General features: G+C 41.2%; 1 protein-coding gene, 1 long non-coding RNA gene and 1 other non-coding gene across 3 annotated transcripts; 2 read left to right on the forward strand and 1 right to left on the reverse strand.

The window, feature by feature from the left end:
• Positions 1–232: 232 nt before the first annotated feature.
• Positions 233–305, forward strand: TRNAF-GAA. Its single transcript has one exon. It is a non-coding gene; the product is annotated as a tRNA-Phe (tRNA).
• A 4,043-nt stretch (positions 306–4,348) lies between these two features.
• Positions 4,349–30,332, reverse strand: LOC117063386. The gene is made up of 3 exons (XR_004428894.1): positions 30,018–30,332; positions 12,723–12,853; positions 4,349–4,557 (listed from the first exon to the last, which is right to left on the reverse strand). It is a non-coding gene; the product is annotated as an uncharacterized LOC117063386 (long non-coding RNA).
• Positions 30,333–67,304: 36,972 nt separating this feature from the next.
• DCT (dopachrome tautomerase) lies at positions 67,305–109,716 on the forward strand. Its single transcript, XM_033177432.1, has 8 exons — positions 67,305–68,024; positions 78,060–78,359; positions 80,414–80,514; positions 81,313–81,479; positions 84,927–85,106; positions 86,872–87,007; positions 103,953–104,154; positions 106,930–109,716. The coding sequence occupies exons 1-8, from the start codon at positions 67,730–67,732 to the stop codon at positions 107,106–107,108; spliced, it is 1,560 nt and encodes a 519-aa protein (XP_033033323.1). The 5' UTR covers positions 67,305–67,729; the 3' UTR covers positions 107,109–109,716.
• The last annotated feature ends 33,527 nt before the right edge of the window (positions 109,717–143,243 follow it).

Consider the following 143,243-nt stretch of genomic DNA (forward strand, 5'->3'; position numbering starts at 1 on the left):
CTCAGCTCCTGGGCTGTGCCGGCTGCGCGCGCCGAGAGCGATCTAAGAAAAAGTAAAGCGTGTGTGCAGTGCGCCTAGTGGCAGCGTGGAAGCAGTGAGGAGGAAGAATTCCGACGACACCGTTTAACAGGACAAGGAAGAAATGCTGTAAATGATCACCAAGAAAAGACAAGCATGACAATTGGACGCAAAGCTCTCAGTGATAGTTTACTCCGGAGACAGTCACAAGCGTGCCGAAATAGCTCAGTTGGGAGAGCGTTAGACTGAAGATCTAAAGGTCCCTGGTTCGATCCCGGGTTTCGGCAGCTACTTTTAAATCCTGACTTCAAGAACTCAAATTTTGTAAGACTCTCAGTCCACGATACCCTGGCCCATTCCTTCAAGCCCAAGCAAAAACTGAGACTTGAAGGGTGAACGAGGAATGAAACAGTCGTTCCCAGCCACCCCCAGGAGCAGGATCCCTTCGCACAACCGCTTCCGGGCCGTTTCCTGGAGGCGCGCGGAGAAGCTGCCGCGCCTGCGCGCCGCGGAGCCTGGGGCCGGGACCCAGAGCCACCCTGGGCGCCCAGAGACGCGAACGACCCAGGCTGCGGTGGCGAGACCGGCCGCGCGCCCCCTGGGGGGCTGGTGTGACAACCAAGGCTCCAATGGGAGGAGGTCTGGTCTGTCCACGGGGCCAGCAAAACACCTTCATCCCAAGTTCATCGCATTCCTTCTAAGTATCCGACTTTGAAGAAAAAGCAAAACTGCTGCGTTGTCAGATGGCCCCCACCTGGCGTTGCCGGTGAACGGAACCCAGTGCTGGTTATTTCTGGTTAGAGGCGCATGGAGGCCCGCCCTGGGTCTGGCCCTGGGGTGGTGCCACCAGGTTGCTTGTCCAGCGGTGAAGGATGGCAGCTTTACAGCTCCCCGACGCATCAGACTAAAGAACGTTAGCCAGGGTCTGCACCGGTGGTTCTCAAAGTGCGGTCCCCAGATACGCAGCATCAGCACCGCCTGAGAACTACTTAGAAATGCACGTTCTCGGCCCTGGATAGGCAGCTCTGGCGGTGGGGCCCGGCAGCGGGTGTTTAAACAAGCCACGGCTCTAGACGTTCCTTTCTATTTCTAAAAGAGCCCTTGCTTTCCCAAGACTGTTGCTGTGAACCAGCTTTTTCCTTTTGCTGTCTTTTTCACACTTGAAATACAACTTTGACATGTGCTCGAAATGACTATTTCTGAGATTTTTTGTTTTCACGTGTGGGTGGGCGTGGGTATGCAGGGGCATCAACTTCCCGGCTACCTGTGGGAGCCCACCTCAAGACCAAACTGGTGTCGTACAGTCAAGAAAATGGAGGCCCAGAAGCCTGATGTTATCTTGTATGACTGGTGGGAACTGAACCAAGACCCAAGGGGAGAAGTTGCAGGGATGTAGATCTAAATTTTAAAAGTAAGAAATATATATTTGTGTCGTTGGAAAATGGAATAGTCAGTTTAGTGAGGTGGCAGGTTGCTGGACAGCAGATGAAGGACAATTGTGAGATGTATGCATTAGGGTCTTGCTTATTTTCTGGTTCTGCTGTTTTGAGGGGGAAGGGAAACTCATATTTATGAACTACTGTGTGTTCTCCCTTATTCATTCATTCTCTAATTGGACGTTAATTCCTAACCTCCCACTACGAGCCAGCATTATTTGCTCTTCATAACAACTTTATGAAGTACATATTATTATGCCCATTTTACACATAACAGCCTTTGCAGGGTTGCAAGAATTAAACATAAGCTATGTTTGTTAGGCAGCTAACCTTGCTACCTCCTAAATGTTACCGTAAGTGAAAAGTTGTTGAGATACATAAGAAAGGTGTGAATAAACATACAGGTACTTGTATGAGGGAAATAAAGGTTTTTTATCTGGCTCACCAGAAAAGGCTCTATGGAGCAGTGGGTCCTCACCCAGAGAAGATATTTATATACATATAAAAAAATATATAAATATATAGTATATGTAGTATATATTGTATATATGCTATATATAGTGTATATTATATATATTTTATATATATATATAGAGAGAGAGTAGTAGTTGTTGTTTTGTTTTATTTATTTATTTATTTTTTTTGAGACGGAGTCTCACTCTGATGCCCAGGCTGGAGTGCAGTGGTGTTCCTGGTTCAAGGGAGTCTCCTGCCTCATCCTCCCGAGTTGCTGGAATTACAGGCACCCACCACCATGCCCAGCTAATTTCTGTATTTTTAGTGGAGATGGGTTTTCGCTATGATGGTCAGGCTAGTATTGAACTTCTGACCTCAAGTAATCCACCTGCCTTGGCCTCTCAAAGGGCTGGGATGACAGGCATGAGCCAGAGTGCCCGGTCCAGATTTCTTAGGTAGGGAAAGATTTAACAGGAGTGCCATCAGCTATCACATTTCTAAAGAGTAGGGAAAGGATGCAGGTTCTGGGGTGACAGTGACTTTCATTTCAGACAACCTGAGGTCTGAGCACTCTGCCCAAGATAATGTTAGCGATGGTGAATCTGTGCGGGTCTGCAGCAACCTCAATTCTTGCCTCCTCAGAAGAAAGAATTCGACTGAGGGGCATATGGCAGAGTGAGAGATGAACGCAAGTTTTACAGTGGGAGTGAAAGTTTTTAAAAAGTTTAGAGCAGGGTCAGGCACGGTGGCTCATGCCTGTAATCCCAGCACTTTGGGAGTCCGAGGCAGGCGGATCACTTGAGGTCAGGAGTTTGAGACCAGCCTGGCCAACATGGTGAAACCCCATCTCTACTAAAAATACAAAAATGAGCTGGGCGTGGTGGTGCAAGCCTATAATACCAGCTACTTGGGAGGCTGAGGCAGGAGAATCCATTGAACCCGGGAGGCGGAAGTTGCAGTGAGCTGAGATTATGCCACTGCACTCCAGCCTGGGCGACGCGAGTGAGACTCCATCTCTTAAAAAAAAAAAAAAAAAAAAGTTTAGAAGCAGGAATGAAAGGAAGTAAAGTACACTTGGAAGAGGGCTAAGTGGGCCACTCCAGAGATCAAGAGCCCTGTTTGACCTTTGACGTAGGGTTTTATACATTGGCATTTCCAGGGTCTTGCATCTCTTCTTCCCTAATTCTTCCCTTGGGGTGGGCTGTCGCATGCACAGTGGCCTGCTAGTGCATGGGAGGGGGGGCATGCAGAGTGTGTTTACTGGCGTTGTACCCATGCTCACTTGAGGCATTCTTCCTTTACCAGCTGAATGTTCCTAGGAGGTCATGTACCAGTTAAAAGCCGCCATTTTGCCTCTTAGTGCACATGCTTCAGCCTACTCGCCCAACTCCTGAGATCTTACCAGGAAACTGATGACCAGTTTCAGGTTTTTTCTCTTTGGAGCCTGCCTTTCCCTAGTGCTGGCTGCAACCAATTACTATTTTAGAGAAACAGTGTAAGAACCACCTGCCCACCACCTGTTGGTCTCCTGACATTCCTTGGTGGGGAGAGGGGCTCTCGTGCCCTGCTCGTGCCTGACTAGCTCGCTACTGAAACAGTAAGACCAGCTACTGGCTATTGGTGTGGGTGGGGGAAGGATGGAGGCGCACACCTGGTTATTACCAAAGATAAACCAGACACTATGTAACGTGGTAAGGACAGATGGTAATCATAATGTACTATTGCAATAGGGAAGAGGGTCCAGCGTGAACTGAACTCAACTTTGATTTGTACAGAGGTGACTGGGCATTTTGAAGGGACAATGAAGGATAAGGGAGAGAAACCAGTGGGACTTCAGCAGAGTCAGGAAGGTGAAAACTGACAAAGGATTGACGCATGTAAATGCTGATTAGGCAGCTGTGTCTGCTATCTGGCAATGATCAAAGTTCGGATTCTGTCCTTCCAGAGACTGGGAGACACTGACTCTATCCTTCATGATGATTACATTGTAAAGGAATGGTTTTTAGGTCCTTGATTGCCTTTGTAGGAGATACACAGCCATCTCAAAGGGACAGAGGAAGGAGTCACAATTTTAAGTCCTTTTTAGTAAGTGCTCTGAGAAAGTGCCAGGAGCCTTTCATCAGATGGTGCATAGAATGTTTTTGGCAGTCGTGGGCTTTCTCAAGCAGGCACTCTGAGGGGGTTGAGGCCTGGTCTAGAAGGGGGCTCAGAGAACCCTGGCTAGCATTTGTCAAGGAGAGAATCCCTGTCATTAGAAGCGTGAGGAGGGGAGGGTGAAGTGGAGGAGTTAGGCCTCTATTTTTTGGCTGAGAAGGCTTTTCAGGACTTGTGGCAGGGAGGAGTGATCAGGAAGCAGGTGAGCAGCATTAAAAAAATACACACACCGGTTATATATATGAAATAAAGGAAGACCACCACGTGAGAAAGCAAAGGCTGTTTGTTCAGAGCTTGCTATAGCAAGGGAGTCAGCCACCATCACTGGCATTTGGGAGAGACTCAAAGGCAGGCAGGGGAGTGGAAGAGCTTTACAGCAGACACAAGGTATGGCTTCAGGTGTACCCCGATTGGAGGGTGTTGGTCTGGGAAGCTGGAGTTGGCTGAGAACCGGCAGCCATGTGATTATTTAAGGAGTCTTTTGTGGTTGGTCCTAAGTTGGAAGTGAGGACAAAAATGAGGAAAGCTGTCAGTTATTGATCAATTCCTGGCCGTTTGGGATTAATTATTACAAAAGTTATTGTTTAGCTTCCCAGATTGTTATTTCCCAGACTTCTTGAAAGTCTGGCGTTAGCAGAGGGGCTTGCTGGACTGTTTATTGTAGATAAGGGGTTGGTTTCCTGGGCAGTTATGGTCACAGTTCTGTTTTTATGTATGGTCTGACCATGGCCTATTTGGATATTCAATTTTATAATATCTATTTTACCTGAAGAGCAAAAGTTTAAAAATGTAATCGGATCATTTTTATTATCTTCTGAAGTGTGATGTGCTCTAATAGATGTCAAACACTGTCACTTCCCAGGAGTGAAGGCTGAGAAAGATTGAACATCAGGTGTCTCCTGGGAACCCAACTGATGCCATGATCACACTTTATAACTTAGGAGGCTATAAAGGGTGAAGGCTGGGAGAATAGGGTCACCCCTTACTTTAGAAAAGAAATGCTTTCAGTGGGAAAGAACACCATCATCATTAAACATTTATAAGCGTTAATGCTCAGCCCGGCTATTTTATCAGCAGAAAGGTTGTGAATGTCTCCTCTTGCTTCAGGCAATTTATCGGGGTGGGAGCAGAAAGGCATCTTTTCTCAAATTTCCTTGGAAAGCTTTTTAGAAAGAAACCTGGGACATATGCCTTGTCTGGGGAGTTTCTAAGATGACACACAAACGTATTGCTGAGCAAATGTTTATTTCTTAATTGTTTTAGATACTATATTCATTTTAGGTCGGAACTGTGATATAGTGAAGCTGCTATAATTTTTATACATAATAAAACCAGATGAGTATTTAATAATTCATTAAGGTCTTTTGTGTAATCAATGTGTACATACATTAATGCTCATTTCATTAGTCTTGGATCATACTTATCCTCTTTTAAATGGATGGTGGTTTATAGTTTTCTTTTGTTATACTATTTGTCATATCTCAGATTTATTTGATGTTGAGTCTTTGGCCAGAAATAAAACTTCTGTGTGGATTTGTTACAGGTTCCAGGAATATACAGTTCCTGTACAATCATCCTTCATATGTAGTGTCACAATGGATTACATTGTTTAGCTTCCTTTTCTTTCTTTTCTTTTTTTTTTTTTTGAGATGGAGTCTCGCTCTGTCGCCCCGGCTGGAGTGCAGTGGCCGGTTCTCAGCTCACTGCAAGCTCCGCCTCCCGGGTTTATGCCATTCTCCTGCCTCAGCCTCCGAGTAGCTGGGACTACAGGCGCCCGCCACCTCGCCCGCTAGTTTTTTTTTTGTATTTTTAGTAGAGACGGGGTTTCACCGTGTTAGCCAGGATGGTCTCGATCTCCTGACCTCGTGATCCGCCCGTCTCGGCCTCCCAAAATGCTGGGATTACAGGCTTGAGCCACCGCACCCGGCTTAGCTTCCTTTTCTAATGGATTATCTTGGAGGATCCTCTGCAGTCCCTGCTTAGGCGAGGGCCCGCAGACAGCCCTGCAAATGAAGCTGGACAGTCTGAGCAAGAGAAAAGCTCTTCATCTCAGACACCAAATGCACACTTTAGCTCTGTAAATTCCAGTGTTCCTATAATGAGTTGTCTTAAAGCAGGGAGCACAAATATTTTGCTATTCAGTACCTAAATATTTCCTACAGTGCATCTTGAGCAAACTCTCTTTCCCCACATATTTCACTGACTCCCTAGTCCAAAGAATCAAAAATAATGAATAATGACAGTCACCATTTATGGAGTGTTCTCTATGTGCTGGGCATTCTGATAAGCACTTTTCATACACAATCCCATTAAACTCGTCAATAATCCTTTGAGATAGGAGGCATAATTGAATACAAATAAATAGAAAAAAATACATGCTACTAGGAAAGCTGTTGTGAAAAATCAGCATAATTCTGAGATATACCAAAATGAAACATGAGCTCTAAGTATAAAGTATTAGTTCTTCTTTCATACATTGCATTAATGAGATCCATATAGAGCCTTTTTTTTTTTTTTTTTTTTTTTGAGACAGAGTCTTGCTCTGTTGCCCAGGCCAGAGTGCAGTGGTGTGATCTCGGCTCACTGCAACCTCCGCCTCCCGGGTTAAACTGATTCTCCTGCCTCAGTCTCCTGAGTAGCCGAGATCACAGGTACCCACCACCACGCCTGGCTAATTTTTGTATTTTTAGTAGTGATGGGGTTTCACCATGTTGGTCAGGCTGGTCTCAAACTCCTGACCTCAGGTGATCCACCTGCCTTGGCCTCCCAAAGGGCTGGGATTACAGGCGTGAGCCACTGCACCTGGCCATTTTGTTCAGTTTTGATTAACTCAAAAGGAAAGGGTTAAGAAAGAATAACAACATGATTAGCAGAGAGATTCATTTTAAAAAACAACAATAAATGGATATGAACTAGATTTGCCGAGAGAAAAGAAGCTAAGGGTAATTTGATTATTATTTTTTTTTGAATTTTTTAAATTATACTTTAAGTTCTAGGGTACATGTGCACAACGTGCAGGTTTGTTACATATGTATGCGTGTGCCATGTTGGTGTGCTGCACCCATCAACTCATCATTTGCATTAGGTGTATCTCCCAATGCTATCCCTGATCCCCCCTCCTCTCCCCACAATAGGACCGGGTATGTGATGTTCCCCTCCCTGTGTCCAAGTGATCTCGTTGTTCAATTCCCACCTATGAGAACATGTGGTATTTGGTTTTCTGTTCTTGCAATAGTTTGCTGAGAATGATGGTTACTATTTTCAAATTACTATTTTTTCAGTAGTGTATAATTTATAGGAAGATACCACAAGAAGGAATGCACTTAGATAAAGGCAGGAGAGATTTCTAGTTAGAGAAAGACAGGAACCATTCGGTCAGGGTGATTAGATCATTTGACCTAGTTGTGTTACAGGAAAGTATCCATCCAAGATTGGGTGAGCTAGACAACTGCTGTCCAATAGCCATATCTGTGTTCAAACAGGACTGCTAGCCAACTTTTGGCATGTTTGAAAAATCTTCTGAGTTGTTTTTTCTTTGTGCTTGCTGCTGCTGATGGTTCGAGAAGGAATAGGGTGGATTGGCATGAGGTGTGTACGGGGTAGAGACAAAAAGGGTGGTGGCCTCACTGGATGAATTCTATTACCTCGTTATCTCTTAACACTAAAGTATGACTAGAAGCAAAACCAGCATCTGTCCCTGTGGCTGTGATGAGTTCGTGTGCACATCATAATCATGTGCCCTAGTCAGGCAAAAACAGAAAGCACTTGGCATCCTGAGATAAACCAAAAGAAACCCCCAACAGGATCACCCTGTCCGGTTAGAGGCCCCATAATAAATGAAGCTGTGAGACTTTCCTGAAAGTTATTTATTCTATGTCAAAGAATTTTTTCCATGACCAGTTCAAAGCTAATTATGAGAACGTCCTTTGTAAATAAGGTACTGTGACAAAATTGCTGTTTTCCCACCATGAACAGAAAAATTGTGAACTTGGCAACATTGGTACTCTTGTGTGTGAACGTGGGTGTGTTTTGGTTTTTTGGGTTTATTTCAGGGTTTCCTGTTTATTTTTGTTTGGTGATGAAGCTAGACTTTTGAAAGCCTGGACACCCTTGTTTAACTTTCATGCAAATAAATAACTTTTTGTTTTCCTAAATGCTTTTCACAGAGCTGGTTCCAGAACAAAACATCTGCTTAAAGATAGACTCAGTGTTAGAAAAGTGAAAATCAGAGACCTTTGATTGAGCCTCAGGCAAATGGAAAGGTGGGGAATTGAACCTATGAAGCAGGAGGCTGTGTGTGATGATAATTAAGAAAAGAAAATTGCCATTCCATCCTCAGTGGCCTTGTGTGAAGAGAATAGGCATTTAAAGATGGAACGGGCCTGGTGCGGTGGCCCTGTAATCCCTTACACCTGTAATCCCAGCACTTTGGGAGGCCAAGGCGGGCAGATCACTTGAGGTCAGGACTTTGAGACCAGCTTGGCCAACATGGTGAAACCCTGACTCAACTAAAAAAATACAAAAGTTAGCTGGGTGTGGTGGCGCGCACATGTAGTCCCAGCTACTTGGGAGGCGGAAGCAGGAGAATTGCTTGAATCCAGGAGGTGGAGGCTACAATTAGCTGATATTGCACCACTGCACTCCAGCCTGGGCAACACAGTGAGACCCTGTCTCAAAAAAAGAGATGGAATACCCGAGAATTCTCGGTCGGTGTGGAGACATGCTAATGTTTGAAGTGCTTGTATGGTAACACAGACATTTAAATGATGTGTCCTGGTAAAAGGGAAGCATACATGCTGCCAGTCTCTTTCATGTCAGTTTCATGATTGCCTGGAGGGAAATTTGATAGCCAAGTAGACTCCATAAAATGACCTAAGAAACGGGTATTGAGGTACTATATACATACCTGTATGAAGGCAAATGATGGGACTGATGTTTTCCTAAAATCCATGGTCCTGCCTCTGGAGTCCCTTCCATGACCCCTGTGCGTAGCCAGCGCAGAGCCCCTTGCCTCCACGTTTGTGTGGTTCTCTTTGAATTAAAAACTTTTTTTATGGATACATAACAGCCATATGTATTTATGGGGTACATGTGATGTTTTGACACAAGCGTACAAAGTGTAATGATCAAATCAGGGTAGTTGGGGTATCCATCACCTCAAACATGTATCATTTCTTTGTGTTGGGAACATTCCAAATCCACTCCTCTAATTGCTTCAAAATATATTAGGTTGGTGCAGAAGTAATCGCGGTTTTAAAATTGCAAAACCCACAATTACTTTTGCACCAACCTATACGATAAATTATTGTTAACTATAGTCACCTTATAATGCTACCAAACAGTAGATCTTTTTTTTTTTCTTTTTTTTGAGACAGAGTTTCGCTCCTGTCACCCAGGCTGGAGTGCAATGGCATGATCTTGGTTCACTGCAACCTCTGCCTCTCGGGTTCAAGTGATTCTCCTGCCTCAGTCTCCTGAGTAGCTGGAATTACAGGTGCCCACTGCCACGTCCAGCTAATTTTTGTTTTTTTTTTTTGAGACGGAGTCTCGCTCTGTCGCCCAGGCTGGAGTGCAGTGGCCGGATCTCAGCTCACTGCAAGCTCTGCCTCCCGGGTTTCCACCATTCTCCTGTCTCAGCCTCCCGAGTAGCTGGGACTACAGGCGCCCGCCACCTCGCCAGGCTAGTTTTTTGTATTTTTAGTAGAGGTGTGCTTTCAGCATGTTGGTCAGCTGGTCTCGAACTCCTGACCTCAGGTGATCCACCTGCCGCAGCCTCCCAAAGTGCTGGAATTACAGGCGTGAGCCACTGCATCCGGCCTGAACACTAGATCTTATTCCTACTATCTAACTGTATTTTTGTGCCCATTAGACAACACTTCTTTATTTCCACCTCCCTGCTACTCTTCTGAGCCTTAGGAAACCATCAATCTACTCTTTATCTCCATGGAATCAATTTTTTAGCTCCCACATATGAATACAAACATGGGTTCTTTGTCTTTCCGTGCCTGTGATATTTCACTTAACATAATGTCCTGCAGTTCCACCCACGTTGTTGCAAATGACAGGATCTCATCCTTTTTTATGGCTGAATAGTGTGTAAGTACCACATTTGCTTTATCTATTCATCTGTTGATGGACTCTTACATTGAGTCTGTATTTTAGCTATTGTGAATAATGCTGCAATAAGCATGGGAGTGCAGACATCTATTAGATATACTGATTTCCATTCTTTTGGATATTTATCTAGCAGTGGGATTGCAGGACCATATGATATTCCATTTTGTTGTTGTTGTTGTTGTTTTTTGAGGACCCTTCATAGCGTCCTCCACAATGGTTGTACTAATTTACATTCCCACCAACAGTGTACGAGAGTTCTGCTTTCTCCACATCCTCACCAGCATCTGTCTTTTTGATAAAAGACATTTTAACTGGGATAAGATCATATCTCATTGGGTTTTGATTTGCATTTCTTGGATGATTAGTGATGTTGAGCTTTTTTTCATGTACCTGTTGGCCATGCATTTGTCTTTTTTTGAGAAATGTCTATTCACATCTTTTGCCCATATTAAAATCAGATTATGTGCTTTTTTGCTATTGAGTTCTTTGAGTTCCTTACATGTTTTAGCTCTCTTTGAAATTTGATCCTCCCACAGTCTTTCTCATCTTTACAAAGCGTCTGTAATTATTGATTCTACTTTTCAGGTGGTGTCTTAAATAGCCCAAGGAATATGTCTTTCTGACACGTGGACAATGTGAACAAAGGTTTATTCTCTTTCTGCAACCCTTAGTGCCCAGAGCAGAGCATCTATTCCACAATTTGTCCTTTCTATCTTCCTTCTCATCCTATCTTCTTTTTCAATCTCTTTCTTCCACCTCAGAGAATCTATTCTCACATTTTAAAGCTGGAAATTTGAAACAATGTTTTATATTAAATTATTTTTTTTTTAGAATTGATAATTGAGGTACATGGTGGAAAATTCAATCAGAAAAGGAAATATACAACGAAAAACAGTCTTTCGTTTAGCTCTAAGTTCCCCTCTGCAGAGGCAAACTTTGTTACTGGCTTTTAGTATATTTGTTCATAAGTTATTGTTGTATGTCTATGCACACATTTATATATATATATGTGATATATCACATATATATGTATATATAGCACATATATACATATATATCACATTTAAAACAAACAGTGTCATTCTTATGCACACCATTGTAAAGCTTTTACCTAAAGATGCACATTACTTCTCCTTTTAATGCTGCCAACACCATACTTTTCCTTTCTTCTTCTTTTTTTTTTTTTCTCACCGATTCTAAACCTGAACTGAGCTTTTAAACCATATTTTGTATTCAGAGGCAGCCTCACCCAATAGCAATCATGTTTATGTTCCCTAATTGATTCAAATTCTAAAGATAATATTGGAAAGTAATTTAATATTAAATCCATAAATTATATCTCTATTTGAATGGTCTGATCTCTTATCCCAGGAACAATTATTTTATAATAATTATTTTATGAACAATAATTCTGTTATTTGTAAAATAAATAAAACCAGAAAAATTTGGTTTTATTTCTTTTACAAAAGGAAGAGCTGATTTGTTGTGCACGTTTAGCTTTGAGTATGCAGGAATGAAATCCAGGTGTACACAGAAGAAACATTCCTCTTTTAAGCATTTTCTAATAATAGGTTGGTAAATTGCTCATAGAAAAATGCACTCAGATGCCTGTTTATTTCATATCTTATTCCCTTAACGTCACCTTAATTCATATTCATCTTTCAAGTTCTCTCAGGTTTTGAGTCTTCATGAAAAGTTTTCCATGGTTTAAACTAATATCCAGCTCTTTCCACTCTGACCATCCTGAGAGCTTGCAGTCTGCTATGCTCTGGGCATGTGATCCTGTCCCAGCTTTCATTCTCTGTGTTGAACGTGTGTGTTCTTCCTCATGGCAAAATTCTACTGCCCCTCAAAAGGTGGGTTTGATTTCAGGAAGAAGAATTTTCGTATTCTAGTAAAAAAGCCGGGGGCTAAGAATTTTGTAAAAGGTCATAAATGTCTATTGGAGTTCTTTGGAAATGCAGGTGTTAATGTGTCACCTGGTGGTGGTTGGGACTGAAGGAGGTTGTGTGACCTGGAATAGCTGGAGGGGTGTGGGCTGATACCCCTAGAGGCTAGAGTAGTGCTGGGCTCTCAGAACAAAAGGAAAAGGGCAAGGACAACAGGGAGAGCCAAACCTCCTGGGTAGAAGCAGACAAATCCTGAGAGTGAGGGAGGAGAAGCAGCTGAGTAGCCCAGACAGTTGATCTAACATGTTAGGATGGGGAAGCTTCTGAAAATGATCTTCATCCCAGGCAAAGAGAGAAACTGCAACAAGAGAGCCTGAATGCAACTTCATTCTTTTTCAGTCTGAGTGCTCAATTGTATTCGTGATGGGCACTGGACAGCCCATAACCTGAACGAACCTAAAAATCCAAGTTCAGGGTTCATCACAATGGTCTATGGTTTATACCCTTGAACTCTTATATTGTAGCAAAGACGGATAATGCACCAAATCCATTTGCTTTTTTCACTACAACAGATGAAGAGGGGGAAATGTGGTATAGCAGGAGGCAGGGGAGAAGGCTAACAGCAAGGTATTGGGGCTACGTGTATACATACGGCTTGGCGGGGAGGGGTGGTGGGAAGCACAGCCACTGGAGGCAGGCTGCCTGGGCCAGAGCTCCAGGCTCACCCCCTGCCTGTGTAATATCCAGAAGTTCCATAACTCTTCTTGGTTTCAGTCTCCCTGTCTGTAAAATGGAGAAAAATAAAAATCCTTATTTTATCGGGCTGGTGTGAGAATTAAATGAGATAATTCATGAAGAGTGCTTGGTAGGTAGTCAGGCAGGTCCTGCAGCCTCAGTAAGCACTCTCTACAAGCTCCTCCCTTCTTTCAGGAGTCACTTTCAGCATCATCTCATCTTGGCTGCCCAAGAAAACTTAGCTGTTGCTTCCATCCTGTACTCCCTATACCTTATCCACACAATAATCTGGATATCATTTTATGGTTGTATATTTTATTAGTCTGATTTTCTGACTGGCTGCTATTATCTCCTTAAGGTCAGGATTCACATGACTAGCAGAAAACTCAGTAGGTGCTCAATGCATTTTTGTTGAATGAATAATAGTACATCTCCTCTTTTTTCATCCTGCCAGTGGTGGCCCACCACTGCATCATAATGGCTGTACTTGTTTTTATTATATTTCCTAACATGAGAATCAACTCTTCTGAGAGCCTACACTGAGGTTCTTATTCCTTTTCCACATCTTATATCACCTAGCCCTGTGCCAGAAACATTTTAGATTCTCAAGAATTGCTTGTTAACATCTATTGATTTAACAGTAAGCAACTATTTCAGGACTAAAAAGGTTGTATGGTTAATTTAAGATTATGGATGATTTTCAGTGTTTTCTTTTTGATTTCTCTGCATTTTTTTCTCAATTGCATAATTTGTAGAAAACAATAAAAAAGGCTCTACATCTTCTTCAACATGGCAGCACAGGAGAGCAGGAAGGTATAACTCTTTGTTAGTGCTTCAAAAAGATCATGGGATTGTCTTAGTCTAACAGAGACAGAGACAAGTTGAGGCAGTTTAGGAACAGCTATCTGCCAGGATGTTAACTTGGGTTAATTTAGGTTGTAATCCCATGAACCAGGGTTATAGTCACACATTAAGTGGCTGACATTCAAAAAATACCTTAGCAACAACAGGATTCTCCCCATCTTTCAAGTTACTAGATGTTCTGACTGCTATTTTTAAATGGAAGGTTTAAAGAACTTTCTAGAGAAATGGGATTTGGAAAACCTTCCAGAAGTAACTGAGAGATTGAACTAAAGATTATGTGTTCAGAGAAATATAAAGAAACTAACAGTCTAGCACAAATAGAGACATGTCCTAATAATGAAAACATTTTACTTGATCCGCCAATTACCAATTCAGTTATTCTTACACAGTTACCAGGTATGTTAGCTTGTTTTTGCATTGCTATAAAGGAACACCTGACACTGGGAAATTTATAAAGAAAAGAGATTTATTTGGCTCATGGTTCTGCAGGCTGTATAAACATGGCACCCACACCTGTTCAGCTTCTGGTGAAGTGTCAGGAAGCCTTTTTTTTTTTTTTTTTGAGATGGAGTCTCGCTCTGTTGCCCAGGTTGGAGTGCAGTGGTGCAATCTTGGCTCACTGCAACCTCTGCCTCCCGAGTTCAAGCAATTCTCCTGCCTCAGTCTCCCGAGTAGCTGGGATTACAAGCTCCCACAACTACACCTCTGCTAATTTTTGTATTTTTAGTAGAGAAGGGGTTTCACAATGTTGGCCAGGCTGGTCTTGAACTCCTGACCTCAGGTGATCCACCCATCTTGGCCTCCCAAAGTTCTGGGATTACAAGTGTGAGTCACCACACCCGGCCACGAAGCTTTTATTCATGGCAGAGGGTGACGCAGAGGCAGATGTGTCACATAGTGGGAGAGGGAGCGAGAGAGGAGGATGTATCAGACCCTTTTTAACAACCAGCTCCCACGTGAACTCATAGAATGAGGATTAACTCATGACCATGAGAAGGGCACCAACCCATTCATGAGGGATCCACCCCACCACACAAACACCTCCCAGCAGGCCCCACCTCCAACACTGGGCACCACATTTAAACATGATATTTGGAGGGAACAAACATTCAAACTACATCACTAGGTGACACTGGGTTGGTCTTTAGCAGGGATGTTTGGGAGGTCCCCTTTGAAGAGCAGCTTCTTGGAGGCATCACAGGCCCTGGCTGCTCCCAGAATATTACTCTGTCCAATGTCAATGTTAAATCATCACATGGCATCCTTGTGATCAGGGTCCACGATTGGTACATGGCATCCTTGAGGGTCAGACCTATCAACCTTGAGTCCTAGACTGTATCGACCATTGGCTCCTGGTTGCAGCCACATTTCTGAACACATCCTTTTGTCTCCTGGGCCTTAAATAAGGGGCTAAATTTTTCTAAATCTGGAAAGATTTTGTGTCATTTACTGGCTTCTGAGCTAGTTCTTGAGATCATTTGGAAGCACAAGCACTCTTTTCTGTGGTGTTAGGGGTTAGGCTATTTCCTGCGAACATCTCTTTAAGATGCCTGATAAGGAGCTAGATTGACTTTAGTTAACCATAGAGCCTCTATGAGTGGCAGGAGGCATTCTTCCTGGAAGAGGGCAACCTAGGAGGGGCTACACCATTTACAAGCACCGATATATTAATAGTGTTTGTTTGCAATTCACTGTGCTCTACCAACCTGAGGGTATAGATGAAATCACAGTACTGGCCATAGCTCAGAATTTTCTGGCTTTTGCTCCAACTATTTATTGAGGACCTCTGCAACTAGAAAGATTCCCATTTGCACCTGCTCAGGAATGTTGCATGTATTTTCACAAATAAATCTCAGATTGCTAGCATCACAATTGGACTTCTGGTCTACCAGCTTCCCTCATTTCTTGCTTGGCCTTATGGGTTCTGCCTGTGAGGTAGTTCCAGGCACTACCTACATTAATGCCTACAGGGGTGCTGAGTGTTGTGCTCTGCATATCTGCATAGGAGAGCTGCTGGTAGCTCTTGAAGCATCCTTATCTGACAGATTTGAATGAAAACTATCCTTCAGTTTCTGGCAGAGCCTCATTCCATTGGGCTGAGTGAAGTGACAGACACTATTTCCATATCATTTATCCATATTACTGCCCTGATACTTATAGCAATAATGCTTCTTCCTTATTTAGCCAAAGGCCTAATGTTCCTTTGCAGTTCAACTCATGCAGCTGACTAGTCTTGAACCTCTTCCATCATTTAGTCAAACATGCCATATACCCTGAAACTCTGTGGTACATACCACTGAGGACATGTGGACATATAAAATAGTCTGCATGAAAACAGGTATATAGTATACGTTCTAAATTATATATATTAACAAGCTGAAAACAAATTTCTTAAGTAAGGCCAGATGTTTGAACATTCCAGGCAGCCTAATCAAGTGGGCTGCAGTACCTTCAAAGTGATGTTTGCAGAATATTTATTCAACATTTATTTGGGCCAGGTGCAGTGGCACTTGCCTGTAATCCCAGCTATTTGGGAGACTGAAGTGGGAGGATCACTTGAACCTAACAGCTTGAGACCAGCCTGGGTCACATAGCAAGACCTTGTCTCTAAAACAAACCAACTACATTTATTTGGATGGCACTGGGGAAAGATAGATGTTACAGCTAATAGCAACTCTCATGTGTGATGTTGGTGAAATTATCTTTTGCCTTCAAATTTTCCTCCTGCATTCAAACAACAGTGTTTAAGTTAGCTAGACCCACCCTCCCTAGCAGGTACTTTAGCAACTTTCAGATGTTGCTTCAGATTGTTCTTTGAAGAGCTCGCTCCCTGCCCAGAGCAGCTGATGGCAGTAGAGCAGAAACTTGATTAGCCTGGGCTTTCCATTTTTTTCTTTCAAACAAACCGACTTAGGATCAGGGTCCACTGAAAGCCCATGGCCACTCTCTAGTATCCCAGCAGGCTTCTGCTCCCAGTAGTTGACTTGTATACTTGGCCAAAAACTGCTCTTGTTCCCACATCTGTTTGTGCCAGTTGTACTTATTACTATATAAGTGTGAAAAGCAAAAGACAAATAAATAATTGGTGGTCTAAGAAAATTAAGTTGAATGCCTCAGAAAAACTTGATAAAATGAAATCATCAGCTCAAACACATCATTTAGCTGTAATGAGGGCTCAGCCCCCTGACTCATTGTATGTTCCATTCAACTTGACCTGAAAGCTTAGCAGTTCTCCCTTTGAGGAGACATCAGGGTTTGATTTCAAGGGAAACTTACTTGATTACTTTCTCTTTGTAAAAGTAAGAGAGAGATTTGGACACAATGGGGTGACTAATAGAGATAAATTAATAGATTATTTAATTTATTATATAAATTTATATTTAATATATAATTATATATCTGAATAATATATATATGGGAAAAATTGTGAATGTAGACAGAGGCTACAGCCAACTTGTTTTGTAACAATTGTCTTGATCTTGTTCCATTGGAAATCATAGAGGATGCATCACAGGTGTAGTAAATGTAACACCTTTGCTCAGTCAACCTACACTCAAAGTGTATATACATGAAAGGATGTGGGCTCTTTTTTGGTTCTATATGAACTTTAAAGTTGTTTTTTCCAATTCTGTGAAGAAAGTCCATGGTAGCTTGATGGGGATAGCATTGAATCTATAAATTACCCTGGGCAGCATGGCCATTTTCACAATATTGATTCTTCCTGTCTATGAGCATACAATGTTCTTCCATTTGTTTGTGTCCTCTTTTCTTTTGTTGAGCAGTGGTTTGTAGTTCTCCTTGAAGAGGTTCTTCACATCCCTTGTAAGTTGGATTCCTAGGTATTTTATTCTCTTTGTAGTAATTGTGAATGGGAGTTCACTCATGACTTGGCTCTGTTTGTCTATTATTGGTGTATAGGAATGCTTGTGATTTTTGCACATTGATTTTGTATATTGAGACTTTGCTGAAGTTGCTTGTCAGCTTAAGGAGATTTTGGGCTGAGACAATGGGGTTTTCTAAACATACAATCATGTCATCTGCAAACAGAGACAGTTTAACTTCCTGTTTTCCTAATTGAATACCCTTTATTTATTTCTCTTGCCTGATTGTCCTAGCCAGAACTTCCAACACTATGTTGAATAGGAGTGGTGAGAGAGGGCATCCTTGTCTTGTGCCGGTTTTCAAAGGGAATGCTTCCAGTTTTTACCCATTCCGTATGATATTGGCTGTGGGTTTGTCATAAATAGCTCCATCAATACCTAGTTTATTGAGAGTGTTTAGCATGAAGGGCTGCTGAATTTTGTTGAAGGCCTTTTCTGCATCTATTGAGATAATCATGTGGTTTTTATCATTGGTTCTGTTTATGTGATGGATTACGTTTATTGATTTGCATATGTTGAACCAGACTTGCATCCCAGGGATGAAGCCAACTTGATCGTGGTGGATAAGCTTTTTGATGTGCTGCTGGATTTGGTTTGCCAGTATTTTATTGAGGATTTTTGCATCGATGTTCCTCATGGATATTGGCCCAAAATTCTCTTTTTTTGGGGTGTCTTACCAGTCTTTGGTATCAGGATGATGCTAGCCTCATAAAATGAGTTAGGGAGGATTCCCTCTTTTTCTATTGATTGGAATAGTTTCAGAAGGAATGCTACCAGCTCCTCTTTGTATCTCTGGTAGAATTCAGCTGTGAATCCATCTGGTCCTGGACTTTTTTTGGTTGGTAGGCTATTAATTATTGCCTCCATTTCAGAACCTGTTATTGGTCTATTCAGGGATTCAGCTTCTTCCTGGTTTAGTCTTGGGAGGCTGTATGTGTCTAGGAATTTATCCATTTTTTCTAGATTTTCCAGTTTATTTGCGTAGAGATATTTATAGTATTCTCTGATGGTAGTTTGTATTTCTGTGGTGATATCCCCTTTATCATTTTTATTGCATCTACTTGATTCTTCTCTCTTTTCTTCTTTATTAATCTTGCTAGCAGTCTATCAGTTTTGTTGATCTTTTCAAAAAAACAGCTCCCTGGATTCATTGATTTTTTGAAGGGTTTTTTGTGTCTCTATCTCCTTCAGTTCTGATCTGATCTTAGTTATTTCTTGCCTTCTGCTAGCTTTTGACTTTGTTTTCTCTTGCTTCTCTAGTTGTTTTAATTGTAATGTTAGGGTGTTGATTTTAGATCTTTCCTGCTTTCTCTTGTGGGCATTTAGTGCTATACATTTTCCCCTACACACTGCTTTAAATGTGTCTCAGAGATTCTGGTATGTTGTTTCTTTGTTCTCATTGGTTTCAAAGAACATCTTTATTTCTGCCTTCATTTTGTTATTTACCCAGTAGTCATTCAGAAGCAGGTTGTTCAGTTTTCATGCAGTTGTGCAGTTTTGAGTGAGTTTATTAATCCTAATTTGATTGCCCTGTGGTCTGAGAGACAGTTTGTTGTGATTTCTGTTCTTTTACATTTGCTGAGGAGTGTTTTACAACCAATTATGTGGTCAATTTTAGAATAAGTGCAATGTGATGCTGAGAAGAATGTATATTCTGTTGATTGGGGTGTAGAGTTCCGTAGATGTCTATTAGGTCCACTTGGTCCAGAGCTGAGTTCAAGCCCTGGATATCCTTGTTAACATTCTGTCTCATTGATCTGTCTAATATTGACAGTGGAGTGTTAAAGTCTCCTATTATTATTGTATGGGAGTCTAAGTCTCTTTGTAGGTCTCTAAGGACTTGGTTTATGAATCTGGGTGCTCCTGTATTGGGTGCATATATATTTAGGATAGTTAGCTCTTCTTGGTGAATTGATCCCTTTGCCATTATGTAGTGGCCTTCTTTGTCTCTTTTGATGTTTGTTGGTTTAAAGTCTGTTTTATCAGAGACTAGGATTGCAAACCCTGCTTTTTCTTGCTTTCCATTTGCTTGGTAGATCTTCCTCCATCCCTTTATTTTGAGCCTATGTGTGTCTCTGCATGCGAGATGGGTCTCCTGAATACAGCACACTGATGGGTCTTGACTCTTTATCCAATTTGCCAGTCTGTGTCTTTTAATTGGAGAATTTAGCCCCTTTACATTTAAGGTTAACATTGTTATGTGTAAATTTGATCCTGTCATTATGATGATAGCTGGTTATTTTGCCCATTAATTGATGCAGTTTTTTCATAGTGTCGATAGTCTTTACAATTTGCCCTGTTTTTGTAGTGGCTGGTACTCATTGTTCTTTTCCATGTTTAGGGCTTCCTTCAGGAGCTCTTGTAAGGCAGGTCTGGTGGTGACAAAATCTCTCAGCATTTGCTTATTTGTAAAGGATTTTATTTCTCCTTCAGTTGTGAAGCTTAGTTTGGCTGGATATGAGATTCTGGGTTGAAAATTGTTTTCTCTAAGAATGTTGAATATTGGCCCCCACTCTCTTCTGCCTTGTAGGGTTTCTGCCGAGAGATCCACTGTTAGTCTGATGGGCTTCCCTTTGTGGGTAACCTGACCTTTCTCTCTGGCTGCCCTTAACATTTTTTCCTTCATTTCAACCTTGGTGAATCTGATAATTATGTGTCTTGGGGTTGCTCTTCTCAAGGAGTATCTTTGTGGTGTTCTCTTTATTTCCTGAATTTGAATGTTGGCCTGCTTTGCTAGGTTAGGGAAGTTCTCCTGGATGATATCCTGAGAAGTGTTTTCCAGCTTGGTTGCATTCTCCCTGTCACTTTCAGGTACACCAGTCAAATGTAGATTTGGTCTTTTCACATAGACCCATATTTCTTGGAGGCTTTGTTTCTTTTCACTCTTTTTTCTCTAATCTTGTCTTCTCACTTGATTTCATTAATTTGATCTTCAATCACTGATATCCTTTCTTCTACTTGATTGAATCGGCTACTCAAGCTTGTGCATGTGTCATGAACTTCTCATGCCATGGTTTTCAGCTTCATCATGTCATTTTTGTTCTTCTCTACACTGTTTATTCTAGTTAGCCATTCAAACCCTTTTTCAAGGTTTTTAGCTTCTTTGTGGTGGGTTAGAACATGCTCCTTTAGCTCGGAGAAGTTTGTTATTACCAACCTTCTGAAGCCTACTTCTGTCACCTTGTCAAATTCATTCTTTGTCCAGTTTTGTTTCCTTGCTGGCGAGGAGCTGTGATCCTTTGGAGGAGAAGAGCGCTCTGTTTTTTGGAATTTTCAGCTTTTCTGCTCGGTTTCTCCCCATCTTTGTGGTTTTATGTACCTTTGGTCTTTGATATTGGTGACCTACAGATGGGGTTTTGTTGTGGATGTCCTTTTTGTTGATGTTGATACTATTCCTTTCTGTTTGTTAGTTTTCCTTCTAACAGTCAGACCCCTAAGCTGCAGGGCTGTTGGAGTTTGCTGGAGGTCCATTCCAGACTGTTTGCCTGGGTATCACCAGCAGAGGCTGCAGAACAGCAAATATTGCTGCCTGATCCTTCCTCTGGAAGCTTCATCCCAGAGGGGCACCCACCTGCTTGAGGTGTCTTTCAGCCCCTACTGGGAGGTGTTTCCCAGTCAGGCTACAGAGGGGTCAGGGACCTGCTTGAGGAGCCAGTCTTTCTGTTCTTGGAGCTTGAACACCATGCTGAGAGAACCACTGCTGTCTTCAGAGCTCTAAGACAGGGACACTTAAGTCTGCAGAAGCTGTTTGCTGCCTTTTGTTCTACTATGCCCTCCCCGCAGACGTGGAATCCATAGAGGCAGTAGGCCTTGCTGAGCTGCAGTGGGCTCCACCCAGTTCGCACTTCCTGGCCTCTTTGTTTACACTGTGAGCTACTCAAGCCTCAGCAATGGCAGACGCCCCTCCCCCAGTCAAGCTGCAGTGTTGCAGGTGGATCTCAGACTGCTGTGGTAGCAGTGGGCAAGGCTCCATGGGCGTGGCACCCACCAAGCCAGGCATGGGAGGGTATCTTCTGGTCTGCGGATTGCTAAGACTGTGGGAAAAGCGCAGTATTTGGTCAGAAGTGTACCGTTTCTCCAAGTACAGTCTGTCACAGCTTCCCTTGGCTAGGAAGGGGAAATCCTCTGCCCCTTGTGCTTCCCAGGTGAGGCAATGCCCCGCCATGCTTCAGCCTGCCCTCTGTGGGCTGCAGCCACTGTCCAACCAGTCCCAGTGAGACAGACCAGGTACCTCAGTTGGAAATGCAGAAATTACCCGTTTTTTTGCATCAATCTCGCTGGGAGCTGCAGAGTGGAGCTGTTCCTATTTGGCCATCTTGGAAGCGCCCCAATTATTTATTTTTAAGACTAGGTCTTGCTCTGTTAACCTGGGCCAGAGAGTAGTGGTGCAATCATAGCTCACTGCAACCTTGAACTCCTAGCCTCAAGCAATCCTCCCACCTCAGCCTCCTGAGTAGCTACAAGTGCATGCCACTGTGCCCAGCTAATTTTTTAATGTTTTGTAGAGAAAGGGGTCTTGCTATGTTGCCCAGGCTGGTCTTGAACTCCAGACTCAAGCGATCCTCTCACCTTGGCCTCGGAATTGTCTTTTAATATCTTAGAATATCCGTGTTACTCAAACACAGTTTGGGAAATTCTTTTTTTTTTTTTTTTTTTTTTTTTTGAGATGGAGTCTCGCTCTGTTGCCCAGGCTGGAGTGCAGTGGCGCTATCTCCGCTCACTGCAAGCTCCGCCTCCCAGGTTCACACCATTCTCCTGCCTCAGCCTCTGGAGTAGCTGGGACTACAGGCACCTGCCACCACGCCCGGCTAATTTCTTTTTGTATTTTTAGTAGAGACAGGGTTTCACAGTGTTAGCCAGGATGGTGTTGATCTCCTGACCTCGTGATCCACCCGCCTTGGCCTCCCAAAGTGCTTGGATTACAGGCTTGAGCCATCGGGCCCAGGCAGGAAATTCTTTGTGCTGGCTTTTTAATGTCTTTAATCTGGTTCTCAATTGCTCAAAGACGGGAATTGTGCATTATTCATCACTGCAGCTCCAGGGTATCCCACAGGGCCTGACTCCAGTACTGACTCAGTAAGTGTGTGTTAACCAAAGGAGTGGGCATACAGTAAGTGCTGATTTGGCTGTTGCCATGATAGCACTCACAGTTGGGACCCAGGAGCCCTATGCCCCATAGTTATGTCAGCTTGCTATAGATAATCATGCCCCATGAGTCAAAAGCCCTAAAGACAGCACATGTGGCCAGAATTCAGTGTCTTCATCAAATTGAACTTTGAATGAAGTAGTGCTGACCAATTTGTAGGTATAATCATCATGGTTTACAGAAGCAACATGTTTATGCAGCCAAACCAAACATTTGTGTGGTTATCTAGCAGACGCAAACTCCTAGTAGAAAGATTCATGGCACCACCATGCCTGGCTAATTTTTTACTTTTTGTAGAGACAGAGTCTCACTATGTTGCCCAGGCTGGTATCAAATTACTGGACTAAAGCGATCTTCCCCTTCCTACCTTGGCCTCCCACAGGGCTGGGGTTATAGGCACGAGCCACCATGCACAGCTGAGAAAATTTATTAAAAGAAAATCTTTTCAGTAATCTTAGCTGTGCAGAGGCCTCAAGAGTTGCGTTTAATATGACACAATCCACTGAGGCACAAACTCCTACAAAGGCAAAGGGAGCACCCCCTCCCCCTGTGATAAGGCTGCAATGAAGGAGACAGGGTGTCTCTGTGATGTGAGGGAAAGACAGAAGAAAGGTGGGAAGTAATTCCTACACCAAGGGATGGAGCCTGTATTTGTTTGCCAGGGCTGCCATAACAAAGTGCCATAAACCGATTGGCCTAAACATCAGAAATGTATCACCTTGGCCAGGCGCGGTGCCTCAGGCCTGGAATTCCAGCACGTTGGGAGGCTGAGGCAGGCGGATCACCTGAGGTCAGGAGTTTGAAACCAGCCTGACCAACATGGTGAAACCCATCTCTACTAAAAATACAAAAAATTAGCCAGGCATGGTGGTGCGTGCCTGTAATCCCAGCTACTTGGGAGGCTGAAGCAGAAGAATCACTTGAACCCAGGAGATGGAAGTTGCAGTGAGCCGAGACTGCGCCATTGCACTCTAGCTTGGGCAACAAGAGGGAAACTCCATCTCAAAACAAACAAACAAACAAAAACCAGAAAAGAAATGTATCACCTCACAGGGCTGGAGGCTCAAAGTCTAAGACCAAGATCTCAGGGGCCGGTTTCTTCTCAGGGATGTCAGGAAGAATCTGTTCCCTATCTTTTGCTAGTTTCCTAGCAAGCTTTGGTGTTTCTTGGAGTGTAGACGCATTACCTGATCGGTCTTCATCTTCACATGGTATTTTCTCTGTATTCATATCTGTATCCAAACTTCCCCTCTGATTAATAGAATGGGAACTGATCGTATTGGATTAGGGCCCACCCTCGTGACCTCATCTTAACTGGTTACATTTGAAACCCTATTTCTAAGGAGGGTCACATTCTTAGGTACTGGGACTTAGGACTTCAACATCTGCAATTTGGGGGCACGAGGGCACAATTCAACCCACAACAAAATCCTACTGGGGTTATCCAGAAACAACCCCTAAGGCTGAACCAAGAAAAGACCCTATTAATTCTGGGGGAAGACAGCAAGCCCCTCTGCACATGAGCACAAAATGCAACAAAATCTCTCTTTTCACGGAAGGAGAATCACAAAGCAGCCAGCACCTGATCTCTGGCTCTGCTCACACTTTCCCACCTCCTCGCACAGGACTCTGAGCCCGCCTATCTAAAGGGTCTCCAGGCCAGTGGCAGAGGGGATTACCGCCAGGGAGGGTCTGGCTGGCCCAGGATGGCTATAGGCAGGTGGCCTGTGGCGATGGTCATAGGCTGTCCTGGGCCCAGGAGGCCCTGTAGCCACATGCAGGGCATCTTGAGCAGACATACGGTGGTAACCACAGCCTGGTCCCTGGCATCCTTGTCAGTGCTGCTTTTCATTCTTCAGCCATTCTGAAGGTGCCACAGCCCACTGAGTTTCCTGCACCTGTCAGGAGCTTGCTTTGGGTTTACCACAGCTTCTGAGAGAAGTGGAGCTACCTAGAATGTATTGTTATATTCTACGCCCCGGTCAGAGATGGGCTTGAGTTGCAACCAAAGCTTTTTTTGGAATAAAACAGTTTGGATGGAGATCATCTTGTCCTGATATAAAACGGGGAGGTATTAGCTCATTTTGCTGAATTCAAGTTCACAGATGAACTGCAAATCCCTTTTTTCTTCTTCCTCTCCTAAAGTAGTTTCTAGATGTCATATATACGATTGCACTCAGCTGGGTGCAAGCATGGTTATTGTTAGCAAATTACTTAGATTTGGGCTTGGGGGAAATGCAAAATGGTAAAAAAAAAAAAAAAAAAAAAAGGAGTCCTCAGAATTTTAGGTCATTTCTTTCCAGTCCAGAGAGCAGGGAAATTTAAGCACACTATTGTATACATTTTAAGAGAGGTGTTGGGGGCTTACCTGGGGGTGTAAATACAGGACAAGAGTGTCATTTCTCCCCCATTAGGGCAGGGCAAGGGTGTCTCTGATCAGAATGGTGCTGCTTAGGAATGGCGTAGTTGTAAAACCTTGAGTAGAGATTTAGCCAGGGAGATATGAAGTCAGAACACTGTTCCACGGTGAGCAGGTCTGTGCAAACCTATCCCAAAGTCTGAGAAAGCTGAGGGGCCAAAGAAAGAGATTGTTTCTTAGATAGAAACATTGAATAGGGACTTACGTACAAAGGCCGTGTCTGTGACTCAGGTAACCGCAAGACTAGATGGTGGATAGCGGTACTACGACCCCCCAGACTCAGGGCTTATATACCACAGGAGAGGGGCATGTAGGACAATTGAAGTCCACCCCCCAGGGAAAGGTAAGAAGGCACTGTGAATCTTCCTAAGGGGAGGATTTATGGTGTTCAAATGAAATTGTGTATGTCAACATACCCCGTAGGCTTCAAAGCAGCTCCACAGGGATGAAAGTTGGGACTACATCTTACTGTTTTTTTTATAACTTAGCATCGAATTCAAAATTAATCCAAAAATAATAGCAATGGTTAAGCAAAATGTACTATAACCATATTTATTAGGGTTCTCTAGAGGGACAGAATTTAATTTATATATATATAATATTGAGGGGAATTTGGTATTAACTCACATAATCACAGGGTCCTACAATAGGCCGTCTGCAGGCTGAGGAGCAAAGAGAGCCAGTCTGAGTTCCAAAACTGAAGAACTTGGAGTCTGATGTTCGAGGGTAAGAAGCATCCAGCATGGGAGAAAGATATAGGCTGGGAGGCTAGGCCAGTCTCTCCTTTCACATTTTTCTGCCTGCTTATATTCTAGCCACGCTGGCAGCTGATTAGATTGTTCTCAGTCAGATTAAGGGTGGGTCTGCCTTTCCCAGCCCAGTGACTCAAATGTTAATCTCCTTTGGCAGCACCCTCACAGACATGCCTAGGATCAATACTTTGCATCCTTCAATACAATCAAGTTGACAGTATTAATGATCACACCACATAATATGATATAATTCTTCAATAAAAGCAATAAGTCTTGATACGTGCTACAACATGGGTGAGACTTGAAGACACTGGGCTAAGTGAAAAAAGCTCGTCCTAAGAGACTATGTATTATATGGGTTCATTGATATGAAATGTCCAGAACAGGTAAATCGATAGACACAGAAAGTTTATGGCTAGGAAGAACGGAGGGATTGGGACATGTTAGGTATTAGGTACAGGCTTCTTTTTATAATAATACAAATGTTCTAAAATTGTGGTGATGGTTGCACAACTCTTTGAACATACTAAAAGCCATCAAATTGTATACTTAAAATGAGTGAATCTTATGGTTTGTGAATTATATCTTAATAAAGCTGTTAACAACAACAACAAAAGCAACAATTGAAATTACCAAAGTGGTTTTTTATTTTTTTTATTTATTTTTTTAACAGAGTCTTGCTCTGTTGCTCAGGCTGGAGTGCAATGGTGTGATCTTGGCTCACTGCAACATCCACTTTCCAGCTTCGAGCGATTCTCCTGCCTCAGCCTCTCGAGTAGCTGGGACTACAGGCACGTGCCACCACACCTGGCTAGTTTGTGTATTTTTAGCAGAAACGGGGGTTCACCCCATTGGCAGGCTGGTCTTGAACTCCTGACTTCAAGTGATCCGCCCACTTCGGCCTCCCAAAGTGCTGGGAATACAGGCGTGAGCCACCTTGCCCGGCCACTATAGGGTTCTTAATATGAAAATGTATCCTTCTTTCTTTAAACTCATTAAAAATATTTAGGTTCCTCTATTGAAAATAATAGTAGCTAACTTTAACAAGCACTCATGAAGTACCAGGTACTGAGCTAAGCATGTTATACACATTCTCTCTTATCCTTACAACACAGATTTCTTGTCCCTGTTTTAGAGATATGTAGCAGAAACTCAGAGGGGTTAAGCAAGTTGTCCTAGATCACACAACTAATAAGTTTCCAAGCTGGCATTTGAAACCAGGCAGATGGACTCCACAGCCTCCATCCTATTACCCAGGTCTGCCTGTGTCTTCATTGAGAACCACTGTTGAAACATCTTTACCTTCTAAATATTGGGCTACTTAGGTCTACCTTTGTCTTCACTGACAGCCTCCATTGAAATATCTTTACCTTCTCAGTACTGGGCTCTATTCTGTCCTATGAGCTTTCAACTGAGTTTAAATGGATATGGCTAATTCTGCTTAAATATTTACCATGTGATTTACCATTACAGAATAAAAGCAGAATCTATATTTTCTGGGGACTAATTATTATAGAAAGGTATAAACTTGGTCCCAGAAACTCCGTCTGACTTTACTACTGCCCAGCATATGTTTTGATCTGGGGATCGTGCCAGGAAGGTGGGAGTTTCTTAGTCCCTTTCTTTCTCTACCCACCTTGCTAGAAAGCCGGAGCTTCTGACCATTTAAAGCCTCTGTATATACCTTTTTTTAGAGAGAAAGGAAGGCAGGCTAGGTTGATTCTTCCTGGGGAATCATTTAATATTTTTGTAAGATATTTGTGGTTCACATGTTTTGTGACAGAACTCACCATGAATACAAAAGCCACAACTGATCTGAGGCTCCTTGACATACTGGAGATTGCTTTCTCCTTCGACGCAGGGTCGGATGCTGTTTTCCAGCCCAATGGCAGGCCTTGCCATCAGAATAGATTAATTTTGTCATTACCCTTTCTCAATTTCTGCCTTTGACCAGAAAAAAGAGGTTAATTGTGTGCCATTTCTCAGGAGAATGAGGTATCAGCATTTTAATTCCTGATATTTCATGAATTGTGGGCAGCTAATTAAAACTTAAAGATTAGAGGAGCTATTTTGACTAAGAGACCATTTGCAGGATTGTGAAATAAAGAGAACAAAGGGTTGTCTTTTCTTTTTATTCCTACGGCTTAAATGGAACTTCATGCTGAAATAGAGCCTTGAATTGTTTTGCATACTGAGTACTCGTATTGACTCTAATTTTAATTTTGCAGCAAATGGTGTAATATCTGAAAGCTATTGAGGGGCTAACACTGAGATTATTGAGAATGTTAAATAGCAAGATTTGTGTTTTGAGGCTCTGTTTGACCCTTCTTGACCTCAGAGAGACATCTTAAAGTCAGATAGAGACCACTTAAAGATTCTATTAGATGTCCTTAATTGCCACCTTAGAACTCAATATGTATTTAGACCTTCTCATCAGTTCTCCCTCATAGTTAACTGTTTGAGTAGCATAATAGTAGAATAATGGACATCTCTCAAACCTGGGGCTTTTTCTGGGTTCTACTACTACCTGTCTGAATTTTAGGCTATTGCATTTCTTTAAGCACCACCAAAATCACCCAGGACCCACATGTTTGGAATGTGAATCAAGGCAACCACTGGCCTCTACCATACCTTTGCGCAAGTTAGAAAAAGGACCTAAAACCATAAAAACCCTAGAAGAAAAACTAGGCAATACCATTCAGGACATAGGCATGGGCAAGGACTTCATGTCTAAAACACCAAAAGCAATGGCAACAAAAGCCAAAATGGACAAATGGGATCTAATTAAACTAAAGAGCTTCTGCACAGCAAAAGAAACTAACAGCAGGGTGAACAGGCAACCTACAGAATGGGAGAAAATTTTTGCAATCTACTCATCTGACAAAGGGCTAATATCCACAACCTACAAAGAACTCAAACAAATTTATAAGAAAAAAACAACCCCATCAAAAAGTGGGCAAAGCATATGAACAGACAATTCTCAAAAGAAGACATTTATGCAGCCAACAGACACATGAAAAAATGCTCATCATCACTGGCCATCAGAGAAATGCAAATCAAAACCACAATGAAATACCATCTCATACCAGTTAGAATGAGGATCATTAAAAAGTCAGGAAACAACAAGTGTTGGAGAGGATGTGGAGAAATAGGAACACTTTTACACTGTTGTTGGGACTGTAAACTAGTTCAACCATTGTGGAAAACAGTGTGGTGATTCCTCAAGGATCTAGAACTAGAAATACCATTTGACCCAGCCATCCCATTACTGGGTATATACCCAAAGGATTATAAATCATGCTGCTATAAAGACACATGCACACGTATGTTTATTGTGGCACTATCCACGATAGCAAAGACTTGGAACCAGCCCAAATGTCCATCAATGACAGATTGGATTAAGAAAATGTGGCACATATACACCATGGAGTACTATGCAGCCACAAAAAAGGATGAGTTCATGTCCTTTGTAGGGACATGGATGCAGCTGGAAACCGTCATTCTCGGCAAACTATCACAAGAACAGAAAACGAAACACCGCATGTTCTCACTCATAGGTGGGAACTGAACAATGAGAACACTTGGACACAGGAAGGGGAACATCACACACTGGGGCCTGTTGTGGGGTGGGGGGAGGTGGGGAGGGATAGCTTTAGGAGATATTCCTAATGTAAATGATGAGTTAATGGGTGCAGCACACCAACAGGGCACATGTATACATATGTAACGAACCTGCACATTGTGCACATGTACCCTAGAACTTAAAGTATAATAAAAAAATTAAAAATAAAAAGAAAAAGGACATCTTCAGCAGAGGCAGTCCCTACTGATGTGTAGCTGGGAAAGCTGAGCATTGTTGGATTGAAGCTCCTAACCCACCTCCTGGCACTGTTTCCTTGTGCAGTGTAAACCCCACATAATTTTACAGTGGCCATGCTGAAATAACCCTTTTTAAATTGCTTAGGTACTCATCTCAATATGCTTCTTGATAAACAGTCATTTCTTTCTTCTGATATGGGGTTAGATGAAATGAGATTTGAACAAGTATCCAAATGCAAACTCCTTGGGTACAAAACCAGGTCTTGCTCATCTTTTATAAGTCCCAAGCTCCTAAGTTTTCCATTCCATCCAAAATTGAATAAGCACTTACCTGCCTACTAGGGCCCAAGCACTGTTCTAGGTGCTGGAGAGTCACCAGGAATGAGATAGACAAGGCTCCAGACCTTATAGAAATTACAACCTAGGAAAATAAGATACATTAAATGAATCAAATAACTACCCAAGTAGTTCACAATTTCACTTGGGTATGTGCCATAAAGGTGAAGTATAGGAGGGCCTTAGGAGGATATCATTAGCAGATGTGACCTAGACAGGGAGGTGGTAGAGATTTCCATGAGAAGGTGACATTTGTGCTGGAATTTAAAGGAGGAATAAGAAATAACCAGGTTAGGTGGAGGGGGCAATGGTGGGTGGGGCAAGGAAGAAAGAACATTCCATCCAAATAGAAGAATGTAGGCAAAGGTCCTGGAGCTGGAAAGAACTTGGTGCATTCTAGAATTGAGATAAGGCCAGCAAGGCTGCAGCTTAAAGGGATGAAGGAGAAGCACAAATCAAAATGAGGCCAAAGAGAGAAGAGGCCAAATCATGAAGCAGGGCTGGAGTCCATGATAAGGATTTGGGACGTCTATGAAGAACTGGAATCTATTCAGATACTCAATTTTAAGCAGAGAGTCAAAATGATTAAACTTGTATTTTAAACAATAACTCTGCTCATGACAAATGAAGCAACAGGAGGAAAGCAAGAATGGATGCAGAGATGTGTACAGAGGCTAATGTCCCAGCTCAGACAATTGATGACAGTGAATTGAACATTACATTGGTAAAAAGTGGAGAAATGTGAACAGGTTTAAGAAACTTTGAGGCACTAAAATCAACAGAATTTGATGATGGATTGGTCAAGGGATGAGGGAAGAAAAATGTCAAGGATTCTGACATGCATAACTGGACAGTATTAGGGCCATTTTCTGAGCTGTGGAACACGGAGAAGTAGGTTTGGAGAGTCAGATCATGAGAAAAGTTTTGGATACATTGAATTTAAAGTGCCTCTGTGACTCCCATGTTGAGTTGACAGCGATATACATATAGTCTAGAACATGGCTGAGGGTAAGCAGTGTGGAGGGTTCAGCTGAGGTTCCCAGATGTCAGTTTTGGGTGGTATCAATCTTCCTGGTTGTATAATTTTTTTTTAAACAACACTTAGTTGCCAGTTGCTGACACAAAGACGACCAATGGTTGGGCTCACTGGTGACAGTGAAGAGGGAGGAGCAAGGGAATTATGAATATTTGCAACATAGTAATGATGGACAATGGAACTTAGGATGGATAAGAAAGGAAGTGAAGTCAAGTAGGAGAAGAAGAGGGCAGCAAGAAAGCAGATGAGTTGTGGAACTGAATAATGCTTGCAGCACAAGTATGCGTTAGTTTTCCGTGGCTGCTATAACAAACTACAACAGAAGTCATTCTTTAATCCTTTCCTCCCCTCCCCTCCCCTCCCCTGCCCTCCCCCCCTCCCTCCCTTCCTCCCTCCCTCCCTCCTTCCCTCTCTCCCTCTTTTCTTTTTCTTTTTTCTTTTCTTTCTTTTCTCCTTCCTTCCTTCCTTCCTTTCTTCCTTTTCTCTTTTCTTTTTTCTTTTATTGCCCAGACCAGTCTTGAACTTCTGGACTCAAGTGATCCTCCCACCTCGGCTGCTCAAAGTGCTGGAATTTGAGGTGTGAGCCACTGTGCCTGGCCCTGAAATCATCTTCAATGGGGTGAAATCAATGGGGACCATGCTTTTCTTTGAGGTTCTAGTAGGGAGAATTCATTCCTTGCCTCTTCTAACTTCTGGTGGCTATCACCATTCTTTTTAAAATTTTTAAATTTAATTAATTAGTCAATTTATTTTGCTACTAGCGTTCTTTGGCTTGTGGTTGCATCATTCCAATCTTTGCCTCTGTGTTCACATTGACTTCTGTCTTCTGTCCGTGTTAAATCTCTCTCTGCATATCTCATTTAAGGACACTTGTGATTTCATCTAGGGCCCACTGGGATAATCCAAGGATACTCTCCCCATCTCAAGATCCAGAATTTAATTGAATATGCAAAGTCTTTGCCACATAAGGCAACGTTTACAGGACTTAGGACTTGCTGTCTTTGGGTATCATTATTCAGCCTGTTACAGAATGCTTGAGCAAGGGAACTGGAAGGATGTGAGGGTGTGGTCACAGAGGTGGATATTTACATGTTATAAATTTTACAAGTCTCATTTTTGAAAATGACACAGTTTCGGGTGATGAGAGTCAAGAATGAGACCATGAGGGTGATATCTGAGGTAGAGAAAAGGAGTAATTCACTAGAAATGAAGTTAAGAAGATGAAGGTCCAGGATATTGGGTGAGTGTCAACATGGACCTTGAACCCTCATTGGAAAATGGCAAAAATTGTTGAGGTTAATTGTCAGTCTTTGGATAGTGAGTAAAAGTGATTAGATGTTAGGAGACAGAAATGAAAAGGTGTTGTTGGGTGGAATAAATAAAAAGGGTGGAAGAGAAATTGCCAGAAAATCATTTCTAACCTATATAATTCTCCTCAATCCCTTACTTCGCTTACCCTCTTATATTTAGGAAATGACCATATTTGGGGGGAAATGTTAGAAACTACATAATTAGTATGCCTTGAGGTGCATTATTTGCGATAATGTATCTTTGTACAAACTTGTTTCATAGAACACACTTTTGAAATTGGTTTTGACTTTCCTTGAACAATCTTGTAACTTACTTGGTTAGGAAATGTGGTTGTGTCTTAGTCTATTTTCTGTTGCTTGTAACAGAATACCTGAAACTCAGTAATTTGTAAAGAAAAGGAATTTAGTTTTTACAGTTGTAGGGGCTGAGAAGTCCAAGGCTGAGAGGCTACATTTGGTAAGGACCTTCTTGGTGGTGGGAACTTACTGCAGAGGCCCAAGCTGGCACAGGGCATCACATGGTGAGGGCGGGTGGACTCAAGTATCTGTTCCTCTTCTTATAAAGCCACCAGTCTCATTCCCATGATAACCCATGAATCCATTCATTCATACATGAATTAATCCATTCATGAAGGCAGAACTCTCATGACCTGATCACCTCTTAAAGACCCTCCCTTTCAGTAATGTCACATTGGGGATTAAATTTCAACATGAGTTTTGGATGGGACAAATGTCCAAAACCATAGCAGGTTATCTGTTAATGATTTATTCTCTTAAAAATTTTTTTTCCCCCATTGCAAATGAGAAAAACCGTGAAATCTTTAGCACAAAGAAAAATTGTTTATTTCACTTAGCTTGAACCATGTGATTTTCACCAGACATACTTCTCTTCTGGGCAGCAGTTATAGCAAGGATTGAAATTTAATGTAGAAAATAGCCTACCTGATTTGTATCTTTCCTCCTAAAGCCTTGATTCTGCCAGACGTTTTCCTCCCTACCCACCTGCACTTGGCCATCATCTTTTCCTACTTGGAGCAAATTCAGGCTTACAGTATCTGCCAGGCACACTCAATCCATATGCCACCTCTTCCATATATAGCCCTGGTCATGCGCTAGAGAACATGAGGCTGAGGGCTTGCACTGGGACCACCTGAATCTGGCTTCTCACCATGAGACAAAGGAGCTCCTAAAGTTAGAGGGTAGGTGGGGGTGGAGGTGGGGCAGCATCAAGAAGCTTGAGTTGCTGCTTATCATTGTCTTATTTGGACTCCTGTGGATACTGTCCTGTTCTTTCTCACTTTTCTGTCAATGTTCTCTCTGGGTGATTCCATTTTTAAGCCCCATGACTCTCAAATCTGTCCTTCTAGTTCAGAACTCTCCCTTGTTATCTGGATGTGTGTATCAAACATCTTCCTTGGAGATCACATTGCCTATCCCAACTCAACTTTCCATTCTCTAGCTGAACTCCTAGGTGAGTATCTGCTGCAGTGCTGTAGGCAGTGTAGACAGCTGCAGTGGCTTCTTGTAGATGACCTGCATTGCTGCTCTAAGCTGAGGTCCAAGCTTTCTAGAAGTTCTTAAGATTCAAAGAAGCTTCTCTTTTTCTGAACAGCAGCTGTAGCACTTCTGAAAACCACTCCAAGCCCTCCTTGAGGTTTTGTAAGCCTCTACTTCCTTGTATTAGAACCCATCATGCTTGGAAAACATATAGCAGCTTAGCACTGACAAGTACTGATTCAGTATTTGGTAAGTGGCATTACCAGCTACTCAGTTAGCTAAGCCTTAACCATGGGGTTTACTTTACTTCTCCTGTTCCTCACCTTCCACATCCAGTGGTTTCCAAATTCTGTGTATTCTTTTGTACCTCCTTGTTGCAGTTTGAATCTATCCCATCCTCTTCATTCCCCACTGTTGCCAATTTGGTTTAGAACCTTGTTTATTTAGTACTTGGATTACTGCAGCAGTTTCCTTACTAATTTTTCTGCCTTCTGTATCCCCCTTGGACTCTGTCTTAGTCAGCTGGGGCTGCTACAGCCGAGTATCATAGACCAGGAGGCTTATCAACAACAGACATTTATTTCTTATAGTTCTGGAGGCTGGAAGTCCAAGATCAAGATGCCAGCATGGTTGGGTTCTGCCCAGGGTCCTCTTCCTGGTTCATAGACTGCCATCTTCTGGTTGTGTCCTCACAAGGTAGAGAGAAGGCTAGAGATTTCTCTGCAGTCTCTTTTCTAAGGGCACGAATCCTATTCATGAGGGCTCTACCCTCATGACCTAATTATCTCACAAAGGCCTCACCTGCTAATACCATCACATTGGGGTTTAGAATTTTCAGCATATGCATTTGGGCAAGAAGTAGGGGGTACAAACATTCAGTCCCTAACAAACCTAGTTAACTTTTTCCATCCTGTCATCAGAGTAGTCTTTCTAAAATACAGCTCTAATTATGCTACATCTGCCCAGCGCCTCACTGTCTCCAGTCTAATTTGCAGGCTCCTTTGCCTGCCATGCAAGGCTAGGTCTCCATGTCCATCTTTTGTCTTCCCCCTTCCCACCCTGCCCGGCAGCCATATTGAGGGAACCAAAAGGCCCAGCCTTTCTCACATCCCTGCCTTTCTTCCTGCTGGTCCCTTTGCCCATGTGCTCCCCACTCTGCCTGGTTAACTCCTGTTTAGCTTTTGCATGTAAGTGAAGCCTCTTCTGACACTGCCCTGGAGTCTGGGCCACATGTCTTACCCTGTGCTGCAGCAGCCTCTGAACACACACAACCTTCCTGTCGCTCAGCCCAGCCAAGGCTGCTCGCTTTGCTTACTAGCTGCTAACTTTGCTTACTCCTCTCAGACTCTGTAATGGTCAGTACAGCCTCTCAGGGCAGGCAGGGAAACAGAGGACGGGGTTCAGAAAGGCTGCTTGAAGTCAGATGTAGTGAACCTCATCGATACCCACCCCCTGTTTTGGTGGTTTGGCCACCTCCCCTTCCTCTGTGAGGAAATTCGTATTTTGCCACCTCCCCTTCCTTGTACTGTTGTTATGACGTCACATCTGCACTCTTTCCATATTTCATTAGGATGGAAGTGGTGATGTTCCCGGCACAGTAGGCAGCTAGGTCTTCTGCTCAGAGCTAAGTGTCGTTGGCTTTTGCTTTCCATCTCTGGAAAGCCCAAATGCACAGCCCATGATCCTAGTCTCAGTATTCTGGCTGCCCCATCTCCAATCCCTGACCTTTTACATCTAAATCAAGAAAAGAGATAGGTAACTATCTTTTTTTTTTTTTTTTTTTTTTTTTTGAGACAGAGTTTCACTCCAGTTGCCTAGACTGGAGTGCAATGGCACATTCTTGGCTCACTGCAACTTCTGCCTCCTGGGTTTAAGCAATTCTCTTGCCTCAGCCTCCCTAATAGCTTAGAATACAGGCGCCCACCACCATGCCTGGCTAATTTTTGTATGTAAGTAGAGATGGGATTTCACCATGTTGGTCAGGCTAGTCTCGAACTCCTGACCTCAAGTGATCCACCCACCTTGGCCTCCCAAAGTGCTGGGATTCCAGGCATGACCCACCATGCCTGGCAGTATCTATCTTTATCTAAAGGCCGTCTCCCAGCCTGACTCTCTGGGAACCGAGTAGAGTCTTTAGAGCCTGCCTAGCCCTAGTGTGTGGACCTCTGGCTGCTCCCTGCTTGTTTTGTCTCCCTGTGACAGAACATTCCCTGCCAAATCTCAGAGGTATAGTTAAGTGCCTAACAAATGCTGCCCATCGTTTCACATACTGTTTCTGAAAATTAGATAATTGGAGGTTGGTTGTTATATAAATTGCTTGGTGTGCTAAAATTTACTCTAAGCTCAGGATTATTCCACAGACACCAATAAAACTGTAACAGACCATAGTTACCTGTCCACACAATAAATTCTTGTGCTCTCCAATGCACTCTGAGTGGACAGAGTCATTTATATGCCCAGGTGGAACCAGTACACAAATTTGCTACCCAACTGTAGACTGGAATGCGATCTGGAAAGTCGCCTGTTAGCATCTCAAAGGAGATAAAAAAGGATGCTTCCTTATTTTTATCTCTGACAGAGCTGTCGCCTTGGGAATGACTAGCACACATCAGAGAGGCACCTTCTTTCACCCAGCATCACAAGTGACACAAAAGCACAGACATGAATCAGGAGAAATGAAGAAACCAGCCCTTTGTGTCTTTAAAGACATGAGTGAGACTTTGACTTAACACAATGGCATGTTCTCTGAAAATGTTCATGGCCTCACTCATACTTTTGCTCACGCTATTTCTGCTGCCTAGAAAGCCCTTCTTTCTACCTTCTGTATATTCAGCCTTCCACAGCTTCCTCTTCAAATCTTGTTACCTGTATGAAGGCTCCCCTGGCTACAATGATCCTCATTAATCTCTTCCTACTCTGAAGTTCTAATGGGTCTGAATACTTAGTTTGGCTTTGTTGTTTTAAATCTTTCATGTGTTTCTTTTCTAGCTCCTGTGTATTTTCACATAAATACACATAGGGGTGTGTGCATGTGTGTATATATATATATATACACACACACATATATGTATATATATGAGAAACCTATTCATTGGCGTGTTGTATTATAAATATTACATAGATTTTTTGAATTGATGAACTAACAGGGATTACTTAAGACTGAATAGAAACATTCCATACTTAGTCAATGTTTTGGTGAACAAAGTCATGCCGTAGTATGTGTTTCACTAAATAGTTTGTAGTTTTTTCTCACTTCTGGCTTTTCAACTGTTCATAATAATTATAATTCCTGTTGACATATTTTTATTTTTAAATGGCAAGAACAACTCTTCCTTTAATAAATTAGAAGTTATCTGAATGTCTTTCGCTGGGTGGTAGTTTTGCCTGAAAGAATTGTGCACTATTTTTGTTACTTGATGACATTTCCGATTTCTTCAGATTAGAGAACCTGCTCCTTAGTGTATCTTGTGGTGTTTAGCACAGTCCTAGGCCATGCTCAAGTTTTATTATCTCAATATACTTCTATAAAGTTATTATTAAAAGAGGCAATCCATGTCAAGCAGAGAGCAGTTTCTGACATGTAGTAACTGCTCAATCCCTGCTGCTATTATTAACGTTGTTATTATTGTTGCTGTTGTTATTATTATTATTATTATTTTTCTTTTTTCAGACAGAGTCTCGCTCTGTCACCCAGGCTGGAGTGCAGTGGCCGGATCTCAGCTCACTGCAAGCTTCACCTCCCAGGTTCATGCCATTCTCCTGCCTCAGCCTCCCAAGTAGCTGGGACTACAGGTGCCCGCCACCTCGCCCAGCTAGTTTTTTGTATTTTTTTTAGTAGAGACGGGGTTTCACCGTGTTAGCCAGGATGGTCTCAATCTCCTGACCTCGTGATCCGCCCGTCTCGACCTCCCAAAGTGCTGGGATTACAGGCTTGAGCCACCGCGCCTGGCCGCTGTTGTTATTATTATGCTGTATCCAGTACTGGGTGAGGCACTGGGGATACAAAGGCAAATCAGGAAGGGCTACCACCTTTAAAAGCCTTATGGTCTAGTGGGAGTAGATAAAGTAAAAGGGCAATAAAAAGCCAGGTGTGGTGTCATGCACTTGTGGTCCCAGCTACTCAGGAGGTGGAGGTGGAAGTATTGTTTGAGCCCCAGAATTGGAGGCTGCAGTGAGCTATGATTGCACCATTGCTCTCCAGCCTGAGTGACACAGCAAGACCTCCATCTCTTAAAACACACACACACACACAGACAGTGCTGGGCATTGAGGTGTATAGTGGGAGCAGACAATACACCTATGGTATGAGAACATGGAGTGGGGTGAGAAAGAGTTTCTTCTTTAGTCTGAGGGAGGGGTGGCTGGGGAGGTTTTCGTGGAGAGCAAGCTGGGAGTCCTGAATGATGAAAGTTATGAGGCTGGGCACGGTGGCTCACACCTGTAATCCTAGCACTTTGGGAGGCCGAGGCAGGTGGATCACTTGAGGTCAGGAGTTTCAGACTAGCCTGGCCAACATGGTGAAACCCTGTCTCTACAAAAAATACACAAATTAGCCAGGTGTGGTGGCACATGCCTGTAGTCCCAGCTACTTGGGAGGCTGAGGTACAAGAATCACATGAACCCAGGAGGTGGAGGTTGCAGTAAGCCAAGATCATGCCACTGCACTGCAGCCTGGGTGACGGTAAGACTCCATCTCAAGAAAAAAAAAAAAAAAAAAAAAGAGAGAGAAAAAGAAAGTTGTGTAGGTGCAGGGGAACAGGAAGAGCCTTCCAGGAAGAAAGCAATTTGTGCAAAGATCCAGGGTCCTGAGAGAGCAGCATGTATTGGAGGAATCAGCAGTTCAATGTAGCTGGAGGGGTAGGGCAGCCCCCATTTCTCAGGTGGGAATGGGGGAGAGAAAGGTAAGCACCTTATCAGGAAAGGCCTCATAGACATTGTTAGGACTTTAGATTTTATCCTCAAGTCTATTGGTGCCATGAAAGCATTTTTAAACAGAGGAGATTTGCATTTTGAAATGATCCATCTCTTGCTAGGTGTCTACAATAAATTAGAGGAAAGACAGACCACTGAAAGCCAGTGAGGACAGAAACAGTGGGAATGAAGAACAATGCAGAGTATTGGGAGATATTTAGGAAGTAGAATGCACAGGAGGTGGTCCATATGGTCGGGGGAAAATGTGGAGAAGTGGAAGGAATTGCAGGCTCTTGTCTGGTGAACAAGTAGATGTTGATGCTCCACAGGCAGCACCAGGAGGAGGAAGAGCCAATTTTGTGGAAGATGTGTGTTTGGGTTGGATGCGTGAGCTTGGAGCTCAAAAAGAAGTAGGTGCTGGAGAAGCATATATGTGGATCACAATGTACAGTGGCAAAGGCCATGAGAAAGATGGCACCACACAGCAGGAGTGTCTAAAGCAGCTCTGTCTACTAGAAATATAACATAAGCCACATATGTAATTTAAAATTTCCTGATAACCACATCAGAAAGTAAAAAAAAAAAAAAAGGTAAAATTAATTTGAATAATATATTTAACCCACTACATCCAAAGTATCATTGTTTCAACATGTGCTCAGTATGAAAATTAAGAATGAGTCAACTTCACATGCTTTTCTTCATAGAAGTCTTTGAAACCTTGTATGTATTTTACACTAACAGCACACCTCAGTTTGGACTCACCACAATGCAAATGCTTAATTGTCTTATTTGGTCATTGTGGTGGACAGTTCAGGTGCAGGGCATTAACTCTCCACTTTGGCTATACAAGATGATCACTTGGTGGGAGGGGGGCAGTTTAAATATCCTGACCATGATGCACCCTAGTCCAATTATATCAGGATACCTGCAGGTAGGACCTGGGCATTAAGACTTTGTAGAGCCATCCAGTGACTCTGATGTGAAGAGGGCCAAAGACATAACTCTGGAGAATGCCCTTGATAGTAAGGGAGTAGAAAGAAGAACTGGAAAAGGGATTGAGGAGAGGCCAGAGATCTAGGAGGAAATCAGCTGGGAGGACTATCTTAGAAACAAAGGGGGAGTTTCAAGGAGGACGCTGCCATGAGTAAGATTACAACTGAATATCATTCATCAGATTAGCAATAGTGTGGTAGGTGTCATTGATGCTCCTTGTCAAGAATGACTTAATTTGATTCTTCAACAAATTGCTATTGAGTGCCTGGTCAATAGCCACAAATTGCTCTTGAGTGTCAGGCACATGATTCCTGACCCAGTGGAACTTATGGTATAGTGATCATAGTAGATAACATTTTTGAGCACTCACTTATAAGCCAGGCACCGTGTTAAGACTTTGTAGGCATTAACTCTCTCACTTGATTCTCACAGCAGTCCTAGAAGATGGGTGCTATTATGATTCTATTTTATGTATAAGAAGTCTGAGATTTAGCAATGTCAAGTAACTGACCCAGAGCCCATGTATCAGTCAGGGTAGGCTAAGTTATGCTGAGATAACACTCCTGAAATCGAAGTGGCTTAAGACAAGGATTTATTTCTCACTCATGCCGCATGTCCATTATGGTTGTCAGGGAGCTTTGCTCCACATTGTCCACTTTGGGGCCAGGCTGAAAATCACACACTGGTTTTACCTCTTTTATTTTACTGGCCAGAATGGGTCACATGGTCACACTCCTCTGTGTGTGTCAGGGGAGGGGGTGGTGGTGTGGGGGAGATGTCAGTTCTTCCCAGGAGAAAATATATGGAAATATTTGAGAGAACAGCACCCAGTGACTGCCACAGCCAGGAGATGGGGACCCAGGATTTGTACCCAGGCAGGCTCTCCACAGCTGACATCCTATCCACCATACTGCATGGCCTCCCACTTACAGAAAAAGAAGAAAAGTTCACAAAGTTAAGAGTCTTCCAAATTTTAGATCTCATACGGGTCTCTGTCAGCTCTGAAAGACTGACAGCAATGCATTGGTTGTGTGAGTCAGCCTCTTATCTCCAAATACCCATTCAGTTTGCTTCTCTCAACTCAACATAATAGGTAGCCCAGAGCTAAGACACCATGGAGGAAGGAGTTGGAAACTGACCTCTCTCAGTAGGGTCTGATTCAGTGGCAAAGCAAAGCCTCAGAATTTCTCCCAGAGCATCCTGACTAGAAAAGACTTTCAAAGTCATTTAATTTAAGTACCAATTCCCTGTTTTTATTCTTCTTCTCTGAGAGTTGGTCATCCAGCCTCCTCAGTAGCACTCATGGGACCAAGAGCTCAGCAAGTCCTGAGGCAGCATCTCCTGTAATTGGACTATCTGGTTAGAAAGTGTTTCTTTATAATGAGCTAAAATGTGCCTGTGTACACTTCCACCCATTGGCCCCATTCTTCTTTCTCAGATCACACGCAACAATTCGAATCCCCCTTTCCCAGAACAGCCCTTCACATTTTAAAAACTGTCTTTCATGTTCCTCCTGAGTCTTTCTCCTCCAATTGGAAACTTCTCTAATTTTAAACACATCAAACTGAAAGTTATATTTTTATGACAAGGTTGAGACTCTTCAGACAATTTGAGAATTTTTTTCCTTCTTTCTTTCTTTCCTCTCTTCCTCCTTCCCTCAACACCTACTCCCCATCCCCTAGTGCTAACAGAGTAAATGGATTTAAAAGACATAAATAGAAGGAAATTGATCAAATAGTGGCTGTTGCCGTGACAACTCAGTCATTTCTCCAGCACAGACCTTTCCTGGGGTCCAGTGTAACCCGCCTAGCTCTTTCTCTGATGTCAGATATTACTAGCGAATATATGTTTGCAGACTCATCTGTGCCTAACTCATAGTGTTATTGAAGGAATAAAAGAAATAATCTATAAAGTGGTCTGCTCAGTGCTTCCTATGTAATAGGAATAAAATGTTAGTTATTATGACAAATAATTAGGGCAATGACAGACAGTTTCTACCACCAACATAATACATAATAATTACTAGTTATCACTTTTTACTAACAGCATCATAAAATGAAGCATGCTATGATCTTTGCAAATAACTGATTATGTACGATTATGTATGTCATAGTAAACAATGTAAACTTATAAAACTTATAAACTTATAAAAATGTGACTAAAGAGCAGTATATAGGGGCCTTTCATGTGCACATTTTTATCTTGGCTAAAGATTTGGATGAGCAATTCTTCTATCACGAATGAAGGATAGAGATTAAAACCTGTAGACTCTTGACTCTATAAAGTTAGAAGTGATTAATTAAGACTAAGAGTTTAGATAAAAAATACCAGAAATGCTAACTCCACCTGTTGTTCAAAAGCAGGCTGTTCTTTGATGTGGGTTGATTAATGTCTGTCAAGGAGGGATTCTTTTGTAGCCCACATCAAAGGTGTTGCACCTGTTTGCTTGTGGTGTGAGACTGAAAGGCCACCAGAATGTCCCCTTAGAATACCAGATGTTTTTTATTATTAAACTTTTTATTTTGAAATAACTTTAGACTTGTAGAAAAGTTCCAAAAAAGAGTAGCAAGACTTTCTCTTTACTTTTTACCCCCAGCTTTTCGTTATGTCAATACTTTGCATAACCCTAGTATAATTATCAAAGGTAGGAAATTAACATTGATACAATGATAATTCCTCATCCAGAGATCTTACTTGAGCTTTGCCAGTTTTCCTTCTAATGTCCCTTTTCTGATGAAACATGTCATGTAGTTGTGTCTCCATAGTCTCCTTGATCTGTGCGGTTCTTAGTCTTTGTCTTTATGACTTGAATACTTTTGAAGAATACTGGCCAGTCCAACACCCTTATTTTCCAGATAAAGAAACCAAGACTCAAAGAGCTCACTGGAGTAAGATAATAGTAAAAACTCTCGATGTGCATCAGCCTGATTTTTAAAATAAATGTTAATAGAGTGAAGCTAAACATTTTTGGCAAGAACACTGCCAAAGTGATGCTGTGCCCTTCTTAGTGAATAACAGGATGTACATGATGCTGATGTGTTACATCTTATCACTGGTGATGCTAAATTTGATCGCTAGCTTAAGGTGGTATCTTACAGATTTCCCCACTTTAAAAAATTATTTTTTCTTTATAAGCAATAAATATAAGAAGATATTTTGAGACTATGTAAATACACTCTTTTGTCATGCAACAATGTAATCCAAAATGGTTACTGTGGAATTTGTCTAATAGTTACTTTCTATTTGCATCATTCTTTCTATATTTACTAATTAAATTCTGCTGTCCCTTCTCACATATTTATTTTTTTCACGTGTTTATTTATATAAGTATGAACTCATAATTATTTATTTTGTTCTATGGGTTATAATCTATTACAATTATTATTTAAATTCTTATTCACATTGTTTGAGATTTTACCACTGGGGGCTCTTCAAGTTGGTTTCTGTATCCTTTTGACTTGCTTCATCATTTTAGGGAGCACTCCTTACTTTGTTGCATCAAAAAATGTTTCAGGCTCTGCTTTTGCCTTTTTCTGCCCCAACCCTGGAATCAACTATTTCCCCAAGAGCCCTAGTTTGTTTGAATGGAGAATGGTATTTAGAAACAAAGAGCTAGGTGCTGGTGACCAGATGGAGTTTTAAGCAATTAAGTAAACACCAGAGGGAGAAACATAAGATAGTCACTGGTGTTTAGATATCTGTGGTAGCAGATAACAAACTATATGTGATTTCTCAATATCAAATGTATTAGTTATATATTGCTGTGCAACAAATTACCCCCAAATTGAGCAGCTTAAAATACATGTATTATCTCACAGTTTCTGTGGATCAGGAATCCAGGCAGGGCTTAGCTGGTTCTCTCCTCCCGCATTTCTAACAAGCTGCAGTCAAGTCAGCTGGGCTGTAGTCATCTTAAGGCTCAGCTGGAGATAATTCACTTCCAAGCTCACATGGATGTTTCCAAGATTTGGTTCCTTGTGGATTGCTGGACTGAGGGCCTTAGTTACTTGCTGGCTGTTGGTTGAAGACTGCTCTCAATTTCTTGCCACGTGGGTCTCTTCCACAAGGCAGCTTGCTTTATCAAATTGTTCAAGCTGAGAAGGCAATAGGGTTGGCTAGCAAGATGGAAACCAAAGTTTTTTGTACCAGCTCACAAAGTGATGTCCCACCATGTTTGCCATTTTCTCTTCTCCCCACTTTTGTGCCATACTCACTTTCTTTCAACTCTGATTACGTAGAATAGCTCTTGATATCCTCCCTGACTTCCTCCATAGCTGAAAAGGAAAATATGCTCCCATGGAAACCAGGATAACACATGACCACATGGCTTACATTCGCAAGCTAGGTACATTTGTTTCTAAAATGTAGCTTCTACAAATGGACGTTCGGCCAAATCTAGACTCTGACATTAAATAAGATAATGACTTATGTTAGAGGATTAGTAGAAAATCTAGAAATAGCCTGCACTTGGCAATAGAACTATGGTGTCTAATCTTGAGGTAATATTATCTTTATCTAACAAAGAAGTGGAATTTTTGAAGCTGGAAGAGACCTTAGAATAATGCAGACCAAGCCCTAATTCCCTTTATTTTCCAGATGAAAAATCTAAGACCTAGTAAGATAATGATAAAATGCACGTGTCAAGAACCCTAGACCAGGATAGCAATCCATGTCCCCTTGGCCTCCCAAAGTGCTGGGATTATAGGCATGAGCTACCGCACCCAGCCTAACTATATTTTCAAATACTTTATTTCCAAATAAAGTGACATTCACAGGTCCCAGGGCTTAGGACTCGAGGACATCATTTTGGCAGACATTATTTAAACCACCATGGTGTTTCTAACAATATTTTATAATTCACCTCTTTGCTAGTTAAACCAGGTTTTCCCTGCAATAAGCCTGGCTTTGGGAAGCCTCACTGAGTCACAGTAAGGTGGGGACCTGGGGTGGCAGGCTTACAGTGGCTGGAAGTCAGAAGATTTGTCTGCATGAGCAGATGTGGGCTGAAGATACAGATTTTGGAGGGAGTGCAGTGAGGAAAGGACAGTCACACGTTGAAGGGCTAGCAGACGAGAAAGATTTATAAAGATGGCTGAGGAATATGAAGAAAAAAAGGAGGACGCAAGGAGAATGAGGTACCTGGAAGCCAAGGGAAAGGGGTGAACCAAGAAAGGAGAGAAGGGGGTCAGAAAGCTATGAAGAGGCCAAGCAAGCTAAGGACTGGCCAGGTGCCTGCTGGGTGTAATCACAACAAGTTCACCAGCTCCTCTCAACTGAGTGTTGAGGGCTGATGACTGAACGCAGGTGCAGTACGTTAAGGAGTAAATGGAAAAAGAGCAGGTGGAGGCTGGGAGCTCAGGCTACTCTCCCAAAGAGTCTGGCTGGGAAAGTGAGCTGAGAACTGTGGCAGTCCCTGCTGGAGGAAGGTACGTGTCCTGCTCCACCACAGAGTCAACTGGAAATGGCAGAGGCAACAGAAGAACATGATGGTGAGGGAAACGGGCAAACTTCATGGGAGGAGGGGGACAGCAGGGAGGGCTGTGGAACAGTGAAGACGCCCTCAGCAGAGTCTCAGAAGTGGGGACTGAGGCTATGGAAACAGTGGGAGACCCAGCAAGGGCAGAGTGAGGGAGACGATAATACTCAAAAGATAGTGAACTTTGGGCTGCCTTCAGCTTCCTTAAGCTGAAACATGAGGACTTTCCTGACATGGTCTCTACTCAATCTGCAGCTTTGTCCCTCATGAACTCTTCCTTTCTTGTACCCAGTGAGCCACATTCTGATGATTTGGCTTTTGTAATGCTGTGCCCTCTGCTTGGGACACCCTCCCTCACTCTCTCAGGTTTGGTGGTCTTGCCATGAGTTCCTGCAAGCCTCCCCTCCCCTCCTCTTCTCTCTCTCTCTCTCTCTCTCTCTGCATAAGTACCGTGACTGCAGGATCCATGGCTGTCTTCTTCCCCATCCTTGTGAGCCTGGTGCCTAGTGCAGGGTCAGGCATACAGCAGGTGCTTAATAAACATTTGTTCAAGGCATAAATATAAAAGGAAGGAAAGTAGAAAGGAGGAACAGATGGCGAGTAGAAAGGACAACTTAACTTTTTATGTACTAGAGGCACTAACTTATTTAATTTTTCCAACAGACTGATCAGAGAGAGGTACTATGCATAAACAATGAAAATAAAGGCTCAGAGAGAGGAACATGTCCAAATTCTTTTATTTATTTTTAATTAATGAATTTTGAGACGGAGTCTTGCTCTATCACCCAGGCTGGAGTGCAGTGGCATGATCTCTGCTCACTGCAAGCTCCGCCTCGTGGGTTCATGCCATTTTCCTGCCTCAGCCTCCTGAGTAGCTGGGACTACAGGCACCCGCCACCATGCCCGGCTAATTCTTTTTTGTATTTTTAGTAGAGACGGGGTTTCATCATGTTAACCAGGATGGTCTCGATCTCCTGACCTTGTGATCCACACTCCTCGGCCTCCCAAAGTGCCAAATTCTTTTAGAACCTATAAAAGAACAATTATTTAGAAAAAAAAAGAAACTAAAAATCACGGTGTGAGGATGGCAGTGGTAGACAAGTCTGGAAAGATTGTCACCAAATGTTAATGGGGTTGTCATAGAGTGGTGCATTGTACTATTCTGCTTTTGTTCCGTTCGCCTATCTGAATGATTTTTTTAAATGAAAATATATTTAGAAAGTGAAGAGCAATGTTTACTGCAGCATTATTCTAATAGCCAAGAAAAGGAAACCAAGCTAAGTGTCCATAAACAGTTGAATGGACAAAGAAAATGTGGTACACAATGGAATATTATTCATCTTTAAAAAGCAAGAAGATTCTGTCATTTGCAACAGGATGGATGACTCTGGATGACACTATGCTAAGTGAGATAAGCCAGGCATAGACAGACAACATCTGCATGATCTCACTTATATATGGGATCTAAAAACATCAAACTCTTAGAAGTAGAGAGCAGAATGGTAGTGATACGGTTTGGTTGTGTCCCCACCCAAATCTCATTTTGACTTGTAGCTCCATAATTCCCACATGTTGTGGGAGGGACCAGGTGGGAGATAATTGAATCATGGGAGGGGTTTCTACCATACTCTTCTCGTGGTAGTGAATAAATCTCACGAGATCTGATGATTTTCTAAGGGGCTTCCCCTGTTGGTTGGCTCTCATTTTCACTCTTGCCTTCCGCCATGATCGTGAGGCCTTTGCAACCACGTGGAACTGTGAGTTCATTAAACCTCTTTTTCTTTATAAATTACCCAGTCTCGGCTATGTCTTTGTCAGCAGCATGAGAACAGACTAATACGGGTTGTTGTCAGGGATGGGAAGTGAGGGAAACAGGGAAATGTTGATGAAAGGGTACAAAGCTTCAGATGTATAGGATGAACAAGCTCTGGAGATCTAGTGTATAGCCCGGTGACCATACTTAACTATACTCTATTGTATACTTGAAATTTGCCCAAAGAATAGATCTTAATTGTTGTCTCACACACAAAAAAGGTGACTATATGTTATAGGTATGTTAATTAGCTTGATTATCATTTCACAACATGTATGTATACTAAAACTTCATATATGCCTTAAATATATATATATAATATTTGTTAGTTTATAACCTCAAGCTGAGGAGAAGAGGGAAGGCCAGCTGTGCTTTGGGTCAGAGCATGGTGGGGGCACAGCCCTCTCCTGTGGAGAGGGTGAAGGACTGGAACACAGGGTTGGCCAGAGTCATGAGGAGAGGTCAGTTTAATATTCTCCATGGCTTGGACTTGAGGCTAGCTCTGGGACTCAACTCATTCCTAACTTCACTTATTGCTTCCAGTGTAAAACTGAAATGGTGTCTAGGTCACTGATGGTGCACTTTGTTTGTTTGTTCATTAAGAACTAGAGGACTAGAGGTGTTTTGTACGTTTAAAATTAGGCCATCTAATTCATGCTGCCAGGTTTGCTTTTGAACATCCTGAAGAGAAAATTATTTTATACTGCCATCAATAGCCACTGCTTGGTGCTTTGGAGGGAATGCACGCACACGCGCACACACACTCTCACACTTTCATGCACACTCCTTTGGTCCTTTTATTGCTTTGGGAATGGGAGCACATATCTTTATGCTTTTAGTCTTCTTTATGCTAAATGTTTATGCTAAGTTTTAATCAGGGAGCTAAATGTGTGTCTGGAGTTGGTTCCTTCCGGTAGGTTCTTGGTCTCACTGACTTCAAAAATGAAGCCGCGGACCTTCGCCATGAGTGTTACAGCTCTTAAAGATGGTATGTCCGGGGTTTCTTCCTTCTGGTGGGTTTGTGTTCTCACTGACTTCAAGAATAAAGCCGCAGACCTCTGCAGTGAGTGTTATAGCTCTTAAAGGTGGTGTGGACCCAAAGAGTGAGCAACAGCAAGATTTATTGTGAAGAGTGAAAGAACAAAGCTTCCATGGTGTGGAAGGGGACCCGAATGGGGTGCCACCTCTGGCTAGGGTGGCCAGCTTGTATTCCCTTATTTGGCCCTACCCACATCCTGCTGATTGGTCCATTTTACAGAGTGCTGCCTGGCACATTTACAATCCTTTAGCTAGACACAGCGATGATTGATGCGTTTTTAGAGTGCTGATTGATACATTTACAATCCTCTAGCTAGACAGAAAAGTTCTCCAATTCCCCACTCGACCCAGGAAGTCCAGCTGGCTTCACCTCTCAAATGTACACAGCTCCTGTCATAGTTCAGGCTGCTGTAACAAATTACTGTAAACTGGGTCGCTTCAACAACAAGCGTTGATTTCTCATTTCTGTCTGGAGGCTGCAAGTTGAGATCAGGGTGCTAGCTGGGTCAGGTTCCTGGTGAAGGCCCTCTTCCTGGTTTATAGAGGGAAGTTCTCTCTCTGGCCTTTTCTTTTTGGGGCACTAACCCCATTCATGAGGGCTCTACCCTTGGACCTTATCATTTCCCAAAGGCTCCACCTCCTAATGCCATCCCAATGGGATTGGGGCATCAGAATGAATCTGGAGCAGGGAGAGGGGATGCAAATATTCAGTCCATAGCAGCTCCTAAAGATTTTCTGCTCAGCTCTAATTTATTTGTTCACTTCTTTGACAATTTTAACTGTGGGATTGAGGAGAAAATCTGTAAAGTACCTCTCATTATGCTTGGTTTACCTGTTTTCCCTCACTGGTGGAGTAGGCAGGGCGCTTCATCTAGTGGGTTCCTCACATATTTTATCCACATGCAACTCTTGACACACCAACTTTGGGTATCTCACTCATCCAAGATTGTTCCCTTCCTGAGGGAGTAGAGGTTTAGGATTCTGTCTGGCTATTGTCCTCAATTCTAAGTTTTGCTCCCTGAGGACAGCAGCTCTTACTTAGGCCTCCAAAAGGTAGCTTGTTCTTTGCATTTGAGAATATCCTCCACTGAAAAGTGCAGAGTAGACATATTAAGGTACTCCAGGGAAACTGAACCAGTAAGATGTATATGTGCATGCATATGTGCACACACACACATATATATAGGTGACACCTGAACAACATGGGTTTGAACTGCATGGGTCCATTTGTACACGGAGTTTTTTTCAAAGTTACATGGAGCATGCCTGCCTCTCCTACCTCCCCTTCCATCCCCTCTACATCCTCCACCTCTGCCACCCCTGAGACAACAAGACCAACCCCTCCTCTTCCTCCTCCTCCTCAGCCTACTCAATGTGAAGATGAGGATGAAGACCTTTATGACGACCCACTTCCACTTGATGAATAGTAGATATATTTCTCTTCCTTATGATTTTTAAGTAAAATTTTCTGTAGTTTGCTTTATTATAAGAATAAAGTGCATAATACATATAAAATATGTGTTCATTGACTATGTTATTGGTACATCTTCCAGTCAGTCATAGGTTATTAGTAGTTAAGTTTTGGGGGAGTTCAAAGCTATACTTGGATTTTTGACTTCATGGGGAGTTGGCGCTTCTAACCCCATGTTTTTCAAGGGTTAACTGTTATTTATAGCTGGAGAGACAGACTTATTTTAAAGAATTGGATCACTTGATTATGGAGGCTGGCAAGTCCAAGATCTGCAGAGTAGCCTGGCAGGCTGGAGACCCAGGGAAGGGTTACCATTCAAGTCTGAAAGCAGTCTGCTGGCAGAACTCCCTCTTGCTCAGGGGAAGGTCATTCTTTGATCTATTCAGGCCTTCATCTGATTGGATGAGGCCCACCTGCATTATGACTAACAGTCTGCTTTACTTAAGGTCTACCCATTTAAATGTTAATTTCATCCAGAAAATACCCTCACAGAAACATCTAGAAAAATGTTTAACCAGATGTCTGGGTGTCCAGTCAAGTTGACACACAAAATTAACCAACGCAGATTTCCCAGAGGCTAGACTGAAGAACATTTATAAGACACAATTTAGCTCAACTCTTAATGTGTTCCCTGTGAGTCTTGAAGGAGGTCCAGCACTTGTGTGGGCACAGCAAGGAGCACTGAGGCCTATAGCTTTCCTCTCTCTCCTCTGCTCCAGGTGTATTCACAGCCCACTAGACACTCTTTCCAGAGCCTGCAGAAGCTGATTATCCATTGTGCTCTGAAGTCCTGGTATCTAGGGGCGTGTTGCAGCCTGCTGTTGTGCGTTTCCCATGGTGAACATGCAGGTTGGGCATGTTACAGTTCTAGTGCTTTAGCAGTTAAAAAGGGATGCTCAACCTATTAAATGCAAACTATACCACACATAAATATCTTCCTTCACGTCTCATTTTTCTATGCCTTAGCATATCCAAATTATGTCCCTTAGCAGCAGCCCATGCTTGAAGATCAACCAAGTCTGTACATGCCACTGTGAGTTCTTTGAGACGAGTGAAAATGTTAATAATGCCAGAAACCAGCCGGGTGTGGTGGCTCATGCCTGTAATCCCAGCATTTTGGGAGGCCGAGGTGGGTGGATCACTTGAGGCCAGGAGTTGGAGACCAGCCTGGCCAACATGGTGAAATCCTGTCTCTACTTAAAATACAAAAATTAGCTGGGTGTGGTGGTGCGTGGCTGTAATCCCAGCTATTTAGCAGGCTGAGGCAGGAGAATCACTTGAACCCAGGAGGCGGAGGTTGCAGTGAGCCAAGATCATGGCACTGTACTCCAGCCCTGGTGACAGAGTGAGATTCCATCTCAAAAACAAAAATAAAGATAGAAATAAATAATGCCAGAATCCATTCCAAAAACAAGTAGAGACCACAGCTCTTAATCTCTGAGTTGATTAAGCCGGATCATGCTTTATACGGTTGAGAATACGGTCAGAAGAAGGGGCTGGGTAACATCAGCATGTTGTTGACAATAAGTGAATACGGATGGCACAATGAATAGGGCAGGGAAATGCAGAGAAGAGTCAACTGGCAATGATCAGAGGCATGCAGGCACCTCGTTCCTTTCTGGGAAGAGCCTGCTCTGTAGACTTTTAGGCAACAGACTTACCATGCAGCTTCACTAGACCTGCAGACTCATCCCTTCATGAATTCTAAGGGGGTGCCATATCAAATTATTTATAACCAGATTTAAAAGAAAACCCTCATAGTTGAAATATGAAGTTATTGTGTTCAACTTCTTATTATTCCAAAAAGCTTATATAGTGAAACCATGTCTCCCTCTCCTTTTGAGATAGTACATCCTCCACAATTGTGGAATGATTAATACAATTGGAGAGAGGGGGAAAAAGTAATATTTTAACAGAAATATTGTAATATTAGTATCATGACATCTTCCAAAAAGGCATCATGTTTTATTCCTCTTTTCTCTTTGAGTTTTTGCATCTTACGTTTTGACAAGTGCTCCCACACTCACTAAAATTTAAACTTTGATGATACGTGGAACATATTTTTTATTTGAAGTTTTGGCTTAAATATGAAATTATGTCTTGGGCCCTCTGCTTTTGGGAGTAGAAGTGGGTGCATTCTTTCTGGAGGGCAATTTGGGAACATATAACAAAAGCATTAAAAATAAGCATGTAAGGCCGGTTGTGTTGGCACACACCTCTAATCCCAGCACTTTGAGAGGCCAAGCTGAGTGGCTTACTTGAGCTCAGGAGTTTGAAACCATCCCAGGCATCATGGTGAAACCCTGTCTCCACAAAATATACAAAAATTAGCCAGGTGTGGTGGCACATGCCTGTATTCCCAACTACTCAGGAGGCTGAGTTGGGAGGATGGCTTGAGCCTGGCAGGCAGAGGTTGTGGTGAGCCAAGATTGCACCACTGTGCTCGAGCCTGAGTGACAGAGCCAGGCCCTGTTTAAAAAAAAAGGAAAAAATAAATAAGCATGTAGTTGAACAGTCTGCTTCTTGGAATTTAACTCATGGAAAATATCATAGAGGAGGGCAAAGATTAATTGACAAGGATATTTGTTGCAGAATTATTAATACAAGTGACAAGCTGTACATAACACTAAATATTCAAAAACAGCGAAATTAAATCAATTATGACATCATAATTATTATCCAATGAGAATTCTATAACCCTTCAAAATCATATTAGAAAAATATGCATAATGTATTGTTAAATGGAAAAAATCATAAAGAATGTAATATGATCATTTTGTTTTAATTATGTATATGCCCAGAATAAAGATTGAATGTATAAATATCAACACGTAAGCTGTAGTTATCTCTGAGTGAAGGAGTAATGATTAGTTACTTTCTTTTTCTGTTTCTTTAACACTTTAAAAGCCTTCTATGATGCAGTGAATCATTCCTTCATTGTATTATAGAAAGTTTTCAGAGTAAATGAGAGCTTAATGCTAGGGAAGACCTGCAGGAGGCTAGAGAGTAAAGGGTTAAACAAAATTCCACACATTGGCTTCCTAATTTTGCTGCTGCAAGGAGAATGGGTATACAGCAGGAATAAGACAAAAGTGAGTGAAGGAAGAGGAGATCAGCAAATAATATCAATTAGGCGTTCCCTGCCTGGGAAATCCCTGAAGAGAGAGGAGAAACTAGTCTCGGAGAACCCCTAGTGAAATCAGTGAGGCCCATTACACCTAAAATAGACTTAAGGAGCCCAAACTGATGAAAGGATGCAGATTTGGGAATAGTGACAAAGGAATCAAAGCGCCCCTCTAAGGAAACTGTTTCCTGGGCTCTGGCCAGGAGCCAGGATCGGGGAGGCCAAGCACAGAAGGCAGATGTTAAAAGCTGTGAGGCCTGCAGGGCCAGGTGGCAAGGTATGGGGACGAGGAGCACTAGCTGTGAGATCCTGGGTAGCCATGAGTAGGCTTAACGCAGGGTTTCTGGAGCTTCTTGTCTTTTGGGATGAGCTTGAGATCTAGACTTTTAGGTGGAATCTCCTAATTTTATAGTTGTTGGCATCTCTAAACATTAAAAAAATTAATAGCCTTTATTCTTTAGAGCAGTTTTAGCTTTACAAAAATTGAGCCGAAAGGAGAAAGAGTTCCCATATAGCCTCTTATGGCTCCACTGTTTCCACTGTTTATATAGTCATTAACTTAGGCCCATAGTTTACATGAGGGTTCATTTTTTCTGTTGTGCATTCTGCGGGATTTGACAAATGTGTAAAGACATGCATTCACGGTTACAGTATCACACAGAATAGTTTCATGCCCTAAAAACCCGCTGCATTCCACTTGTTTATCTTTTCCTCTCTCCCTATAAGCCTCTGGCAACCACTGATCTTTTTACAGCCTCCATACTTTTGATGTTCCCAGGATGTTGTGTGGTTGGAATCTTATTGTATGTAGCCCCTTCAGACTGACTTATTTTACTTAGCAATATACTTTTTATTCTGTCCATGTCATTTTGTGCATGTCACCATAACTTGACTGAGGTATAACTGATGTATAACATACTGCACATATGTTAAGCCTGTCATTGGATGACTTTTCACCTAAGAATTCATCAGTGAAACCATCATCACACTAAAGGTAATGAATGTTTATCTGTCATAGTCCTCATATGCCTTGGAAATTCCTTTCTCACAGCCCTACCTGCCACCCTGTCTGGCCAACACTCATCTGCTTTCTATCACTTGAGGTAAGCTTGCATTTTATAGAATTTTATATAAATAAAATCATATATGTACTATTTTTGTCAGGGTTTTTTTTTTTCACTCAGCATAAGTCATGGGGGGCAGGAATTTCCCTTGGATCCTGTAGAAGTGTAAACTTTGAGAAGCTGGCAAGTCTCCTCAGGATGGTGGCTAAAAATGTGGAGTCAGAGATGTGCCCTATTATCAAAAAAAATCTTACAAAGTATATTAGATCTGAAAATAGCCCACAGTGTTCTTTTCTTCAGGGTTACGTTGCAAAAGAATCTCTCTTGTCTTGAGCACAGATGTGAAGCATTTTCACCATCGGATACAATGAACCTTCCAAGCACAATGGATGCCTTGGGTGCTGCCATTCTCTATGACTGCCATGTTTTGATTGAGAAAAGATTTCAGACTTCCTTCCTCTGTACTTTGACAGCTGCAAATTTGGAAAAAGCATTTTCAATATGTACTTCAATCGGGGGGTCAATGTAGACTATGAAAATACATATACTATAATTCCAATTAGGTTTTAAAAAGCTATTCAAGGAATGAATATTTTCATCTGGAATGATAAACACCCAAAGATTAATTAGAATAATTTCTTGATAGTGAGATTATGAGTGATTTACATTTTCTTTTCTTTACATCTTTGTGTTCTTCAGTTTTTCTAAAATGAATGTGTTTCTTATAAATGTGAAAAAATGTATATTAAACCTCACATTTGGGGGTTTGATTTGGAAGATATTAGCAAGTTAAGTTCTCATCCCCAACTGACTTGGATCCTGTAGTCCGAGTAATAGTCATTGTCTGTCATTCAGTTACTTGTGCTAGGCACTGTGTTAGACATTGGATATAAATTTTTTTTTTTTTTTTTTTTTTTTTGAGACGGAGTCTCGCTCTGTCACCCAGGCTGGAGTTCAGTGGCCGGATCTCAGCTCACTGCAAGCTCCACCGCCCGGGTTTACGCCATTCTCCCGCCTCAGCCTCCCGAGTAGCTGGGACTACAGGCACCCGCCACCTCGCCCGGCTAGTTTTTTGTACTTTTTAGTAGAGACGGGGTTTCACCGTATTAGCCAGGATGGTCTCGATCTCCTGACCTCGTGATCTGCCCGCCTCGGCCTCCCAAAGTGCTGGGATTACAGGCGGATATAAATATTAACAGAAGGCAGGAAGTGCAGCCCCCAGGCATAGCCAGTCCTGTTGCCCTGGAGCACAAAGAGGTGTCCACATCTCCTGCAAGAAGAGAAGCTGCTGCCATTCTGGGAACCTCAAGCTCAGTTCAGAGGAAACATCTATGAGGAGAAGACACACTACCTTCAACTTACAAGAAGCAAAAGAGCTCTGTGGACTCCTGTGTAGAGAGGGAGGGGCATGTGAGTCGAGAGGCAACCTGGATATTTCAGTTGAAGAGTTTATCCTTAAGGCTCGCTGCTTCTCTGCTGTCATTAGTAAGTTCATTTAATAAATACTGAGCACTTTCTATGTATCTGCCTTTATTGTTGAGTTGGGAGAACGATGAGCTAAGAGTGAGTTTTACACATGAGATGCTTGAGACAAAGGTAGGGGGAGAAAAACGTGTCCATAACAGATAAGAGAGATCTCCTATTTTACTCACCCCTGGTTGTCCAGTGAGAGAAAAGAGCACTGCACTATGAATCAGGATGCCGAGGCTCTATGGTCTTGAATGAGTTATTCTAAACTCTGGGTGGGCTTTGGTTTTCTTACTTGAGAGTATTGGTCTCAATGATCTTTAACTTCTCATCCAGATCTAAAATTTATGAGATAATATGGTTCCCAGAGACCATGCATAGGACTAACTGTAGAATTCCAAGAGGATCTCCGGTACTGAGTGACAAATGCTAACCCTTGCAGAAGTAGACTCCCCTATACCCAGTTTGGCACTTCAGTGAGATTCAGCAGAATTAGCAGAATTCTTCATGTCACCAGAAAGCAGCTAAGTCTTGTGATGATGACCCCCTTCTCTTCAGTTTCTCTTCCACACCAACATTACCCATACCAACTCACCTTCTAAACCCAAAAGTTTGAGGATGTGTTCAGCATGGCTTGGTTGTAAAAAGAGAATGAGGATTTGAGTTTTGATGCCAGTTTCACCATTTGTTATCTGTTATGGTTTGAATTGTGTCCCTCTCAAATTTATATGCTGAAGTCCAAACCCTGAGTAACCCAGAATGTGACCTTATTTAAGAGTAGGGTCATTGCAGGTATAATTAGTTAAGATGAGGTCATTACTGGAGTAGGATGGGCCCCTAATCTAATCTATTGGTGTCCTCACAAAAGGGGAAATTCAGACCCAGAGCCTTGAACACAAGAAGAACATCATGTGAAGATTGGAGTTCTGTATTACAAGCCAAGGAACTACCAGAAGCTGGGAAAGAGGCCTGGGAAAGATCTGCCCCATCACCTTCAAAGGAAGCGTGGCTCTGCTGACACCTCGATCTTGGAGGTGTCAGGACTGTGAGATGATAAATTTTTATTGTTTGAGCCACTCAGTTTGTGGAAGCTTTACTCTTGACCTCTTTACCCTCTATGGTTCCCAGTCCCTAAAAGCACCCTGACTTTTCTTGTTCACTGACATCTTTGTATTCCTTCGGCTCTTCGGCAAGGACTAAATGTTTCCACAAGAAGGTTGCTCACCCCTCCATTATTACATACTCTTCTGCTGAGCTCCAACCTGGCCTTTTAATCATTGGTGCTCAAGGTAAAATCCATTTCATGGCATAAATACTTAACTTTCCTAAATTCAATAGATCTTATGACTACAAAAATATTACATATTATAAACTTCTAATTGAAGGTAAACCAAAACCTCTAAGAAATTATCTTGTTTTCTACTACTTTTCAGTGTGTCTTCCTTCTTATACTAGAATCCTTCTTAGAAGTGAAAAATTCATTACAACAAAATTTACATTTACTACGCAGCTGTCTGCTATGATTTGTAAGTACATATGACTTTTCTATTGCTTATGAAATGAAAGTTTGGAGTTTTTTTTTTTTTTTTTAGGTCTGTGTGTGTGTGTGTGTGTGTGTGTATGCACATGTGGTCCATGTGAAAAGTAACTGAATGAGTGCAGATGAGATTCAATGAGAGGAGCCATTTTCAAAACGGATGTCAGACAGACACAGACACCATGGTTAGTTTTTTTTTTTTTTTTTTTTGAGACCGAGTGTCACTCTGTCGCCCAGACTGGAGTGCAGTGGCGCAATCTTGACTCACTGCAACCTCCACCTGCCGGGTTTAAGCAATGCTCCTGCCTCAGCCTCCTGAGTAACTGGGACTACAGGCGTGCGCCACCATGCCCACCTAATTTTTGTATTTTTAGTAGAGACAGGGTTACACCATGTTGGTCAGGCTGGTCTGGAACTCCTGACCTCAGCTGATCCACTCACCTCGGCCTTCCAAAGTGCCGGGATTACAGGCATGCGCCACTGCACCTGGCCTTGGTTAGTTGGTTTCTGACAGCAATGATGAAGTAATGAACTTGGTGTAAAAGTACCAGATTCAGGTCAAGAAATTTTTGAAAAATATATTTTTCCTTATTTTTAATAATAGCATTTATTTTTGGCAGCTCTTGAAATTAATAAGAGGGCTCCTATTTGGTTTATTCATTCTCTGTGGCTTCTTTAAACCTTGTCTCCACATGTATTTGTCATAATTAGTGATGGAGATTCCTAAGTTCCAAGGCTAACAGAATAGCATAGCTATAAACATAGCATATCATCATTTGACTAATTAAGTGGAATCTAAGAAGAAAACAGTTAACTTCATTTCTGGGTAGTAATATTGCATTACGGACAAGAATATCTTCTATGTGTTAGAGTTATAAATACTTCAGTTTCCAGAAAAAAATATTAAAAGTACTTATACTTAGATGTTTAGACATGTATATGAGTGTGTGTGTGTGTGTATTAATCATTCCTAGAATCAACATTTTCTCACTGGAGAGGATTTTTCAGTACTCTGGCAGGATCCTTTAGCCTTTCCTGGCTGTCCATTGAAATAGAGGTCATATGGGCTATTGATTAAGAGGGTAGTAATTTTTCAAACACATAAACAATAATATAATGAGTCAGACTAATGGTTTGCCTGTGTAGAAATTTGTGGCATTGTTTAATGGAAATAATAAAAATGTGCTGAGTACCTACTGTGTGCCAGATTCTGCTAGGCAATTTATATCCAATGCCATATTTAATCCTTAAAATTATACCTTATTAAGTAGATATCTTCATCTTAGGTTTACAGATGAGGAATCTGAGGCTGAAAGAGAATAACCACTTGTCCAGGGTCATAGAACTGGTAAGTTTCTTGCCTCTCCGTATAAACTTCTACTGTTTGTCCTTATTCACAAAGTAACTTGCTGGGATTTTGACTGGGTTATACTCTTCTTAGTACTTCCAGGAAATTCCTCCTTTATGTAATGTCATCCTCACAAGTACTCATCATTCTAAATTGTTTTAGCTGGAATTTTTTATTAACGAATTTTTTAAACTAAGTACTATATGTGCATGGTTCAAAATTCAAAATGTAGAAAAGTATAGAATGAAAATAATTGTTCTTTCCTCTCCTGTTCCTTACCCCATTACGCCCATTCCCAGGGACAGCACTCAACCAGTTTCTTGTGTTTATCCTATACATTGCCACACAGAGATGGGCAGATAGACACAGACAAGTCACAGACACAGATATACTCCCTGCCCCTACTCCCTCACATGTACATGTTAGCATAAACATAGTTCATAGCTATATACCTTATGTTTTTCTCTTGACTATATATGTGTGTGTGTTTGCATATATATATGTGTATATGTGTGTGTGTGTGTGTGTGTGTATATATTAGACAGGAAGATCTGGCTGTATCACCCAGGCTGGAATCCAGTGGTGCAATCTCAGCTCATTGCAACCTCTGCCTCTTGGGCTCAAGCTATTCTCCCATCTCAGCTTTCCTGAGTAGCTGAGACTACAGGCGTGCACCACCACGCCTGGCTAATTTTTGTATTTTTTGTAGAAATAGGTTACGCCATATTGGCCAGGCTGGTCTCAAACGCCTGAACTCAAGTGATCCTCCTGCTTCAGCCTCCCAAAGTGCTGAGATTACAGGTGTGAGCCACCATGCCTGGCAGCCAATATATTTTGGAAATCCTTCTAGACCCTGAACAATCTAAATTGTACATCTATAAACCCTGGTAGATCTGTTAGTACTAAAGTTGTGTTAAAATACATATATTTTTTCAGCCCATACAACCTCTCACAAATGTGTAGGTGGTATTTTCTGGATTTGATCAGAATTGAGCAGGAAGAGAGTGATTCCCCCCCCAGAGAACTGTATTGTGAAGAAGGAGTAGCTCTTGCTTACCCAAATCAGTCATTAAATTATAAGGGTACACATAAAAATCCAAATTGAATACTCATGTACCGGAATGAAGCATAAAAAACAAAATGATAAAATAAGAATTAGAGGGCACAGTGTGCATAACAAAGAACTAAGACGAATATGAAGATAAATGATGCAAAACCTGAAACTAAAAAGTGTTTGTTGTATAAACACAGACTTAAGGATGAACTACAAAAATGCATTCAAGATGAAAAAAATGCACTCAACTGAAATAACAGACCACACATCCTATTTCTAACCCTTAGTTCCTCTGAAGAACAATTCATACCACCAAGAAGAAAAAAGGCTCTTAGATGTAGAAAGCAAAACCCTTATCAGGACAGATGTCCAGCATTTAGGAAACAACTTGGTCACAGGGAAAAAAAATAATCTCTTTTCCCTATGATGAGGCAGCAAAGAATAGATCAAAAAGCATCAGACAGGGAAGATGAGCAGGGGACTAAAAAACGGGGAGGATTTTCACATTCAGAGGCACAGCAGAAAAGAGCAGGCGACTCGTTGGCAAGCAGAAAGATGCATATGTTTTCTCTGTATTAATGTTAGCCATGGCTCTAACAAATCTACCGTTCTCTTCAATTGCTTCCCAGGCTTTGAGCCATTTCTTCCTCCTTTGAACACACAGACTGGCATAGGAAGGCATAGGCTGGCATCCTAGTTCCAAAGTCATGCATGTCTACCCTGTATCATTCACTCACAAATTCTCTAAGGTATCTAATTCAGAATGTCATGAATATACATTGAGTCCTTCTTATGTGCAAGTTGGTGCTAGGTACCGGCATGCAAAATGAAAGTATGCAGAACATCCCTTTTCACTTAGCCTTGCCTCAGCTGTAAAAAGAGGTAGTAAAATGAATTGCTTTCTAATAAGGCACTTTTCTACTCTCAGACGATTAAGCTCTATGATACACAGCTGCCTCTCTTTACTGGGTTTCAGAACATTCCTTATAATAGTCCTTGATTTGATGGCTTCCATTGATAACCAATGGTCTCAATACACCCATGAGATATCCCCTCTTGAATTCTGCTATTCGGTTTCTAACAAAGACTTTCTCTTTTGCAAATAATGCAATGTTTAGTTACAGTCATACTTATGATCTGAGATCTTCTTAGCTTATGTCCTTAGATCTGTATTCACTTATACCAACTTTTTAGGGATTCTTCTCCAACTCTTCTCTAAGCCCTGTTTTGTAAACAACAACTTGGCTGGGTGTTTATTACCTTTGCACTTATACAGAAATATGTGTGTGTGTCTGTCTGTCTGTCTGTCTCATTTCTCAAAGGATTCGAGACAAGCTAGAGAAATACATAAATTTGCAAAAGGATAAAATAAGAATCCCAGAACCCAGGAACATAAGGGAAGGAAAATATTAAAGTAGATACTGCATGAATCAGTTGCTTGATGTGGGGGCTGCAAATTTGGCTCTAAGCTTCATAACTGGCCAAGGTAAAGAAAGAAATACCATCCTTAGATTCACGTGGTCCAATAGTCCTGGATAAACTGGTTTCTGTGAGGAAGTACAGCCTTCCTGGATCCTGAAGCCTGCAAGAAATCTCTCCCTGGATCCCCATAAAATGACACTAGGAAATGTGTTTGATGATATTAAAAATACCTTATAAGTTTCACAGGATGTTTTTCCAAATCATGCCCTAATGCAGGCTGATGGCTTAATACTAAAAGGTAATTTAGTTATTGCAAGGCTAGGAAGAGCCCAACCCTTATTCTCAACTTTAATCAATCTCCCCCATCAGAATGAGGACTTCTTAATTCTATTCTGATGTGCTTAGGGCTTCCATCTAGGGTAGCAATGTTAAATCAATTCACTTAAATTAGAAATACTAACATTTTCAGCAGCAGTTTCTTGGAATTTAAATGAGATAACAAAGGGTAAGGAAAGCAAGCTTAGCGTAGTATCTGGCATGGAGTAGGAGATAAGAGATTGTAAGTTTCCATCAGTCCCTTAGTATGAAGCACTGTGTTGACTTCCCCAGAGAAGATGATGAGTTTGACAACTCGACGTGGTGAAAAGACCACAACTTTGGAGTCAGGAAAACACAGCTCTGTCACAGGGCTTGTTACCCGAGGTCTGGCAGGCTCTGTTTCCTCTTCTGTAAAGTGAGGATAATAAACAGTGAATAAATAACTAGAAGCATTATATACTCACCCTTAGCTTAGTGCCAGGAGCATAGTAGGGACTTAATACATTAGGCTGCTTTCTTACTTTTAAAATCATGCAATCAAGCAACACAAGGAACTAAAAAAGACCACGAACCCAATGACATTGAGCACTTAACAACATATAGATCACCTGTAGCCGTATCCTTCCAAATGCAAAGTAAATCTCTTTATCTTTTTGAAAATCATTGTCACTCCTTAGCAATTCTCCTGGCTAAATAATCAGTACTTTGAGCCCTTTCTCACCTATCAAGCATCAGTATTATTACTTCCTGCCCCATTTTGTTTTCTCTGCTCTCCTTCAAGGTATGGGACCTCGAGGTAGGTGTTTCCATGAAATAGTGACCTGCCTTTTTTAGGAATGATTGTGAATTTGGGGAGGATACTATAGATGATGGTTCATTTACTCAACAAATATTTTGATAAGTGTTCCTATGTGCCAGACACTGTATTTGTGCAAGGCTGATGGAGTTGCAGCTTCATTGAAGCCTTTTCCTTTAAGTATTTAAGGCTTTTCTTCTAAGCCCAGGTGAATACAGGAAAGCTCAGGGGCTCTGCCATTCTAGGAGAAAGGCAGTGAGCTATACAGGTGCCTCCACTGTGAACAAACAGACTGGTGGTTAATGGCCATGGCATCCTTTGGAAACACCGTTGATGTCCAGGGTCTCTAAGTTCTCTCACAGAGCCCTCCAGGGTTCTACCTGTGCTAAAGTCTCAAGGGCAGTGTCGTGAATCCATTTGAGAAGCTAACAAAGTCTATCAATCTTCTTGACAGAAAAAGACCCATGCTCAATTTTCCACACAATTTCAGGATGTTCAAAGATCCCCCTGAAGTTCCTCTTCTGTCCCCCTGCCCCACCCCGCCACCCAGCAGAATGCCAGAGTGAGACCCCTTTGTTTGGTGACATGTCTCAAGTCCTGCCATGGACCTTGACATTGGTCATTTTCATCGATGAACTGGGATATGAAGACAATAAAGACAGGCCAACCAAATGTGTAGTTAGGACAAAGGCAGGAATGAAAGAAATCCTGTTGCTTATGCCCATTTAATATGACAACTTTGAACAGAGGTGAAATAAACCCTTTCATTTACAACCTGTTAGGAGCTGAGCTGGGTCCTCCCAAAAATTCCTACGTTCAAGTCTCAACTTGCAGCACCCAAGAATATAACTTGTATTTGGCAACAGGGCCTTTATAGAGGAGATTAAGTTAAAAATGAAGTTGTCAGGCTGGGGCTCAATCTAATCTGACCAGTGTTCATATTAGAAAAAGGAAATTTAGACACACAAGAAGGCACCAGAAGTGCATGTGCAGAGAGGAAAGACTGTGGCACGGGGCAGCAATAGGGAAGCTCTCTGCAAGTCGAGGCCTTGACAGAGGCCTTGACAGAAGAATCCAACCCTGCCTACGCCTTCATCGTGAACTTTCAGTCTCCGGAACTGTGGGCAAGTAAGATTCTGTTGTTTAAGCCATCTACTCTGTGGCATTTTGTTATGGAAGCTAAAGCAAACTAATGCAGACCTCAAAAGGCAATTCCATACGAATAGAAGAGGAGATGGGGATAGGAGAGGCGTCTGACTTTAAGGCAGCCATGTGAAAGCTATATGAAAATGACACAGGGCTTTAAGTTGATTTCAAATGCAGTAAAAATAAAATACTTCTTGACTCTCCCTAAAGGGGCCATCCTCACAGAACCCCTGTCTTTGAGGGCAGCTGTCTTGTCTATGGACTTGCATTTTGCCAATGGGGTGGGAGCAGACGTGAGTGAGGTGGACCTCTTCCAAGTAGTGGCCCATCACTGGCCTCTACTTTGATGCAAAATTAGCAGAATGAAAGGAATGAAAAGATGCTGCTTCACTTTGAGTCCTGGAGTGAATACAGTGTACAGCACAGTCACAGCTGACAGACACGTGGTGGATGTGCAGGCTGCATAAGAAGTAAACATTTCTTTCATAAGCCAAATGACATTTTGAGGTCTTAACTGCAGCATGAGTTACCCTGAGTGGATGTAGACAAAATTGATGAGGTGATGTGACTGTCTAGCAAAGCTTACAAGGTAATTCTTTTTCAGTTATCTTTGCTTAGATTGTAGCAGGAACGTTGAATTAAGTTATGGGAAACCTGCATTCAGAGGTCAAATCGTGACCTGTGTTGTCCATAAAAAAGACTAGGCTGATGGGGACATTTAAAACTAAGTCATATGGGCCGGGCACTGTGGCTCACACCTGTAAACTCCCAACACTTTGGGAGGCTGAGGTGGGAGGATCACCTGAGGTCAGGGGTTTGAGACCAGCCTGGCCAACATGGTGAAACCTCATCTCTACTGAAAATACAAAAATTATGCAGGTGTGGTGGTGGGTGCCTGTAGTCCAGGTACTCGAGAGGCAGAGGCGGGAGAATCGCTTGAACTGGGAGGCGGAGGTTGCAGTGAGCCGAGATCGTGCCACTGCACTCCAGCCTGGGTGACACAGCGAGACTCTATCTCAAAAACAAAAAACAAACTAAGTCATATGAAAGAAAATGGAAAGGAATGGAGAATATTTAGTCTGAAAAAAAAAAAAGGGAGAAACGCCTGTGGAAAATGTACTGCACCTATTCTAGGGAGCCCAACTGGGTTACCATAGGCTTTTGATGAAAGCAATGGGGAAAGGAATTTTATTTAACATTTATAATTATATATTTACATTTAAATTTATATTTAAATTTAGTTGAAATTATACTTAATGTTAAAAACTTATTATTTTTTTTTATTTATTTGAGACAGGGTCTTGCTCTTTTGTGCAGGCTGGAGTGCAGTGGTGCAATCATGGCTCACTGTAGCCTCAACCTCCTGGACTCAAGAAATCCTCCCGCCTCAGCCTCCCTACTAGATGGGACTACAGGTGCCACCATGCCACCATGCCCAGCTAATTTTTGTGTTTTTAGTAGACATGGGGTTTCACCATGTTGCGCAGGCTGATCTCAACCTCCTGGGCTCATGTGATCTGCCTGCCTTGGCCTCCCAAAATGTTGGAACTACAAGGCACGAGCCACTGTACCAGGCCAAAAACTTATTTAAAAGGAAGAATTTCCTCGCCCTTAGAACTGTTGCTGAAATGTTGTGAGAACCTCCTCACTAGTGATGTTTTGTTGGAAACACTGAGGAGGGAGTTCATGGGTCATAGTGATGTCAGGTTGGTGGTTTTCAAACATTTGCAGCAGTTTCACAAAACGTAGCATGAAACCCCCAGCATAATAGTGGTCATTATTAGTCTAAATGTGTTTTATATATTCAAAATAAAAGCATTTAATTTGTATAAAACCAGTCACTATAATAATGAGGCCCTTTTGATGAACATAAAATGTTGAATTGGGAATATTTATTCATCAACTATTTATCAAGTAGCCTCTATTTGCCAAATACTGTTGCACATGTTGGAAACACACAGCAGAGTTAACGAACTTATAGCCCAGTAGATGAGACAAACTTTCAGCCACCTAACCAATAAGTCAGATAACTTTAGATGGTGACAAGTGCAATTTGACATTGGCATAACATTCAGGCATATGTCAAATTGCTGTGAAAATTTCCCAGTGTTGACTTTCAATTTCTGTTCTCATTGTTCTTATGTTGATGTAAACCAGGAACACACTATTCACGGATCTGTTGGCCGCACTTTGAGTAGCACATGCAAAGTACCTTAGATTTTACTTGAAGTGCATTGGAAAGCACACATGCAGAAGTGGGAAAGAGGACTCAAAGATGACTTGTAGGGTTGTGGTGATGCTCTTTGTGGAGATAGAGAAGACCAATGGAGAACACATTTGGGAGGAGAGAGCAAAAGTTCTCAACTTGGGTGAGAAATATGTAAACCTTCAAGTAGAGAGGTCCAGTAGGAAGTTAAATAATATGAGTCTGGTGCTCACAACTGAGGTCAAAGTCAGAGTTGTAATTTTGGAAAGTCACGATAGCCTGCATTTAAGGCCTCAGACTAGCTGAGTTATCGAGCAAGTGTGGAAATGAAAGAAAAGAGATCCTAGGACTTAGACCTGGGGCATTCTGACATGAGAATTATTGACTCCATCAGTTTTAACATCCAAGAAATTTTATCTTAACATTTATGGAGACCCAAGGCTTCACAAAAACATAGAATAAAATTCCCAAGTGTCACAGTGCTGGCATGAAGTGTCAGTCAATAAATACACATGGAAGCAATGAATGAGCTCCAAAATAAAGGTTTCAAAAACCCTTGAGATTTTGCGATTTTAGGACCCCAAGTTTCTTTCCACCCATGATGTGTTAGGTTGAATGTTGACTTCCCCAAAAGATATATCCATGTCCCAGAACCTGTGAATGTGACTTTATTTGGAAAAAAGAGTCTTCTTTGCAGATGTAATTGAGTGAAGAATCTTGAGATGAGATCATCCTGGATTACCTGAGTGGGCTCTACATCCAGTAAAAGTCCTTATGAGAAACAGACATGGAGGAAAAACATGGACAGATGGGGAGAAGACCGTGGGGCTGTGGCAGACATTGGAGCTGCAGTTTCAAGCCAAGGATTGACAGCAGCTGCCAGAAGCTTGAAGAGGCAAGGAGGATTCTAGCCTAGAGTCTCCAGGGAGAGTGCAGCCGCCTGGCTGACACATGCCAGTCCGGCCAACACCTTCATTTCAGACTTCTGGCCTTCAGAACAGTGAGAAAATAGATTTCTGTTGTTTTCAGTCATCCAGTTTGTGGTCATTTGTTACAGAAACCTCAGGAAACTATTACACATGGTCTCTTTTAGCTGATGCTGTTGCAATATTTCCTTTGGCGCTCTGCTGTATTCTGATTCAGTGATTCTCAACTCTGGCTGCACATTAGAATTGCCTAGATACTTTCTAACAAAGGCTGGTTGGTATCTGGAACATCCTCAGAGATTCTGGTTCAGTAGGGCTGTGGTACAGGCTGATATTGGTGTAGAGCCAGACATAAGAACTGCCATTTAATTAGTCATAGCAACTTAACATCAAGGGGTGGCACAGAGGGACGGGGGTGGGAATACCTTTATGATTGTTTTCACCTTAGGAATTTGCTTTGAAACGTAAGAATATGTGTCTTTACATTCAAGTATATTCTTAGAAACTAGCTGAAGCCGTTTCGCATCCTTGTGGCACCAAGTCCTCTTTCCACCATGAAACAGGTGCAAAGACAGTCCTGTTTCCACTGTGAAAAAATAAAAGGATACTCTGACAGGTGGCCACTGTCGCTGACCTGACCATTCCCCAGAAGCACCAGGAGGCATTGCTTGCTAGACTGAAGTTCGGTCATGCTTCACTTTAGTCAAAAAGATTTGCTTGCAAGTCTTCATTCCAGATGGTTCCAGTGCCTTCCATACAATCAGATAATGACAATTGTGAGTTTCTGGTGGCATGCTACTTCACGTAATTAAAAAAAATATATTGCTGCATAGATGTGCTGAATAGGAGAAGAGTAAGTTATTATTTGGAGGGAAGAGGATTCCCAATTGTGAAACAAAGCAATCCCTTGTACCCTGGTTCTAAATAAATGTTTCTTTAGTTTTGAAGTTGCATGACCCCCTATTATGGTCTTTTTTGCACACATGTCAGAAAGCAGCCATGAGTGCATTGTAGTTAGCAAAGTGAGCTTGTCTGTAAAGGGTCTTTGACGAAGAGCTCACTGCATCTATTGACTCCCCAGGATGTCTGAGGTCACAAGTTTGGCTAGAGCACATGAGCCCACATAAAGAAGATGCTTTTGCCCTCCTGAAACAAAGCCAGAAATGATCTCCTTTATTGTGCACTTTGGGTCATGTGCTAATGATGAGGGTTTCTCTAATACTAATCCCCCTAATGAAGCCTTCTCCCAGCCCTTACACAAGCCCACAAGGCCCCGTGGCTTGGCAAGCCAGAGAGAATAAAAGCAGCCCGGTGTTTGGCTTTTGAACTGAGTTCAAGGCAATTAAAGTCAAGAGCTAAGGAGGGAGCGAGAGGGTTTAGAAATACCAGCATAATAAGTAGTATGACTGGGTCCTCTGTAAATTAACTCAATTAGACAAAGCCTGATTTAACGGAGGAAGATGGCGAGAAGCGCTACCCTCATTAAATTTGGTTGTTAGAGGCGCTTCTAAGGAAATTAAATCTGTTAGTTGTTTGAATCACGTAAAATCGTGTGTGCATGTTCATGTACACACGTGCACACATGTAACCTCTGTGATTCTTGTGGTTATTTTTTTAAGGAGAGGAATAGAATGCAAAGAAAAAGAAAATATACTGAAAAGAAAAAAGACTGAAAGAGTGGAAGATAAGGAGAAAAGTGGGATAGAGACAAAGAAAGTAAGAGAGAGAGAGAGAGCTCTCCCAATTATAAAGCCATGAGCCCCCTTTGGTGGGGGCTTCTGCTCAGTTGCTTGGACTGCAAAATCCTGCCAGGAGCCCAGGCTCAGTTCCCCCGAGTCTGCATGACGGTGGACAGCCTGGTGAACAAGGAATGCTGCCCACGCCTGGGTGCAGAGTTGGCCGATGTCTGTGGCTCTCAGCAAGGCCGGGGACAGTGCACAGAGGTGCGAGCTGACACAAGGCGCTGGAGTGGTCCCTACATCCTACGAAACCAGGATGACCGTGAGCAGTGGCCAAGAAAATTCTTCCACCGGACCTGCAAGTGCACAGGTGAGGCCCATGCTCCGAGCTTGGTGGGGAGGGCCAGAGCTGGGAAAAGAGCTCCTCCTAAGGAAAAGATGAGACTCTTGACAGAGACTCTTAGATTAGACTTTGAAAGGCAAACCAATGATGGTTTTGGTTGGAAGCATATTCAATAAGCCTGATGTGCTGGTTTATTCTTCACACCCTCTAGTACATCTAATTATGAAGACTAAATAAATATGGCGTGGGCCAAGCCTGTTTATATGAATGCATGCCAACATACTATTGGCTTGTTTGTTGGAAGGGGAATTTAAGAGCTTAAAAGACTGAGCTTTGAAACTCGGAGCAAGTCCTTTCAAGATGGATTCGGTGCCCTCTCCTGAAATGGGTTTGCACTTGTTGAAAAGGGATGGGTGAGGCAAGCATGCAGAAGACAGGAGTCAAAGGCAGGTGTTCTGGTCTCAACATTTCTCCTGATTTGAACAGATTTTTTTTTTTTTTTTTTTTTTTTGGAGACGGAGTCTTGGTTTGTCACCCAGGCTGGAGTGCAATGGTACTATCTCGGCTCACTGCAACCTCCACCTCCCAGGTTCAAGTAATTCTCCTGCTTCAGCCTCCCAAATAGCTGGGATTACAGGCACCCACCATCATGCCTGGCTAATTTTTGTATTTTGAGATGGGGTTTCACCATGTTGGCCAGGCTGGTCCCGAACTCCTGACCTCAGCAGAGTGCATGTTTCTCATTAAAGCTTATGACTGGGTTGGAACTTTGACAAAATTGTCGAGGGATGGCAAGACGGAGCTTTCTCAAGGAGCTATGGCAGGGAGGGTCGTTATTAGATAACAATGGCTTTTTGTCACTTTTCTCTGGACTTGAACTGGACATCACAAAATTTGCTCAGTGTCCTTCCTTTAGACTCTGGTCTCTCTCATTACCTGTTGCTTTGACATCTCTGTGCATTTCTCATTCCTCTAGCTCTTTGGGGCTTTTTCAAATCCTCCTCAGTCTTTCCCATCTCCAGTTTCCAGCAGCCGTGCCCTTTGGGGTTAAACACTCAAAGCCTGGCAGGGGGCCACTGAAATACAAAAAACACAAGTAGCAACCTCAGCAAAGCCCTTGGACACTGTTTTAGGCTGGGTGGTTGCAGAAGACTTTTTCCTTTTAAAAACACTTTTTACTTCTGTTCTCGCAGGATGCTGGAACATAGGCGGATGTAGGTCATTGAGCTTCATAAGGGGTTGAATAGGTATTACTAACGGAAACGGAACATACAAAGGCCTGTGATGTTGGTGTAGGAATGACATTCGATTGTTTTTAACTTTCAAGTTTATTTTAGATCCAGGGGGTACATGTGCAGGTTTCTGACATAGGTATATTGCATGGTGCTGGGGTTTGAGGTATGATTGATCCCGTCACCCAGGTAGTGTGTGGAGCACCCAGTAGGTAGTTTTTCAACCTCTGCCCCCGCCTCCCCTCTCTAGCAGTTTCCAGTGCCTGTTGTTACCATCTTTATGTCCATGAGTGCCCAGACATTAGATTTCTTTTTTCACATTAAAAGTTCTAGCTTTAGGCTGGTTACAGTGGCTCACGCCTGTCATCCCAGTACTTTGGGAGGCCGAAGTAGGTGGGTCACTTTGAGGTCAGGAGTTTGAGACCAGCCTGGCCAACATGGTGAAACCTTGTCTCTACTAAAAATACAAAAATTAGCCAGGAGTGGCCGGGCGCGGTGGCTCAAGCCTGTAATCCCAGCACTTTGGGAGGCCGAGACAGGAGAATCACTTGAACCCAGGAGGCAGAGGTTGCAGTGAGCCGAAATCGTGCCACTGCACTCCAGCCTGGGCAACAAAGTGAGATCTGTCTTAAAAAAAAAATTCTGGCTTTATAATCATTTTGTAGTAATATTTTTAATTCTGTCATTCAGAAGAATACGTAAGTCCTAGTTTTGGATACTAATCATGGCAAAAATTTCAATAACCTATTGGATATATATTACTCAGTTTTTCTAAGTTATTTAAGCATTTGCTTCTATAGACCTCTCAAAATTATCATGGTTTTTTAGACGAATGAGGAGCAGGTTGCTGGTATGGTTAGCGTGACTGAAAACCACACTAACACGGTAACTTTTTTGTTCAAAACCCCAAAATACTTCTAGAACAATTATTTCTATGTCGATCAATGAAAAAGTGCTGGCCAGGCACAGCGGCTCACACCTGTAATCTCAGCACTTTGGGAGGCCAAGACGGGTGAATCATTGAAGGTCAGGAGTTCAAGACCAGCCTGGCCAACATGGTGAAATCCTGTCTCTACTAAAAATGCAAAAATTAGCCAGGCATGGTGGCACCAGTAATCCCAGCTATTCAGGAGGCTGAGACAGGAGAATCACTTGAACGCGGGAGGTGGAGGTTGCAGTGAGCTGAAATCGCGCCATTGCACTCTACCCTGGGCAACAACAGAGCAAGACTGCGTCTTAAAAAAAAAAAAAGTGCCAACACTTTCAAAAGTTGTAAATCTGCATTGCATAGAATTCTGAGGTAGAGGACTTTAGGAAGTCACATATAACCGTTAACTCTTTTTGTTACCAGCTTCTTTATATGTTTGCCCTGGCTAGTGAGTTTTTTGCTTGTTTGTTTGTTTTAGGTAGGGATAGAAAGAATAGAGGATAGTAGAATAGAAGGAATCATTGCTATTTCCCTTTGCTGAGGAAATGTTTATAAATATTGCTCTAGAAGTAACAGGAACTTAGGATCATGGAGACCTACTTTCAAAATGAAAAAAAAAAGAAAAAAAAAAAAAAAAAAGGAGGATCCCCTGCTCTAAAAAGGCATTGGGCCAGAAATAGGGCCTGTCCTTTAAGTTCAGGCTGTAAGGAAATCCCATGTGCCTAAGCCAGTCCAAAGAAGCAGGGCTTCCTCCAGGGAGATGGTCTGCCTCTCCAGCCATTGTCAAGGCCAGGCCTGGCCCTGAGATCCCACCTCCAGGCTGTGGCTCACCTCCCTTCACTATCTGCTCAGTCCAGACTCATCAGGAACAGAACTCTTTCCACACCTACATTTTTTTAAAGGTAACTTAAGATTTTCTGTATCTATAAATTCAATTGCTAGGCTTTTAATGTTTCTCAGTTTTATTGAGGCATAATTGGTACACAGAACACTGCACATAATTAATGTGCACAATTTGGTATCTGGACATACCTATACAGTTGTGTGGCCATCTCCACAATCAAGATAATAAACATATCCATCATCTCCAAAGGTTCCTCGTGGTTCTTTGTTTTTGTTTATGTTTTGCTTTTGGGGTAAGAACAGTTAACATGAGATCTGCCCTCTTAACACATTTGTAAGTGCTGAATGCCTTATTGTTAACTATAGGCACTATATTGTACAGCACATCTCTAGAACCTGCTCATCTTGTATCATTATAACTTTACAACTCCCCATCACCCCCCCCCCATCCCCTGGTAATCACAATTCTGTCGTGTACTTCTGTATGTTTGGCTACTTTAGATGCCTCATGTCAGAGGAATCATGCAGAGTTTTTCCTTCTGAGACTGACTTATTTCACTTAGCACAAATGTCTTCCAGGTCCATCCATGTTGTCGCAAATGGTAGAATTTTTTTCTTTTTAAAGGCTGAATAATATTCCACTGTATTGTGACACCAACTTTGGATGGCTCTACTTATCTTGCTACATGGTCTTTTTCTTTGAATCTCAGGGTACGAGACTAAGTCCTTCATGACTGAGCTGGGAAGTTATTTTGTGTATGTCGTAAATACCATTCTGTGATGTGCTGTGTGTCCCAAAGCAGGACACATGTCCTTCAATTAATTCTCCCCCAAAGAGTAAGTTGCTAGCCTTCCTAGGGTAGCTTTTTTATGGGGCAATCTTTGGAATTGAAACTGGATCCTGAGCCTCCCAAAGAACTTTGTCTACAGTAGCCTGATGACTCTTTTGCGAATGGAGTCACTGGGTCACTCCTGGATGATCCAAAATTTCTCAAGGAAGAGATGTAGATTAGTACCTTGTAACAGACTATTGATGACCCCAAATATTGCTAATTCTTTGGAAAATAAACACCTCATAGTTTCCATAATCATGAAGCTGGTAAAGTAATTTCAGCCTAATAAGTAGAAACACATACAGGTTCTGGGATTTGTTTTTTAAAACTCTAAATTCTATGGTGAAATTCTCTGTAGAGAGTTTCTCTATAGTCTCTGTAGGGAGAAATTGAAACAAAAAAGCCACTGAGCTTAATTGTCAGGAATAGCTGAATTGCAGGAGACTTTGAATTTGCTGTTCACCTTATAAGGCTTACCTGCCAGTTGGCTTTATAAGAATATGCCATTTGCGGCTATGTCTTTTGGCTTCTGAGAAACTTGTACACCAAATAGTTTTTGAACAGTTGACAGTGAACTTCTTGTTTGTACAAGTGACTAATTGCCTCCATTTTCCAATCTCTGAAATGGGGATAATGATGAAACCACACTTGTAAAATCCTTTTGAGTTCTGTAGATGAAAGGACCTATGTAAGTATAAAGTATTGTTATTAAAATAATAGAATCTCTAATTAAAAGGAATAGGCTATTTAGAGTTCCTTGTAAATTCACTAATCGGTGGGCTTCAAGCTTATTTAGTCTAATGGCTTTCTGAGGTTGAGCTGATGCAGTTCACGTAGGAATGTGTGGTGTTTAGATGATCTCACTCTTTTTCCATTTTTATCCTAGTCCTTTGTAAGCATAAGACTTTGACTCTTTAAATTTAATTTTCACTCAAGAACATATTCAATGATCAATAGATTGATATTATCTAGGAATCATTTTTTTTTCTTTTCTCTCTGTTTCCCAGTAAGATAACACAGTTCTTTCTAAAATGCTTCTCTTCTTATATTTTTTTGCATTGGTAGATTAAGAAGAGAAAAACTAACTTATGTTAAATTGGTGGAAGATGCTACTAGGAAATCTAAATTAAAGAAATAAACATTTTGTCTGCTAGACTTTCATGTTGTTACATTTTTCAGTCACCTCCAGCATTTCAATAAATTCTTCAGGTCAGGTCTGTAAACTCAGAAATGAAAGGGATCCGACTGCAGAGCTTTGGAAGAATTTCTCTGAGACATCTTGGAAAAGGAATGTTTTAATCGAATACATTTCTGGGTCATAAATGAGCTCCAAAACAAACACAAGCTTTCTTTTTTTCCCCCCTCCCATTCTTTTCACAGGTGTTGAAAACTTTCTTATTAGAACTTATACATTGCCTTTTGGAGGCAACTCTGGTTATGTTAAAGTTTCTTGTTCACTATAGTTGTGAAGCATCTCTGATTTTCTGAATCAAGATTAATCATTTCATCATTTGTCATCCAATGGAGCTTGATTTACTTCTCTGTATTCACTTTTCCCACAGTTTGACTTGTGTTGAAATGCCATTGTGTACATGTCCTTCACTTCCGCTAGACTAAGGTATTATGCCTCATTTATACACATGCTTCCTGACTTATGATGGGGTTACATCCCAATAATCCATCATAAGTTGAAAATACCATTAAGTCAAAAATGCATTGAATACACCTAACCTATGAACATCGTAGCTTAGCATAACCTACCTTAAATATGCTCAGAACACTAACATTAGCCTACAGTTAGGAAAAAGCATCTCACACAAGGCCTATTTTATAATAAGGTGTTGAATATCTCATGTAATTTATCAAATACTGTACTGAAGGTGAAAACCAACATGGTTACATGGATATTTGAAGTAGAGTTTCTACTGAATGCATATTGATTTTGCACCATCCTAAGTTGAAAAATTTAAATTGAACCATCATAAGTCAGAGGCCATCTGTGTTTGTATCCACTAGTGTCTGATCCCTTTTATTCAATTATTCATTGATTCTTTCACCACCTACCCAACCGACATTTATTTAGCATCAATTAGGCCCTTCAGATACAGAGGGGGGGAAAAACTGACGTGATTCTTAAGATGTGCACAGTATAGTGATATGTAAGATAGATATGAAGACAAACAATTGCTGTACTATTTGATACATGGTTTCTAATAATACTAGTAATAATAACTTAATATAGCTTAATATAGAACTCACAGTAAGGTGCGGTGGCTCACGCCTATAATCTCAGCACTTTGGGAGGCCAAGGCAGGCAGATCACCCGAGGACAGGAGTTCAAGATCAGCCTGGCCAACATGGTGAAACCCCGTCTCTACTAAAAATACAAAAATTAGCCAGGCGTAGTGGCGTGTACCTGTAATCCCAGCTACTAGGGAGGCTGAGGCAGGAGAATCGCTTGAACCCAGGAGGTAGGTGTTGCAGTGAGCTGAGATCGCGTCACTGCCCTCCAGCCTGGGCAACAGAATGAGGCTCTATCTTGACCAAAAAATACCAAAACACACACACACAAAAAAAACCCCACTTTCTCTCTCTCTATATATAATAAATATGTATATTTATAATATATAAATAAAAAATATATATATATTTAACTCACTATATACCAGATGTAGTTCTAAGTGCTCCACATTAATGTGCTCGTTTTTTATAACATAAAAGCTATGGTAGCATAAAGGATGACATGTTAAATTGTTGTATTTTTTAATAGACTTTAGAGCAGTTTTAGGTTCACAGCAAAACTGAGTCAAAACTACAAAGATTTATCTACCCCCTGCCCCCACACACTCACACCTCCTTCACTGTCAGTGCATGTGTAGTGCTGGATACCTTTTAGATAGTAGGTGTTCAATAAATTATTAAATAAATACATGAGAGAGTCAATTATTTTGTTTCTGCCAACTACAAAGAATCATGACAAAGAAAATAGAGTAGTCCTCCAACTCATGGCATAAATTATGAATTACTCAATTTCAACAATCAGACCCCCAACTCAAAAACAAGTGTTATGCCTTTAAATGCAAGAATGTATTAAATTATTATTATTAAATTTAGATGTGTTATTTATTAATATTTCTAAATATTGAGACTTTATTATTTTAGATCAGTTTTGGGTTCACATCGAAATTTGGGAGAAAGTACAAAAAATTCCCATCTGCCTTCTCCCCCACACTCTGCAGGCTTCCACTAGCAACTTATGCAAACCAGGGTTACAATCAGTGAACCTCTAGCGACATTATCATCATCCAGATTTCTCAGCATTATGAAGCACGGAATTACTCTTCTACGGTAGAGAGGTGACTAGACATGTACCTCCAATCAGCTATAGATCACAAGCTGGAAATTTGACTGAGTTTTAATCTGGGTAGCTACTCTTCTTTTGACACATCATTTTGTTCACTCAGTTCTCAAAACAATGTTCCATTCCTATACTGCCAGAGTAGGTGATATGTTTTAATCAAATCTGTTTTTAAAACATAGAGTTTTAGTAAGGTTGCCCCAGGAAAAACAGACTTCAAGGTCCATAAAACTTGAAGCATCTTGCGTAGCATCTGATGAGATAGAAGCCGCTTCATAAGTATTTGTGAAATAAATAATTTGTATTTAATTATCTCCGGGAATTAACATATATTTTAACGTTAAACTATTCAAAAACATGATTTTTAGTCTTGGGAAGAGTAGAATTTTTCCTTTTTTTCAATATTTTTACTTATGTTCTCATAGAGTGCTGTAACAGAAAAATACAGATAATTGAGCTATGTAAAAGGTGAGATATAAAATATATTATAAAAAACAAAAAACTCAACCGATACAATTAGAAAAAATTCTCCCTACTTACATTTTAAGGAAATTTTCTTTAACCATGAAAAAAATCCACTATAGAAAAGGAAGCCTGTGCATTTTCTTTACAGAGTGCTGTTAATCATTTCGTTTTCATGCTATTGGAAAATTTTCCTTTCCTTGAGAGATTCAAATAACCCTCCTTCCCCTATGGTCATAGTACTTTTTACTTACCTCTATTTTGCTACTTGTAGTTTACCAAAGTTGTTTATAGGGCTGCTTTTTTTTGCAAACCCACAGAACAGGGAGAGAAAATGTATGTGGCATCGTCTGCTACATACATGCTCGATAGTCACTCAACTTATTCACTCAACGCATGTTTGTTTAGAACAAGGCTAAGCACAGGCCTAGACAGTGAGTTCACAGCCTTCCAGCTGCCTGGAGCTGAAACAAGTGTAGAGATGTTTACAATCAGTGTAAATAAATGTGAAGAAAGGGGATGTATGAGGTGCAAGGAAGTAACCGACCTGAACCCCGACCTGTGGAATCAAGAATGACCTTAGAGACCACCAATGTGAAGCTTAAAGGAGAAATGGGTCAGGCGGGTAAAGAGGAGTTCAGGCAGACAGTGAGGGAAAAGTGTGCCAGGAAGAAGGAAAAGCAAGCAAATAGGCCTAGGGCATGAGGTAGAGGAGGAGGAGTAAGTGAGCTGTTCACTCTCTTTAAATGCTTTACATAATCCCTTTAATCTTCTGGGAGATAAGCATTATTATCCCCTTTTGTTTCAGCCTTTTGCTCTAATGATATTCAAATTTTACCCTCTAACCTAAGGAGTGAAGTGTTGGTCATACCCAATGCAATAAGTTGGAAGGCTAAGAAGGGAAAAGTCTGGGGCGAGCTACAAGGATGTAAACTTGAGATGCTGATCAGAGATGCCCAGAGCTTGATCTTATTAGTGCTGTCTGCCTTCCCTGGACTTTGAGAAAGCAGGTAGCTTTGTGCAGCTGACAAATCCCGCGGTGGTACACACTTCCTGACATCATGGCTGCTGATTCACCTTTAGGACTTGCCAGCTTCAGCTGATTTTGTCTTAATGCTGTTAAATTTGTGAAATAAGCCAGCTTTTTAAATATGAGATTTCTTCTAAATTCCTGGAAATCAGCTAATTCATGTATTTTCCTTCCTTCCATCTTTCCTTCCTTCCTTCCTTTTCTTTCTTTCTTCCTTTTCTTTCTTCCCTTCCTTCCTTCCTTCCTTTCTTTCTTTTTCTTTTTCTTTTTCTTTTTCTTTTCTCTCTCTCTCTCTCTCTCTCTCTGTCTCTGTGTCTGTCTCTGTGTCTCTTTCTTTTCTTTTTTCTTTTGACAGAGTCTTGCTCTGTCACCCAGGCTGGAGTGCAATGGCATGATCTCGGCTCACTGCAACCTCCACCTCCCAGGTTCAAGCCATTCTCCTGCCTCAGCCTCTGTAGTAGCTGGGATTACGGGCATGTATCACCATGCCTGGCTACTTTTTGTACTTTTAGTAGAGATGAGGTTTCACCATGTCGGCCAGTCTGGTCTCGAACTCCAGACCTCAAGTGATCTGCCCGCCTTGGCCTCCCAAAGTGCTGAGATTACAGGTGGTGAGCCACTGGGCCCAGCCATGTATTTATTTTGGTTTCATCTTTAGCTTGCTGTGTATTTCCTTCCTTCTCTAAATCAAAGAACTGTTCTGTGTCATCCCTTTTTGTGGGCGTGAAGCGGGCACAGGAGACACCTCTGCGATCCTGGGAGGAAGGAGTGTGTGCATGAGTCTGCTAGTGCTGCCCTAACAAAGTCCCACAGACTAGGCAGCTTAAACACTGAAATTCACCCTCCCACAGTTCTGGGGGCTGGATGGCTGAGATCAGGGAGCTGGTTTCCTCTGAGGCCTCTGTCCAGGGAGAAGATCGCTGTCTTCTCCCTGTGTCTTCATGTGGTTTTCCTTCTAAAACTGTGTCCAAATTTCCTTTTCTTTTGAGGACACCAGTCATATTGGATTAGGGCCTACTCTAAGGACCTCATTTACCCGTAATTACCTCTTTAAAGGCACTATCTCCAAATATAGTCACATACTAGGTATACTGGGGGCTAGGACTTGGGGTAATACAGTTTAGCTCATTGCAGTATACAACGTATTTCATGTCCTGTTTCATTGCTGGGAATGTGTCTAGGAAAGTCTCTAGTACTTAGTCCACTTGGAGATAGAAACATTTAAGAGAAGACCACGGGAGGAAAATGGACTTTCTTTGCCTTTGTGTAAGCGCCTTCATCTTCACTTCCATTCAAATTTCAGAGTACAAATTCAGAAATTTCTTCCAAACGACATAAACCCACTTCCCTTTCCATCTTTCTGTTTTGTGAACTAGGAAACTTTGCCGGCTATAATTGTGGAGACTGCAAGTTTGGCTGGACGGGCCCCAACTGCGATCGGAAGAAACCGCCAGTGATTCGGCAGAACATCCATTCCTTGAGTCCCCAGGAGAGAGAACAGTTCTTGGGCGCCTTAGATCTCGCGAAGAAGAGCGTACACCCCGACTACGTGATCACCACGCAACACTGGCTGGGCCTGCTTGGGCCCAATGGGACCCAGCCGCAGTTTGCCAACTGCAGTGTTTATGATTTTTTTGTGTGGCTGCATTATTATTCTGTTAGAGATACATTATTAGGTGGGTTTTTTCCTTGGCTGAAGGTATATTATTACAGATTTTGTTTGGGTTGAGGGTATGGCGGTGGGAAGTAATTTCATGCAAGTTAATTAACAAGAGAGCAACCTCAAGGCAGCCTTAGGTTTACAGAAGTCATAGAATTATCAAATACTGCCTGGAGTTAGATGCAGTTTCTTCCTGCACATTGGCTGCAGACACTTTAAATGTCCTCTCCTCTACTGTATCTTCTTGGTTCAAAGTGTTAACTCTTCTCTCTGAAGCTGTTAATCATCAAAAGCGTGAGTTGGTGAAGTGGAAGTGAATTCCTTTTGATTTCAGAAGAAAATATTTGCAAATCTGGCCATGGACGCCCTCTCTGACCTTTTCTCCAAATTAGAGGAATTAACTGAACATGTGCCAAGGCACATGAAGCTTCTTTGGGTGGAATTAGAGTGCGCATGTTGGAAGTGGGTGTCTTGTTAAACTCACATGATAGATCAACTTCGGGTGGATTTTAGGCAGTCTATCACATGATTGACATTCAGATAATCATTTATGGTACTCCTGCATGGTCCAGAACCCCCCGGTTTCTTGGAGCTGTATTGTGAAGGAAAAGTACAGGCTTAGCCACAGCAATGTAGAGTTTCTGCTGCTTAGCTATTTGCAACACAGTCATGTTGGATGCTTGAGAAATTGGTGACCTGCCCTTCCAGGTCTTAAAAATTGGGGCCTGGATAGGACTTGGAATGAGATGGTTGTCTGTTATAAACATCATGGATCAAGTAGGTTCAGCTTTGTCCTTAAAGGAAAGCCACAGACACCAATGTATTCTAGGAGGGCTTGACCCCCTCCTACATTCTTCTCATAACAGTCCTTGAATGCATGGCTGTACATGCACCTGTCCCCATTTTTGGGGTCCTTCATTGGGGTCAGGATGAATGAAGACATCAAGCTCACTTTGAAGAGTGAGATTCTGATTTGGACACGTTCATCCCTCTGCTCATCACTTGTTTCCATTCACTTGATACTCTCTTGTGGTTGGGTTCCGAGAATTTGAAACCTTGCTCTGGATTAAACATGAAACAGGGCTGTGTAGCCAACATCAGGGACAGCAGTGCTTTTCTCAGTGTGAGTCTTTTAAAACTTGCCTTACAGGTAAGCATTTGTCTTTCTTTATCGATAGATAAGGAGGCTCTTTTGGCTATAAACCTTTATAGTTTTCCTGTCATCACTCTGAGGAATTTTTGCTTTATGAGAGGGTAGTCTCTCAAGAGGAAAAGAAAATGATAGTTTCTGGTCATAGCTAGGAATTAAATTTATATTCATGTCTGTTCAACTCTCTGAAGTTATTATAGGTATTTTGAACAAGAACTAAAGTTAGCTAAAGTGTCTACATAACCATCCAAGCTGTTATGAAAAAGGGAAGAAGGATGGACCAGGTAGTAAGGAGGTCATTAAATCGTCCAGAGCTTTTCACTAAAATTGGCAGTTCCAGTGTCCAGCCTAAATGGCTTGAATGTATTTTTCTCTCTTCTGGTCTCAGTGAGCATGCGTGTCAGCTAGTAGTTATAACAGATTGATGGGTGAGGCAAAATACGTGAAAGTTATTTTTGGTTACATAAATACTGCATTAGGACTAAGTGCAGTAGAAGTGATGATATTATTAATCCCTCCCTTTTAAATTTATACCTTTGTGAAACATAGGTTTGCAAATGCCTTTTAAAAATATAATTCATTTAGGTCTTAATGATCTATTCTTTTGGATAGTTTATTTCACCTGAATGGATTGTTGCTTACAAATTAAATATGTATCAGGGGCTGAAAGTCACCTGAATTTCCTGGATCTCTGCTAGAAATCAACCTTTTGACAGATAAAGGAGGGTTTATCCTAAAAGTACTAGTTACTTCTGAAATTCATGTCATTGCTGTTGCTTTTGGAGAGAGAAATAACAAACTTTTTTCTTACTACTATAAAACATCATGGACTTATTGGCTCTATAGATACAGCCTAGGTAAGATTTAACATTTACAAAATTCTATTCTGTCATCTCTAATATGTTTCCCAATTGTTTTAGGACCAGGACGCCCCTACAAGGCCATAGATTTCTCACATCAAGGACCTGCTTTTGTTACCTGGCACCGGTACCATTTGTTGTGTCTGGAAAGAGATCTCCAGGTAGGTCAAAACTATGCATTTAGTACTTTTAATTTTTTAAAAAAATTTATTGTATATATTTAAGCCATACAATGTGAGTTTTGATATACTTATCTTGATGTTCATGTAAGGTAAGTGATTAGTGCACTAAAGCAAGTTAATATACTCAGCATCACATAGAAATATCTCTTTTTGTGTGTGTGTGTGGTAGGAGTACCTAAGGTCTACTCTCTTGGCAAATTACCAGTACACAATACAACCTTAACTATAGTTTCAGACCTCTAGACTTATTTATCCTACATAACTGCAACTTTTCACCTTTCAGTCTACGTCTTCCCATTTCTCCCAGTCCCTTGTAACTACTATGTAACTCTCTTTCTATGTATTCATTGTTTCTTTTTCTTTTTTTTAATTTTCTTTAGATCCCACATATAAGTGAGATCATACAGTGTTTTCCTTTCTGTGTCTGGCTTATTTCACTTGGCATACTGTCTTCTAGATTCATCTATGTTGTTGCAAATGGCAGGATCTCCTTTTAAAAGGCTGAATAATATTCCATTGTATACAGTATATATATGTATATTATATATATAATATATACACACTGATTATATGTATATAAAATATATAATATGTATTTTGTGTGTATATAATATACACACACTGATTTATGTCATAGTTTCTTCATTCATTTATCCATCTGGTACTCTTAGTCTTCTTAGACAATTGGTTGAGATACATATCAGTCTTTGCCTTGTATGCTTTCTTGTTGTATCTGATGGCATGGATTAAATGACTAGTCCTGCCCTTTGCTTTTAGCGACTCATTGGCAATGAGTCTTTTGCTTTGCCCTACTGGAACTTTGCCACTGGGAGGAATGAGTGTGATGTGTGTACAGACCAGCTGTTTGGAGCAGCGAGACCAGACGATCCGACTCTGATTAGTCAGAACTCAAGATTCTCCAGCTGGGAAACTGTCTGTGATAGGTAATGGCTCCTATACCTGCAATGGTGTCCAGAGATAATCTTTTCTGATGTCTGAGACATGGAGAAGTCACTTTATAGTTCTGTTTCTTAGGCATGTGGTATCCTATTTACATGTTTCTGAAAACAGTTTTCCTATGGGAGGTGGGATTTCAAAAATTCTAAGCTCTTTAATGAAAAGAATAGATATATCAAAATCACATTTGCGAATTGATTATGCTTGGTCGTCATTCATTTTGAAGTCAGGTTCGTTTTATCAGGTTAGTGCAAATGTAATTGCGGTTTTTGCCATTAGAAGTAACAGCGAAAACTGCAATTACTTTTACACCAACCTAATCAAATTATGAGTAGTTCTTGCATTCAGTCAACATTTGCTAAGCACCACCATATCCTGTGTGATGTAGTTACTGCCGAGAATACAAAGATGAGTGAAATAAAACCTCCCTTTTGAATATTGTCTTGTATTAACAAAGATAGATTTCTTGTAAGTAAATTACAATTGAGTGTGAGAAGCACTGTAATAGATGTGTACACAAAGACAAGAAGAGAGTCTGGGCAAGTCCCAAAGAGGCAGAGATGGTGGTTCTGAGAAGGGAAGGGGCACAGGCCTTAGTCAGGTGTAGAGGAGGGTGAGGGGAGTGTGGGAGGGCAGTGGGTGAGTCCTTGGTAGAGGGAACATCATTCGTGAAGTTAGAGAATTCTCTGGAAACAGCCTGATATGGCTGAGCCATGGGATGCTGGTGAGTTGAGGAGGACAGGGGCTTGGGGACAGCCAGGGAAGGATGGTCTCTGACATGCTAAAGACTTCACACACAGGTCAGTGGCCTGGCGTGCAGCCCATGAAGAGTTCTGTCCTCAAAGACTCCTTGAATTTGTTTCTCTGTCCTGGAACACATTACAGCCAAAAATTTCCCAAGAGGCTCCTCACCTTCCTTTATTCATTTTTTCCCTCCAAAATCCATGTGCCCCCCCAACCCTGCACCTCTTTATTTTGAAACGGGGTCTCACTCTGTCACCAGGCTGGAGTGCAGTGGTATGATCTTGGCTCACTGCAACCTCTGACTCGATTCTCCTGCCTCTAGCCTCTTGAGTAGCTGGGATTACAGGTTTGCGCCACCATGCCTGGCTAATTTTTGTATTTTTAGTAGAGATGGGGTTTCACCATGTTGGCCAGGATGGTCTCGATCTCCTGACCTCATGTAATCTGCCTGCCTTGGTCTCCCAAAGTGCTGGGATTACAGGCCTGAGCCACCACGTCTGGCCTCAGAATCCCCGTGTTTTAAACCCCACTGCTCTACTTTCCTCCCAGGTCCTTAGACTGCTCTAGGGCACAGAGCTCAGGCTTCCCCTGCCCCCAGGCTTCACTGCCAACACCCTGAGCCTGGACAGGTGCGCGTTTTGAGGGGCCCAGGCCCAGCTAGCAGGGACTTCGTCTTCCACATCCTGTGCATCTCCTCCGGCGCTCAGAACAGTGCTCCATGAGTAGGGACATCATCAGTGCTCTTTCTGTGACTGAGCTTAATTCCATCAAGCGCTGTTTCCCACCGTACCCTGGGATAGTAGAGATGGTACGTGAAAAGAGATTTCTGTCATCAAGTAAATTTACAGAAGGCTGAGTTTAAAAGGTTTTTACATTTTTAGAATGTCTTCAAGCCTTCCATAGATAAATGTGTTAGGCTTTTTCAAGAGGAGCCTAACCTTAGCTGACCCTGGAGCTCTTACTTCACGGGGCATCCCATTGGAATCCACTTTGGGAAATGCTGCCTGGGAGCCCTTGGAGACCTCTTTTAGCTTAGGGTTTAGGTCCTGGCCTCTTTCATCCCTGTGGATGTGCTGATTCTATTCTCACATACTCAGTCCTACCCCTAATCATGAAAACCCTCACAATAACATCTTTAAATTTTTATCTCTACCAGTGAAATAATGGTCTGCCCTTTGGGAGACCAAGGTGTGAGGGTTGCTTGAGGCCAAGACTTCGAGACAAGCCTGGGCAATGTAGTGAAACCCTGTCTCTACAAAAAGTTTAAAAAGTTAGCCCAGCTGGGCGCGGTGGCTCACGCCTATAATCTCAGCACTTTGGGAGGCCGAGGCGGGAGGAACATCTGAGGTCAGGAGTTTGAGACCAGCCTGACCAACATGGTGAAACCCTGTCTCTACTTAAAATACAAAAATTAGCTGGGCATGGTGGTATGAGCCTGTAGTCCCAGCTACTCAGGAGGCTGAGGCAGGAGAATTGCTTGAACTCAGGAGGCAGAGGTTGCAGTGTGCTATTGCACTCCAGCCTGGGCTACAGAGTGAGACTCTGTCTCAAAAAAACAAAAATAAAACACAAAAATTGGCCAGTTGTGGTGATGTGCACCTGTAGTCCCAGCTACTAGGGAGGCTGAGGCAGGAGGATTGCTTGAGCCCAGGAGTTCAAGGCTGCAGTCAGCTGTGATCTTGCCACTGCACTCTAGCCTGTACAACAGAGTGAGACCCTATCTCTAAATAAAAAAGAAAAAAATAAATAGAAAGAAAGAAACACTATTCTGATGGTGGAATCCAGGCCACAGCAGGCATGTAGGATATAATGTCTTATGGACATGGGAACTTCTCAGCCCGTGCTGAGCATATAACTATCGATACTCTACTACCTTGGAACATTTTCCAATGCAGCGTTTCTTCTAGTATCTCCCTTTTGTGTACTTTCATCTGCTTTTACTCTGACTTCCCCTGTTTGCCTTCAATTTGCCTAAAATACTTTCGTAATTTTACATGTCACTTCTGCCAAAACTGGTTTGCTCAGCATAATATGAACCATCCTATTCTCCCTTCAGTTACTCAAGGTTCAAATGCACACAATAGGAGTCATTTTGCCTTGTAAACCCTCTCACTGTCTTTCCAACAGAATGGTAATGATTATTCATATTTATACCCATGTCCATATTTTGTACATCTACATTTTTGGAATTTCTCAACCCATAATGGCTTTCAGGTATAGTACTTTTTACCACGTATTGTTAACTCTGGTAAAGTAATTGTTATAAAATTTTACCATGATTGTGACCCTGATTGGTTTGCTTGGCACAAATTTATAATACCATCCACAAGTTAAGACACATTACTTTTTGTTTTTGTTTTTGTTTTCTTCTTGAGACAGAGTCTCACTCTATCACCAAGGCTGGAGGGCAGTGACATGACCTCTGCTCACTGCAGCCTCCGTCTCCTGGGTTCAAGCGATTCTTCTGCCTCAGCCTCCTGAGTAGTTGGGACAACAGGCACACGTCACCACAGTCAGCTGATTTTTGTATTTTTAGTAGAGTTGGGGCTTTGCCATATTGGCCAAGCTGGTCTTGAACTCCTGGCCTCACGGGATCCACCTGCTTTAGCCTCCCAAAGTGCTAGGATTACAGACGTGAGCTACCGCACCCAGCCAAGACATATTATTTTAAATCTTATTACAAATCTTAGCTTGGAGGACTATAACCACCGGGTCACCTTGTGCAATGGAACCTATGAAGGTTTGCTGAGAAGAAATCAAATGGGAAGAAATAGTGTGAAATTGCCAACCTTAAAAAACATACGAGATTGCCTGTCTCTCCAGAAGTTTGACAATCCTCCCTTCTTCCAGAACTCTACCTTCAGTTTCAGGTGGGTGCTCTTAGCTCTGCTGGACCTGCATGTACAGTACAGGTTTTCATGCATCTGGTTGTAATGAACTGGAAGGAAACCCAGGTTTTGGGGGTTGTCTACGAAGCTAAGTGATGGAGAGAGGCTTAGTAAGAGAAGTTAGCAAGGGATTGGTGTGAGGAAAGTCTTTACCCATCTACTATGACTGACAATGTGGTTTTAATACCTTCTAACTTAGCTGTTCAAAACCATCTTTCGTATTTCTAATTGCTGTACATTAATAGGTCCAGTCTTCAGAACCAGGATACTTCATTAAATATAGTGTTTTTTCAAGGCCCATGCCCTTTCTCTTTTCTTTCTTGTTTTTAAAAATGTTGATATTAGAAATGTATCAGCCATACACCTTAATAGTGGGGTCTGAGATCTCGGAGGAGTATTGCAGACTAAATTCAACTCAAATCATAGCATAGCAATGACATTACAATACTTAACATTTAAAGACCACTATTAATCTTCCACCACAGGTTGGGCATGGTGCTCATGCCTGTAATCCTAGTGCTTTGGGAGACCCATGAGGGAGGACTGCTTGAGTCCAGGAGTTTGAGACCACCTGGGCAACACAGCAAAACCCTGTCTCTACAAAAAAATATTAAAAAGTAGCCACGTGTGGTGGTATGTACCTGTAGAGGGCCTAGAATTTAAGCACATCTCAAAATCACTAAAGAAAAACATATTTCATGCCCTGCTCCCAGAGTTTCTGATTCAGTAGGTATAGGCTGTATCTTAACAATTTGCCTTTCTAAGCAAATCCCAAACGATGCTAGTTAAGGTGTTCTGAGCACTGCATTTTGAGAACAACTCCCCTAACTCAAACATATAGGAAATGCAATCTATTTTAATAGCACTTTTGTCACAATGAAAAATTAATTCATCCTCCTTTTCAAAGCAACCTTAAATGTTATCCTTCCCCCACCTTTGACACTACTCTGAAGGCTGTGTCCAACCCCAGCAGACTCTGAGCCATGCTACACTTAACAGAACCTCTACATGTGAGTTCAGCCTACCCTGCCCCGGTCCCATACAAATTGTCTTTAAACACAGTTAAGAGAGAGAGAGAGAATCCAGTTTTGGAGAAGATCTTTAATCTGTCTACCACCCCCTTTTTGGACCCATCTTTGTTTAAAATCTTATTTATAAATGTATTTCATAATTCTTAAAGTCTTTTTGTGGTGGTAGAAATTTTTTTTTCTTTTTCTGTAGAGCCAGGGTCTTGCTGTGTCACCCAGGGTAGAATGCAGTGGCACAATCATGGCTAACTGTAACCTCAAACTCCTGGGCTCAAGTGATCCTCCTATCTCAGCCTATTGAGTACCTGGACCTTCAGTCAAGCTGAAGGTCTATTTGGTTGAGAAATATAAATATCAGATTAAATGTTAAATAAAATATTGATCGCAATCATGTGCTGGGCATGGTACTGAACCCTGGCAATGAATATCTGAAGAAAGCACAGAGCCTGCTCCCCAAGGGTATGAGAGACAGGTGTGAAGGTTGTCACACAGTACACAAAAGAGATATAATTCAGAAATAGCATTGATTAGGAGTTATCTCCCCTTACAGAGGGTTATCGTTCAAGTTTGGGGCTAATTCTTGGTGAATTTGTTATGACAGAGTTTCCCATATACCTACCCAATCTCAAATTAGAAAACTATCATCTAGGCTGAAAACAACAAAAAAGAGACCTTTATCAGTCTTTGTCTGTTGTCACTGATATACTTGTTTCTCCCAGGAATGCCTTGGAAGGGTTTGATAAAGCCGATGGGACTCTGGATTCTAGAGTGATGAGCCTTCATAATTTGGTTCATTCCTTCTTGAACGGGACAAACGCTTTGCCACATTCAGCTGCCAATGATCCCATTTTTGTGGTATGTCAAAGACTCAGAATGCATGAACATTTTCTAGATAATATGTCAGATTTATTTTTTTCCATACAATTAAGATTTGGCGGTGTTTTATTCTCTGTGTGAACAACGTGATGTGTGCAAATGTAAATTAATTTCCATCTATACCATAGAGATGGTTAGGTAGCATTTGAAGGCCCTAATCAGAACCCATGCTTCAGGGATGATTCACTTTTGGATGATCTTAGGCAAGAGTTTATAATTCCACTGGTGAATTCATAAATTAGCATAATAATAAATGATTTTTCATTGGCTAAATGAGTGTTGTTGAGGTCCATTAGTCCACACAATCCACCTTCAATGTGTTACCTGTAGGAAAGAGAGGTTCTGTTAGCCAGAAAAGGGGAGGAGAATGCAGAGGGCATGCTGGACATTTAAACCTCCTATGCCAACTTGAGTGAGCTTTACTTGAGAAAGAAGAAAAGCAGCCCCTGACATCCAGGAGCTGGCCTGGTGCTGTCAGCCAGGTCTCGATGTCCTCTGTTGGACATAAACAATCTCGTAGAACATCGACAGCAGACAAGGCCACTCTGTGCCTGTGATGGATCAGGACAAAAATAAGACAACTCCATAACCGTGTCTGAGCACAGACAAATTACGAACATTGTCCAAGTCACAAGATGCATGACATCCCCTTTCCTGGCTAATATAAACAAAAAATGACAAATGCCTTCACCAACGGCATTAATACAAAAACTCACATTTGAGGCAATTTAATTTATTAATCTGATTCATACCTCTGACGTGTAATAACATAGACAGTAAACAGGATTGCTGTTGACTGTGCGGGAGCCTCACAGTTGTTTAAATTTCAGTGTGATGAACTCCTTTGGTATATCAGTTTAATTTCTGTCTCACTTTAAAACAAAAGAAGAAAACTGCCAGGCATGGTGGCTCATGACTATAATCTCAGCACCTTGGGAGGCTGAGGAGTTTGAGACCAGCCTGGGCAACATTGTGAGACCTTTTCTCTACCAGAAAACTTTATAAATTAGCTGGACATGGTAGCATGCACCTGTGGTCTCAGCTACTTGGGAGGCTGTGGTGGGAGGATCACTTGAGCCTGGGAGATTGAGGCTGCAGTGAGTCATGATCGTGCCACTGCACCCCAGCCTGGGCAACAGGGTGAGACCCTGTTTCAAAAACAAAAACAAACTGAACAAAACTTAACAATAAGATTGTAAATTTTACATTTCTGAACTTTTTTAGTGTTTTTGTTTGTTTGTTTTTTGAGACAGAGTCTTGCTCCATTGCCCAGGCTGGAGTGCAGTGGCGCTATCTCGGCTTACTGCAACCTCTGCCTCCCGGGTTCAAGTGATTCTTCTGCCTCAGCCTCCCAAGTAGTTGGGACTACAGGTGCACACCACCATGCCCGGTTAAGTTTTGTGTATTTACTAGAGACAAGGTTTTACCATATTGGCCAGGCTGGTCTCGAACTCCTGACCTCCTGATCTGCCTGCCTCAGCCTACCAAAGTGCTGGGATTACAGATATGAGCCACTGGGCCCAGCCTTTAGTTTTTAGAGTATGTTCATCCCCTCGTGAACTTTTCTAAGACAAACAAAATGAGGAAGAACAAGTCAGGGCCACATTGTTCAGCTGCCCTAGTCAATGCTCTCCAGTCTGTGACCTCTAGGAATACAGTGTAGTTGAATACATTGGTCTGTTATTCCTTGCAGGGAGAGCATGGAGGACTGTGGAGAGTCTCAGCCAGTGGGTGCTGGAAAAGACAGAAAGGATTTGGGCTTGTGCCAGGTGATTTGGGGAGGACTTTTGGAAGCTCTGCTCTGAATCGGATGTTGTCAGGAAGCAGGGGTATGCTTCCTGATTCTATGATTGGGTGTCTTGATAGAGTAATTATATGTGTATATGGGGCAGACTAGACTGAGGTTAAAGCCATAATTGGTAAAACAGCAGCAGATGCTCGTATTAGCCAGGAAAGGGGATGTCATGCCTCTTGTGTCTTGGACAATGTTCATAATTTGTCTGTGCTCAGATATTATGGGGTTTTCTTGTTTCTGTCCTGATCCGTCATGGTTACTATGTGAGGACGCAGCTAGAAGGCTCAGGAAGAGCGTCTTCACCAGGAACCGAATCAGCTGGCACTTTGGTCTTCAGACCTCCTGGCCTCTACAACTGTGGCATATAAATTTCTGTTGCTTAAGCCATCCCATCTGTGGTCTTTCGTTATGGCAGCCTGAGCAGACTAAGACACATTGCTAAGATTAACATTAAGGCGAGGAAAATTCTGGAAAAAAAACAGAGAGTCTTTGGATACCATAGAGTCTAACTGAATAACAATATAAACTCAAAATATAATATATTCAGAGTGGCCTTGTCTGCTGTCGATGTTCTATGAAATTGTTAATGTCTGATAGGGGGACATCAAGGCCTCGTTGATCGTGCCAGGCCAGCTCTTGAATGTTAGGGACTGCTTTTCTAAGTATAGGTCACTCAAGTTGTCGTAAGAGATTTAGACAACGTAAACATTCATGTTTCAGTAGCCAATCCCCAACAGTGCTTCTGCTTTACAGATACTAAACTCACCATCATCTGTTTTAACCCTGTGTGTCTTCTGAGTTACATATCTTGAATAGATAGTTTTGGAGCAATTACAAGAAGAAATTTCACCTCCTTTCTTATTTTGCGAGTATTTTGAGTTTATCTTGTTATTCAGTTAGATTGTATGGTATCCAGAGACTCTCTGTTTTTTTTTTCCAGAATTTTCCTTGCCTTAATGTTAATCTTAGCAATGTGTCTTAGTCTGCTCAGGCTGCCATAACGAAAGACCACAGACTGGATGACTTAAGCAACAGAAATTTATATCCCACAGTTCTAGAGGCCAGGTCTGAGACCAAGGTGCCAGCTGATTTGGTTCCTGGTGAAGACGCTCTTCCTGAGCCTTCTAGCTGCGTCCTCACATAGCGGAGGGAGAAAGAGCATAAACTCTCTGATGCCTCTTTTTACGATAACACTAATCCAGGGCCCTACTATTCTGACCTCATTAAACCTTAATGACCTCTTTCTAGGCTCTATCTCCAAATACAGTCACATTTTAGGTTAGGGCTTCAACATATGGATTTTGGGGGAACACAATTCAGTCTGTATATAGCATTTATAATGCATCGTCAAACCATCAGTTTATAGAAGTTTGTTTTTCTTTTCTTTTTTCTTTTTGAGATGGAGTCTCACTCTGTTGCCCAGGCTGGAATGCAGTGGTGCGATTTTGGCTCACCACAACCTCCGCCTCCCAGGTTCAAGTGATTCTCCTGCCTCAGCCTCCCGAGTAACTGGCATTACAGGCACGTGCCACTGCACCTGGCTAATTTTTGTATTTTGAGTAGAGTCAAGGTTTCACCATGTTGGCCAGGCTGGTCTTGAACTCCTGACCTCGAGTGATCCTCTGGCCTCGGCCTCTCAAAGTGCTGAGATTATAGGCGTGAGCCACCGTGCCCAGCTGGAATTTTGTTTTTCTAGACTTTTGGGAGGCTTCATGACTGATTACAAGTCAATCAGTTTTACTTGATACAGACCAGGGCAATCTTGGGAATGTAATTGAACCACATGGAGCTTCTGTTTCCCACTCTGCAACGTGTGGGTCTCGACCCGATCGGTGGTGAAAATGTTGTACTCAGTTAAGTGATTCTTAGTAGATTAGGACAATAGGAAACCGGTCTAGAGCCTGTCAAGTACAATACAAATGTTATAAAAATAATAACGTGTTTTATAATGGTCAGAATTGGAGAACCATATGTTAGGTTTAGATTTTCAGACCTTCATTAAGATTTCTTATCTTGTTCTCCAAAGCAGTCATGCCCTAAGACATTTTACTAATAAGCACAAAGTCAGAAGTATTTCACAGGTGATTATTAGTGTTACTCAACCCAGGGTACAAAAAAAAGAAGCTATGAAGAGGGAGATTGAAGGTATAGCCTTCAGTGACTCTAAGCTTGCCTGATGGATGTGAAGTAGCTTTCTGGGGCTCCTAGAGAGGTTAAAAACATAGTCAGGTGAGCTTCAAGAAATCCTGAGACGGAATTAGTTGGTAGGGTTGTTCTTTCCTTCGAAAAAATGTTTCTTTCCTCATATTTGCATAGTAGCAATAAATGAAGGGGTTGTCAGAAGTCTGAATTAATGATCTAACAAGGTGGGGGCTTATTTAACAAGATGGGGGCTTATCTGTGATGCCGCCACAGCGATTTTTGCTTTTCTCTAGAATGCCTGCCTTGTTTGATGATTTTAACTTGATGGTTCAGATCATTTTTTCTGGCTATCGTCTCAGCCATAGCTTTTGCCAAGCATTTCTGGTGTCTGCTTTCTCAGCCATACATCCGCACATCTATTTATCTATACTATACATCTCTAAGTATTTATTAAAGCATACACTGTCAACTGTACAATTTATACACACAATTCATATTCATAAGAAAAAATGTCACAGTACTCCTCATCCAGTACTCCAATATGTTATAAGTAGAATAGCAGAATCCTCTGATAAATTAAGGATTATACCCCAACTCTTTCTCTCCTATTAAAAGTGATGCTAGTAATTTGATTTTCTGCATCCCAAGTCTCCAGGATTGCTAAACCTTATCTCCTTCTTTTGAACAAGCCCACTCAGTGGACGGAAATTGGCAACATTTTTCTGTAAATAGCCAGGTAGCAAATATTTTGGGCTTTGGAGCCAGATGTTCTCTGTTGTAACTACTGAATTCTGCCCCTGTAGCATGAAATCAGCCATAGATCATGCATAAACAAATGAATGTGGTGTTGCAATGAAACTTTATTTACAAAAATAGGTTGTAGGCTCTGTTAGGCCCTCAGGCTTTAATTTATCAACCTGTGGTGTAAAGGATTCACTGCTCTTCTTTGTATTAGTTTGTAGTAAGGATAGTAGGAATCTCTCTCTCTCCCTCCCTCTCTCTCTCTCTCTTTTTAAGAGACAGTCTCTCTCTGTTGCCCAGGCTGAAATGCAGTGGCGTGATCATAGCTCACTGGAGCCTCGAACTTCTGGGCTCAAGTGATCCTCTTGCCTCAGCCTCCCAAGAAGCTAGGACTATAGCCACGTACCACCATGCCCAGCTTTTTTTTTTTTTTTTTTTTTTTAAGTTTTTATTTTTGTAGAGATGAAGTCTTACTGTGTTGCCTAGGCTGGACTCAGAACTCCTAGTCTCAAGCAATCCTCCCACCTTGGCCTCCCAAAGCACTGGATGAGCCACCATAGCTGGCCTGTAGTAGGGATATCCCTTTAGTCATATTTCTCCTTCTGCTTTAGGGGGAAAGCTCACATTGTAACTTAATGGATGAGAAATCCCGTGACTTAACATGGTTCAGAGATATAAGACATTTAATCGTCTTTGTCTTTGTTGCTTTTAATGTACTTAATGTTAAAATTTTATTTTCTTTAGTAGTATGTGTAATATACAAATAAGCAAAAAGCCACAGCCTTTCGTTAAAGGCATAGAATGAATAATGTTTTGGCACTAGCTCCAGAACTCACAATTACTTCAGGCTATTTTCAAAGAGTTTTATGCTGAAGCCAATTCAGCTTTAAATGATTTTTCACATATTGAGATCCAGGTTAAAGCATTTCAGTTAACAGAGTTATAGCTTCTGGAATTTCAAATTCACGAGGCAATTCATGCAAATATATTGCACATGACATTTATTAAAATTATTTTTTGTGAAATCTCTTCAAGCAATAGAGCTACAAAATTTTATGTGATCACAATAATGAGAAAAGGCAGAACATTAAAGTGCAGGAAAAACTCCAAAGCAATTTCTAGTAATTCCTAAGGTAATTGAGGCAAATGCACACATTTATCATGGAAAATAATATTAGGCCAGAGAAATGCTAAGTGCTGTCTTCAATATTAAATTTAGATATAATCCAGAAAAGAAAAAAAAAAAAGAAAAGGAAACCAACAGACTGTAAAGTTATTTAAATGCCAAGAAAGAAACTATGTTACATAGTGGTAATTTCCTTCCAATTCCTAAAGATACTATTCTTAAGAGTATACTTGGATGTTATCCTTTTAGAAAGTGTATTTGGTGAGTTCTAAGTTCCTTCAATTCCTCAGTGACTGGGGGGATCCATAGGTTCCATGATAAATACTAAACAGCTCATGCCTGTTTTCCACCTTGTACATTGACATTCTAAATGGAATACAACATACAATAGTCTTATAACTCATCAGTGTATAAAATAGTTTCATTAATTTAGAAATATGCAGCAGGAGAAAATGAATTTCTAAACCACACATAGCTGATGGACTACCCTAAGTTAACCCTGTAAGAGCCCTTCTGAGTCTGCTCTTCTAGGCTACAACAAAGTTAGTGAAATCAAAAGCTCACAATTACAGGTATAAATAATTCTGTGTTAGAGTGAGTTTAGTTGAAATAAAAAAAAGGATAGGTGTATCAGTCTGTTTTCATGCTGCTGATAAAGACACACCCGAGGCAGAGTAATTTATAGAGAAAAAGAGGTTTAATGTGCTTACAGTTCCACGTGGCTGGGGAGGCCTCACAATCATGGTGGAAGGCGAAAGGCACATCTTACATGGTGGCAGACAAGAGAGAACTTGTGCAGGAAAATTCTCATTTGTAAAACCATCAGTTCTCATGAGACTTATTCACTATCATGAGAAGAGCATAAGAAAGACCCACCCCCATGATTCAATTACATCCCACTGGGTCCCTCCCACAACGTGTGGGAACTGTGGGAGCTACAATTCAAGACGAGATTTGGGTGGGGACACAGCCAAACCATATCAATAGGTCATTGCTTTTTTCTTCCCAAGAGTGAAGCATTTAAAGATATATCCATTTTTCTTTACTTTAAATAAGAAAAATCATAATTAGACTAATATTTTAAAAAATTAAAATAACATTGTTTTATGTGAAATTTTTATTTTAGTGGTTTTATGATTTTTATATTATTTATACTTACAGAAACGTTGGTGAAAAAAGTTTTTAAATGCCTGTAATTCCATCTCAATGTTTTTGCTTATTTCTTTTCATCTTCTCATATGTTTTATGCAGTTGCAATTATAGTCATCCCTCAATATCTTGAGGGGATTAGTTCCAGGACCCCCCACCATGGGCACCAAAATCTGTGGCTACTGAAGTCCCTTATATAAAATGGCATAATATTTGCATATAAGGTACACACATCCTTCTGTATACTCTAAATCACGTCTGGATTACTTATAATTGGATACAGAGGACCATCTGTATAAGGCACCTATTACATATGATATCCCATTATCACTTAATTTATTTAGTTTTTAAGTCGTTGCATGGTTTTCTAAATTTTTTCATCTTAAAATCTTAGTGCACACAGAAGTTTCAAAATATAAAATGTATAAAATGAAGTCCATATTATCACTACCACCTTCCAGCAAACAATACCATTTTTTTCTAATTTTCCAGATATATTTTATAAATACACAAATATGTTTATATATTTATCCACATGGTAGCATATTATAGACCCGTGTCCCTTTGCCTTCCCCCCACTTTAAAAAAAAATTATTCCAAATCATTTCAGTTCCAAAGGGCGTTCTTATTCCTTTTTGTATAACTGTATAGTATTCTGTTACATGGATTTATCCTGAAATGTATTATTTTAATTTTAAATTTAAGATTTTAAACTATTTTCTATGGATGGACATTTAGGTGATTTCTAATCTTTTACTTTACAATGCTACAACAAACGTCCTTGAACATGAAAGCTAAGTAAAGAGAATAGAATCCCTGGCTTAAAGGGTAAAAAAATGCATTTGAAATTTGATAAATGTTACAGAATTGCCTCTAGAAGTTTGGACAATATTCTCTCCTAATACCTGTGTTTCACCTATGTGTCAGAGCCACAGTTCCCCCATCATTCCCTCTCATTATGCTCTTTGTCCCTGTGTCATCACGCTTTTTGATCTTTGTCAACCTGATAGGTGAAAGGGCATTTTAGCAAGTTTTAATTTGCATTTCTCTTCTTATAAGTGAAGGCCAGGCCAGATGCAGTGGCTCACACCTGTAATCCCAGCACTTTGGGAGGCCGAGGCAGGTGGATAACCTGAGGTCAGGAGTTCAAGACCAGCCTGGCCAACATAGTGAAACCTTGTCTCTAATAAAAATACAAAAATTAGCCGGGTGTGGTGTTGGGCACCTGTAGTCCCAGCTACTTGGGAGGCAGAGGCAGGAGAATCACTTGAACCTAGGAGGTGGAGGTTGCAGTGAGCCAAGATCGCACCATTGCACTCCAGCCTGGGTGACAAGAGCAAAACTCTGTTTAAAAAAAAAAAAAAAAAAGTGGCCGGGCGCGGTGGCTCAAGCCTGTAATCCCAGCACTTTGGGAGGCCGAGGCGGGCGGATCACGAGGTTAGGAGATCGAGACCATCCTGGCTAACATGGTGAAACCCCATCTCTACTAAAAAATACAAAAAAACTAGCTGGGCGAGGTGGCCGGCACCTGTAGTCCCAGCTACTCGGGAGGCTGAGGCAGGAATATGGCGTAAACCCGGGAGGCAGAGCTTGCAGTGAGCCGAGATCTGGCCACCGCACTCCAGCCTGGGCGACAGAGCGAGACTCCGTCTCAAAAAAAAAAGTGAAGTCCAGCATCTTTTCAGACATTCAAAAAAAAAAAAACAATCAGTTTGCACCTCCTTTTCTGTGATCTGTCTGTTCATAACTTTTGTTTGTGATCATGACTTCTGGAAAAAGAAAAAAATAACCCTAAAGATCCAAAAAAGTCAGAATTAGTGAAAGTAATTTGTTCTCTGTGTGAGTAACAAAATACAACATTCTCTTTCAATATTTTATTTTCCCGGAAAACCTAATAATCTGGTTATGTAAAGTTGTATTTTGTAGGTTTTATTAGTTTATGGAAAAAGAATATGATCACTGAAAACATATTCAACCTCTAGAACAGTACCTGACACTTAGTTCTGTACATTTTTGTGAGGACAGTGTCTTATTATTGTAAATCTATTCTGTGACAGCTCCTATGTGAGATGTCATGCAAAGCTCACCTCTTAAATGAACAAATCCGTATATAGTAAACTACTCTTCTTGTTTTAAACACAGGGAAAATAAAGTTTAGAGAGGCTAAGAAATGTGTCAAGGTCACATCAATCAGTAAGTGGCTGAGCAGAGATAAGAAAAGTTTCCTATTAAAAAATCTCCCCGTGTTCAATCTTTCAACTACCATTTTGCCTTTTGTCAGTTTAGACAATTCTTAACTCAGTCTCTTCACAATCGCATTCATTATAGCTGAGGATATTAAGTCACGTTAGGTCATATTAATAGGAATTAACACGAATTGGTGAAGGGCAGATGTGAATAATTTTGCACGGCTTTTGAAATGATAGAGTCATTGCTTTTATTGTGAGGATGTATTTATGCTTTTTAAATGTCACATTTCCTTATTTAATACTAGTTTTTAAATAGTAGGTGCACAGTTACTACCTCCTAAGTAGCATAACATCTTGATGAGTTTTGTAAGAGCTGAGGTATCAGAGAGGGTGGCTGGACCCCTCTCTGGCTCCCCAGGGTGGCAGGATTTCTACGGGCTAGGCTGGGGGCTGGCTTGTTTTCTTTAATCTTACAGGTGGTAAGTGTTACCTGAATGAGTTCTCTTCAACTCTAGACTTTATAAGGATAAATGCATACTCTATTGAGAAGAACTAAACCTATGAATTACATTCAATTCATTCTTGATAAAGTATGAATATAATGACAAACCACAACTTACATACAAATCTAAGATGGTTCTAGCATTGAGTTGAGTTCCTCTCTCCTAGAGTTTTCATGATTAGGTGGCCAAGAATGGCCTGAGAGGTAGCTTTGTCTCTATCTAGAATCTCTTCTAGCATCACCTTGGTTCTGTTTCTCCAACCTGTAATGTCAGCTTATATGCATGTTGAACTGGTCACTTCTTTTAAAGTTGAGCTGGCAGAATCTTCCTGTAGTCCTCTGCATCTGTTCAGAGTTTAATTCTTGAAGAACAAGCTTTTTTTCCTAAAGGGTTTGGAATTGGCACTTCTAATTCTCTTGATTTTTTTTTTTTTTTGTATGCCTGCTGTTAGAGCTTGTATACAATGTATATTTTGTACATTTTTACACACATATAGTATACAAGGCTATTATACAAGTCTGTGTGGGGGGATGTGTTCCTGATATAACTCCTCCAAAATACCTGAGAAATACTTTCTGTTTTGCCTGCTCAGGGTGCTATAAAAGAATGGGTGGGGAGATATAGGGAGAGAAAATTTTAGCACCATCCTTGCTGCGCCCAGCCTGGAAGATGCTATTATTGCTCCAATATCTTTTTTTTTTTTTTCCTTCCACGATTGTGTCCATTCAGGCTGCCAAAACAAAAATTCCAGAGACTGAGTGGCCTAAACAACACTTATTTCTCACAGTTCTGGAGGCTGAGAAGTTGAAGATCAAGGCACTAGCAGATTCAGTGTGTGGTGAGGAACTTCTTCCTGGCTCATAACGGCCGTTTTCTTGCTTGTCCTCAAATGGTTGAAAGGGAGAAGGAGCTCCCTGGGTCTCTTTGGTAAGGGCACTAATTCCATTCATGAGAACCCCATCCTCATGGCTTAATTATTTCCCAAAGGCCCCATTTCCTATTACCGTCACCCTGGGGGTTAGGATTTCAAAATATGGATTTGTTGGGAGGGGAGGAACACATTGAGTCCATAGGAGATTGTTTCTCGTCACTGAAATATTCTCTCTGTGTAGTACCCTCCTCCTTGTGGCAGAGCTTAGTTAATTAAATAGAGGCTTGGTGTTGTTTAACTACCTCATGCCTGTTACATATGGCCTAGTTAGGGCAATGTGAAACCAACATCCCAGTTATATTTGTTTTCAAATCCTTGGTAGAACAAGACAAGAATAGATATTTCCCTAAAATAACAAACATGATGAGATATGTTTTTTAGGAGTTGCCATTAGGAACTCTCTCTTTTAAAAATTCCAAACCAACTTTTTAATGTATGCCTTCTACTTTAAGTTTTAAATTAGAGTTCCCATATGGACCTATGTGTGCTTATATCTGTCATGTGGCTTTTAAGTGATCACATTTGAATTGTCACTGAGTTCTGACTCTCAGAGAACCAGAGCAATAGCATGTCACCACAGTAGAATCCAGTCTGATGACAAAGGATGCCTTCTGGGCAGTAACACATGAACTCAAGTGGTGAAAACTACAGTGTGCTGGTCTTTAATGATGTACATACATCTTTCCCCCAGCCGGCCTCATATTTCCATGGTTCCTTTCTCCAGATGCAGAAACTTCTTATTTCATCTATGTGGTGGGAATCCGAATTTATAGTTATTTAAGCTAAGGCCCTTTGATAGTAACTTTATCCTCCAATGGTCTTGAAAAAAGAATGCACACTTTCTTGTATTTTATTTTCTGTATCCTGCAGGTACAATATTTTTTGGTTGATTACTTTCTTCTGCACGGGTTACATAAAAATCTTTACCTTGAAAGCACATGTAATCACATTTTTTTTTTCAATATGGCCTCTACTTTGAAATTTACTGGTTTTGTTTTTTTTTTTTTCATTTTCTGTACCTATCCTCATTTTGTTGGAACAAGATAGGGTAGGTTTATATGCCAAAATTTGGAACCTCATTTCTGAAGTACTCAATTTCTAATACCAAAACATAGCCATGTAGCCCTCGAGCAGATGAAAGGCACCAATGATACAAATTTATGTATTATTTATTTATGTTTTGAGTTGGAGTCTCGCTCTGTCATCCAGGCTGGAGTGCAGTGGCGCCATCTTGGCTCATTGCAGCCTCTGCCTCCTGAGTTCAAGTGATTCTCCTGCCTCAGCCTCCCGAATAGCCGGGATCACAGGTGCACACCACCATGCCCAGCTAATGTTTTGTATTTTTAGTAGAAATGGGGTTTCACCATATTGGCTAGGCTGGTCTCGAACTCCTGACCTCAGGTGATCCTCCCACCTTGGTCTCACAAAGTGCTGGGATTACAGGCATAGACCACCATGCCCGGCCCAATGATACACTTTACTTAACTTCTGCTTTTGCTTCCTACCCGCAAATGACATTTGACCTTTTACAGAGATATAAACTGAGCTCATTTTTAACTTGTATTTAACAAAGATACAATTAGTTTCTCTAGAGCAATTCAACGTATCTTATTGAGGAATAATGCCTACAATTTTAACAAAACTACTTATTCCGTAGATTGTACTACTTCTCTTTTTAGGTTGCAGATATGTTATTGCTTGCAGCATTTTGTTCATTGGATTCTTTGCATTTTCTCAGTGCATACCAGTCTTTTCAAAAAAAATTACATTCTATAATTTGGGTGCTCTGTATATTGTTCTTACTAGAGCTTTGTTTTTGTTGTTGTTATTGTTGTTGTTGAGACAGTATCTCGCTCTATCACTCAGGCTGGAGTGCGGTAGTACAATCACAGCTCACTGCAGCCTTGACTTCCAGGGCTCAAGTGATCCTCCCATGTCAGCCTCAAGTAGCCAGGACCACAGGCACATACTACCATGCCTAGCTAATTTTTAAATTTTTGTAGAAATAGGGTCACACTCTGTTGCCGGGGCTGATCTCAAACTCCTGGCCTCTCATGTGATCCTCTTGCCTCAGCTTCCCAAAGTGCTGGGATTACAAGCATGAGCCACTGTGTGCAGCCTTACTAGAACATTTGTTGTACATTTTATAGCCCTCCTGAAAGCTACAATTTCAATTACTCCTTATTATTTCTCCCCCCCTTTTTTTTTATCTCTCCAGATTATTAATTGCCTTAGAATCTTGTCTTCTCCTTTATTATTTACATTTTTCCCTTGGTGAATTCTGATGCTTTCTATAAGTTATTTGCTTCTTACAGCACTGAATCTGCATCATCTGCATCTTCCTTATGTCCTGATAGTCTCTTGTCTCTTTCTATCATCACGATTTGATCCCTGACTTGAACTCAGGCGCTATCTAAAAGTTCATGATTGGCTTAGGACTCATAGGTCAAACTATACTCTTTCTGCATTGTTAAGATTTGAGAATACACCTTCAAAATCGATTTTTCTTATTCTAGGTGGTCCTGAAGGTTGTACTACAGTGTGGTGGTGTCAAGCAGGCCACGGGCCCATACTGGTCTGTGGCCTCTTAGGAACTGGGCTGCACAGCAGGTGAATGGTAGGCAATCGAGCATTATCGCTTGAGCTCCGCCTCCTGTCAGATCAGCAGCATTCGATTCTCATAAGAATGCAAACCCTATCATGAACTGCACCTGAGAGGGCTCTAGGTTGCACACTCCTTATGAGAATCTAACTAATGCCTGATGATCCAAGGTGGAACAGTTTCATCCTAAAACCCTCTCCCTTCCCATCCACCACCCCCTGGTCCGTGAAAATTGTCTTCCTTGAAAACCAGTCCCTGGTGCCAAAAAGGCTGGGGACTGCTGGTGTAGAGGAAGTAGAGTATGTGGATTAAGAACTCTCACTTTAGAACCAGACTTCCTGCGTTCAAATTCTTATTCTACCATATATTAGCTGTATGCCCTTAGGCAAGTCACTTAACACTTTTGTGCCTTTTATTCCCCATCTATAAAACAGAATAATACTGTTAGGGGTTGAATTGTCACCTGCAAAATTCATATGTCAAATTCCTAATAGCTAATAACTCAGAATGTCACGTTGTTTGGAAATAGGATAGTTGCAGGTATAGTTTATTAACATAAAATGTCACACTGGAGTAGGGTAAGTCCCTAATCTAGAGTGAGTGGTGTCCCAATAAAAAGGGAAAATTTGGACGTAGGCACCTGCACACAGGGAGAACACTACATGAGGATGAAGATGGAGATCTACAAGGCAAGGAATGCCAAAGATTGTCAGCAAGGTCCGAGAAGGTAGGAGTGAGATCTGGAACAGCTGTTCCCTCACCGTGCTTAGAAGGAAGCAGCCCCACTGACATCTTGGTGTTGGACTTCCAGCTGCCTAGAAGTGAGACACTGTCTCTAACTGTAAGACAAATGCCTGGTGTCTAAGCCACCCAGTCTGTAGTACTTTGTTACAGCAGCCTGAGCAAACAAATAATATTCACCAAGTCAGGCTGTTTTGAGGTTTCAATATGTCATTATGGGTAATTGAGCAAACACTAATAAATATTCACTAATTTACTTATCAAAAAGCACTAGGCATGTGCCACATGCATTCCTAAATGCCCAGTTCCTCATTGGCTATATGTACATAGTGTATGTGATTTCAGAGGTGTTTGCAGGCGCCACCCACCTGCAAAATGCAAATTCCTTCGTTCTTCTTCCATAAGTCCTTGGTCCAAGTTAAAATAATAATAGTACTGATGGTATACTCATAGTGATAACAACCATTGAATAACAATTTCCTACAAGAAAGGTGCTGTGTGCTAGGTGCCTAATAATATAAGATAATACCTCCCTACCTTCCCAATGCCATGTTATTGGTGTCCACTGTTGAGGTTTACAGACCTCTGTGATCCTGGATCATCAGCTCCACAGGCTGTGTTTTATTCATCTCAAGCCACATCACTACCCCCCTTTCACCACCTCTGCCTTCTCATTCTCTGTCTGGATCTCTTAGCTCCCCTCCTACCCAGGAGGCAGCAGTGTGGAGAAGTCTCAGACCTGTCATTCCATCTGTTCTCCTTCGTGGAACCCAGGAGAATGGGGCGGCGTCTCTAGCCTCCCAATGCTGAGGAAGAATAGGGCTCTTCCCATTTCACCCCTCCCTTTCTCCCCTGCCTCCAGGAATGGGCCACTTCTGCATGGGGCAGCAGGTCCCAATTCAGCTCACACTGAGAATGTAAGAACTACAAACAAAATTTCTATTGAATTTTGTGTCTTAAGAAAAAAAGAGAGAGAGAGAGAAAGAGAGAGAAGGGGACCAAGGAACTCCCTTCCCTACACATGCTGGTAACCATGGGCCTGTGAGGCTCTGCTCAGGCTTTTTTCCTTTGTTGTCCTTATCCATTTCTGCATAACAGATTACCCAAATACTCAATGACTTGAAGGTGACCATTTCATTTCTTACCATTCCTGTGGGTCAGGAATTTTGGAAGGGCTTGACTAGGCAGTTCTAGCGTAGCATCTTTCAGTGCAGTTGCAGTCAGATGGTGATAGGTGTTGGAGTAGCTGTGGACTGGCCCGCCATCTGTTTTTCTTCCTGAAATCTTGAGCCTCCCCATCATGGCCACTCTATGTGAGTTGGTTTGGGCTTCCTTACGGCATGGCTGCCTCAGGACAGCTGGACTGTTTATTTGATGGTTCAGGGCTCAGGCACAAGATAGGACCTGCAATACACTTTATGATTTAACCTTGAAAGTCACAAAATGTCACTTCTGCTGCATTTTATTGGTTATAAAAGAGTCAGAAACTCACCAAGTTTCAAGGAAAGGCCAGTTGAAGCCAACCTTCAATGAAGGAGTGGCAAGATTCTAGAAAAGCATGTTAGTCAAGAAACATTGTGTGGCCTTCTTTGGAAAATATATTTTTGTATATCCCTAGACACTTTTATTTGCACAAACTGTTTATGTAAATAAAGCTGCATGACACTGTCATCAGCCAACACATACTTAGTAAACATTGACTCCGTCCAGGTTGTATGCTAAGCCTGAGATTTCAAAGGTGAAAAGTCCTTATCTTAGAGCTTAAGGAGTTAGGATCTTGTTAGGAGACATAGATACATAAATAACAAGTTATAGTATCATTTGATCAGTGCTATAAATGAGGTACAGGGTACAGTGGTGAATGGAGGAATGAATACATTGAATAAGTATTTCCTGAAATAAGTACCTCCCTTTCTTCACGTGAGATACCCTGGGGTGACAAGCTCTGGGGATCCGGGGGCGGGGAATGAAAAAAAGACACTGCCCCTGAGCTCCTTGAACTTACCATCCAGGAAGGAGTGAGGAACTCTAACGACCACGATGGGACCGAACTCTCAAATTTGTATCATGTTACAAAATCAGGGCTATCAATGTGGAAATTTTGCTCTTAATATTTCAAAACATATAGTAATTGCTATATTTTAAAAGGACTTTCATGGCTTCCTTGAGAAAATGTAAATGAGCACTTTGTACATTACATTTCTAGACTTCCTTTTGCTGGCATAACAGCAAGAATTCAAGTGAGAGGTTATGAAATGAGTAGACAGAAGAGTATTCCTGGTGAGAAAAATTTACTGTTCCTTTATATTTTAATATTGATACTGATTAAGTATCACTTATCTGAAATGTTTGGGACCAGAAGTGTTTGGGATTTTGAATTTTTTCAGAGTTTGGAATACTTGCATTATACCAGTTGAGCATCCCAAATTCAAAAAATCCAAAAATGCTCCAATGAGCATTTCCTTCAAGTGTCATGTTGGCACTCAAAAAGTTTCAGGTTTGGGGGGATTTTAGATTTTAAATTTTCAAATTTCAGACACTCAACCTGTAAACGCAACTTTTTCTTTCTCTCCTATTAAACCAAATCATCTCAATACTAGAACATGTATCTTACCATACTTGCCTTTTTCTGAATTCCACAGTTAACACGTATATGTTCAAGGCCTCCAACGTTCAATCTGCAACCAATGTTAAATCCAACATGAACTTTCATTTGCACCTTTGACAAAGCGGTTTATCATCCTGCTTGGAGAGAGAGGTTCATACATCGTTGAAAACTTCACTGTTTTTCTTCCTGAAATCTTGAACCTCACCATCACGGTCACTCTGTATGAGTTGATTTGGGCTTCCTCACGGTGCTATACAGAAGGCAGTATTCCACACATGGGTATACAGAAGATCCCATGTCAAGAAGAAGTTATTCCACTTTAGAGAAAGCTCCAGTCAGGTTGTTGTGATCGGAACAGACTGATTCATGTTAAATGCTGTGTTCAACTGTCTTGCAGGTTCTTCATTCCTTTACTGACGCCATCTTTGATGAGTGGATGAAAAGATTTAATCCTCCTGCAGATGCCTGGCCTCAGGAGCTGGCCCCTATTGGTCACAATCGGATGTACAACATGGTTCCTTTCTTCCCTCCAGTGACGAATGAAGAACTCTTTTTAACCGCAGACCAACTTGGCTACAGCTATGCCATTGATCTGCCAGGTAACTAACACAACTTCTAAATGGGTGATTCATTCATCTTCTAAAGGAGCTAGCTTGCTTGCTTTCTTTTTAATGTAAACCAAGACCTTTAACTGAAGCTTTCAGGTCTAGTTAGGTTTATTGACCATCTTTCTAGCATATGTGTATTTAGCAAAATGAGCCTTTAAACTATCAATTAAACATCAGAAAGGGACTAATGAGCTGACTCTTGTTTTAGAAAACTGAAAGTTTTCAATAGATCTTATTAAAGGAACTATCTACTTCTACACCTGACTTGACAATTCTCTCTGAATTAGTTGGATTAATAAAAAGCCTCTCTATGATTGTTTCAAATTTCTAACCAATGAAGTAAACAGGCCTGTGTCAAGGAATAATCTCTAAATCCAGCTGGTCCCTGTACAGTGTATCTACCCAAAGTCTCAGCCTAGAAAACAATCAAGATGATTTCAGAGGTCAATCTCTCCCTCTTTGACCTGAGTCTTTCAAGCCTGGTTGTAGTGGGATGCTCGAGCAGAGGATTACCTCAAATCAAGTTCAAATTTATGAAAGAGCCTAGGTACAGAGGGCCTTAGATGCCAGGCAGAAACTCCAGTAAGATACCACCTCATACGCATTGGGATGACTGCTATCAAAAAAATAGAAAATAGTAAGTGTTGCCGAGGCTGTAGAGAAATTGGAATCCTTGTGCATTGCTGGTGGGAATGTAAAATGGTGCAGCCACTATGGAAAACAGTATGGGGATTGCTCAGAAAGATGGAACAAAGAATTACCCTATGACGTAGCAATTACACTTCCAGGTATACCTAAAAGAACGGAAAGCAAGGTCTAGCAGAGATACTTGCACACCCATGTTCATAGCAGCATCATTTACAATAGCCAAAAAGTAGAAGCAGCCCAAGTGTCCATCAGTAGATGAATGAATGGACAAAAGGTGGCATACACATACAATGGAGTATTATTTAGCCTCAAAAAGGAAGGAGATTCTGATACATGCCACAGCATGGCTGAACCTTGAGGGCGTTAAGCTAAGTTTAATAAGCCAGACATAAAAACAAATACTGCATGACTCCACTTATATGAGACTATGAGATAGTCAAATTCACAGAGACACCTGGTTACCAGGGGTTGGGAGGGGAGAATAGGGAGTTACTGTTTGGTGGGCACAATGTATCAGTTTTACAAGATGAAAAGGTTCTGAGAATGGATGGTGCTGATGGTCGCACAACAATGTGAATGTACGTAATGCCACTGCACTGCATATCTCTGCTAGACCTTGCTTTCAGTTCTTTCAGCTATACCCGGAAGTGTAATTGCTGGGTCATAGGGTAATTCTTTGTTCCATTTTTTTGAGGAATCCCCATACAGTTTTCCATAGCGGCTGCACCGTTTTACATTCCCACCAGCAATGCACAAGGATTCCAATTTCTCTACAGCCTCAGCAACACTTACTGTTTTCAAAGTGGTCAAGTTTATGTTACGTGTATGTTACCACAATTTCTAAAACATACTTTTTAAAAAAACTAGCCAGATGATTTGGACAAAAGCAAAAGGCAACCATTTTTGGGTCTTGAACAAAGAAATGGCAGAATCAAAATATCTGTGTTTTAAGAAGATGAAGTCGGCAATAGGTGCTGCCGGATTGAAGCGGGAGGAGACAGATCAAAACCCTCTTGGAGGAATCCCCTCAGGACAGGGCAGGACCTCCCGGGGGACTGCAGAAAAAGGACTAGAAAGAGAATCTTATATTTAGGTGAGTGTAAGCTATAGAAAAATTCAGAAGAGCTGAAATTAAGAACAGTTGGCCAAAGAGAATATACTTTTTAAAATAAATGACAAATAGGCATACGTATATTAAAAATGAAATTTGGCCAGGCACAGTGGCTCACACCTGTAATCCCAGCACTTTGGGAGGCTGAGGCAGGTGGATCACCTGCAGTCAGGAGTTTGAGGCCAGCCTGGCCAGTGTGGTGAAACCCTGTCTCTACTAAAAATACAAAAATTAGCTGAGCATGGTGGCGGGTACCTGTAATCCCAGCGACTCGGGAGGTTGAGGCAGGAGAATCGCTTGAACCCGGGAGGCAGAGGTTGCAGTGAGCCGAGATCACGTCACTGCACTCCAGCCTGAGTGACAGAGAGAGACTCCATCTTAAAACAAAACAAAACAAACAAAAAACCCCCAAAATGAAATTCACCAATTTTGTGGAAGAGTGCTTATAAAATATATTTGAGTAGAAGATTGGATTTATCATGTGGGAGATTGACATTTTATTCACAACTATTCAAATGGGTATAAGTATCATCTGCTTGTTTATTGAATGTCTCCTAGTATAATAGCCAGTCTGATCCCTCTCATAGGCTTATCATTCTATAAAAAAGGTAGAGACAACAGCAGAATTTCTCTACCCGAGGGTTGTATATTTTGCAGCTCCCCAGATGCCATTTTAGCATGCACTTTTACAAATGAGTTTCTAACTCACAAAAGTAGTTACGTTCCTCCTTAGAGGGTTTCTTCTGCATAAGCATTTATTGTAACAAATTTTTAAAATGCAATAAGCTGTATTTAAGTAATGGGATGCCATTTCCGACTTCCCCAAGAAAAACAATTGTGGATATGATAAATGGTGAGAAAGGAGAAGATAAATTTTAGTCTAGCAAGAGTAGTTTTGCTTTATCAACAAAAAAGCATGTGAAAGCCAAGTGCGCTTGCTCTTTTTCTCTTCTGAAAGTGTTCAGCTGATGAAAATGCTGACTGTAGACCCTTCTCTTCTGCTTTAGTTTCAGTTGAAGAAACTCCAAGTTGGCCCACAACCCTCTCAGTGGTCATGGGAACACTGGTGGCTTTGGTTGGTCTTTTTGTGCTGCTGGCTTTTCTTCAATATAGAAGACTTCGAAAAGGATATACACCCCTAATGGAGACACATTTAAGCAGCAAGAGATACATGGAAGAAGCCTAGGGTGCTCATGACTTACTTAAGAGAAGAGGCTGGCCAACCCATAGTTCTGACCCTAACAATAAAGGAACTAATCCTCACTGTTCCTTCTTGAGTTGAAGATCTTTGACATAGGTTCTTCTATAGTGATGATGATCTCATTCAGAAGATGCTTAGCTGTAGTTTCCAGTTTGCTTGCTTGTTTAACAAACCCAAACTAAAGTGCTTGAGGCTACCTCTATCTTCAATTAAAGGTAGACCTGACAGTTTGTGATATCTGATAATAATCCCCCATATTGATTAAGCCTCCTCCTTTTCTGAAAGCATTTAAAAAAAACAAAAAGTCCCAAAACACTGATCCAGGGGAGTCATTTAAATTTGCAGATCAGTGCAATTTGAGACCTGGCCAAGACCATGCATCAATCTTTCTTAGCCCCAGTGTCTTTATTGGTAATGGCATGGAGGTGAGAGGTGGTAGGTGCTAGATGAATCTCCAAGATCCCTTTTAGCTATAAACATCTCTGCTTCTAGGCACCCTCCTGATTATCTTCCTTGGGCTTCGTTTTCTTCTTTCCTCTATCTTTTTCCTCTCCAGCTTAGAAGATGAGAATAAGTCTTGTTTTCTTTACAGGACAGAAAATGACTAAATGAAGGTTCAATTCCGCTCTATTGTGTAAATTAGATGTTACAGATTTTACTTAAAATCTGCAGTTTTAAACAGTAGACCTATATTACAGGATTCAATAGCTAGATACACATTGATTCTATAGTGATAAATAGAGAAGATAATACAATTATAGAGCTTCCTGGTTTGTTGATATACTACTGTAAACCTATAACAAATACAGAATTACTCTTTCCAAGAAAGGCTGACTGAAGGCTGGCGAAGCTATAAACCTGAACATGAGACAATTTGACCTGAGTCCTGTTAGTCTGAGGTCTCTTTGGCTGATCCTGAACCAATTTCTTTACTAGGTAGCCTCAGATGAAAAATTATTCCCACATAATGCATTTGGCTTATTTTTAAGCATTGATATTAGATTCATTGATGTTGCAGTATACTCACAGTTACTTACGACTGCTGACCAATTAAGCCTTATTTGAAAGCAAACCATCTGTACAAAACATGGCAATTCAGAATTAAGTGGTTATATTCTGCCATGCAATCATCAGATCATGAGAAATAAGAATGAGGCAATCTTTACGACGATGTTCAGACTTATCATGATGGACCCCACTTCAGAGAAGTTAATGGCTCTTGAGATTTCCACAGAAATTTCGTCTGCTCATATCTGGTTTCTGTGCATCAGGAGTGAGACTGAAGTTCTAGGGTGTGGTTTGTCTGTCGGGGATCCCTCTCTACTGGAACGAATGTCTGTAAAGAATGGGTGTTAAGAGGTCCCTGGAGCTGCCTTCTACGTAAAGGGGGACTAGAGAGTGCAAGACTCACCAAGAACCAGTTTTCCCACTGCAATAGGACTGCTAAAGCCAGAGAAGTGGACAAAGCCCAGCTGGAACTGAATTTGAGTTTGAATCTCATAAAGTTACAGGTGCATCTGAGAGCAGGCTCAGTGGTGAAGATCAAGATAGCCCGGAGTCCTTCATGGGGGTAAAGCCCTGCTTGGGCTTTTAGCTTCAACCACAATCACTCTCAATTCCTGCTGTTACCAAATTCATGGAAAGTACAGCACTGTATCTTTCACAAGCTCCACTCTGGAATGTTTATGCTCTGAACTTAGGATAGTTGGGGAACACATTTTTAAATCTTGGTTTTAAACAAAAAGAGAAATTTGTTAAAATGAAGATATAATTGTGCATGGTATATATATTTCAGAAAAGTTATGTATGAATCAATTATATATTAAAAGCACCAGGAAAAACTGCTTTTTATAGGTGAACTATTATGAATAATTTCATAAAGCAAATAACCACCTCTAGCTTATCTGTCAGGTATATCAGAATTCTCATAAATCATATTCTCATAAGATTTGGTTAAAGCAAGATCTATCTTAGGTAGAAAAAAATAGTAATCAGTTATACTTAGCTACTTTTATCTATAGTGTGGGCAACTTTTTATAACTAGTATGTTTTATAATGTCTTCCTGAGAGAATTTCCTGATTTTGTAGTTCATATAAGAGAAAAACAATTTTCTAACATTTTCTGACCTTACAATAAATCAATTATGAGCACGTTTTAACAAATATTAAGGTAGGATAAACCAACAGAATAAAATGTTGGTATTTACTTACATTGAATATCATGCAAATAAACTCAGAAAATGTTACCAAATACTGTGGGCTATATTTCTCAATGATAGGGGAAAGAATTCAACCTTGAAGAAAATGACCAGATCACTTTATGCTTATATCTTCAGTATTAGAAAAACTGCATATATGATTTTAATAGAAATGCTTTTTATAAAGCTAACATTCAGAAATGGGGTAAAATGTAATAACATGTTACCTTTGTGCATTAAATTCCTTTCTAATTCTAAAATTGACCTTTGTATCTTGCTTACGATTTAACATTGTTAATTATAATACTTTTAGTGACTCGTTTTAATCTCACATTATTAAGAAGTAGAAAACTTACTAAAAAGGAAACGAAAAATAAATGTTGTTTTACAGATTATTGTTTATCTTTTGAGGATTATTGTTTTTTAATTTGTGTGCATCAATTCCCATCTTTTGGGCACACAACATGTATATTGAAGTATATATACATGTAAAATGCGTAATAACCTCAGTCTGAAAATAATCTCTTAAACTGATATGCTATTTTCTGGTGAGTTTCCAAACAATTGCTATTTTCTGAATCTGTATTGAACAGGTAGGAAAAGGAGAGCCAGCCTTTCCCCAGGTGAAGTTACTTTTGATATCCCCACAGTCTAGTGACTAATCCTGGGGTGGAAGCAGGCGGCTACTTCAAGTGACCGACCAGGGAAGAGAGGTCCTGCAGCAGCTAACTTGGTGATCCCCCAGGTAAGCCTTCAAGATGGGTCAATTTGTTGGAGACCCCCAGAAGAAGAAAGTGAGAACCAATGTGGCAATGGTTATGTGAGGTTTGCTTCCACATCTAGACCTGAAGTTAAAGGTCAGGTTGTACACCCCTCTGTACAGCTACACAGTCATTATATCAAAGCACCTTGCCTTAAGTACTCAGAGAAAGTTGGTGGTTGATATATGTGCGTAAATGAACCAATTCACCCCTAGTGGGAGGTAATTACTTTCTGTAATGCAATGGCAAAATCTGAGGTTGAAGCTCTTCCTATTTCTATAGTGCCTTACTTATCCTGAGTACTTTATAAATATTCTTTGAATGAATAAATGAGTGAATAAACTAATCTCAAAGTAGAATGTTTCATTCAGAGCTTCTGACATCTGTTTTAAGATGTACTGGATAAAACATAAGGTCCCTGCCTTGAAGTTACCATACAACCTATCCTTCGGATTTTGAATTGCACATATGCTAGGTGGAATGACACTCTTTGCAACCTAACACAAGGAGACGCTCTTCAGGTGGATTTTCTTTCTAGATGCATCTTCTTCCTACTCTGGGTAGGCCTTAATTCTACCACTTTTAGGGACTAGGATAGAAAGCTAAGATTTCCACGTACCTCTCCTCTAAGTCCTCACACATGCCATTTTAGGATCCTCCACTGTCTGATATCCTAAAAGCTTTGTTTCAGTAAAAGGAGTTCGTGGGCAAATTATTTAGTCAGGCAAACCAATGTCTGTCTCACATTGATGGACTCAAGCAGCAATTGCTTTAGAAACTCTCCAAAGATGACAATACTTTGACTTAAGCCGTAACAGCAGTTCAAGCTGAAAAAAAACCTTATAAATTTAATTCTGCTTTGGCAGGTCATTAAATGAAATCTTGAAAACCATATGCAAGAATATTGTGAACTATAAGTTAGACTTTTCTAAAAACAAGGCTCCTATTCAATACTTGCATGCTCTGTATAAATGTTCACCACAGCTGCATCTGTTTGGTAGAAACCATTAACCCACTTATGTTATTTGCCGCATCAACTTTAGTCAGACTTCTTAAATCTAATATGACTGAATTTGATCATTCTGTTAGTCATTTTCTGCTCTTTTGGCAGTTTATAAGCAAACTAAAACCATCACAGTGCCTCCCAAGAATAATTGTACTGGTTGTAAATAATGCTAAGTAGAGATGCTTGAGCTTGGCCTTCTTTATTAAAACAACAAATTTCACTGCCAGAGTTATGCACCCTGATTACTCCTTCACTTTGTATGTTATTGAGGGTTTCTGAATTTGCAATTAGCCCAATGACCAATCTTGATTACTAGTGGAGTGGAATTAGGCTTACAATAAAGCAAAACCTGCCCTCTTGTGTTTTATTAGAAAATTGCACAATGTAGTAAAGTTCTTACAGCTATTTTCCTCTACCGTGGTTGATTGCCTACCCAGAGTGGAAAAAAAGGCTGGAAGATTTGCCATGAATTCAGAAATCAGAACAGATAAAGCCCAATATTTAGAAAGAAACAGTTTCCTACATAGGCTCTCACAACTCCCCTTTTAATCTATTTTGAAATGTTAAATGTATTGGCGGAGCAAGATGGCCGAATAGGAACAGCTCCAGTCTCCAACTCCCAGCGCGAGCGACACAGAAGACCGGTGATTTCTGCATTTTCAACTGAGGTACTGGGGTCATCTCTCTAGGGAGTGCCGGACAATCGGTGCTGGTCAGCTGCTGCAGCCTGACCAGCGTGAGCTGAAGCAGGGCGAGGCATCGCCTCACCTGGAAGCGCAAGGGGGAAGGAAATCCCTTTTCCTAGCCAGGGGAACTGAGACACACACCACCTGGAAAATCGGGTAACTCCCACCCCAATACTGCGCTTTAAGGAAACAGGCACACCAGGAGAATATCCCACACCTGGCCGGGAGGGTCCCACGCCCACGGAGCCTCCCTCACTGCTAACACAGCCGTCTGCGGCGATCTATCCGCAAGGCAGCAGCGAGGCTGGGGGAGGGGCGCCCACCATTGCTGAGGCTTAAGTAGGTAAACAAAGCCGCTGGGAAGCTCCAACTGGGTGGAGCTCACAGCAGCTCAAGGAAGCCTGCCTGTCGCTGTAGACTCTACCGCTGCGGACAGCGTACAGCTGCAGTCCATTAGGGGAAAGAGCGGGGCCGCTGCAGACCCGAACGACTCTGTCTGACAGCTTTGGGGAGAGCCGTGGATCTCCTAACGCGGAGGTTGAGATCTGAGAACGGACAGACTGCCTGCTCAGGTGGGTCCCTGACCCCTGAGTAGCCTAGCTGGGAGACATCCCCCACTAGGGGCAGTCTGATACCCCACACCTCACAGGGTGGCGTCACCCCTGAGAGGAAACTTCCAAAGAAAGAATCAGACAGGTACACTCGCTGTTCAGCAATATTCTATCTTCGGCAACCTCTGCTGCTGATACCCAGGCAAACAGGGTCTGGAGTGGACCTCAAGCAATCTCTAACAGACCAACAGACAGTCCTTCTGACTGTCAGACGGAAAACTATCAAACAGGAAGGACACCTATACCAAAACCCCATCAGTACGTCACCATCATCAAAGTCCAGAGACAGATAAAACCACAAAGATGGGGAAGAAGCAGGGCAGAAAAGCTGGAAATTCAAAAAATAAGAGCGCATCTCCCCCTGCAAAGGAGCGCAGCCCATCGCCAGCAACGGATCAAAGCTGGTCAGAGAATGACTTTGACGAGATGAGAGAAGAAGGCTTCAGTCCATCAAACATCTCAGAGCTAAAGGAGGAATTACGTACCCAGCGCAAAGAAACTACAAATCTTGAAAAAAGAGTGGAAGAATTGACAGCTAGACTAATTAATGCAGAGAAGATCATAAACGAAATGACAGAGATGAAAACCATGACACGAGAAATACGTGACAAATGCACAAGCTTCGGTAACCGACTCGATCAACTGGAGGAAAGAGTATCAGCGATTGAGGATCAAATGAATGAAATGAAGCGAGAAGAGAAACCAAAAGAAAAAAGAAGAAAAAGAAATGAACAAAGCCTGCAAGAAGTATGGGATTATGTAAAAAGACCAAATCTACGTCTGATTGGGGTGCCTGAAAGTGAGGGGGAAAATGGAACCAAGTTGGAAAACACTCTTCAGGATATCATCCAGGAGAACTTCCCCACCTAGTAGGGCAGGCCAACATTCAAATTCAGGAAATACAGAGAACGCCACAAAGATACTCCTCCAGAAGAGCAACTCCAAGACACATAATTGCCAGATTCACCAAAGTTGAAATGAAGGAAAAAATCTTAAGGGCAGCCAGAGAGAAAGGTCGGGTTACCCACAAAGGGAAGCCCATCAGAATAACAGCAGACCTCTCGGCAGAAACTCTACAAGCCAGAAGAGAGTGGGGGCCAATATTCAACGTTCTTAAAGAAAAGAATTTTCAACCGAGAATTTCATATCCAGCCAAACTAAGCTTCATCAGTGAAGGAGAAATAAAATCCTTTACAGATAAACAAATGCTTAGAGATTTTGTCACCAGCAGGCCTGCCTTCCAAGAGACCCTGAAGGAAGCCCTAAACATGGAAAGGAACAACCGGTACCAGCCATTGCAAAAACATGCCAAAATGTAAAGACCATCGAGGCTAGGAAGAAACTGCATCAACTAACGAGCAAAATAACCAGTTAATATCATAATGACAGGATCAAGTTCACACATAACAATATTAACCTTAAATGTCAATGGACTAAATGCTCCAATTAAAAGACACAGACTGGCAAACTGGATAAAGAGTCAAGACCCATCAGTCTGCTGTATTCAGGAGACCCATCTCACATGCAGAGACATACATAGGCTCAAAATAAAGGGATGGAGGAAGATCTACCAAGCAAATGGAGAACAAAAAAAAGCAGGGGTTGCAATCCTAGTCTCTGATAAAACAGACTTTAAACCATCAAAGATCAAAAGAGACAAAGAAGGCCATTACATAATGGTAAAGGGATCAATTCAACAGGAAGAGCTAACTCTCCTAAATATCTATGCACCCAATACAGGAGCACCCAGATTCATAAAGCAAGTCCTTAGAGACCTACAAAGAGACTTAGACTCCCATACAATAATAATGGGAGACTTCAACACTCCGCTGTCAACATTAGACAGATCAACGAGACAGAAAGTTAACAAGGATATCCAGGAATTGAACTCATCTCTGCACCAAGCGGACCTAATAGACATCTATAGAACTCTCCACCCCAAATCAACAGAATATACATTCTTCTCAGCACCACATCGCACTTATTCCAAAATTGACCACATAATTGGAAGTAAAGCACTCCTCAGCAAATGTACAAGAACAGAAATTATAACAAACTGTCTCTCAGACCACAGTGCAATCAAACTAGAACTCAGGACTAAGAAACTCCATCAAAACCGCTCAACTACATGGAAACTGAACAACCTGCTCCTGAATGACTACTGGGTACATAACGAAATGAAAGCAGAAATAAAGATGTTCTTTGAAACCAATGAGAACAAAGATACAACATACCAGAATCTCTGGGACACATTTAAAGCAGTGTGTAGAGGGAAATTTATAGCACTAAATGCCCACAAGAGAAAGCAGGAGAGATCTAAAATTGACACTCTAACATCACAATTAAAAGAACTAGAGAGGCAAGAGCAAACACATTCAAAAGCTAGCAGAAGCAAGAAATAACTAAGATCAGAGCAGAACTGAAGGAGATAGAGACACAAAAAACCCTCCAAAAAATCAATGAATCCAGGAGTTGGTTTTTTGAAAAGATCAACAAAATTGACAGACCGCTAGCTAGACTAATAAAGAAGAAAAGAGAGAAGAATCAAATAGACGCAATAAAAAATGATAAAGGGGATATCACCACCGACCCCACAGAAATACAAACAACCATCAGAGAATACTATAAATGCCTCTACGCAAATCAACTAGAAAATCTAGAAGAAATGGATAATTTCCTGGACACTTCACTTACACTCTCCCAAGACTAAACCAGGAAGAAGTTGAATCCCTGAATAGACCAATAGCAGGCTCTGAAATTGAGGCAACAATTAATAGCCTACCCACCAAAAAAAGTCCAGGACCAGATGGATTCACAGCTGAATTCTACCAGAGGTACAAGGAGGAGCTGGTACCATTCCTTCTGAAACTATTTCAATCAATAGAAAAAGAGGGAATCCTCCCTAACTCATTTTATGAGGCCAACATCATCCTGATACCAAAGCCTGGCAGAGACACAACAAAAAAAGAGAATTTTAGACCAATATCCCTGATGAACATCGATGCAAAAATCCTCAATAAAATACTGGCAAAACGGATTCAGCAGCACATCAAAAAGCTTATCCACCATGATCAAGTGGGCTTCATCCCTGGGATGCAAGGCTGGTTCAACATTCGCAAATCAATAAAGTAATCCAGCATATAACAGAACCAAAGACAAGAACCACATAATTATCTCAATAGATGCAGAAAAGGCTTTTGACAAAATTCAACAGCCCTTTATGCTAAAAACGCTCAATAAATTTGGTATTAATGGAACGTACCTCAAAATAATAAGAGCTATTTATGACAAACCCACAGCTAATATCATACTGAATGGGCAAAAACTGGAAAAATTCCCTTTGAAAACTGGCACAAGACAGGGATGCCCTCTCTCACCACTCCTATTCAACATAGTGTTGGAAGTTCTGGCTAGGGCAATCAGGCAAGAGAAAGAAATCAAGGGTATCCAGTTAGGAAAAGAAGAAGTCAAATTGTCCCTGTTTGCAGATGACATGATTGTATATTAGAAAACCCCATCGTCTCAGCCCAAAATCTCCTTAAGCTGATAAGCAACTTCAGCAAAGTCTCAGGATACAAAATTAATGTGCAAAAATCACAAGCATTCTTATACACCAGTAACAGACAAGCAGAGAGCCAAATCAGGAATGAACTTCCATTCACAATTGCTTCAAAGAGAATCAAATACCTAGGAATCCAGCTTACAAGGGATGTAAAGGACCTCTTCAAGGAGAACTACAAACCACTGCTCAGTGAAATCAAAGAGGACACAAACAAATGGAAGAACATACCATGCTCATGGATAGGAAGAATCAATATCGTGAAAATGGCCATACTGCCCAAGGTGATTTATAGATTCAATGCCATCCCCATCAAGCTACCAATGACTTTCTTCACAGAATTGGAAAAAACTGCTTTAAAGTTCATATGGAACCAAAAAAGAGCCCGCATTGCCAAGACAATCCTAAGTCAAAAGGACAAAGCTGGAGGCGTCACGCTACCTGACTTCAAACTATACTACAAGGCTACAGTAACCAAAACAGCGTGGTACTGGTACCACAACAGAGATATAGACCAATGGAACAGAACAGAGTCCTCAGAAATAATACCACACATCTACAGCCATCTGATCTTTGACAAACCTGAGAGAAACAAGAAATGGGGAAAGGATTCCCTATTTAATAAATGGTGCTGGGAAAATTGGCTAGCCATAAGTAGAAAGCTGAAACTGGATCCTTTCCTTACCCCTTATACGAAAATTAATTCAAGATGGATTAGAGACTTAAATGTTAGACCTAATACCATAAAAACCCTAGAAGAAAATCTAGGTAGTACCATTCAGGACATAGGCATGGGCAAGGACTTCATGTCTAAAACACCAAAAGCAACGGCAGCAAAAGCAAAAATTGACACATGGGATCTAATTAAACTAAAGAGCTTTTGCACAGCTAAAGAAACTACCATCAGAGTGAACAGGCAACCTACAGAATGGGAAAAAATTTTTGCAACCTACTCATCTGACAAAGGGCTAATATCCAGAATCTACAAAGAACTCAAACAAATATACAAGAAAAAAACAAACAACCCCATCAAAAAGTGGGGAAAGGATATGAACAGACATTTCTCAAAAGAAGACATCCATACAGCCAACAGACACATGAAAAAATGCTCATCATCACTCGCCATCAGAGAAATGCAAATCAAAACCACAATGAGATACCATCTCACACCAGTCAGAATGGCAATCATGAAGAAGTCAGGAAACAACAGGTGTTAGAGAGGATGTGGAGAAATAGGAACACTTTTACACTGTTGGTGGGATTGTAAACTAGTTCAACCATTATGGAAAACAGTATGGCGATTCCTCAAGGATCTAGAACTAGATGTACCATATGACCCAGCCATCCCACTACTGGGTATATACCCAAAGGGGTATAAATTACTCTACTACAAAGACACATGCACACGTATGTTTGTTGCGGCACTATTTACAATAGCAAAGACTTGGAATCAACCCAAATGTCCATCTGTGACAGACTGGATGAAGAAAATGTGGCATATATACACCATGGAATACTATGCAGCCATCCAAAAGGATGAGTTTGCGTCCTTTGTAGGGACATGGATGCAGCTGGAAACCATCATTCTTAGCAAACTATCACAAGAAGAGAAAACCAAACACCGCATGTTCTCACTCATAGGTGGGAACTGAACAATGAGATCACTTGGACTCGGGAAGGGGAACATCACACACTGGGGCCTATCATGGGGAGGGGGGAGGAGGGAGGGATTGCATTGGGGAGTTATACATGATATAAACGTCATGCACATGTACCCTAGAACTTAAAGTATAATAATAAAAAAAAAAAAAAAAAAAAGAAATGTTAAATGTTTACCAGTAAGCCAGAAAAGTTTGGAGGAACATTTCAGGCCACTGAGCAAAAACGCTTTTAGGCTTGGCAAACACACACAGAATATAATTTAGTTAAATATTGTTTATATGATCACATTGCAGCTGGAAATTGGGGGAACGTATTTTTTCTATTAAAAACTGTCATCAAGAAAATTTGGGGAAAGTATTTAAAACAAATGTTGGATCCATGTATTAAAACTATATATAAATATTTGAACTGAGGTGTGGGTGTGAGCAGTGTCTGAAGATATCCTTTGTTGTGGAAAATTTGCTTTTCAAAACTAGGAGCCCACGGCGGATTATATTAGGTGATGGGTAAATTCAAATGATAAAGAAAACATGGCCTCTTTCTAGTTTTTATAAACCTTTCCCCTCTAGGGAAATACACAGGTAAAGATTAAAGAGAAACATGTGCACATGTAATTTACTTGCTTATTCTGGCTAGTTTTCTTTGTCAGAAAATTGGGGCTTCGGTTTTCCAGCTATGTCTACCTGCTATGCTTTTCTGGTGGTTCTCTCTGGAAGATTACAGACCTGGTGATAGTCACTGATTTTATGGAAAGAAAGGAAAAGGAAAAACATAAGTGAAGAAACTGGAGTTTGATTTGAAACACAACAAATGCTGACAGAAGATGTAGTCTTTCCTTGAGAAGAACCATTAGCTTACTCCCTATTGATATGTTATATAGCATACTTTGCTGAAGACCTTTTTTCCAATGCAGCAAATGTATTATTATTATTATTATTTTATTTTTATTTTTTATTTTTTTGAGACGGAGTCTCGCTCTGTTGCCCAGGCTGGAGTGCAATGGCGAGATCTTGACTCACTGCAGCCTACACCTCCAGGGTTTGAGCGATTCTCCAGCTTCAGCCTACTGAGTAGCTGGGACTACAGGTGTACACCACTATGCCACGCTAATTTTTGTACTTTAAGTAGACATGGGGTTTTGCCATGTTGGCCAGGCTGGTCTCCAACTCCTGACCTCAAGAGATCCATTTGCCTGGACCTCACAAAGTGCTGGAAATATAGGTGTGAGCCACCGTGCCCCACCCTGATATTATTATTTAATAATACTACTTAAGGTTTCATGTCGTATTTTTGTTTTTTCAAATAGCAAGATTTGTCTTGATGATTGCCACTAATCAGTTTTTCCTTCCTAAAATTATTTTTGTATTTTGAGTCTTACATTTCACATCAAGGAGGTGTGTACAGCAGAAAGTATGTGTCTTGGTGCTTTAAGTCATTTGTACGAGCAAATGACTGGTCTTGAAAACAGAAATGTAATCTCTATAATAATCCGTGCAGTTAGCTATTGCTTCTTTTCCTCTTCTTCAGCTGTGGCAAGCGCACAACTTTCAGGCTTTCCTAGCTTGAAGTCTGATTTGAGCGGCCCATTTTCTTTACATTTTAGGCATTTTACAATTCCGAGACGTGTAGCATTTTTATAAACTCAAGGTCGTCTTCTTTCTTTCTGTGCATATCTCTCCTCACTGATGACCTCTTATCAAGATGCAGTCTTCTCTGTGTTTTTAACATTTTTACTTGAGATATTTCCAACGTTTTGATTCCGTGCTGACTCTAAATCGTTTGCTGTCAGCTACACCGAGTGCAGATCTGGTGCGTCTCATCTGGGCTGCCGCTCAGTCTGCTGAGCTCTTGACAGCATTATCAGGCCTCTCCAACAATCAAAGGACTCTTGCAACCCAGTAACATGCAAATTTGTTCTTTATCTGCTTCAGTCTGTCACAGCGCATATTTTGCAGCTTAGCTGTACAAAAGCGGGCGTGATAAAATCATTCTGAAGTTGACGCTGGGAGTAATGGGTATAAATTCATTGTTTTTAAGCAACAGCCACTCACAACATGCGATTACAGTGAACTCACCTTACAACTAGATGGCTGCCTTTGAGCTGGTTTCCCCTTGCTGGAGAGATGATGCAATTGAGTGGCTTTTATCACAGGGCAATCCGCTCACCTTTGTGGTACTTGTCAGCAGGTAACCCCCCTGCTGCTCTCTGGATTTGCCCAGGCTTCTGGGTGTGTGCTTAACTATACACAGTCCCAGGAGAAAACAAATCCTCCTCTAGGTGCGGCAGCTCCTTCCCTGTTTATGTCTGTCAGCTTCCCCGACTAGAACTTGTTCCTTTCCTATGAACTCTAAAAATGCCACCAGGAAATATTAATATCAAAAAGCCCACTTTATTTTTTTCTATTTGAACCACCAGTAAGTGACTTGACCTCCCTGTATGAAATCTCTGGAATAAGGGTTTTGGGCTCCCATGAATAACATCGTCTTTCCTGAGCCCAGTGACAAGTTAGTTTCAATACACTCTGGCGTAATTTTCTCTGTAGACGCGAGCACTGAGTCTGTGGTCAGGGAGGGTTCGCAAGGGATATTTTCAATGGCAAAGAGGAACTTTGGGAATAAAATATGAACAGGCCTCAGCCGACGTGGAAGTGAAACATGTTAGGAGAGAGTTTTTTCTTTTTCCCTTTCCATTTATTATTATTATTATTATTATTTTTTTTTGTGTGTGGTAAGAGAAATGTAACATAAAATTTCCCATCTGAACCTTTTTAAAGTGTGCAATGGAATGACATTCAGCACGTTTTCAATATTGTACAACCGTTACCACCATGTTTCCAGAACTTTTTCATCGTCCCAAATAGAACTCTGTACTGTTAAAAGAAAACTTCAGACAAATTACATTTGATGGAATTTAATTGAGCAAAAAGAAGAATTAACCATTCGTGAATCGGCAGCCCCCAGATTCACAGCAGATTCAAAAAGACTCCAGGGGTACCTCATGGTCAGAAAAAAATTATAGACGAAAAAAGGAGAGCGATGTACAAAGATTGGAAGCGAGGTACAGAGACAGCTGGATTGGTACCAGGTTGGCGTTTGCCTATGTGAACCCAGTTTGAACACTCAGCAGTCGATGAGTGGTTGAAGTATGGCCGCTGGAATTGGCCAATACTCAGCTATTGTTACAGGCTGCATACTCCTAAACTAGGTTTTCCATCTCCTCTTCCTATTAAGCTAGGTTAGGTTTGTCCGCAAGGACCCAAATATAGAAGTATGGGGTCCTTCTCAGGCCACATTTAGTTCACTTTAACAGTACTCATTAAATGGTAACTCCCTCCCCATGCCTCCTCCCACCAGCCTCTGGCAACCTCCAACAAGGCTTTGGAAAGTTCCTTCCATCTCCATCCTGAGACCATCAGCTCTGTGATTTGGATGGGAACCTAACTGTCTTAAACCAATTACTCTATTCCAGACCCTTGGCCGTGGTGTCTCAGCCATGAACGTGAAACTGAAAGCCAAATAATGGAAAGGCACTTTTGCTGAGGCTTCTGAGAAATGAAGCCCGAAGACCAGGTCTCATCCCTGAGTCACATGATGTGAAGATGTGAGGGCTGGAAATGTAGCAGCCATCTTACCTGCTAGAGAGCTTATAGCAGGTAAACTCTTTAAAACTTTTTTAAAAATTTAATTTAGAAGTGGCCACTTAAAAAAAAAATTAATTTAGACCAGTTTGAGTTGGGGGTTTCTCTTACAAGATAAAGAATCTTAACTAATGAACTCATCTTCAGGGAATTTAAAAAGAAAATAAGGAAACAGAAACATTGGCTTGCTTGCTTATTTCTAGACACCATATTCCATGTTTTTAAGTGAGTAAAAAAAGTTTTTTCTTTGTTCTTTAAAGATTGTAAGAAACGGAGTGATGTAGCAATTCATAGTGAAGGATGCCAGCAATATATAGAAACAGGAGCTTGTAGTGGTTGAGCATGGCCTCTGGAGGCAGACAGAGAACGGGCATTTAAATTCTAGCTCAGTCATTTATTCAGCATGTAATTTTTCTTTGACTTGTACTTTCTAACTGCTCTGCACTTTAGTTTCCCTGTCTGCAGAAGGATATTGATGCCCCTTTTGTTCCATTTACACACACACAGAGGCTGTCGTTAGAATGAATTGAGTTGATCTACATAACTTCTTCAGAACAGTGCCTGTCATTAGATGGGGTGGTTTAAACAACAGAAATGTATTTCTCACAGTTTGGAGGCTGGAAATCTAAGATCAAAGTGTCGGTAGCGTTGGTTTCTCCTGAGGCCTTTCTTCTTAGCTTTCAGGTAGTCACGTTTTTGCTGCCTCTTCCATCTTGCCTCTGCGCATCTGCACATGCCTGGTGTCTTTTTTGCTGCCTCTTCCATCTTTCCTCTGCGCATCTGCACATGACTGGTGTCTTTTTTGTGTCCAGCTTTCCTCTTCTCAAAAGGGCCCTGGCCAGTGGGATTAGGACCCATCCTAACAGCCTCATTTAATGTACTCTCCTCTTGAAAGGCCCTGGCTCCAAATATGGTTCCTTTCTGAGGTCCCGGGGGTTGGGACTTTAACATTTGAATTTTGGGATTCAGCTTGAAACAGAGAAGTTGCTCAACAATATTTAGGTTTTTTTTGAAGTTTTAGATCTGGGGTTACACATGCTTGTTTGTTACATGAATATTACATGTGTAATGGTGAGGACTGGGCTTCTAGTGTACCCATCACCCAGATGTTGAACACTGTACCCAATGGGTAACTTTTCAACCCTCCCTCCCCTTGCAGTCTCCCTGCTTTTGGATTCCCAGTATCAATTATCTCCTTCTTCATGTCCATGTGTGCCCACTGTTTAGCTCCTACTTATAAGTGAGAATATATGATATTTGATCTTCTGCTTCTGAGTTCACTTAGGACAATAGTCTCCAGTTCCACCCATATTGCTGCAAAGGACATGCTTCATTGTTTTTTTTATGGCTGCATAGTATTCCACGGTGTGTATGTACCACCTTTTCTTTGTTTTTCTTTTTCTTTTTCTTTTTCTTTTTCTTTTTTTTTTTTCAAGACAGGGTCTCATTGTGTCACCCAGGTTGGAGTGCAGTGGCATGATCTAGGCTCACTGCAAGCTCTGCCTCCTGGGATCATGCCATTCTCCTGCCTCAGCCTCCCGAGTAGCTGAGACTACAGGTACCTGCCACCACACCTGGCTAATTTTTTGTTGTTGTTTTTGTACTTTTAGTAGCGACGGGGTTTTACCATGTTAGCCAGGATGGTCTTGATCTTCTGACCTTGTGATCCACCCGCCTTGGCCTCCCAAAGTGCTGGGATTACAGGTGTGAGCCACCACACCTGGCTATGTACCACCTTTTCTTTATCGGACTCACCACTGGTGGACACTTAGTTAGTTCCATGACTTTGCTATTGTGAATAGTGCTGTGATAAACATCTGAGTGCAGGTGTCTTTTTTTTTATAGGCTTTCTTTTCCTTTGGGTAGATGCTGAGTAGTGAGATTGCTGGGTTGAATAGTAGTTCTATTTTTTTTCTTCACAATTTTCTATTCTTTTTCTTCACAATTAAATCCATAGATAACCACCTTGCATTCCAATGAAGTTAAATCTACCCCAACTTTGTTTCCATCTTTGTCTCACATGTGTTATTTGTGAAATTTATCACTAGTATTAATCCTTCTCTCTCTCTCTCTCTCTTTTTTTTTTTTTTTTTGCTTTATTTGGCATTCACTTTTCTAAAATATTAAGGGGTAAACATTAAATTAAATATTCAAATAGGTGCACAAATACTGATGGAGAGAAAAACCCAACAATTCTGTTGAAACTGAGCTGTTACCTGACAGGCGACACATAGCACAGCATAGCTCACAATTTTTCTTGGTTCAACGATATAAGCAAATCCAATGTGCAATTTGTAAGGCGGGCTAAAAGTGTCAGTGCGTATTTTCTGGAAGAATATGTTATACTACAACAGTCCAATGTGTGAAAGACAACCAAATATACAAAGACAAATAAATGACCTCTGGAAGGTTAACATTCTAAATCAAAGCTTCCAAGGATTTGGACACATGCTGAGCGGAGAGAAGACTCTTCCTTTCTCTTGCCTGTTTTGTAAGGCAGTAAATAGCTCAAGCTCCGGGTTGAGCAATGAGGAGCTAGTCAGCTCTTTTCCTGCCAATCACCCAAACCCTTCTGCCTCTCTCCCACCCCGAAGCTAAGCCCAGGAGGCAAACCAAGAAAAGGGGAGGCTCTGATTATCCAAAGTATGCCTGTAGTAAGTCCAACCTGAGCCTGCCATTAAAGTTGTTGATCTCTTAGAAAGAACTGGAAACTGGGAACATTTTCTCTGGCTTCACTAACAGAAAAAATGAAATCGGAATCGGTAATGAAGCAGAAGCACCGTGTCAATTGCTTAAAGTTCACTCACATTTAACATTTCACACACCATTTACATTCCAGTTCTCTCTCCACCAAGTAGAAAAGGCAATGGTGCCCTTTGGGGCTTAGCAGGATGGTTGGATCTCCTTGAAGTGCTTCCCTCTCTGTCACTCTCTTCCTTTTCTTCATTTCTCACTCAGTGGTAAGAGATCTTGATGCCAACTGGAACCATCTGTACCTCAGTGACCCACCTGCGCATCAAAAAATCACATGGGTTCTTCTGCCATGAATGAAAGAGCAATGAGCTTACACAGCTAAGTCCCACTTAGCTTTTCAACTCTCTTTACCTACTCTGAAGAGCCTATATTTGAGTCCTGAAGCCAGGATTTCTTGTCTTGATCCATGAAATTTAACCTGCTGCACTGGATTTACCTACCAGATATTCCAAAAAGATTTTACAAATAATAGCAACATTTATAAAAGAAATGCAAGTAGCCAACAAACACAGGAAAAAATGCTCAATGTCACTAATCATTAGAGAAATGCAAATTAAAAGCATACTAAGATATCACCTTACACTAATCAGAATGGATATATATTTATATTTATATTTATATATTTTTTTCCGAGATGGAGTCTTGCTCTGTCACCCAGGGTGGAGTACAGTGGTACGACCTCAGCTCACCGCAACCTCCACCTCCCAGGTTCAAGCAATTCTCCTTCCTCAGCCTCCTGAGTAGCTGGTTTTACAGGTGTTCCCCACCACAACCAGCTAATTTTTCTTTTCTTTTTCTTTTTTTTTTTTTGTTGAGACGGAGTCTCGCTCTGTCGCCCAGGCTGGAGTGCAGTGGCCGGATCTCAGCTCACTGCAAGCTCCGCCTCCAGGGTTTACGCCATTCTCCTGCCTCAGCCTCCCGAGAAGCTGGGACTACAGGCGCCCGCCACCTCGCCCAGCTAGTTTTTTTGTATTTTTTAGTAGAGACGGGGTTTCACTGTGTTCGCCAGGATGGTCTCGATCTCCTGACCTCGTGATCCGCCCGTCTCGGCCTCCCAAAGTGCTGGGATTACAGGCTTGAGCCACCGCGCCCGGCCTTTCTTTTCTTTTAGTAGAAAAGGGGTTTCACCATGTTGGCCAGGCTGGTCTTGAACTCCTGACCTCAAGTGTTCCACCTGCCTTGGCCTCCCAAAGTGCTGGGACTACAGCAGAATGGCTATTATTAAAAGGCCACACAACAACACTGTTGGCTTGGATGTGGAAAAAAGAGAATGCTTATACACTGCTGGTGGAAACGTAAATTAGTCCAACCTCTGTGGAAAACATAGAGTATGAGACTATCTCAAAGAATCACAAATAGAACAAAGTCCTAAAGTATATATCCTCAGCAATTACATCATAGTGGTGAGGTGTAATTAGGAATTTTTGTAAGTATTTTATTTTATTTTTTTGAGACGGAGTCTTGCTCTATTGCTCAGGCTGGAGTGCAGTGGCCGGATCTCAGCTCACTGCAAGCTCCGTCTCCCGGGTTAACACCGTTCTCCTGCCTCAGCCTCCCCAGTAGCTGGGACTACAGGCGCCCGCCACCTCGCCCGGCTAGTTTTTTTGTATTTTTTAGTAGAGATGGGGTTTCACCGGGTTAGCCAGGATGGTCTCGATCTCCTGACCTCGTGATCTGCCCGTCTCAGCCTCCCAAAGTGCTGGGATTACAGACTTGAGCCACCGCGCCCGGCCAAGTATTTTAAACTCTCTGAAAATACATATTTATTGTTGAATTTTTATTTCCAACTTCTTTGGATATTCACTGTGGTTAACATTAGAATCCGCTGCTCTCAGATACGTGCTGTTTGGCCAAGGCTAATTTTAACCTGCAATCCTAATCTGAACTATTTTTTTTTCATTAGGCCCTAAAACATAAAAATAATGTCTGTTTATTTAAGCAAAGGAAATAAGCTATTATACATCTCCCCCTTCCCCCACTGGAGATTATACACTTCCTGAACAAAATTTAAAGAAACAAAGGCAGATCTAATTTGGCTCTTTTACCCCTCATCACTATTACGAATTCAATACTTAACAAATGAAAATCATATTCCTAACCCTGATTAAAAAGACTTTTTTTTTCCCCCAGAAAGTAACAGGCATGACTGAGATACTAGGGGTCCAGATATGATTACATCTCTTTTTTTCCAGTTAATTGCTATGTGACCAGCTTGGTATATTAGTGGGAAATCCAGAATATCTTTCTGAGCTTTCCCCTCTTGATTACTCAAAATTGCCTGAGGCTTACGTAGTCCTCAGTCTGATTTCCACCCCTAGGAAGGAAGCACTGGTGATTTATTCATCTCCTCTTGCTGTTATTTCTCATTAGCCCATGGTGTGGATTTTGAAAACTGGCTGTTAACAGTTCAGCAGGTGACGCTGGTCCACTCTATACTGCAAGGATCATGCACTGTTCACTCATTTGTCTACTGCCGCCTTCTCAGGAGTGCTGGACTATTCCAGCGTGCAAGGTGTGGCCTCCTCTGGTGGCAGCTGTTGAGTTCAACTCTTTCAGTGCCACATTCAGGCCTTTCCCAAGGTACCAGTTACCCCAGGGTTTGGCACCTCTTCTTCCTGAACAAACGGATCCCTTTCCTGCAGAGAAAGGGGTGTGTTTTCTCTTTGGGCCCGGGAGCTTTTTCCTTTACAAATCTTAGAACTCAAAATGCTTGATTATACTTATTTTATGGGTCAATGGCATTGCCTGTTCTTATTTCCAAGAGAGGCAAAACAGGATTTTTTTTTTTTTTTTTGAAACAGAATCTCGCTCTGTTGCCCAGGCTGGCATGCAGTGGCATGATCTTGGCTCACTGCAGCCTCTGCCTCCCAGGTTCAAGCAATTCTCCTGCCTCAGTCTCCCAAGTAGCTACAAGTACAAGCACCCCACCACTGCACCTGGCTAATTTTTGTACTTTTAGTAGTGACGGGGTTTCTCCATGTTGGCCAGGCTGGTCTGGAACTCCTGACCTCAAGTGATCCACTCGCTTCAGCCTCCCAAAGTGCTGGGATGACAGGCATGAGCCGCCACACCCAGCCCCAAACAAGATTTTTCATGGGACCCTCCATCCACTCCCAAAGGGACCCAGGTTCAGGGACTCACCTTCCTTAGGATGCCCCAGGTGATGTCCCGGTATCTTTCTCTTTGGAGCAAAGAAAAAGAAATCAACCCACACAACAAAATCAATCCAGTCTTTAATGGAGCATCTGGTTTTATAAGTCAGCCCAAATTTTGGATCCTGAATCTCTTCTAGGATTGTTATAACCCTCTGAATTCTGTACATAATTGGTTATTGACTTTCTAGCAAAATTTCTTTGACTACTCCATGGTTTCTTTTCTGATGGATTATTTACACCATTTTTTTCCATCTTTCGTTTTCAATTAAAATGAAAATATTCTACAGAGGTGGAAGATGGAGGTAGAGAGGTATCTTTTTTTGTTGTTGCTGTTCCTAGCTTCTTATTTGCTTTTTAAGAAAATCGTGTTCAACATAAACAGAAGTGATATTAGATCACCTAAGCTTGTCCCTGTATAGACCATAGGAAATTTTGTGACTCCTTCTGTCCCTGCCTATCCCTCTTCCTTCTCCCAATTTTCTAATCAGAAGGAAATAATTGTTGGTTACAGAAAAGTGAAAAGACACTGTTATTCACTACTGTTATTCACTGTGTTAGTGGGTAATTTAGTTAGTGATCTATAGTTAACCACTTTATATGGTACATATATGCCTCTGCTTTGGGGCATAAGTGTCATGGCAAAGGAGGCATAAAAAATGGTTTTTATTACTAGCTCATATTTATATCAGAATAAGAACTAAATCTTACCAGATTTTCAATAAGACGTCAGATTGTCTAATAAATGGAGCTTGGATAAATGGCTAGCCATTTAAAAAATTATAAAGCTGGCCTCCTAACTTTATTCCTTTCACCAAAATAAATCACAGATGGATTAAAATTTAAATGTAAGAAAGAAAATTATGAGAGTACTAGAAGAGAATATAAGTCGATATGTTTATAATATGAGGATAGGAAAGACTGTTTCTAAGGACCACACCACATTAGGAATTATAAAGTAAAAGATCAACAGATTTTACACCATTCAAGTGTGAAACATTTATGTTTTGAGCATTGATCATGTGTCAGACACTATTCTAGAAGCTTAGGATATAAAGTAATGAACGAAACAGAAAAAAACAAAAAACAAAAAATGATTTCTTTACACTCCACTGGGCTCAGGAGGAGGGGTGAGACAGACAACACACAAACAAGTAAACTATATAATATGCAATATGCTGAAAAATTCTTTAGAGAAAAACGTTAGAGAATGGTGCTAAGGAGTGCTCCATATACTCAACTTGCTGCTCTTCCTTCCTGCTGGGGTGTCTAAAGGACAGTTTACACCTAACATGTCCAAAGCTAAGCCCTAGGTAGTCCACTCCCAATTCTGCATTGTCCCATTTCACTGAATGGCAACTCCATCCATCCACTGGTCGAGCTAATGTCGGGCTTCTCTCTTTTCCTCACATTCCATGTCTAGACCATGAGTAAGTCTAGTCGGTTCTGCCTTTATGTAGCCCTATATGGGGATCACCTCTTACATCTCCAAGCCCCCATCACCTCTCTTCTGGACAACTGTAATTACCTCCTAAGCAGGTCCTGCCTCTGCCTTTGTCCTCACACAGCCTCCCTCAGCAGCAGAAGTCATTCTGTCACTCCCCATTAAAACCCCCCAGCCAGGCCGGGCGCGGTGGCTCAAGCCTGTAATCCCAGCACTTTGGGAGGCCGAGACGGGTGGATCACAAGGTCAGGAGTTCGAGACCATCCTGGCTAACATGGTGAAACTCCGTCTCTACTAAAAAATACAAAAAAAACTAGCCGGGCGAGGTGGCGGGCCCCTGTAGTCCCAGCAACTTGGGAGGCTGAGGCGAGAGAATGGCGTGAACCCGGAGGCAGCAGAGCTTGCAGTGAGCTGAGATCCGGCCACTGCACTCCAGCCCAGGTGACACAGCGAGACTCCATCTCAAAAAATAAAATAAAATAAAATAAAATAAAACCCCCCAGCCCATGCCCCCCCTCACTCAAGGGAAAGTCAAAACCTTACAATGACTTAAAAGACCCATGTGATCGACCTCTCTTTTTCCCTTTCTGAATCCATTCCTACAACTCCCACTGTCTTACTCACTCCATGCCAGTCATGCCGGTTTCTTATCTGTTCCTCAATAGCGTGTTGTGTCTCAGGGCCTTTGCACATACTGTTCCCTCTCTCTGGAATGCTTTTCTCCCTGACACGGGCATGCTGGCTCTCTTACTTCTCTCATGCTTTTACCCAAAAGCTACCTTCTTGGTGGGATCTTTCCTGACCACCCTGTGTACAATTTCAACTCCCCACTTTGGCACTTCATATCCCTCTCTCTGATTTGTTTTTCCCTTTAACACTTAACATTATCTAACATCCTATCGCTTTCCTTATTCATATTGTTTATTATCTGTCTCCCACATATAAAGTAAGCATCATGAATACAGTGCCCAGAACACTGCGTGGCACGTAGAAATCACTTATTATATTATATATTATTTGGATAATTGAATAAATATATAATAACCATTTAAATTATTTTATTCAGTGACCTTTAGGAAATTAAAGATGCAAATTGGCACCCCAGAGCAAGTCCAGAGCTGGAACTACTAGTTTGGGAACTCATCTGCCAGAAGTGATCACCAAATTGTTAAGATAGAGTTAATGAAATCAACAACATGGTCCTGGATGTCAGGAAAATGGAAAGGATTAAATGGCAAGGAGGAGGGAAAGACAAAGAGCTTGGGGAGAGCCAACATTGTGGGCCCAGAGACAGGAGACTGGGGACATCTAATCCCAAGATTTCCATTGGCTAGCAGCTGGATCTTGGGTAAGCAAGGTGACCTCTCGGTGCTTTATTTTGTCCATCGGTAAAATTGGGGAAGGAGGTGTTGGAATTAAATGATCTTCAAGACCCCATCAAGCTTACAAGGAGAAACTCCATAATAGAACAGAAAGAACGCAGAACACAGAGCTAAAAGGTAGAGATCTGAGTCTAAATTCCTTTTCTAAGCAAGGATTGAGTTAGTAACATGTATGAAAATACTAAAAAAGTTGTTGGCATGTAGAAAGAGTTCGGCGATCATTCACTGAATCTGAACAAATGTTTGTGAATCTGAAGTTCATGATTTTTGATGATAAAAAGGAATGGAGGACCATTTTGTTTCCATGCAATTTTTGCCTTACTTATCCTCAGAAGCTTTGGCTGACAGAGGTACATAAAATGGAAAACAGAGAATAATTAAAAACAACAAAAGGACAACAACAAAGCAGAAGGAACACAGGAATCAATAATACTTTGTTCCTAACACAGTTTAGTTATGGAGTTGGACACTGAATCTAGCTCTGATTTTCTTAGCAGATAAATTAAACCTAGGATTGCATCACCTTCTATAATCAGCATAGAGCCTCCTTCCAGGAAGCACACACACTCATTGGTAGGGAAATTTCTTGCACGTGACATATAGTTGGTCATGTCATTATGTCATTACAGAAGGAACATTGATAACCTTGGGCAGTCTCTTCATTCACCGTTTGGTAATTTATTGTGAACCAAAAAACCACAAAGATGGAGTAAAGCGTTTTTGCTTGTTTTTGGATTCAGAGAGTGGGAAGACAAAAGTGGTTTTAATATGTGATAATATTATTAGCTGGACACACACCAGCATGCCCAGCTAATTTTTAAATTTTCAGTAGAGATGAGGTCTTGCTAGCCTTGGCTTCAAGGAGTGTAGGGAAAAGCATGAGATCAAAAGTAAGCTTAGTTCTCCTTAGCTTTTGGGAACCCTTATATTACTTTTGAATAAAGGACAGTCTCTACTGTTTAGCCCTCAATTATAAGAATTTCATTAGTCCTAGTGTGAAAACAGAAATATATTCTTAAGGTATAAAGGCACTACACAACTTGAATGCTTTAAACAGGTTGAGCATCCCAAATCTAAAAATCTGAAATCTGAAATACTCCAAAATCTGAAACCTTTTGAGTGCTTTCATGACGCTACCAGTGGACAATTCCACACCTGACCTCATGTGACAGGTTGCAGCCAAAATGCAGGTGCACAACATATAGTTTGTTTAGCAACCCCAAGGAAAAAGACCCTCCCATCCCCCTTCAGCTGCAATGTCTTTTCTGAACATACCCGGATCCTCCTACGCAAGCTCACCCACAAATGATGGTAAAATGCTTCAGTGTACACACAGTTTGTTTCGTGTACAAAAATATTAAACATATTGTATAGAATTATTATTGGACATACAGACTATGTGTTTAAGGTGTCTGTGAAATATAAATGAGTATCATGTTTAGACTTAGGTCCCCGCCATGAGATATCTCATTATGTATATGCAAATTTTCCAAAATTAGAAAATATCTGAAATCGGAAACACTTCTTGTCCCAAGTTTTTTTTCTTTTCTTCTTTTTTTCTTTTATTTGGGACAGGGTCTCACTCTGTCACCCAGGCTGGAGTGCAATGGCACAATCATCGCCCATTTCTGCCTCAACTTTTTGTGCCCAAGTGATCCTCCCACCTTAGCCTCCTGAGTAGCTGGGACTACAGGTACACACCACCATGCTGGCTATTTTTTTTTTTTTTTTTTTAGTAGAGATGAGGTCTTGCTATGTTGCCCAGGCTGGTTTTGAACTCCTGAGTTCAAGTGGTCCTCCTGCCTCAACCTCCCAGAGTGCTAGAATTACAGGTGTGAGCCCTGGCTCCTGACCCCAAGCATTTTGAATAAGGGTTACTCAATCTGTATACAGAAATGAGTTGTCTCCTCCATTTTGCACCTGAAAATATTTAACAGAACCTCTCCTTCCCCTTCATACACTATCATATAATTTTTTAAAAACTCTGAAAGATATTATGATTATGTTTCAAGCATTAATGAAAGATGTGGTGGGTTCTTACTAGACTCTTGATTTAGGACTTTATTATGCCTTCAGGGAAAGAAAGTAGGGTTTGAAGAAAAGGCAAAATGAGGAGGAAAGTTAGATGACCCAAAAGTCAACTTCAACTTTATAAAGTCCTGTACACATGTGTTGGTTATTGATGCTGCATAACAAATGGACAAAAACTTGAAGGTGCAAAACAAAAAACATTTATTATCTCATAGTTTCTGTGGGCCTGGAATCCAGGCACAGAATAGCTGGATTTTCTGCCCAGGGTCTCACAAGGCTGCAATGAAGGCAGCAACCAGGGCTGATGTCTCATCAGAGGCTGAACTGGGGAAGGGTCTGCTTCCCAGCTCACATGGTTATTGGCAGCATTCAGTTCCAGTGGCCTGTTTGACTGAAGGCCTCAGTTACTTGCTGGATGTCATCTGGATGCTACTGGGCCTTACCAACATTTTTGATTGTTTCTTTAAAGCTAGCAAGGGGGAGCAACTTTTGGCAAGATAAGTATCACAATCTTATATAACATAATTTCATAATTCACATACCTCATGTATATGCCTTTACCTTTGCTATTTTCTATTGGTTAGTGATATGGTTTCACTTGAGGCATTCTTCCCTGATATGTTTTGGCTCTGTGTCCCCACCCAAATCTCACCTTGAATTATAATGTCCACAATAGCCTCATGTCAAGGGTGGGATCAGATGAAGGCAATTGCATCAAGGGAGCAGTTTCCCCCATACTGTTCTCGTGATAATGAGTGAGTCTCATGAGAGCTGATGATTTTATAAGCGTCTGGCATTTCCTCTGCTTGCACTCATTCTCTCTTCTGCCACCCTGTGAAGAGGTGCCGTCCACCATGATTATAAGTTTCCTGAGGGCTCCCCAGCCATGCAGAACTATGAGTCAATTAAACTTCTTTTCTTTATAAATTACCCAGTCTCAGGTGCTTCTTCATAGCAGTGTGATAATGGACTGATACAGTTAGAAGTAAGTGACAGGTGCCATGCACACTCAAGTGGAAGGGACCACACAGGGGCATGAAACTGGAGGCAGGAACCATAGGGACCACCTTAGAGTCTGTTTGCCACAAGACACAACTATGTGTAGCAATTCATTTCAAATTTTAAAAGGACAAATGATTTTGGAAGGACAATCAAATCTGCAAAGCCAAACCATCAATTAATAACCATGTCTGGCCTCTGCTTTCTTACCCTTCCATCTACCTTTCAGAGCCTTCCACCAGCATTATCCTCCATTTGATTGTTCTTCTCTCACTACCTGCACTCACAGTTTCTGGAAATTGCTTCCTCTCATTTTCTCAAGTTTAAACACTCATCCTCACCTACAGAGTTCAAATAACAGCACCTCACATGAAATCTCCTATCCTCCCTCATTGTCAAAGGTACGTGTGTGGCTGCTTCTAAAACAGGCTCTTTTCCTTCCTCCTTCTCTTGTTCTGTTTATCACCGTGACCCAACTTCAATCTTTCTGCTTTGAGCAGTTTTTCACTTTATACACTGGAAATCCTCTCTTTTCTTCAAATCATTCCCTACAGGCACCATTGATTTTGAAACACCTGCTGATGCTCATCTTTTTCTAAAGATGTATGTATTTTTCAGAGCTGAGCTGATCTGTGTGGCATCTCACTCAGATCCAGATTTCAGATTTCTTTTTTTTTTTTTTTTTTAACATGAGATCATCTCAGTGCCTTTTTAAGTGACTTCCTGCAATTTGCTCAGCTAGTTCTAGGTCCAGAGCTTCCTTTTTGATAACTGGGACCAATCCAGGCTGAATGACCACATTCACTATTGCAAGGGCTTGTTATTCTCTGGGAAGTAGTTCCTTATTTCAAGATTACCCTTTCTAGGTTAGTGAGTATTTTCCGTAAGTAATTCTAGGAGCCACATATGGGTTCCAGATGCGTGGCCAGTCTGGGCTGGGTACCACAGCCAGCTTCATGGGTGTGTTACTTGTACAGTTTCACAGGGTCTCGCGCTCAGAAGGGCCCTGGGCTTGCTTCAATGCTCCATCGTCATTATCTTGAAATTCTTGATAATTTTATCTTTGAACTTGTACTTTGTATGTAAAATATGATGGGGCAATGCAACATGTATGTGAGCAGAGTATAGGTGCAAAATATACGTGTCTGCTGTTCCTTGTCACCTCTTTCAATTGTAGCATTTGTAATGTCCCATGAGCACAAAACTCCAGGGAACCTATGATGTGCAGGAGTTCAGTGAGACTCAAAGTTAGTATGAGTAAACATGTCACAGCTATGACTAAGTGGGGGTGCTGACACACAGAGGGACCATGTTTCTATTTGAATGAGAATTTGCTTCAAATGCAATAAGAAGAAAATTCTAAGTAAGACAAATGACTAAGGAAACGTATCATATGTTTCCTCACTTGTATTACTTCTGTATTAGTCAACCATTTACCCTGAAAATGACATAAAAATAAAAAAAAAAAATAAAAATACCCATAGTTATTTTTCCTTTCACTTCTTCCTTCCTGATCAGTAGGCTAAAGATAGAGCATGTTGGTAGAATCTGTGAGTATCAAGAAATGAAATAAAAACTCGTTTTGTGCAGTGTTTTCACTGATTTGGTAAGAACAAAATACATATGTATGTACAAACTATGAAATATGGATTGTGTAATTTCAGGGATTTCTGTTAAATGCATATATATCTTCATTTAAAACTGGCAGTGCTCAATTAGAAAATGAACAATAAAGTGTGTGCTAATATTTTAATTTTCTTAGAACAGCATTAAATAGCAAGTTAAAAAAAAAGTGCCATGACAAATTGAGGAAGAGAGACCATAAAAGAAAGGAAAAAGGTTTATATTTTAGCACCTATAACTGTACTTTTTTCCTACATAAGGCATCCCATGTTTTCATTTTCAGTGGGCCAGGTAAATTATGTAGCTGTGCCTGCTGGGGGTGCTGGCTGAGATCAGAGTTAAATTCCCCGTATTCTACAAAGGCATATGTGACATCAGTGGAATTCACAGACCATTGAAAGTCTAGAAGAAGGCTTCCAAGTATTCCTTTGGGTATAGCTCATGTCACTTCCTCTCACTCCTTAGAATGGAGTTAAGGCACACCAAGATATTAATTTTCTCAGTCCTCAGGGTTATGAGCAGGGCTAAAGCTGGTGAAATCATCCACTGACATCAGAAAGCCACATATATAGAGGGAAACATTGTGTTACAGAGGTCTAGTTGTGGTTGAGATCGAAAGACTTGTTGAAAAAACTATACTCTAAAATGCCAAAGAGAAAACTAGAGAAGACATCTCCATTAAAATGGATATGACTTAACATCAAGACTATTGCAACTGTTATCAGTTTTGGTTAGAGTCAACTGAGTAGGGAAGCACATGAAATAAACAGTTTTGATGAAAGTTGATTCTCATTATGGAAGTTATGCTCTATAATTGTAGAGAAGACTGAGTCATTGCCCCTAGGGGGAAATACAGGGTTCCTAAAACCCTCTGGTCATAACATTTTAATCAACTGATCAACATACAACTATTTAATTGTGTTTCTGTTTAAAGACATCTTATTTAACATATATAATTTATATTGTTGATTCATTAACTTTCAACTTGCCACCACAAACACTGTAACATGCCTGAACGAAGCCTGTCTAACATGTGCATTTTCTCTGTGAGACAGCTCACGGACTCCTCAGCTTTAGGAACACTACGCAGCACTGCAGCACCACATTTGGTGGGGGACATTGTAAACAGCAAAATCAACAGCACAAAATTGAGAAAAAGATGGCACTAAATAGACTGTGAAAAGAACACTAGTTTTAGTATGAGAGTTGAAATGAGAGGGCAGAGCATCACCTTGTTGAACCTCAGCTAGAATGTGGGCATCAAATGACTTAAATTTGTCACTGCTCTGTGCATACACATGTCTGCAAATCACTGTGAAAATGAATGTTAATGAGTAGGTGAATTAGCAAGTATGAAATCTACAAGTAATGAATTACAAAAACAGCAGTACTGTATTTAATTCCTATACTTAATGAAGTCTTTCAAACTACCAGATTTTGGCCTCTTTGTGGAGGAAAATATCAAATGAAAGTGAAATGATAAATAACTTGAAGTGAGTTGGTAGTATGGCATACTTATTTCATATAATTCTTCTAAGAATAAGTAAGGAGTTACAAACTTTTCCTCTATCATCTTAGGTTTAGTGCTAGGCCTATGAATTAAACTGATAAAAGACAGGTTAAAAGAAGAAGAAGAAAAAAAAAAAACAGAGTCTATTTACACATGGAATATGTAGGACATGAGGGAGAACTCAATGATGAGTAACTCAGAGGTGTGGTTAGAGTTGAGAGCTTATATACCATCCTAACAGAGGATGATAAATTGTGGAGACCCAGATAAAGGAAAGGGGGATTGGGGCTCCTAGGGGAGGTAAATTGTGGGAAGGTGACTAAAAATGTATAGTAGATAAGAGGTGTTTGGTAAGATTGTTATGCAAATAACAGCTTTCCCCTCTTTCTAGTAAGGAAGATGTGAACACCTTTACAAATAAAAATTTGTGTCACCTTTACAATGGAAAATTCATGCCCTACTTTTAGGCAAAAATGGGGAGGAGGGAGAATTCCTCTTATGTCTGATGTTTCTCAATTGTCTTCAGCTCAAAATAATTCTTATGTGAAAGTGGCATATTTGGGGTGGCATATTCTGATCATCTTCAGATAAAATGGACAATTATTATGGCAGAACAAATGAGCATTTTTTTGTTGTTTTTGCTGTTATAACACTTCTTAACAGATCATTCAATACAATTATGCAAGCTAAGACATGGATAAATTTTTCACAGATGTGAGAAGTGTATACAACAGTGTAAAAGACTATTCCAGAATTAATTCTTCCTTTTTGTCTTGGGTTTTAATAAACACAGCAGGAAAAAGTCCTGGGTCAATGGTCTGAATAGATAGAATGTTGACCTGAGATGCTTATCTGTTAAACTCTTAGGATTTGCTAGTACGTAGTTTGGAGGGACTCTAAGTCCTAGTTTGAAAATGGGGATTAGCAAGTAGATTGAGGGTTTAGGTATTCGTGTTCATGGTGATTTTAAGAAAGGGGTTACAAACTGGTTTTGGGGAAGGAGATTTTTGCTCTCAGACCTGTTTTCTTTACCAGCTGTGTGCTGAATGAATGCCTTGGAATTCACAGGAATCCCTTTAGGTGGAGCTGGCTCATGCTACTTAGTCGCAGCCAGTGCCTTCGTTGTTGTCTCATACTTTGCAGTTGCTGCAGTTTCATTACCTGCTTGGTCAAGGAGGCAATGCTGCAGGCCACACTCAGAAGCTACTAGGCTAAGTAATAACTGCACAGAAGCAAGAGCCCTTTGCCCTAGCACTGGCACCTTCATTACTCTTTTCTCCCCTCTTGCTAAAGGGAGAAATTTGCTTTACTGGGTGGTTTTTTTGTTTTTTTGTTTGTTTGTTTGTTTTTTGTTTTTCCTGCATCACTCTTTTTTTGTTTGTTTTTCCTGCATCACTCACAGCTTTCACTCTTTCTTGAGTTTGAGGTTTTTTTTTTCACATCATTTGGATCTCCCTAATTCAAACTGAGGAAAGACTTCTTACTAATAGCAGTAAGGCACATTCATGGGGAAGTCATATGCCTGAGGATTTAGGGTTACTTAACTCTTTTCCCTTTTTCATGCTTTACAACTGTGATTAAGTCAGTGCAGACCACCCATCACCATTTTTACTGCCTAATTAAGAAATGTCTCAGAATTTTCTTCCTATTAGTTTCAGGCAGATTAGAAGGAAAAAATATTTTAACAGATGCTAAAGAGTCTTTCCAATGATTTGAAAATTAGGAAAGTGCCTTTTATAGGGCTCCCAAAGTGTTCCCTGGCTGCTTCTGCCAGAATTGAAAAAAATTTAGTGGCTGAGTACTTAATGAAAAGCCAAGATGCTCTGACAAAGAACTCCTGGGCAACTATTACTGTAGCTCCCAAGACTTACTGCAAATTAAATTTTATTCTTGTCCTTTATGATCTATATCAGGCAGTAGGTGTAACAGCATGACTAAAATATTCTTGTCTTACACTTTTGTTAATAAAAGCACCCATTCATTAATATATGTGTACCAGCAGGAAATATGAAATGGTATGCTCCAGTTGAAAAGCCAGATATTGTATTGTCAACTTCATAGGCAAAAGGCAGGGTAAATACAATTAGAGTTCGGGGACAGGGTAATTACTCTCTCCATCTGGTAACACATTCTTTATCTGAGCTCAACTGTCTTACGGGTTTTAAGTGCTTATGGGGCATCTTGCTAGGCAACCTAATAAAGGATTACTTTTTAAATGTTACCTTGAAAGCTTTTCAAGATTGCCTTTGTCTAATAACACAATATCACATCTGGCATGATTGCCATCGCTGTAAAGCAAAATCTTTTAATAGTATTTATTAAGTACTTCCCAAAGATGCATAATCACCAACATGAGTTGATGTTAATAGACAGTCATTAGTCAGCTCAGTCTTCAATATTTGTGGAAAAGCAGGCTCAGCAAGAAACGTATAATGAATGTAAAGCAAATACAAAACACAACATCCCTGCGGTCTGACTCCTTTTCCCGATGGATGGGAACATCATATTTCACAGTCTAGCTGCTTGGTAATTTCTGAACACTGTCTCTAAAATATTTGGCATGAAATATCATGAGCTAAACAAGCATGAAGAACACAGCAGCTAAAGGGGGCCTTATGGGGAGAAATGGTATTTACTTTAATGACCATGGCTTAGGAAATTGCCATATTCCATACTGGGTTAATAAAGGCTTAGGGCAAAGTGGAGAGTGAATGGCAACCGTGCTGGCTGAGAGCGTGGAGGAAATGTCAAGTATCTTCTCATTGTCACCGGAACATCAGTACTCTCCACTCCCCTCTGCTCCTTCCCTGAGCCTCACAACCCAGAGCAGGGCTGGGTAAGAAAACAAATTGTGATTAGGGTAATTCAGCAGCTGGGAAGGTATTTTCTGACAGTGTTGCAGATAGTGGAGTGCTGTACACAGGGTAATAAGGAGAGAGAGTATGATTATAAGCTGTCATTCAGTCCAGAGGTTAGATGATCTCATAAACAGTCAGTACAAAGCCATTGTGGTTTGTCTTAATATTTTCAGGACCTTAAGATTGAACAAGAACTTTGCTACTCAGTATTTTGCCTTGTTTGTTCCTTTGGAGCATGGAGTGGGAGTGGGAACCAGGTCTCTATTTTCTATTATTAGAAAATTGATCTAATGGGTTAGATCAATTATTCTAACCCATGTATATTTATGTGCATATACATATGGCTTTATGTATATCCTCCCAGAACTATGCATTCTCCCCAGACCCCAGGGTACATACAGGAAACACAATTTAAAAAATCTTGACAGAGTAACAGCATGCATAAAAATGAGACGATCATTGACTATTTTTCATGCACTTTGTTGCAGTAGAGCCCACACTAGATCATTATTTCCAAAAGGTAACCTCTCTCCTTCCTTTATGCTGCTGCAGAGCAGGGAATACTTGTCTCTATTCATTCCGAACAGTGTGCACCTCTTCAGGTAACCATGGTGTATTTTCAGCTTTGGCAACGTCAGCATTTTTAGATCTGCTAATTTCTAGCTGTGTGGGACCTTGAGGTAGTCATTTAACTTATCTGTACTTCAATTTCTTTACCTGTCTAATTAGGACAGCAATAGTACCTGCTTTTTTTTTTTTTTTTAGAATGTTTTATTTTTAGAATAAGATTAATTAATACATGGCAAGGGCTTGGAATAGTTCCTAGCCATTCTTATTACTAGTGTTGCTTTTGTTATTACTTTTTGGTAGGTGCTGTTATTTTCTTGAGCAGAGAGAGTATGTTTTGATCAATTATATATTTTTCCAAACATATACCATAGTACAGGGCACAATAATAAATGAATTGCATTTAGATCTTTGGCTAGATTTTAAAAATTTGGGGTAATATTTTAAATTCTAGTAGAAATCTTTGTTTCTATCCTGTAGACAATACAAGTGTACACATTTGTGCCCAACTGATCTTTAAAGAATACCTTTAGGAATAGGTAATCTTGCAAAAGCAAGCCTGGAGTATCCTTTGAAGGGCTGAGTGATTTAATCAAAGGGTAAGTTCCTTTTTTCCAGTAGCTGTCAATCTAAGAGGTGCCTTTTTATATGTCGGGTATCAGTAGGTAGCAGTTTTTATATCACACTTTGTTCTCTTTGGAACACATCCTCTCAGATGTTAAGTGGAACAGCACAAAGATCTCATAAATCCAATGTAGGAATCAATTGGAAAGTATTGCATGTAGTTTATTAGGAGTAATAACTGAATTAGTAAAATATGTGAATGACTTTCTGTAAGTTGGAGTGGATTCATTATGAGTTTTATGGTAATTGCACACCCATCACTTCCTTGCATTCTGGTATGCTCATTTGAGTGGGAGAGAAAGGCGAGGGGTTACATTTAGTGCGATTAAATGTAAAGAAATTATTGGTACTACTTGATGTAAATATCATATGTCCTGTGGTATGGATGGCCAACCCAGAAACAGGGCTCAAGAAATTGATCCTAGATGTGAGTCAAAACCAAAAGAAAATGTTAGCAGAGCATTTTCAACTTGTCAACAACTTAGAACAATTTAGCTGAAGCTGTTGTGGGACTGCTAAGATTGGCAGGTAAGGAAAACAAGCCTCAAATTACAACCCTCTAGCAGTAGCAAATGGAACCAAAATACAACTTCGGGGGTGGCACCCATTTTCGGTGGTTTTGTTCACTGACATATCCAGCAAAATTGCTGAATAGCAGAAGGGGTCAACCACCTGGGATCAAGTTTCAAGTGTGGCTTCCTTTGAGATGAAAGCGTGCTGGCGTTTAGAGCTGGGCACTTGTGAACTGCGGTTATCTAGCGTACTGGGCAATGTCTAAGTTGTTTTTGGATTCCTGATTCTGATTCCAGATGTTTTTCAATATAACAAGTAGGCAGGGAGATTTAAATAGGAAAGTCACTGGTGAATAACGTTACCTGTTACTTTCTTCAGCTGGGTGGGAGTTTTGAAAAATTATTAGGTGTCATATACATTAGAGTGTACATTGATCATGTGAATAGCCATTATTTATACCTAGAGTGACCATATAATTTATCATTCAAGTCAAGGACACCGTGGAGAGTGAAAGAGGTGCTGTTAATAATAATACTGGGACAGCAGACATAATGGGGACTGTCTGAGACAATTTGGGACATATGGACTTTTTATTTACATATGGTGAGTGAAGAGTATTCGTTCAACACACCAGAGTTCCTATGTGATTTCTTTTTAAGTTTTTCATTAAGTACCATTATTATATATTATCTGTAGAGAACCTTCCCTTTCTATGACAGGAGACTTTTACAGTAGAGATTCAGAAATGGTCAAATGAATATATAGGAAACTTATCACGTGTCAGTAGTAATGGATTTTGGTTTTTCCCTCTTTTTAAATTTTGCTTCCCCCCGTGCCATTCCACGGCACTCCCTCCTTGTTCATGAGGTCCAAACAGGGGAAAGATCAAAGGCTTGCCCCAGAGGAAGGAAGATTTCAGATGTGGGGGAAATCTCTGTTCTTCTTCCCTAGAGAAAGCCCGTTTGCTTGCCGATTTCTCCTGGCTCGTGCTCTCTGTCCAATAATGCATTACTCAATGTAAGGCTTTTCCTTTTCCATTAAGAAAACCCCTTAAGTTCAAACACAAGCCCAATCACAGAACCTAGGCTTACTTTCGGCTGTCTAAAAATAGCCTTCATGCACTAATTCATACGCAATAGTTCAAATAAACAAAAACCAGTACAGTCATTCCTGTGTCACTAACAAGATTTTCATAAAACTGAGTGAAATTTCTTGGGCTTAATATAATTTTGGGACTTCTAGTTTCTTTCACACACGGAAACTCAGTATATAATAGCTCACAATATATGATTCAGAAGCGAGATGAATCAGAAGACTGTTGGGGTATCATTCTACCAGGCTCAGCTTGAGAACTGGGGCCTGGGTCCCTGCAACTGAACTACTGGGCTGGTTCCATAGCTTAGTAAGAGGTTGGTAGGAACAAGAATGATTTACATTCAAGTCCTTACAGTTTGGGTGGGCTGGGAGTAAGGGAGAGAAGAAGAAAGGGAGAGAATAAACAAAAACAAGATGAGAAGATCTTGGCTCCACTGTGTAGCTTCTCTGATCTGTACCATAGGGACAGTAGCTCCTGCCTATTTCATGGAGATATAGTGAAGATTATGAAAGAAAAAGAATTTGAAAGTTCCCTTCAGCATGAAATGCTTTATGCAAATATAAGGCATGTTTTTTCAATAAACAGAAATAAACAGAGCTTTGTAACAAACCTTTCCCTAACGTGATCGTCACCTTTGTGAAATGTCTAGCGCAGGGGTCCTCAACCCACTGGCCACAGACTGGTACTAGTCCGTGGCCTGTTAGGAACTGGGCCACACAGCAGGAGGTGAGTGGCAGGGGAGTAAGCATTACCACCTGAGCTCTGCCTTCTGTCAGATCAGCGGTGGCATTAGATTCTCACAGGAGCACAAACCCTATTGTGAACTGCACAAGTGAGGGATTTAGGTTGCACACACCTTGCGAGAATCTAATGCCTGATGCTCTGTCACTGTCTCCCATCACCCCCAGATGGGACTGTCTCCTTGCAGGAAAACAAACTCAGGGCTCCCAGATTCTACATTATGGTGAGTTGTATAATTATTTCATTATATATTACAATGTAATAACAATAGAAAGAAAGTGCACAATAAATGTAATGCACTTGAATCTTCCTGAAACCATTACCTCTCTGATCCTGGTTCATGGAAAGATTGTCTTCCATGAAACTGGTCCCCGGTGTCAAAAAGGCTGGGGACTCCTCATCTAGAGAAACTTTTTAAGAAGGACACAACCTGTGCTCAATACCCCTGACTCTCTCAGGTAAGGATGGCAATGGCCCATGCCTTTCAAGCAAGCATGAGTTGGAAACCAACAGTGTAAGTAGCTTTAACTCCCGGAATATGAAAGGCACAGGCGGTCCCTATGCTGCAGTCTTTATTCTAACTAAGAAAGCCCTCACTAGGACTTTGATTGGGCTGGGTGTTCAACGTCACGATACTTTATAAGATGTTTTAACAGTCAGTTTAGTCTACAAAGCAGCCAAACTAGTTATCTGAGTTGGGTAATT

Source organism: Trachypithecus francoisi, unplaced genomic scaffold (genome assembly GCF_009764315.1).
Source record: "Trachypithecus francoisi isolate TF-2019V2 unplaced genomic scaffold, Tfra_2.0 Lachesis_group18, whole genome shotgun sequence".
NCBI lineage: Eukaryota > Metazoa > Chordata > Mammalia > Primates > Cercopithecidae > Trachypithecus > Trachypithecus francoisi.

Excerpts from the sequence above, each read along its gene's own strand:
- DCT (XM_033177432.1), top strand. The coding sequence starts at position 67,730 with ATGAGCCCCCTTTGGTGGGGGCTTCTGCTCAGTTGCTTGGACTGCAAA. Across the intron at positions 80,515-81,312 it reads GTCTGGAAAGAGATCTCCAG|CGACTCATTGGCAATGAGTC; the intron begins GTAGGTCAAAAC and ends CTTTGCTTTTAG. Across the intron at positions 87,008-103,952 it reads CCAATGATCCCATTTTTGTG|GTTCTTCATTCCTTTACTGA; the intron begins GTATGTCAAAGA and ends ACTGTCTTGCAG.